The sequence below is a fragment of the Leguminivora glycinivorella genome, chromosome 11 (assembly GCF_023078275.1).
Source record: "Leguminivora glycinivorella isolate SPB_JAAS2020 chromosome 11, LegGlyc_1.1, whole genome shotgun sequence".
Classification (NCBI taxonomy): Eukaryota; Metazoa; Arthropoda; class Insecta; order Lepidoptera; family Tortricidae; genus Leguminivora; species Leguminivora glycinivorella.
Genome location: NC_062981.1, coordinates 19,650,063 through 19,767,263, shown reverse-complemented (window position 1 = coordinate 19,767,263; position 117,201 = coordinate 19,650,063). Strand labels below are relative to the sequence as shown.

General features: G+C 38.3%; 5 protein-coding genes and 1 long non-coding RNA gene across 8 annotated transcripts; 3 read left to right on the top strand and 3 right to left on the bottom strand.

Annotated features, from left to right (window-relative positions):
* Positions 1-1,398: 1,398 nt before the first annotated feature.
* Positions 1,399-33,722, bottom strand: LOC125231258 (SET domain-containing protein SmydA-8). Of its 2 annotated transcripts, XM_048136649.1 has the most exons (11): positions 33,607-33,722; positions 18,304-18,346; positions 6,990-7,132; positions 6,591-6,728; positions 6,123-6,284; positions 5,429-5,618; positions 4,840-5,040; positions 4,363-4,592; positions 2,799-3,058; positions 2,414-2,517; positions 1,399-1,904 (listed from the first exon to the last, which is right to left on the bottom strand). In XM_048136649.1, exons 2-11 carry the CDS (start codon positions 18,328-18,330, stop codon positions 1,764-1,766), a joined length of 1,596 nt encoding a protein of 531 aa, XP_047992606.1. In that variant the 5' UTR covers positions 18,331-18,346; positions 33,607-33,722; the 3' UTR covers positions 1,399-1,763. The 2 variants fall into 2 exon arrangements, with proteins under 2 accessions (XP_047992606.1, XP_047992607.1); XM_048136650.1 differs by lacking the exons at positions 18,304-18,346; positions 33,607-33,722 and adding an exon at positions 8,873-8,911.
* A 3,588-nt stretch (positions 33,723-37,310) lies between these two features.
* LOC125231499 lies at positions 37,311-38,659 on the top strand. Its single transcript, XM_048136989.1, has 2 exons — positions 37,311-37,449; positions 37,780-38,659. The coding sequence occupies exons 1-2, from the start codon at positions 37,431-37,433 to the stop codon at positions 38,295-38,297; spliced, it is 537 nt and encodes a 178-aa protein (XP_047992946.1). The 5' UTR covers positions 37,311-37,430; the 3' UTR covers positions 38,298-38,659.
* A 15,610-nt stretch (positions 38,660-54,269) lies between these two features.
* Positions 54,270-57,482, bottom strand: LOC125230861 (protein aveugle). The gene is made up of 3 exons (XM_048136113.1): positions 57,295-57,482; positions 57,107-57,220; positions 54,270-56,722 (listed from the first exon to the last, which is right to left on the bottom strand). Exons 1-3 carry the CDS (start codon positions 57,331-57,333, stop codon positions 56,543-56,545), a joined length of 333 nt encoding a protein of 110 aa, XP_047992070.1. The 5' UTR covers positions 57,334-57,482; the 3' UTR covers positions 54,270-56,542.
* Positions 57,483-58,428: 946 nt separating this feature from the next.
* On the bottom strand, positions 58,429-91,886 carry LOC125230860 (organic cation transporter protein-like). 2 transcript variants are annotated; one of them, XM_048136111.1, is made up of 8 exons: positions 91,679-91,886; positions 64,037-64,231; positions 63,028-63,220; positions 61,665-61,765; positions 61,292-61,443; positions 59,580-60,206; positions 59,226-59,407; positions 58,429-58,905 (listed from the first exon to the last, which is right to left on the bottom strand). In XM_048136111.1, exons 2-8 carry the CDS (start codon positions 64,210-64,212, stop codon positions 58,696-58,698), a joined length of 1,641 nt encoding a protein of 546 aa, XP_047992068.1. In that variant the 5' UTR covers positions 64,213-64,231; positions 91,679-91,886; the 3' UTR covers positions 58,429-58,695. The 2 variants fall into 2 exon arrangements, with proteins under 2 accessions (XP_047992068.1, XP_047992069.1); XM_048136112.1 differs by lacking the exon at positions 91,679-91,886 and adding an exon at positions 89,592-89,735.
* On the top strand, positions 65,033-65,920 carry LOC125231383. The gene has a single exon (XM_048136828.1). It carries the CDS (start codon positions 65,033-65,035, stop codon positions 65,918-65,920), a length of 888 nt encoding a protein of 295 aa, XP_047992785.1.
* A 5,705-nt stretch (positions 91,887-97,591) lies between the features above and the next one.
* LOC125231136 lies at positions 97,592-100,961 on the top strand. The gene is made up of 7 exons (XR_007177595.1): positions 97,592-97,752; positions 98,139-98,253; positions 98,454-98,622; positions 99,131-99,274; positions 99,863-99,940; positions 100,074-100,200; positions 100,580-100,961. It is a non-coding gene; the product is annotated as an uncharacterized LOC125231136 (long non-coding RNA).
* The last annotated feature ends 16,240 nt before the right edge of the window (positions 100,962-117,201 follow it).

Sequence of the window (117,201 nt, the reverse complement as noted above, 5' to 3'; positions counted from 1 at the left end):
AACGTGAAATTATGCGATCACCAAACGTTTCCTTCAATAAGTGAACTGTGGCACGAGCTGTGTGGCATGTTGCCCCGGCTTGTTGAAACCACAGTTCCTGCACATCATGATCGTTCAATGGTTGAACGAAAAAATCAGTAACCATGGCCCTGTAGCGGTCACCATTGAATGTAACGTTCTGGCCAGCGTCGTTTTTAAAGAAGTACGGACCAATTATTCCACCAGGCCATAAAGCACACCAAACGGTCAGTTTTTCTGGATGTAACGGTGTCTCAACATAGGCTTGAGGATTATCATCACACGAAATGTGGCAGTTTTGTTTTTTGACGAATCCATTCAAGCAAAAGTGAGCTTCATCGCTAAACAAAATTCGTTTATGAAAATCGACGAAGTCTTTGGAGCAGATCCATGATTTTCAAAATAAATTTTCACAATCTGGAAGCGTTGTCCAAGCGCCTATTTATTCAATCTTGAAATGCCAAACCAAACTAAACACAGACCACTTTACAGTTTACAAAATTACCGCCAATTAAAAAAGTGTTGCCAAATTAAACTTCTATACCTCTAAAAAAAAAACACCCTTTATGATTATATTAAAACTTGTAATTTGTAAATAAAACTCAGAATATAATTTTATTAAAAAAATGTATTTATAACATTAAAATTAGTAACTAAAACATAAATATTCTTTGTATACAATTCACGCAATCATTATTAATTTGTCTTTTAGTAGTGGAAGGAATGAATATAATTTTAAAGTTGTATATAATAATAAAGGTAGAGATTCATAAAATAGATTTTTGATATATTTAATAATAAGCTTTTCTTTTTTTTTAAGTTAGCATATATAAAATATAATAGTATTTTATAAGTTAATAAATATGAGTTTGTACAGTCAACCTAAAGTCACTCAATATTTATGCACAATAATGCATATTCTTCTTCATGCTAAATAATGCATATTTTGATTTTAGTAATAGATTAAGCTGTACATATCGATATCTAATCCAAATCTAATTATTAACCTGTCATTAAAATCAGAATACGCCCGATATTTTTTAAAATAATTACTTTTTTTATTAGTAACTTTGAAGCTGACTTTCCGTATATACACACATATAAGTTAATAAATAGATCACATTCAAATTTCACAGAAAGTATTCACTTAAATCTAAAGTTAGTTTGAGTAGGTAATGTAGATATATGTGTTGAAATGAAAAAGGCATAAATAAATTATACATCAATTTGTACGAACACCAGTAGCATTCTTATGTCAATATGGACGAAACCATCTATTTCAAAATATGATTGAAGTCAAAGAACAGTTGTAAAACAACATAGAACATTTTTTTTTAAATAAATACTTCTCAAATGCTAGCATTTGAGAAGTAACGTCTCTAGCGGACCAAAAGCTCTCCAATCTCAATAAACGACATCATCAAACAGTGCCATCTAGTTGTCAGAGCACAACAACTTTGTACCTTTCAATCAATATTACCTACATAGGCTACATATTTTACATAGCTGTCAAACTAGATACCGAGACAAAGACTCTTTCTAAAGAAATATGTGACTACGCGCCATGTTATGGAATTTCATTAGAACTAATAATATACCTACTGAATTGTCACCGCATACATCAAAATAACAGCGCCCTCTTGACAACAGTCACATATTTTTAGCCATCACAGAAAAACAGATCCAAAATCCACCAGCAGAATCATCAAGGTGCGTTCATCAGTCCAAATGGAATGCAGCTACGTTCATGAGATTTTGCCGATGATCTGCTCCCACGTCTTGATTTTCTTGAGGGCGTCCTTGGCGGCGGACGCCATAAGACCTTCGGAGGACTGGGAAGGCTCGAAGCCGAGGATGAGGGCGGCTTCGGAAAGGTAGCCGACTATCTGAAAATATAGTAAATTCATAGTCAGTCACTATTTTGATAATAAACGCATTCTTATTTTTATTTCTTGCAGGACGCTGATTACTCAATTTTGAATTTAGTTCAGGTAGGCAAGCATGGTCACGCGATAAATGACAAAACATCAGGCCGTCCCTATCGCACTATTTGTAAGTGCGTTAGGGACGGCCTGATGTTTTATCATTTATCGCGCGAACATGCTTATACGCCAGCTTTACGTTACGTGTAACGAAATGGAGAAATTCGAGCAAATCCGATTGACGTTAACGTCAAGTACCCAGGGTTCATATGTGGGAACCTAACCGCAAGTAGGTAAGGATTGACCTGACTCAGGGAATAAACTGATTGTGAATTTTATTGGGATATACTATACTACACTACTCTGGTACCTCGGGTACCTGTACCTACATGCCGAGATTTCTAATCGATTATCACAGCCATAATGTCCTCTTTGATAATGCAGTATCAAGTGAATGTGAAGACTCCTAGTACCTCTTTCAGCCTTGTACGCAGCTCGTCCTTAGAAATGGATTTGGTTTCGAACTTGCGTGTTGTCAGGATCATCAGTGGTGCGTGCAGCTCGTATAGTGTCACACCTAGAACAACAATAATTTCATGTGACGTAAGTAACTAAATGGTAGAGAGAATCTCGTTAAACGATGCAGTGAAAAAGTATTGACGCACGAGAAGTACTTAGGTTACACTTACTAGAGTTTCATTTCCAGATTTGCTAGTGCTTGTGCATGTGTTTTGGCTAATGTGTTAACATATCGTTGTAGACTATAAGAAATTATGTATGCTGTTTGTTTCCCTAATCAATAAAATAAAATAAAAAAAATAAAATGTGGCAAACTCTAACTTGAAACCCATTCCTTACCTCGTAACCGAGAATATCCTGGTTCAATAACATCAAAAGCCTTCATCAGCTCCCGGCAAACTTCGATCTTCCTATGCAGCTCAGGCTCCGGCATTTCATGGATAAGATAACTCGCTGCCTTGCCGTACAGTTGCGACAACGAGTGAAGCGCGGAGAGCCGTAAGTAATGGCCGCCGTGGATTACGTTGCGGTATTTGTGGAGGAAGGTCTCGAAGCCGGGGACGTCGTTGGCGTCGATTTGGTCGAACTCGTCCGTGAGCCTGAAATGTGGGAGTAAAACATTAAGTTCCAGGTTTTGACAGATTAAATATAATTTATAATATTCAATGCGATGGACAGACCAAGTGAGGGCTCTCACCGGGTCACCCTTAAATCTGTACGCGCGGAATGCTACAAATAGAGCAATATGGCGGGAAACCATTAAAAAGGCAGCACAACGACCCCAATGACCACGACTACTCTGACAAGAGTATACGACTAAGAAGAGGATAACAGGAGAGGAACGAGCAGACGAGTCCCCTGATAGTAAATAATTATCTACTGATACCGATGGACTTTTGCAAGCCCCGAGGAGTTGCAAGTGTGTTGCGGAGTTTAAGGGGAGTATAACGTAATCAGTGCGTTATTTTCTAGAAAGATTGAACCGAAAGCGACAGTTAATTTCACAGGGGTTCCCTCTATGTGGCATAACTTTATTTGTCCGAAACGCTTTTGTCATAACAGATTTGGCATAATCGATTTTTGCCGAATGTTAATGTAGCATAAACACTGTTTGGTATAATTCACGATATTTCGAATATTATTTTGTCCGAAAATATATTGGCCTACTATTATTGAGGCCGAGTGTCATTAGGAAGAAATTGGATGAGCATAAATATTTTTATCCGAAACTTATTTCGCATACATTTTTCGTTAAGCAGAAATGCGCTTTTAGGGGAAAATGGTTACACTAGGTTAGAATTGCGAACTCTACAGATACTCACTGCTCGAGAAGAGTGGGTTAGGTTAGGTAAGAGCTGCGACTATTACAGAAAAGCACCGCTAGGGAAAAGTGGGTTAGGTTAGAACTGCGACCACAACTAACACGCACCGCTAGGGAAAAATGGGTTAGGTTAGGTTAGAACTGCGACCTCAACAGAAAAGCACCGCTAGGGAAAGTGGGTTAGGTTAGGTTAGAACTGCGACCACAACAGAAAATTACCGCTAGGAAATAGTGGAATGTGGAAAGGGGAATGTATAATGGTAAGATTCGACCTATACTGATGTTATGCCAAAATAAATTCGACAAAACATTAAATCGGAACACTTAAGTTTATGCACATAAAATTTATGCGTAAAAATGATTCGGAGTACCAAATTTATGTTCAAAGAATATTCGGAAAAATCACAATCTGCCTAAACAGATTATGCTAAACTTGACTATTCCATAGCAGTTTATGCACAAAGCCAATTACGACTAAATCGATTATGCACAATAGAATTATTCATAAAAAAATTATGCCACAACAGGGTGAACCAATTTCACAGGTTAGCTACGCGAAATGATGAGATTCAACCATCTAACCTTTTAAGCAGCAGTTGAACACCAGCCGCGGACATAGTGTAGTTACACCCATCTATACAGCTCCAAGGTGCTTCAGGCTCCAGTGGCACTGTTGGCAGCACTCGTCCAGCACATTTAGGGCATCTGAAGGCGCTCGCGAAGGTCCCGAGCTCGGTAGGGTCAGTACAGCGCCGGCAACAGCAGTCGAAGAACTTGCTGTGTTTGATGTGCTCTCGACGTTTTAGCGTGCCCTGGAAAACGTAGATTGTTAAGATGTGGGTTTCATAGCAGCTACTCAGCGTTTCTATTTCTATTCTCATTGTTTTTCTAAAAAAAAATTGGCCTTATGGTCCGACATTCTTGTCCGCAATGTTGGGATCCTTATCAAACACAGACGAAGGATTAAGGAATTTCAATGCTTCAACAAAGTGTCTGATATCTGACCACAGATCTGTCTCTAGTTATATATCTTCTAGATTGTTTTATTGGCTGCTGTACCTGTAACGTATACGCATAGCACAGCGACAACAAATCCCCTGCTTTATGTGGCACAGCAGCTCGTATGGTAAGCGGTCTATTTGGCTTCGTCTCCGCATCCGTATGAGTGGTACTGGGAGTGCAGTCGTGAGCCAGGAGGTACGCTTGGTCGTAGAGCGCTCGTGCGTTGGCTCCACCCCCACCAACTTCAAAAGCGTTCACCTGGAAACCACAGAGAAATGCTGTCACTTAAAGAATTTGCCCCCTTTCTAAAGATATGCCCAGACAATGATATGCCAGCACCTTTAGCAAAAACGTGAGTTTGTATAAGACAGCTCTTTGTATAAGACAGCTCCATGGTGATCTTGCTTCATCTTCATAACCAACAAAATTCAATTTAAAAAAAAGTCGACATAGTGGACCGATTTCCATTAAACATGACTAATTCAGCTTTCAGCCAAAAAACCGAAATCTAAATTCATCCGTTCGAAAGCTACGATGCCACAGACAGATACGTCAAACATATATAAGCTCATCGTTTTTACGTCGGGGGTTAAAATCAAAAGTAAATCGTCAAACATATAAGTAAATATTATACATGTGTACCAACCTCAAGTATCCCACAGATAGTGTGCACCTCTTCATCATCAAATCCCATTTTCCAAGCTCTCAGCCGGCTCAGCACATGGGTCTCGTTGCTCGGCCAGATGTCAGGTCTTTCCCGTCGGAGAGCGTTATGGGCTTCCATGGCTGACACTGCTGTCCATTTGGACGGGTCAGCTTTTTTTAGTAGTAGACATCTGGAATATTAAGACAGTTTTTAGCATGGTAGTAGGAAGTTCCGCAACTGCGACAGAATTTTATCCGAAAAATGTTAGTCTGAGACAAAAATATTATCCGCCGTCACAATTTACGTCATTATTCACACAAATGTGAAGACCTGGGAGATGGGCCTTTGGGCATCCAGGAAGGCCATCATTGGAAAATATGTACCTAATTTGAAGGTGGTTCGCGATCTTATTTTTACTTTTAGTGAGTGTTTATGCATTTGAAACTTAGTTTTTAACTCCCGACTCAAAAACGACGGGGTGTGTCTGTCTGTCTGTCTGTGTGTGTGTGTCTGTCTGTGGCATCGTAGCTCCCGAACGGATGAACCAATTTAGATTTAGTTTTTTTTGTTTGAAAGCTGAGTTAGTCGGGAGTGTTCTTAGCCATGTTTTATGAAAATCGGTCCCCTATGTCGGGGGTTCTTTCAAAATTTGAATTTTGTGGTTAGGTTATAATTTGTAGGTACTTCAGTTTACCTTAAAGGCATCAACGCGTGGTACGACTCCTTCAATTCCTCCATATTGCTATAGTCTGGCGGGCATTTTTTCAACGCCTCACACTCGTACGTAGAGTGGCCGGTGTACCGTCCTCGGCCGAAGCACGTCTTGCTGCAGAGGGGCCACTTGCAGCCATCACATCTGGAAAAGGTTTACATATGTATAAGTTTAGGTCTACAAAAGGATAACAGAGAGGCAGATCAAAAGGAGATGTTGTAATTGAAGAATAACTTGGGAAATCTTTAATCTTTCTCGGACAGCAAAAACTGCTTTTAAGTTTTTGCGACATGCGACTCGCGCTGCTTTATGATGGCGGGTTTTTAAAAGTTAAACATAACGGCCGCCGCTGCCGACATCACCAGTTTTGAAACGGTATTCGTATGTGGAAACTGCACGATTTAGGTACCTGTTATTTGAAGGTACGGTCACATTAAGAATTGAACTCACTTGTATAAGGCCACGTCTTGGAGCTCGCGGTAGCAGCCGAGGCACACGACAGGACAGCCGGCACATGGACCGACGGCCAACGCGGGGGCTTCCAGGATTATCTCCCCGGCGCGGATGTCGCTACGGGCGACTAAGTACCTGGAATAGGTATATGAACACAATTTACAAAACTTCGAAATAAATTGAAAGAGGAAATAATCACTGAATAATATTTTTTTCAAGTCGAGCTCAGAAATACCGTCCCATGACATCCGAGGGGTAGTATAAACCTACTTTTATAAGTTGGTTCGAAGTAACCGGTAAAGTTAGCCGATGGGACTTCTTCGATCCCTCCAACCCTGATCGATAGGTCTGCCCATCGGACCATTAACAACTGCTTATTGTAGTATATAGACATACCGTCCCATGACCTCGGAGTGTTTGACCTCATAGCACAGGTTAGCCGGTGGGACCTCTTGGACTACTTGAGTCTCTTCGGCTTCAAAGTCGGCCTCAGGAATGTTCTCCTTATTCCGCCCATCGCCTCTCCCACGCTTCTTTTGCTGAAACGAAATAGTAAAATTTTAAGATATCGTCTAATAAAGTAAAGTACCTACTTAAAGTAAAAAAGTAAATTGTCTAGTATCTAAAAAGTACCTTTGTTTTCAATTTTACTCTGACTGACTGTTTATCAACGCAGTGCCGAATAACAAAAGTAGGATCTGTCATTTTAACGTCGGGTTAAATTTAGGTACGAGTAACTATACCGGTACAGTCAACCAATTGGAACCCTAGGCCACTGTAGAACTATGTCATAATGACGTTATAAATCAGATTGTCAGAAATCTCTTACTGCTTGTAATTTTGACATGGTTGTAGAGTGGCCTAGGGTTCCAATTGGTTGACTGTACCTGTCAGTACTCGAAATAAAAAGAAGCGTCTTTAAAAAAAAGATATTTAAAAATGCTGTAAGTGCTGTAAGTTTGGGCTGATCAGGTGATATCTACATTTTTCACAGATAGACGATGTACCTAAGTAGATACTGGTGTCAAGGACAGTCTTCATTGGTATTTTGTCTAGAGTGGCTAAAATGTAAGAATATTAATTTTGCATAAGTAGAACGTACACTACTAAATGACAAAAAGTACGTTATTAAGGGAGTAGTTACTGTTATAAATTACGTTGTTTGAACTAGACACGCTTAGAACTTATCTTGTTGGGTTATTTTTAATTTTACTAGGTTTCTGCTAAAAGAACTAAGACATTCATGTCAAAATAAATCTTAAAACGCAATAAAACGTACTCGTAAAATTTGCTTCCAGTTACTTTGAACATGCAGTTTGAACGAAACGAACATAAATGATTTATAATACAGCGGACAAACATTTCGCCATCTCCCGAAAATAATTCGAATAAAAAGATTGTCAGAGTTAATAAACAAAATGCGGGTTTAAAATTAAGCAACACGTCTCAGTGACACATTCTTGCAGAAAGATATATGTTTCCTTTACGCGGATATCAAAACGGTGACAGTTCTTTATTTATATTAAAATAACCTTTGGTTACTCTCTGCTCTCGAGACAAAAAATAACAGCCAAACAAAAATATGTTATTGTAGATATCTTTAAAATGAAATTAAAGCCACAAATAAACAATATATCGATATCGACCGTTACAAACGTGCATCCGAAAAGATCATACAACATATTATCCACCTAAAACGAGCTTATAATTTTAGCGCAAGATCTTAGAAACAGAATTCAAAATATAAGTTTAATAGGTCATTGATACCTTGTATTAACATAAATATCTTAAAGTGTAATTTAGATGTTAATTGCAGCTGCATTATTATTGCGACATTACTGCTGTGGCGTTCATGCCATCACAGTGCCTATCTCACAATTTCCTGGCAAAAATGAGTGAGTAGTGACCAATTTAATCATTCAATTCAATGTCAAATTTGCAGAAGAAATGCGACGGCGATCGTCACTGATGCCTTCATTCCATTATGAAAACTGACAGACACAGTGACTGTCTCGCTTGCTTCAAGGCCGCCGCAGTAGGGCAGCTACAGTTGCCATCCAAACGTCTCCTTAAAATAACAATCACGCAACGTCACTCGGCAACGCACCACGACAAACGTCACCGTCACTATCACGTCACTTAGCACGATTCGATATTTCAAATTGCCAATTTGCAATGTTGCAAAAAAAAAATAAGATCAATTCGCGCGGCCTAAGGCTGTGTGACGACCTGATGACGTCACGAGTGACACGAAAAACAAAAACAAATGTCAAACTCACTCTGAAGATGCGGCGAAACATCCAAGCGGATCCCGACCAAATGGCAGATCGCAGACATGGAAACTGAAGAGTGACGTGACGTGTATTATGAATGGTAGGCGTTGTCTAGATGTATTCCGAGCGCCACTTGACCGTGCCAATGGTTGCCGTAAAAATCCGTAAATAATACTAGATAAGGTTAAGGTTCCGACTGATTTGCGGAAGTAAGAAAGGTAGAACAGGGAAGAGCCAAAGTTTTAAAAGTAGATTGTTAAAAGCTATGGGGGTCATCATCAAGTCACATGTACTTGATTGCGCGGGTTAATGGAAAATGTTAAAAATCATATTGCTCAATTCTGCAGAAGTCTTTCAAGTAACTCTTAATACCCAGTTGGTACTTGGATTGTCTTGCACTCACTGCAGGAAAATTATATTATAGTCGCGCTTTTATCGCTTATGGCCTTGCCTTCGAATACGAACCTGTGCCTTCGAATAATTATACAGTCGCCTTCAAAGATATCGGAGCAGCCAAAACTCTTATAAATATCGGACTTCTATTGTCACGACGTTAGAGTATGTGTTCCGACATTTGTGAGACCTTTGGCAGCTCCGATATATCTGATGCCGGCTGTATCCCTAGCCAAGTAACAGCTATTTTTATAATAAATTCTCCTAACTACTGTATTAATTTGCACAACTAATGCTCCATTAGTAATACAGTAAATCATAAGTCAACGTCCGAGATTGCAAATGGCCATATGTATTTATAGCTAGCACTTGAAAAATACCGTGTAAATGGACCATTTGGAGATTAGGAAGATCAAGGGCAGAGGGCTTTTAGCGACCAGGAAATAATTTTCGTAGTTTGATTATATATTTAGAATAAGATACATGATGGACTAGAAGCTCCCCTCAGTTTTCGTTCATACGCTGTTTACTAAATCTTCTCAGAAAAACGCTCAGCTACAGATAACAATAAACTATACATATTAGGACGATTGTAAGACTTCGCTTTTTGTACGAAACCAGACTCGACAACTGTTTCGACGGAGCCCCGCTGTGCTGCACGCGCGCTGCTGCGCGCGGCTCCTACTTCTACACTGTTTGCACTTCGGGCATCTATAGGTAAGTACCTAACAAACCTACTAAATGACAAAAAGTACGTTATTAAGGAGTAGTTACTGTTATAATTACGTTGTTTGAACTAGACACGCTTAGAACTTATCTTGTTGGGTTATTCTACCTGGCTAGCCTGGCCCTTACTATCAGTAAGTCTATTGGAGAAAACTCCCAGTGGTTCAACTTGTAAAACTATGCGGTAAGACTAGAGGGAATAGCCATTAAGTAAAGTCTGCGAAAATAAACCAAGTTTACTAAAACAAAGTTCCACCTCCCCCAACCTTTATCCACACATACGCCCTTGTGGTCCCAAGGTGTCGTTTTATTCCCGTCCCGGTAATTATTATTATCACATTATTCTTGGCAGTTGACTAGCATTGTTTAGCTCTTGGAGTTGGTTCAAATTGCCTTAATAATATAGTGGTAGAAATTACGGGAGCAACGAATAATATTAGTTGCAAACGTTGTATTTTGGTACAGTGGGATAAAGTGGGATTACAGTAAAGCTTCTACCATGAATTCACATTTTAGAATACCTACGTTGATACCGTTTACGGACACATTTATGTCACGGAGAGTGGTATTCATTGTATGGAGAAAATTTGGCGTAGGCACTTTAATAAAATGGAACCGAGCGAAGCTCGGTCGCCCAGATATCCATTCTAATATTATAAATGGGAAAGTGTGTGTGTCTGTTTGTTTGTCCGTCTTTCACGGCAAAACGGAGCGACGACGAATTGACGTGATTTTTTAACTGGAGAATTGGAGATAGTTAAAGGGATGGAGAGTGACATAGGCTACTTTTTGTGTCTTTTTAACGCGAGCGAAGCCGCGGGCAAAAACTAGTTATGAATAAACTGACAAATCGGCTAAATAGCAATCGACAAAGTGGGACGTTTTCCCGTGCACACTCACATTTCTTTAACTCTAAACAAACTTTTACAAATAAACACAAAATCATAACACTAGTAAACCTTCGTACAAACAAAAACACTCAACAGATTAATACGGCTTAAATTACCAGTTAACAGAATGCACCTCGTAAGTGTACGGTTATTACAAGTAAACATGTTTTGATATTTTCCTTGGATCATTGGAAATATCTGATGCATCGATTCTTCGTAGATATCAAGTTATTTTGGCAGTTGCGGGTATTCAAGGGTTAAAGTTTATAGCTTCTGGGATATATGATTCAAGATCTGATAATACCTATTGACTATTAGAGTCGGACCAACTTATGTTTGCAACGATCATGCCCCTGTGCAACTGTTGTTTCCTATGAAATTACGACATTTACTTTCTTTTTCCTATTAATATCAGGACTAAGAGTTTTGAATGATTCACGGTTATTTTCATTAGACTTATATTGACCGGGATATAGACCGTGATTACCTTTTTGATTTTTGACGAGCTCCCGATATTTCGACGCAGTTGCATGCATCGTGATCACGGAAAACTGACGAAGGCGGGTGGATGTCAAAGTTGCGTAGACAGTGCGCGATCTACCCTCCTTCACGAAAGGTAATCACGGTCTATATCTCGGTCAATATAAGTCTAATGAAAATCAGGACTATCAAAATCCCTGTCATCATCATCAGGTCTATTACTAACATAATTATTAATAACATAATATATTACTAACAATGCTGCAGATATAACTATCCCCCCCTCACCCCTCTGTACTTATTTTTTTTATGCTAGAGAGTCCATTTATATCTGCAGCGTACAGTTGAGTATTCTGCATGCGCGTAACCTCAGTAGAGGTATGGGACGCTTATGTGTGGCAATGTGAGTACTATTTTCCTGTAATAAATGTATGAAAATAAGCGTTTGAAGATCTGAATCACACTTAATATTTACAGATTCATTTCCACTTCCCTTGTGATTCGAAGAAATTGCGTAAGTTCTGAAATAACTGATGCTCTGTATCTTTGCCCATCAGTTAACGGATATGAGCTGATTTCATTAATTTTCTTCGAATTTTCTATAGACCAATGAGATCTTACATCTTTTTTGAAATGTAGGTTAGTCATAACTCATAAAGTATATTATGGAATATAGGGAGGCCTTTTCTCAGCATGGGGACAGTAACTAAGAGCAAATTGTTTATATGTCATTGTTTTCCTCCAAGATACACACAATCTTTGCACATACTCGTAGCAAAATACATCATAAAAGTCAGACATCCATTGCTTCAGTTGGCAAAGAACATAATAGTTTCATACGAAAATAACCAATGTAATAGAATCTAGTCATCGACAACCATCAATTCGGGTTTATGTGCGCGTATAAAGGGGGTTTTTATGCTTCTCTCGTAAAAATGGCCGGTGATTGATTTAGAATCTTGCGAAATGTTTATGCGTTTAATATGCTAATGTGCTTTGAAGTGCTGATAGTGTTATGTTTTTGCTTGTGCAGTTTTTTTAATGTTTTGTAAATGGATAGACAAAGTACTATAGAAAGGTCAGCGATTGATATATGGCTGCCTCCCTACTCGTATGCCACCTATATTCTACCTAAAAAAAACCTTAAACCTATTTTGGTTCAACTTTCATCATGGATCTAATGTACTCGTATCTATATTTAGTTCGTGAAATAAAAGTGAAACTGTATGGCCCAGCTGTGTTGGCATTCGAGTTGGCTGCACCAACTCCATACGATTCCAACAAGATTCACCTTGGACACGCGTGACTACATGCGAGACAACCGTGTGGCCATTTATAGAATTTCAGGGTGCGTAGACAAGTTGCTAATCGATAACGTTCATAACGTAGTGCAGTCATCTCTCTTTATTGCTCTTCTGTATTGTTTTGTTCGCTAGGGAGTGTTAACAATAGAAACTTTAGCTAGACCGGGTGAATTCCTATCACGAAAGTGATAAGCCGTATGTCGCGAAACATAGTGGTGGTGGTTATCAGGCCTCGTAGCCGAATGACATTTCTCCGACGCCAAACGAAAGCGATACGCCGCTGGCTCTGTCGCGCCAATACGCAAGCGCGATAGAGATAGATATCTACTAGCGCTTCGTTTCGTGAGCGTTTCGTGAGCGATTGTGCCATTCGGCTAGCCACCCAGGCATAAGGTAACGGCGGCTATCAACGCGGGTATCGAAATCGACGTCCATTACCGCCGCATTTGCAAATACGCATTTTATAGGCAAACCGACCAATTTCTTAAAAAAAGTTACTCACACAAAGGAAGCCTGTTTAGTTGACTAACGCACATATAGGCGATAGAGAGTGTGAATGAAAGAAGACGCTCGCTATTTGACAGTTTTTGCCACGGGGCCGCGAGAAGAGGTTGTGTCATACTGACGTGTGACGCTAAACCTAAGTGAACTCCAATCTCATTTAGTAGTTTACGTAATAATTATGGCAAACAGGTGAAAGTTATGCATTTCAAATTATTGTTTATAGTTTTCTACGTGACTTCTGAGTACTTTTTACGTATTGTTTAGCCTGGAAATGTGTTTAAAGTGGAAATTAAAAGACAGCGGTGAAAGGCGCCATTTCGTGAGTAGATTCTATTACTGTGGTATACCACGGTAATAGTTAAAGTAGTGATATTAGTTCTTTTTGCTTTATTTTAAGTATATGTGATCAGTTATATAATGTCTTACAGTTGTTTCAATTTTGATCTATTCACGTTATCAAAGAACTATTTACGCGGTATGAAAATTATTCAACAAAACCTTAATTTTTAGCAAAAACTTCATGACTGATTTCGTAGTTTCTATGAAAACCGTTAATTTGTCAATTTTTTTAAACATTGACATAAAGTCTGATGCTTACTTACCAGTTATGTAAACTTGGTTTTAATATAAGGTTGCAATATTTTATTTTGATTTGTAATGAAAATACATCTGTATGACTTTGTTTTTATGGGTCGGAATTAGATTTTATAATACTCCAATTTATGCCTATTACCGATGGTACGATCAGATAACCCTCGGTAATAGAATATATAAGAATCTATTACCGATCCATGCAATATTTGTTTGGGTCGGTAATGGGTTCCTATAGAAGTATCTATTACCGAGCGACATATTAGTCTTGTATCAAAATATGACATTTAGTGTACCGTAAGTACAGATTTCTTAGGTGAAACTGAGTCTTCTGTGGGTATTCATAAAGGAGGATAGTATAGGTATATGTATTTGTCATAATTTGTATATTCAACCGTCGGTATTAAGCTCCGAATTTTGAGATGGGTTTCTATTTACCGATGGCAGAAAAACACTGTCATTCATACCCTCGGTAATGAAATCTCAATTCGCGTTAATAGAACTGCAACCTGTTCATTACCACGGTAATAGAAAATTTAGGTATGTTGGCTTCAAAAATCATTTTATGACATATAATAAACTAAAATGATCCTAAAACTCTTCAAAACTAATAGTTCAATAAATACTCTTCCATAAAAAAAATATTTGTGGTCGTTAATGAGCTTTGATACCCTTAATTTTTTGGTATCTTTTGAAATCTGCCTTAATACCACGTTAATAGGCGCCATTACCTTATATCTATCCTGCCATACTAAACAAATTACAAAAGGGATGCCGACTTTCATCCACCAATAGATGTGTACAGCTACCAAAAACCTCTCATTTATGATGTAACGTTAGTCTCTTACTACCTAATACCTAATGATAATGACCTACCTCTGTCAACTCGGTAAGGTTAGTGTCTCTGTGAGCATGGTGACCAAACTGTCCAATGATCATATAATGATGCATTGATTCAATCTCAAAAAAAATGTCATAACATCTCATGGACCAATTAACAAAACATTTTCTAAATATCTACAGGCAATTCTTTAGGCACTTTGCAGAGAGAAAGAGACAGCTTATCACGTTATGGTGGAATGCAATGGGGTAGTAATATAGTTATTAATCTCCGAAGGATCTCCCCGAAGTCCTATAGGTTGAACATCAGAAGTGGGATGAGATTCTTTGAGAAGATAGGCCGGTTTCAACTTCACGCAAAGTAGGAGCCAGTAGGCGGTAACCTGCCCGTGCTTCAAGGGGCACGTTACACTGGTTCCTTCGAGTCCATAACTCGTCAATGATGTATACACACGTGACCAAGATATACCGTTGACAGATAGTCGGCGTCGCGCAGTAAAGGGCAACGAAGTGACAAGTCGTCACTCGTCACGTCAGTGCGACGATGATGACTTAACGACTTTCGTGCGTTGATAAATCTTAAGGCCTCTGTACACCTCGCCGATAATTGCATGCGATTTGGGACATTTGAACCGATTAAAGTCATTGCATCATTTGCATCTATGTAGGCTCACCCAGAAACGGACATAACCGTCGGTTATCATTGTTAATCAGATATTCTTTTGAAGATTTACTGATTTACTTTAATTTTTGGTCAGACTGTAGTCTGACCAAAAATTAGAAAGTGGCAACATTGTAGTGTGATCCCCTTCAAATCACTTGAGAAAACGGGATGAACTACGATGTTGCCACTTTTCAATTTCTCCTCTTTTTGGTCAGACTGTACAGCGGTCTCTTGAGTTTTTAGGTAATAATCTATTTTAATACAAACTTACTTTGTTGACGCCACGACCCAAAGTGAGTCTTGGCCTCCTACACAAGAGCACGCCACTTTACGCGGCCCAGAGTGACCTTCCGTCAGCCATCGTTGCCGCCGAGTTCTCGGAGATCTGCCTCCACTCTATCTACCCAACGATATTTAGGATGGCCCGCAGGACGGCGTCCAGTTAGTTAGACAGCCCAGATAGGGCCTCTTGACTGCTAATTAATACAAAACCTCACTAAACCACCATCTTACCATTTAACATTAATTTCATCTGTAATAACTCACATTAAGGTAAATTTTAGAATAATCGATGCAATATAATGTGTTGTGGAGGTGTTACATTGGTAAGTAATTGGCAAGATTTTCTGGCAATGCACTCATGCAAGTGCAGTTTACGTCAATACGCGTTTTTTGACGTCTATTTACGTCGGCGACATCTTCGTTTCGTTTCGTTTCTTAGAATGCAACACGTGTTTATTCAGTGCAGCTGTGTCAGAGCGTGTCACGTCACAGCCAGAATTGTATACAAACTAGCTTTTGCCCGTGGCTTCGCCCGTGTTAAAGTCGAAAAATGCGGAATGCTCGATACAAAATTCCACCCCCATTTTCGGGAAGTGGGGGATCAGGAAGAGACAAATAGTAGGTAGCCTATGTCAATTTCCAATATCTCCATCCCTTCAACTAAGTATCTGCACTTAAAAAATCACGTCATTTCGTCGCTCCGTTATTCCGTGAAAGAGGGACAAACAAACAGACACACACGTACAGACACACACACATTTATAATATTAGTATGGATTCAAATGTGCAAGATGTGGGAAATGTTGGAAAATTCACGGAAATCTGTGGAATCTTCGTAACTGGATTACAATGAACTACATTCTTTCAGATTATCAAAGAATAGTCTGTCAGATTTTCAAAGAATATTCCTTCTTGTTTAAATACCTTAGAAAGGTCTTTAGACTCTTTAGTGATACCTAATGCAATTAAGTTTTATTTAAACGGCACATAATTGTAAGCAACATTGTATAGTCTAATAGTAATTTTATCCTAAATTATTGAATTATAAAAGAAAGATGTAGACCGACTTACAAAAGATTCATGTTCATTTTCTGTATCAAAACGTTGTCAATTAGTGTGTCGAGCGAGTTTATATTCGCATTACGAAGTAAAATACGGCGGCTTGTCAAAACGCACCATTACGACCGGAAACATTTGGAAAAACTACGGTTTCAAGATACATTAGAGTGATTTTTCAACGCATTATGAGTTCTAGACAGGCAGTGTGTCTGGCTAAGTTCGATGAAAATAGTTGTTAAACTAAATAGTCCTAGCGAGTTTTTTTTTTATCAGCACGTCGGTGGCAAACAAGCATACGGTCCGCCTGATGGAAAGCGGCCACCGTAGCCTATGGACGCCTGCAACTCAAGGGGTGTGACATGCGCGTAGCCAATCCATTAGAAACTGTACAAGTTTTAAGGAGGGTTCGGGTTGCCGACGACTCAAAGGACAATAGACGGAACAAATTAGTTCCGTAGGTCTTTCCGCCGCCACACTGCACCCTCGTTGAGCTCTGGCAGCCTAAACTCACCGACAGGAACACAACACTATGAGTAGGGTCGTGCATGATTAGTTCATGCTTCTCTTTTCTACTGCCCAGTCCAACTAGGACATCATATCAAACCCAGTCAGGGATTTCACAAACGCAAAACGATCATCATATGACGTTTTACTTCTACCCCAGCTGATTAGTACATGCTTCTAATATCCTCGGCACGATATCAATCAAGTTTGGCAAGGTTGTGGCGCGCGCCAAATGGCGACGAATCCGGGCGAGCCGCGCGTGTTTTGTTTGCATGGTTGGCTACGGTTGGCAACGGTGCAACGTTGGTGGCAAATGCGGTGGTGAGAGGTTGAGTTGTGTTCAGTGATAAAAACACTGTGCTGCAGATGGGAACTACTGGAATGTCAGCCTGCTCCGATCAGCACTTACAGTCTGGCAAAAAGAGGAGAAATTAAAAAGTGGCAACATCGTCAGACTGTAAAAGTGCTGATCAGTGCAAACCCTTTAGCACAACTTGGCGAACAGAGCAGACCCTTTAGCACAACTTGAAGTCGCGCTGATGTATGGACTCGCGCGCGACAAGGCAAGTTGTGCTAAAGGGGCAGGTTTACATTTCAGTCTTAGTTATATTTGTATTCTTAACCTTATTGTGACCGGGCCATAAGGGCGAGCAATAAATCATTGCGTTGGTGTAGATAGATACATTTTTTGTTTTCCTTTTGAATCTTCTTACGAAGGCAGTTTATCGCGATTGCTCCGTGCCAAAGTGGGACCTACTGGTGTACTGGTTCAATTCAATTCTAAATATTCTTTATTCAAATAGGCTCACACCACAAAATGGAGTCAGTCACCTTTCCTTTAATTTACGACTTCTATTTCAGTTTATAGACATCGAACGTTCGTCCTAATTATGTCCGTAGCCGTCAGATAGCAATTAGGGGCGCGCGTCACAAGACGACGCGCTGACAGTGATGGGCGCCGCGCGGGCGCGTAGCCAGGGAGCCCAGGGAACTTCAGTTGTCAGGGGCCTTTACATCTTTCCTTTTACAGGAAACTTTCTATCAGTTATAGGAACGTGGTTCAATAGTTCAATAGGTAGTTCTTTATTTGCATACCATATAATTTTTACAAGTGGGCAAGTGAACTATAAATGAATCGGCTTTGTTTGTGACACTTTTTTTCATTAAGTAATATTTTACTATTTAAGATCAAATTATTACCTTCTTCTTGTGAGACTTCTTATTCATCTCGCCGTCAAAAAATCTGAAACAAACGAAGTAAGAATAAAAACGACATCAAAGTTACGTCATTATAATCGCTAACAGCTGTTGCTATTGTACCAGCTGGATTTAAAAACAGAGTTATAAATCAAACAGTAGAGCACAAGTAGTATACAGCACGGAAACAAACGTTTATTGTTGCTTGACTTTAACGATTTCTTCAGGCATGTATGATTTTCTGTAAAAAATAATTTTAAATCAAGCCCCTTTTGCAGCCCAAATGCAGTTGCTTGTTATTCGATATAGTTGGCACTTGTTGAATGGAAATTGTCTCTGAGACAGCATGTCTTATGTCTTATCTACAAAGAAAATCGTCAAAGTGTTGGTGTTTCATTCATATTTTTGTCAGAATGCAAATAAAACGACTTTTTTCTTGTGTTTTGCAAAATGTACGTCTAAAGGTATCTTGGCAGTCTTGGCTCAAATTAAAGTCGCGAAAATCAAATTTTCGATGGGAACCTCGCCCTTATATTTTAAATAAATTTTTGACTGTTATGGGTCGTTGATGATTCCACCAACGAAAGGCACGACTCAGCCATACGTTTTTAAAATTTGCCGCCTTTTTTAGTGCCAAGATTTGGCCGACCGTCTATATTTTAGATGGAAGTACTCTAGATCTCTAGTTTAGAGCCGTATAGTGCCGTCTGTAGGCCTAGCACATGATGGCCGCGGGAGTATGTCGCCGCGAGATAGATCACACGTCTTCTTCTAACTGTATTAATGACATAAGGACGGGTAGTCTATCTCGCGGCGACATACTCTCGCGGCAATCATGTGCTAGGCCTACTGGGTCCGGTTTCATCGCGAGTGTCTGTCACTCGAACCTCGAACCACAGAAGTAGGCAAGTTTTTCGTGACAGAAAGTTTCACGCAAGCAAGCAAACAAAATTAATTTACGTCCACTTCTATGTAAATCCTGCATTCTTTATCAAAAGTTCTAACAATTGAAAAACAGCCGTGGAATGTGGTTTTAATTGGACATGACAGACGGACGAAAATACGGCATCGGCTGTTCGTTGCGAAATATCGTGTCGGATAATCTGGGAATCATGACTTGAGGAATTTTGAGTTGAATACGATAAAATGTGAAGATTATTGTCATTAGGACAACTCTTAACTTATTGCATCTACTTGGCAAGTGAGGGAATGTGCATTATGCATAACATACTTTTTATTTTTATTTTATTTTATTCATAAGGCACACAAAACAGACAACATTCAATACATTATTATAGCAGCTACAAGTTACAGGTTTAAAATAAGAATGCCGTCGAAAATATGTACCTACACAGCAAGAAAAAATATAAATGAGTATTAAAACCTATCCTAAAATTACAAATTACACTACGGACGAGACTCTGGAATAGGCAGAGAAGACTGTCTGGTTTTTTGAAGTCTTTGGTAACACGAAGGATAAAACCGAGCATTTGGTTGCCTTTCTTAGTCATGTACTCATACATTATAAAGTTATGACTATGAAATACTATGCATAGTGGTGTCAACTCTCTGAGCCTAGAGTTGGCGTTGGTGCTAGTTTAGACAGATTCTAATTTAGTAATTTCTTATGATGTTAAACTACTTATGTTTTCTATGTTTGAAAAACAATTAGATAATGGCAAACACTTTTGATCAGTATTTGTTGCGATATTCCAAGGGAGGTATACTAGAGACACCTCTACTTTTGACACGATGTTTTATTTTTATTCGATTGGCACTGTATCTCTGGACTTACATTCGCCTTCAGCAATATACTAAAGTGTTTCCTTATTTTTTTAACTTTTCGTTTACATATCGCAAATCAACACTGAAATATTTATAATATTAAACCCATTACACAGCCAATGTGTTCCGCTTTTCCGTCCACGTTTCAACAAAAACAATAAAATGTTTATTTTTCGTGATCGCCGCCTCGCCTGCCAAACGTTCGTGAAATACGATGATTGTTTTGACGTTTAAACCTTCGTTTTATTTGTAAAATTGGCGTTTGTTTAATATCCTTGGCTTTAAAATCAACAAAACGAGTAAAAGCTGGCGTGTGTTACAATTTTTTTTAACACGTATTTTAAGCCAGTGACGAAATATGGAGTCATAACTTTGACGAGTCGGATTAAGGTTTTATAACTTTTTAGGTTATGATCTTATTTTAATACGACCTAGAAGACGATAAGATAGCTGATGTCAAGAGGTGCATGCAATCATCATCATCAGCCTATCGCAGTCCACTGCTGGACATAAGCCTTTCCAATTTCACGCCACCGTGTTCGATTTTCGGCTGTTCGCATCCCGCTCCGGCCAGCCATCCTGGGCAAATCGTCACTCCACCTTGCCTGAGGGTATCCTACACTCTAAGTCCTAAATACACTACTCTTCCCGAGACGCGGTGTCCACTAAAGAACACATTTATCCTAACGGTTGTCAGTAACGGTGCATGCAAGTTGACGTGAAATTCCAAATTCACCAAGCAAACGATAATGATGGTCGTATCAAAATCAACCAAAAACACTTCTTCGCCCTGAAGCTCTTAATTACGCAACTACAAGGTTTGAGTAGATCAATCAAAAGAAAAGTCTAGTTCGTTTATTGATTTAATATCAACTCTTGCGGGTGATTCCAAAACGCTCACAAGATGCTTAAGTACAATACCTATTCTAAAAATTAACAATGTCACGTAACCTTACTTCGTTGTCTATCAATAGATTAATATTATTTACAGTTATGGTTATACGACATATAATTGAATAGATAACCTAGTAATTGAACCGAATATCGTCTGGCATTAAACTAAAGAACCATCAATCAGGTCAGCAGCTAACGTCGGTATAAATCAAACAGACAGACGAATAAGTTCGTATTAGATGCGCCGTAAAACGTTCAGGCGGAGTATTCCTAAAACCTCATAAGTCTCAGGCCAATTTTTACGATTTTGAATTTGGAACTTTTACAATAACTTAACTCCATCTTAACTCAAGGTTAGTGGGCTGTCATCTGTCAAATTCCATATAAAATTCTCTATTTTAGTTGGTGCAAGTGGCCCTAAGGGTCACTTTTATATGGAATTTGTCAGATGAATACCCACTATTTCGTATGGAATTTGACACATGACAGCCCGCTAACCCTTTTTTTTTACGAGGGGAAATGCTTTACGCATACTATCCCAGGCGCAGGGACCGGCCTGGGTTGGTTATGTGGGACTCCCATGATAATGAGACCCATGTTTTACCCACTAAAACCCCTCGATTGCCGCCTCAGGGCTATAGGACGAGGTCGCAGGCACGTTTCGACACTCCTTCGCAACAGCCTAGCGGGCTGAGCCCTGACCCTGAGTTAAGTGGTTGGTATAAGTGCAGTCGACTTGCAGTCGGTATAAGGGCAACTTGCACCAACGAAAATGTAGGGTTAACCCACCATTTTATATGGAATTTGACAGATGACAGCCCACTAACCTTGAGTTAAGTGGTTGGTGCAAGTGGGCCTAAGTGTAAGGACTGAGTGGACGCTCGATGCGGAGCGTTTGGCGGGGCGTGCAGAGCGGGCGAGCGTGCGTACAGTCTATGCAGCATCGACGCAGGACACATGTATGAGCTTCAATTGTTTGACATGTACGCCGCACGCCCCGCCCCGCTGATTGATGCGAGCGTGCACTTATATCAAAGACATATCGTCACTACTTTTAAAAAAACTGTATGGGATGCATATAGACTTACTGCGTTTTAACTTTGAGGAGCAGCGTGAGATACGAGATTTTTTAAAAGTAGTGACGATATATAACTCCGTACAGACAGATAAAGTCTAAGAAAAAAGCGTACCTCAGTACTATACAGACAAAGATACGGTGGCCTAGATGGCATTACACCTTTGGAGTACGCTCAGCTAGATGGCGCTAATATTAATATTTGACATTTTAACACATATCAAGCTAAAAATATGGGCCAAATTGTCAAAACTGAGGTGCAAAAGTTTTAAGCTTGTGTCAAGAGATGGCGGTCTATGTTTTTTTTTTTTTAATGGACTGATCGGCGATTGACCCTAGTCACACCTGATGGGAAGTGAAGACAGAGTCTAAGATGGAGCTCATCGATTCAGTAATAGCCTATTCACTCTACGTTTAAAGAGACCGAGGTCGTATTTTTCTAGGAACACCGATGCTGGGAGCGCATTCCATTCCTTTGCAGTCCGCATTACAAAGGATGAGGCAAATCGTTTTGTACTGTGATTACACATTTTACTTCAACAGTAACTCTCTATAATACTCGATCCTCTTTGCTTAGACTAAGAGTTCAAAACTCGAATTGAATTTGTATTTGTACATTATGTACAAGTACGCCGGGACTCAGGAGGATAAGGGCAAGTAAGAGAAGCTTCTGTCACGGCCTGTTCCCTCTGAACTGGAACTCCAGTGCATTCTCCAGGTTTGCAGACAGCCACACTAGATGGCACTAATGTCACTACAGGGTCTACAGGACCGGGGGAAATCTTTTTATTGTCTTCGAGAGGAAGTGCTATGGTCCCTGACAGTGTGAGCAAAATCAACCACATGTTTGAATCACGTGTCTTCTGGCCTGGGTGTTTTTCGTCGGTTCCGGGGCAACCTTCCGAATTCTACGCCGAAAAAAGTCAGACGAAGCAATAAAGCCACGCTGTTACGTCGTTGCCCAGATCTATTGTTTAACTTTAGTTTGGTTCTTTTTTGGTTTTGAATTTATCTTCTTTTTGTGTTCTGTTTATTTTGTAGTTTCACAATGCCTTGGTGTTAACTGTTATGAATAATTAATAATAAATGTGTTGATATGGCGCGATATTTGTAAGCACTTAAAATTGCAGAGTTACGAGTTAATTACATTACACAGTCTTTTAATTGAATTTTTAAATTGGCCATGCTTTTGTAATGAGAGAGGAGGTTAGGGAAACATAGACTCTTTTGGAAAATTAATATTTTTCACTTGAACTTCTTGAGAGGCGTGTTTCGATAATTATAAGAGCTTTTGCAGCCCCGATATATTTGACGGCGACTGTACCTAGTAACTAATTCAGCTTTCAAACAAAAACTAAATCTAAATCGGTTCATCCGTATGGACCATACGCACAAATTTTTAACCCCTGACGGGTTTTTATAATAAGAGTTTTGAGTTTTTGGGTTGTCATAAGTTTGACGTCTATGTGTGTGTGTCTGTCTGTGACATAGTAATAGCTCACGAACGGATGAACCGGTATGATAAAATTCGGTCAAGCTACTCGGGGACTTTGATAAACCTTATTCTGTCTGAGCCAAAATATAGCCAATCTAATCTTGTCTAATTAACCACATGAACTTTCATAAGTTTTTAATTATGACAAAGTGTTTATTAACGCTCGAGCAGTTGTATGCACTGCCAAGGGGCGGGGCAACTGACAGCTTATACAATATGGGGCCGAGGGTTCAATCACTTGCCTCGTGCTGAATTGCAGTTAAAAATAAATAAAAATTGCATGCGTGATTCTCTTTTCGTCCTCTTCTTTTTTAGGGTTCCGTAGTCAACTATAGTTTCGCCATGTCTGTCTGTCTGTCCGTCCGTCCGTCCGTCCGTCCGTCCGCGGCTAATCTCAGTAACCGTTAGCACTAGAAAGCTGAAATTTGGTGCAAAAATAAAAATAATAAAAATTGTTTTATGATGATATTTTTTTTCATTCCAACATTTCCAACCCCAACGTGTGCTATATTGTTGGATAGGTATTTAAAAATGAATAAGGGTTTTCCAAGATCGTTTTTTGATAATATTAATATTTTCGGAAATAATCGCTCCTAAAGGAAAAAAAGTGCGTCCCCCCCCCCCTCTAACTTTTGAACCATATGTTTAAAAAATATGAAAAAAATCACAAAAGTAGAACTTTATAAAGACTTTCTAGGAAAATTGTTTTGAACTTGATAGGTTCAGTAGTTTTTGTGAAAAGTACGGAGAACTACGGAACCCTACACTGAGCGTGGTCCGACACGCTCTTGGCCGGTTTTTTATTGTTGTGTGTTTGTTATTTGTCGTGGCATCACCGAATGGGCCCTACCGAAGACCAGCGCTGGCTTCCAGCTAGCATCATGTTCAGCTAGCATCAGTTGGGTCCAGTTTGTGATGCGCACTTAATGCTCTGTTTTTTTTGTTCTTTTCTTGTGTACATGTTGTACGTACGTCCCAACTAGCAAAAGTCGCGCTTAGAACGATCTCAAGACTAAATTTTTTTTGGTTTTATATTGATTCTATATCATCGTATAAACCTGGATTTGGGCACAATTATAAGCGTATTTATTTTAATATCGTTCTAATATCACTTTTATTGCATACTGTTTGCTTTTACAGTAATCATGCCAAAACTAATTTAAGCTTCCTTAGGCTAATATCGCTTTCAGGTAAGTATTTTATAAGCCTGCATAGGCTTATTTTGGTCCAACGTTAGACTCTTATGAGCCTAAACAAGCTTATTTTGATTTTTGTACAATACGGTATTTGAAACATTCTAAGGCTATCTGCTTGGTCTGTAGCGTGATAAAAAATGTTGTGACAAAACAAACACTGAAGGTACAAATTACTATTTAGTAATACTTATATAAACTTATAATAGCGTGTTTCTTATCCTTGGTGCTTCTTCATATTGCGCAGTAAGTACTTGGGAAATATTATTTACAGTAAAATGGACCCTTATTTACACTTCAAATTTCATGCGCCCACTCTAATAATAGTATTTTGTATCCTCGTTAATTATTTTATTTCTATATTTGCAGTAAAAAGACGCCATTGTTATAGTTGCATTTTCTTAGTGCGCTATTAGACTATTATAAGATCATTTACTTAATATTAGCATTCTTGTATACCAATGATACGGCCATGTTTAATTAATTTAGGGTTCCTTGCTTTATCTATATAAAACCTCATTTTCTTAATCTTGACCTGATTTTATATCACTTGACCCTACAAAAACAAATATACTTATTGTTTTTACTTTTTATTCAAATGGCAATGTTGGTGATGTGAAATGGTTGTATACTTACAATTGTGTTCCCAAAATCGATTTAAGGTCTAATCACTTTATATTGATCTCATCTATTGTTTATTTAAGTATGTTTATTCTATATCACGCTAATATCGAACTAAATTACTGCCATTGATCTCATAATAGCTTTAAATAAGGTCACAAAAAGATGCACTATTGTATTTTTATGTTATGCTGATATTAGTCTGAAGTTCTTACAAAAACATTTATTAAGGCTATTATAACATCAAATGATCCAATATCACTCTAATATCTTACTAAACTACTGCTATTGATCTTATAATAGTTTTGAATAAGATGAAAAAAGCATGTACTTATAGTGTTTTTATGTTATGCAGATATTAGCCTGACATTCTTACAAGAGCATTTATTAGGACCATTATAAAATCAAATAAACTTAGAGAAGGGGACTATAAGAACATTTACTCTCAAGAACAATTAATCTACGTAAATGTTATTGTAGGAGTAATAGGCTTATAATAGTATTATAAAATGCGCTTATATACACATATGAGACTAAGTAATGAGACAGAGAGTTCTAGAGTGCGTACTAGCTTGTCTAAGGCTAATATAAGAGCATAACATTTTATAAAACAAATATTAGAGTGCTATAAGCCCATCACTCTTATAAAGTGAGCAATCCAAGACTATTTTGCTAGTTGGGGTGTTTGTGAGCGTCATGAATAAATGTCTTTTACCTTTTTTTATCTGATTAGAAATAGAACGTGTGTGTCGAGTAAACAATTACTAGTACCTGCATCAAAAAAAAAAATCGAAATATACACGATGCTTTATGGGAACCAAATAAACCAATAGAAACCCTGTGAGAATTATTACACTAACCACTCCACCGATGTTCGCCCGTCATTTATTTCTCGCATAAGTATAATAAATGTCATAATATCGTTGTCAGGTGGCTCTCATTTAGATTTTTGGTTATCCTTAACTGTGCGTTTCTCTATAGAAACTTTCTGCTTCGCAAAGTTAAACTGTGATATTTGGAAAGGGCATTTTCGCGAAAAAAGATTCAAAAACTTTTTTATCCAAAATAGGTAATCTAAATTTAATGTTTTTCCTACTCAGAATCACGAGCCCTTTCAATCCTACTAGGTAAAAAAAGCGTCCCAAATTTATTTTTTCCACTTCGTTACCAATTTTCAAACACTTTGTACAGCGGTTACAAAGTGGAAAATATGCAAAATAATAGAAACTTTTGGGCCCATTGTTTTGTCCCTTGTTTTTTGTCGTAGATCGAAAGGGCTCGTGATTCTAAGTAGGAAAATCATAAAATTTACCTACCTTAGAAAAAATATTTGATTATTCTCGCAAAATGCTCGAAAACATTCTTCCACGCTCCACTGCCGTGTCCACTGTATCCAGACATTATAGTCTGGCAATCATTACCTTTAAACACTCCACCGATATTCGGCCGTCGTTTGTTTCTCGCATGGCATAACTGTCATAATAAACGTTGGCAGGTAGCTCTGCCGGCGTGAAGAGAATATCGATCATTCGACGAAATTAAATCTTTGAAGATGTGACTAATTTGAACTGGGGATTAAAGAGCAGTTTTGACTTTAAGTTTTGTTAATATTATTTTTTTATGATTTATTGATAGTCTGTCAAACAACTTTGGCCATAGAGGCGCGAAGTTTTGTGAAGTGAAACCTTCGCGCATATTTTTAAATTTGCTGCATTTTTCTTTTGGCAGATACGGCTTGACAGACTATATTAAAACCTACTTATTTTAGCCGGTCCAACCAGTGTGCCACTAAAAAAGGGGCATAATTCATTATTTAATTGGGAAAACTTGAGAATATTATGCGAACTTTACTTTTTCTAGTGATAGTAGTGACTAAAACGGCTTGACAGACTATTGCTTCTAAGATCAGAATAGTCATCGATGAATCAACATTTCCGATAAATAGATACCTATCTCTTTCTAATTATAGCTGCATCTCTACCGGTTGTGATAATTTGATGCGAGTGTAAGCGTTGAAAGCCAAAATTGTTCTATAAACGCAGTATATTCGGAATCGTATCATGAGGGTTTACGTATTCTATTTCAGAGGTTATTTGTTTTCGAAATCGCTTTTATACGGAATCTAAGAATAATTTAATAAACACTTGTAATGTTATTGTCAGACCATAGTCACTGATAGTTTTTTTTTTAATTACTAACCTCCGCGGCGCGGTCGCGATGGCCATCGCGAGCGCGCGTGTTTTGTTTAAAAAGTTGTCTCATTCTGTCAATGAGTAAGAAAAATGTTGATCTGAAATAGTTATTTGTTATACAAGGGGGCAAAGTTGTATTTTAACGTCGAGTGTGGAATTGAAAAACGAGCAAGTGAAAGGATTCTATAGTTGAACCACGAGCGAAGCGAGTGGTTCGAGAATAGAATCCTGAACTTGCGAGTTTTTTAACACACGAGAAGTAAAAATACATTTGCACCCGAGTGTAACACAAAACTTTTCCCCTTACTATAGCGAGGAAACTACAACGCAAAAAATGCGTTTTTCACTGCTTCCAGTGGTTCCACAGGTGGTAAATCATCTTTATTACTAGATTCACCTACTTTTATCAATTTTAAAGCAGTTAATTTGACTTTATTCAAGGTCAAATTACTTTACCCACTAGTGGATAAAATGCGTTTTTACCCGCTGGTATTAAAGGACAAAACACGTGTTTCCGAGCTAGTGAGGGGAAAAATCTTTTGTGAATGAAACAGTGCAATTGCACATGTTTCAAAGTTTTTATACTATTTGTATTTCGAACACTCTAATTGACCGCAGCGATAGCAAGGTCTACGTTTTAACTCGAGCAATTTGCTTTTGTATGTCCGGATGTCTCGCTCTACAGGTCGCAATTTTGAACTGATTCGCGTGAAATTTTGTGACCAGATTCTATGAGCCAATAAAATTTTTTTGTCGTCCCAGATTTTGGAAATTGTTCAAAATGACAAAGTCATGCTGCCTCGCGCCTTAACTAATAGCCTAATTGATATCAAAAAAGTTTTGACTTTTAGATACATGTAGATAGAGTCCTTTTTCAAAAATTCAGACCTTTTGGAACACGAGTTTAGACGGTATATAAATATGTAAAATTTATTTGTTAGAATAAGTATTATAATTTCGCCAGCCTACGAATGACACGCTATGGCGCAGTGGTAAACCTTTTGCTTTGCAGTCACGAGATTCTGAGTTCCAATTTCCTGGGTGCCATAACTTTTTGTACGTTTTTGATTTTTGTATTTTTGTTTTTGAATTTTAATATCGTATCTTTAAGCTAGAGGAAAAAGACGGAGCCCCTTTAGGTTGAAAAATATACTTATATGTTTTGTTTTAATTTTCATGTGTTCGACTGAATTTCATACTACATATTTGAGTTGAATCATTTTTGACATGAAATATGGGTAAACGTCTACGAAATGTAAGGTAATAAACCAGACGTATTAAAAATACATATTTTTGAATAAATAAATTGATTTAATTGAGCACTAGAAAATACAATAAAATTCTTTTAGTCAAGACTGACTGCCATCTCTCGACAGAGGGCTAAAACATTTAGAACCTCAGTTTTGACATTTTGACAGTATTTACTTAATACAACCAAATACAACTTATTACGACCTGATATGTATCAATCCTCAAATCCTAGATGGCGTTATTGTTACTACTGAAATAAATGCTTATTACTGTTCACAAAGAATCAGTCTCAATTAGCATTAAAATATTGCGAGGATATCAGAAATTGCCCATCCTTTCTCAGTATGAATTCCTAAAATGCGGGATGTCTATAAGATTTAGTTATTTTGCATTTATCAAACATCGTTGGTGCAAACAAACATTTTTCACACACGCTAAGCTGGCGTTGTTAACACGCTTTTATTAGGTCGTCGTGTATATGTAACTAACTATGTAATGGAATCTAAGGCAGCTAATTTAACCATCTTTCAGGAGTCGTAGCGTAATGAAAATTGACAGATGTATGTAGTTCTGATGACAATACAATAATATGGTACAGTTGAACTGATCTGATGATGGAGCCGGAAGATATGAACTGGAACTACATGATGGAACATCGTATCATAGCTGTTTTTGGGTTTCTTAGAAGTCTTGTAATGAACTTTGACCATGATTAGGCTTCAAGGTCTAATAATGGAGCCGGAAGATATGAACTGGAACTACATGATGAAGTTTATTACAAGACTTTTCTAAGAAACCCAAAAACACCTATGATACGAACTTTGACGACGATTAGGTTTCAAGGTCTGATGATGAAGCCGGAAGATATGAACTGGAACTACGTTATGGAACATCGTATCATAGCTATAGGGTTTCTTAATTCAATTCAATTCAATTCAATATATTTATTTCGAAAATTAAAAAATCCATAGAGTGTTAGTAAATATCACAAATCCTTAAAACTATGTTAGTACTAAAACTAACTTAATACCTATTGACTATATATAAATAAATTTAATAACGACGTGGAGTGGCGATTGGCGGCGCGTGCAGCCGGACCCACCGCGCAAACAAAGGCGAGTCCCAGCGCTGCGCCAGCACACTTAGGATACTGTTTGGGCTGTCACGGAGACGACTGAGCCGAGACTTCTTAAGGTGAACCCACCCGCAAGAAATAAAGATAAACGTAGTAATTAAAATAAGTTGGGTTAGGGTCTTTTGTGACCCTTAACAGAAAATAAAGGGTGGGGCTCGGGGGGCGAAGCCCCCCATAAAAAAGAAAGATCAAAGTAGTATTTGAAATAAGTTAGGTTAGGGTTTTCCTGTGACCCTTAAGAGCAAATACAGGGGGGCTCGGGGGGCGAAGCCCCCGTTAAAAGACAGATCAAAGTAGTATTTGAAATAAGTTGGGTTAGGGTTTTCCTGTGACTCTTAAGAGCAAATACAGGAGGGTACGGGGGGCGAAGCCCCCCGTTAAAAGAAAGATCAAAGTAGTATTTGAAATAAGTTGGGTTAGGGCTTTTTTGTGACCCTTAAGAGCAAAAACGAGGGGGGTTCGGGGGGCGAAGCCCCCCGCATAAAAGAAAGATCAACGTAGTATTTAAAATATGTCGGGTTAGGGTTTTCCTGTGACCCTTAAGAGCAAATACAGGGGGGCTGGGGGGGCGAAGCTCCCCGTAAAAATAATGATCAAAGTAGTATTTGAAATAAGTTGGGTTAGGGTCTTTTTGTCACCCTTAAGAGCAAAAACGAGGGGGGTTCGGGGGGCGAAGCCCCCGCATAAAATAAAGATCAACGTAGTATTTAAAGTATGTCGGGTTAGGGTTTTCCTGTGACCCTTAAGAGCAAATACAGGGGGGCTCGGGGGGCGAAGCCCCCCGCAAGAAATAAAGATAAACGTAGTATTTAAAATAAGTTGGGTTATGGTTTTATTGTGACCCTTAACAGCAAATAAAGGGGGGCTCGGGGGGCGAAGCCCCCCGTAAAAAAAAAGAACAAAGTAGTATTTGAAATTAGTTGGGTTAGGGTTTTGTTGTGACTCTTAAGAGCAAAAAAAGCCCCCCGCATAAAAGAAAGATCAATGTAGTATTTAAAATGTCGGGTTAGGGTTTTCCTGTGACCCTTAAGAGCAAATACAGGGTGGCTCGGGGGGCAAAGGCCCCCGTAAAAAGAATGCTCAAAGTAGTATTTGAAATAAGTTGGTTAGGGTCTTTTTGTGACCCTTAGGAGCAAAAACGAGGGGGGTTCGGGAGGCGAGGCCCCCCGCATAAAAGAAAGAGCAACGTAGTATTTAAAATATGTCGGGTTAGGGTTTTCCTGTGACCCTTAAGAGCAAATGCAGGGGGCTCGGGGGGCGAAGCCCCCCGTAAAAAGAAAGATCAAAGTAGTATTTGAAATAAGTCGGTTAGGGTTTTCCTGCGACCTGTAGGAGCAAACAAAGGGGGGCCAAAAAGATAAACTAACTCAGTACCTATTTCAAATAAGTTAGGTTAGGGTTGTCTTGCGACCCTTAAGACTATAAATAAGGGGGGGGGGCTCGGGGCGAAGCCCCGCAAAATAGTATGACCAATGAAGTGTCTAAACTAAATTAGGTCAGGGTCTTTTTTGTGACCCTTAAGAGCGAAAATAGGCAGCCCGCTACCCGGGCTAGCGTTGACACTTGACACGCTTACAAAACTAAAGTTGATGGGGGCTTCGCCCACCGAGCCCCCCGCCAAAAAGGTAGACCAACGTCATCATCATCATCATTCTCTTGCCCTTATCCCAGTCACTCGGGGTCGGCGCAGCATGTCTTTCTCTTCCATACATCTCTGTCACTCGTCATCTCATCATAAACTTAGGTAGACCAACGTACCTATTTCAAATTTAATGAGTTAGGTTAGGATTTTCTTGCGACCCACCACCACAAATGGGCAGCCCACGTCGCGGGCTATTGTCGACACGCTTACAAAACAAAACCAAAATGGGGAAGTTGGGGGCGAAAAAAAAGATTAACGTAGTATCATATTATAAGTTGGGTTATTTATTTCTTGTGACCCTTAAGAGCGAAAATAGACAGCCCACTTTGCGGGCTAGCGTCGATACGCTTACAAAACAAAAATTGATAACAAAACTAAAATGTGGGATGGAAGGCGAAGCATCCTCAAGGGGGTCAGCAATGCTAGCATGATAGCTCCGCAGTTTTTTATTAATTTTGTTAAATGCAGTAATTGCCATAAAAGGGTTTGAGTTAAGTGCCTTTCGCGTACGAGTCATATGTCGCTTGAAACTGTCACTGTCGTGATTGGACTGTGACAATCACTAAATATTTTTCAACTTTGCGTTCTCTAAGCATGTCGCGAAGGTCTACAGCTCACAGAGCCACTAGTATTTAGAGGTTATGGGAGACTCTTCAAGTCTTCACGCTGAAGCTGTAAAGAAAAGGAAAAGAAAATAATGGGCTCTACGGCGACAACTTCGCGCAACGAGGTACCACTTCATAGTTCAAGCACCACGTTTCCCAAGCTAAACGATATAAACTGTACAAAAAGTGTAACCTATTTTTTTTATTTTCGCGCGTAAGCGCTGAGAGCTAAATTGTTGGATAAACGCAGTATCTTTGGAATTGGATCATTAGGGTTTACGCATTCCATTTCGAATGTTATTTGTGTTGGAATAAATCGCTTTTATAGGGAGTCTGAGCTAAGAATAATTTATTATAAACACTCGGCAGCAATTGAGATTATCGGCTTTCGTCTCAATTGTACCTATTGAAGGAGTTTGTATAAGTTTTAACCTAATTTAAATTTCAAACCACCATTTTTACTCAATTTAAAATAAATACTTAAAAATTAACAATTAAACAGTTGCTTCACTAACATGAAAACGAGGAAAAGAAATCATAGCAACCTACTTCATTGTATACCATTCGCTTCTACAACAATATTACGCTATAACAAAATTCATGAGTTTTCGGCTACCACTGTTAAATTGGCAGTTAAATTTAATGCACAAACATATTTTAGCCTAAAACTTCTAAAAGTGCATTGTTATTTTGGATATTTTTATAGGTTAGAGAGACATTTTTTGGGACAAGTTCAAATTTCGCGTCTGTCCAAAATGAGAAGCTCTTCTAACTAATATTCAAGTGAAAAATGCTAGATTTCCTCGCGCGGAAAGGTCACCAGCATCCTTGGTACAATGCCTCAAGAGACTAAATATTTTAGATATAATATAAACTAGCTATAAAGTTTTATGCTTAATATATAAATTGATTAATGTAAATAAACTGTTCGTAGATTTGATAAAAATGAATGTCTGCCCAAATACGGGTGCCGCAAGTCCAGTACTTGATGCTCTCATCCATTAGCTTTGAGTGTGCTATTAAACTAAATTTGGTAAAGTGCATTTAAGCCAGAACTTATTAGTCAAGCAAGTCTGGTATTCTTTGGTTTGGATAGTTTGGATATTATAAAAAAAATACCAGAACTTACTTAAGCTCATCACCATAAATTATTATTTAATGATTGAACCTTTTTGGATACTTATTTACAAAAATGTACTAAAATATATTTAAAAAAAAATAAACCTTCTATAGACACCACTGTTATCATGTCTACCTACGATCAAAAGATTGAAAAATAATTTTCCGTTTCATACAAATTCAGCCCTACTAAAACATTCCATAATCCTAACTACTCGTCTCAAAATACATTTTTTTGTAAAAAAAAACAACAACCTATGTGCTTGCTAAGATCTTTACAAAAAGGGTTTAATACTAACCACAGCATCGGTCCCAAAGCATCCATAAACAAACACAATACACTTTTTAAAACACAAAACGTCAATTTTCCCGCCGAAATGAGAAAAATGGCCGCGCGGCGCGACCGTTTCCCGCCAAGCGCGCCTAACTATGCCGCGGACGCTTGACACAATAAATTTTTATTAAGCATTCTGATTTCAAACGCAGTCTCTGCGTATATTATTATAATAATGAAGAAGCGTAATGTATTGGAGATTTACTGTAGGCGAAGTATTAACTTACTTAAATATTACCATTATTTAGATTTCCTAATGGAAATCTTTCGGCGGCTCTTATCAGTGTACCTATCCATAGGTAAGGTTTCTGACTTGTAGTTGCGCACATCAGATGGAGTTTTTGGCGGTCAAACGATTGATAAGCTGGCCTACAGTAAAATAGTAGCCTATGTACCTATATTAAATCCGTTGAACTTTTTTTTAATGCCGTGGTCATTATTCGCTATAACCCTTTATCCCAATTATTAGGGGCCGTCACAGCATGACTTTTTCTCCCATACCTCTCTATCTATCGGAAGTCATCTCATCATTCACTTGCATTTGTTTCATAGCCTTTCATATCATCTATTACACAGTCTGCCTGGTGGGCATTTTTGTGGTTATAATTCTCTTGATAACCATAAAGAACCGCGACATTTCTTGGAATATTTTGGCAGGGGCTGCATGCCAAAACTGTTTAATGGCGCGAGGTCCGTTGTATGAGACGTATTTCGTAATGATGCCAATGATTTGGTTTGTTTTTGGACTGAGTTATGACTGGGTCACATTGCCAAGGTGTTAGTAAAAGCATCATTCATTTCTTAGTCTCGTCTTTGTATTCTACGACTAGGGCCACTTGCACCACCCGCTTAACTCAAGGGTAGTGGGCTGTCAACTGTCAAATTCTATATAAAATGGTGGCTTAACCTCGGGTTAACCCTCCATGTAGGCAAATTTTCGGGTTTTTTACGCTCGCGTTTTCATTTTCATTTTGACTTTCTATATCGACCGCTGTCTGACATAGCTCAAATTTGTAGCCCTTAGCACCCCTTAGTGCGTTTTCACATTATCCGATCCGATATCGGATGTCGGACCGATATCCCATACATTGCAGACGCCATCTTGGATTTTTTCTATTGAAATCCTTCCGACATCCGATATCGGATCGGATAATGTGAAAACGGACTTAGGTACAGTACAGAGGTAATCTGCACCTCTTTTTCTTCGGCCAAACAGTTGCTTACAAGAACCTAAAGTACAAATTTTCCGTGACTTCTCTACCAAGTAACGTATTCTAAAATGCTGATAGCCACACGGTATATCAAATATTTTGATTTCCACATCGCCCTTTGATGTACCTTTGAACTTTCACAGCACAAGCGTGACGTCTCACGCGCGTCCGCTGCCAGCGGCAGGCGTGATAATTTAGATTTCAGTTAAGTATCTAATTAGTGCTCGCCATAAAACAAAACTAAATTAATCCGTTGCGTTTAAAAGCTTGGAACGGTTGATGGTTTGAAAGTAGAACGCATTAGTGCGGGGGAGATAAATTTTCGGTGCTACTTAGTCTTAAAATTATAATCAGAAGTGTTTGGAAAGCTTGAAGTCACCTCAGGTGTTTTTGAATGGGTAGAACCATGTGACATCTAGCGAACAACTTGCACTACGGCATATAATTGATTTTTACGCCCTCTATCGTTAATTTTCCTAAACATATCGAAAGTACATCGGATTTACTATTTCCTTTGACTGAAAACACCGTGATGTGACGTTCTCTCTCATTTAAGCTAGGAACATACTACGCGGACGTCCGTCGTAAAACGACCGCGACCGCGACCTATCAGTGTGCACGGAATAAAACATCCAGAGAGCCAGATTTCGATCGGACGTCCGTGCGCTCAAGGCCACGTCCGCGTCCGTCGACCGATAGTTTGCACGGATATGTGTATTTCCATTGTCCAGATTCCCGTCCGCGGTCGATTTACGACGGACGTCCGCGTAGTGTATTCCTAGCTTAAATCTCAGTGTAAACCAAGTGTAAACGCACACTAAACGCATATGCTTAGACATAGACAAAATATCCTGTTGACACGTCCTACCATAGTGTTAAACTTAATTTATGATGATGACATTGATGACAATGGACGACAATGCATGACGATTTTCTATTGCTCTGGTTTTGAGATATTCTAAGTATCCAAAAGTTATAATACTTAATATTTTCGAGAAGATCAGATTAAGTAGCCATCATCCAAAAATCTGCCTACAGTTTACGAAGATCTAGTCGGATCTCGAGGTGAACTACAAGCGATCGTGTTTATCTGGACTAAACAGAAGGCCGCTGAACATAGGAAGACGTGGTGTGACCTTGTGAAGGCCCTTTGCACCTTTATGGTTCTTAGGTCAGTAACAATAGTCAGTCATGTATAAATATAGAACAACAACAAATTATTGTGAACGAGCATGCCTCGAGCACGAGGTGTGGAAGGGCGTGGGCGAGCGTTGACACGCTGGAGATCGCTGGCAATGTCAACTATTTAGATGGTATCTGAGACGTGTATCCACTTGCGTATGGTGATGATTGTATCTACTTGTGTCTTGTTTGTGTTACACCAAATGAGCAGACAAACTGTCTAAGAGTACTATCGTACAGTATGGCCACTCCCGCTCCCCACTGAAAGTGCCGCCCACCCCCTCTCGGTTACCTCACAGTTACCGCCTGTCAAAAACGCGAACAGTCGACCTGTCATATCTCACTCATACAAGCATGGTACGCGTTCACCTACACGAGCTTAGATTGTGTGCTAGGAACGCGCCTCTTTCATATATTTGATCGCCAGTGTCCGAGATGTGCTAAGGGGCTACTCGTACCTACACAACAAGGGGGGTTCAGAGTTTCAAGGGTCGGCAAAGCATACGCTCTTAGTGCGTTTTCACATCCGATACGATATCGGATGTCGGAAGAATTTCAAAGGCAAAAATCAAAGACGGTGGCTGTATGGGATATCGGTCCTACATCCGATATCGGATCGGATAATGTGAAAATGCACTTAAGAGCTTATTTCCATGGGGAACGGTGATACTCGTACCTACCTACACAACAAGGAGTTTCAAGTTCCTTAAGGAGTTGCTTATTTCTATGAGGAACGGCGATTGCTTCACATCAAAAGGCCTACACTAGAACAGCGTGCGTAGCCGAATGGCACAAACGCTCACGAAACGAAACGCTAGTAGATATCTATCTCTATCGCTCTTGCGTATTAGCGCGACAGAGCCAGATTACCTTTCGCGGCGTTTCGTTTTCGTTTCGCGTCGGAGAAATGCCATTCGGCTACGGGGCCAGCTGATGAAAGCCTGAAACATTCAATGAACGCGTCCCTTTCTTTGACCACTAAGGCTTCATAAATTCGGTAAGTACCTAATACTCTACCGCGACAGATCCATTTGGGTTTCGATATCTATGGTACCATGGACATAAGTACCTAAGGGAAGAGTTTGTAACTCCTGCATACATCGGTAAATGCGGGTCATTTGTATAGGCATAGCACAGTGGCCGGGCCTGAGGTCATAATTCAAAAAAATGCATGTGTTATTTTTGAATATCCAATGGTTGTCTATTGTTCTCCTATAAATGTACTTTAATTAGGTATTAATAGTCCCTGGATAACTAATTAATTGCATTCTCTTACGAACCTCGAAAGTGACCATAACAGCCGTTTGTGCGCGCTCTCTTATCAGAGACTCATTAAGCGATCGGTCATTAGTGGTGAATTCCTGTTTAACTTGTGATATCAGTGATTATTTGTAATATGGATCTTCAAGAGTCAGGTACGTTATTTTGTTTTACATGTCTATTTTGTAGATCTAATGTAAAATATAATTATAGTAATGGGCCTACGCCATGACTAAATTGCATGCAAAATATTATAAGAATATTTTGTTTCCTTAAAGTTTCAGTTATTTTATTACATTCACGTATGGATGAAATAACGTTGGTTTGAAAGTTTGATCTTTTTTGATTACAAAACATAAAGCTTTACTTGCAGGAATGTGCAGGACTAGTTTTTAGAAGCCTGCTACGCTTAAGTAAACCGTCGCGTAGTAGTGCTACGGGAATAGTACGAACCAAAAATAACCTTCTTTTTTTCCTTTTTCCAGATGATGTGTACGTCGGATCATTTACAAAGGGCTTAGTATTTGAACTTTGGTTATCTACAAGTGGTACAAATATAGAAAGGCGTCATCAAGTGCTACAACATCTGATTGAAATGGTCCCAGATGCAGAGAAAGTTGATACTGGAAATTTAGAAAATGTTATTAAGTACGTCTGTGAACGAATCGCAGTTTCTTGGAAATCTTGTTCGAGAAAGAAAGCTGATGTTCGTATAAAACATTCTGTGTGGTTCAAGGAGTTACAAAGTGTTCAGTTGTTAAAAAAAACAACGCTAAACAGGAATTCGTTGGACGTTGAATTAGGCCAACAATCGTCATCGGGATCTTTACCTGCAACCGGACGGCCAAAAAAAGAATTTGCAGTTTGCAGTAAGCGGTCACAACACAGGATATCGAAATTTTTCAAGCATCCCTCTGTATCTGCTGAAATCACAGGTATACAACAGGACCTAATCGAAAGATGCGGAACCATTTTAGAGTGTTATAATCTGGCTATAAAATAAATGTTGATAAATTTGATGAGTGTGACATAGAAACGGCGAAGCAATTAATGAAGGTTTACAGTTGATATCCTTTACCTTCCTCAGTACATAAAGTGCTTTTACATGATACCATTGTCATTGAAAACGCTTAAGTTCCTATTGGCGAACTGTCGGAAGAGGCTGCGGAATCAACCAATAAAAATATAAAGATGTTTAGACGCAATCACACGAGAAAAATGCCTCGGGATCTTACCAATAGAGATCTTATTCACAGGATATTTATTAAACTCTGATGCTTTAGTAACTTTCAGTAGAAAGTTGCCCCGTAATAAGAAAAATACTGTTTCCTTTGATGTTTTAAATTTATTAGATAGGACTGAATAACCTAGAATTTTAAGTCTTAATTTTGTTTGTTGTAAATTGTTTTATTTTTGTTTTTTTTTGCGTGTCATTTATCTAAATTGTATTTTTACCTTAAAGTTAAGAAATAGTATTAGTTGATATAGACTTTTACGGTTTTATTTCACTTTGTATTATACATGTAAATAGATATAATTGATTTTTTTTTCGAATTTGTTAATAAATTTTATATGTAATATACCTAAATACGTGTTTTATTAAATCATACTAATACAATATATTATATTTAAAGCATTTCTTAAGAGAAAACAAGATAACTAACACTTTGATCAATTATGACCGCCTTACTTAGGCGCGCCGGCCACTGTGCATAGTTAAGTGACATCTAGCGACAATCACGCGTCAACTAGCGTAAATTATCAGTACTGCTACTTGTCAATAGATGTCGCGATGAACGAATAGTCACCATTTTTAGCTAATATTACAATATATAGTACATACATACATACAATCACGCCTGTATCCCATAAAGGGGTAGGCAGAACACATGAAACTACTACAGCTTCAGTGCCACTCTTGGCAAATAAGGGGTTGAAAGAAAACGAAACTGTGACATTGCAGTGACAGGTTGCCAGCCTCTCGCCTACGCCACAATTTAACCCATATCCCATAGTCGCCTTCTACGACACCCACGGGAAGAAAGGGGGTGGTGAAATATATAGTATTAATCACTATTCTGTTTTCAATTCCTTCTGCTTGTAATATAAGTTGTAAACTTATATTAAATTTTTGGCAGACAAGACACAGTTGCCACCTAGTATCGAGTAGTGGTACTGATAATTCACGCTATTTGACGCGTGATTGTCGCTAGATGTCACTTAACTATGCCTATACAAATAACACGCATTTACTGATGTATGGAGTTACAACTTCCCTTACTTATTCCCCTATGATGGTATTAGTGTCTTTTTTTTTTTGCTGACTATCTTCTTTATTTACATGAACATATTTACATAATTATACAGCGTGTGTATTCCATACGGGCGAATATCTTAATCACGATTAGTATCGGATCTAAGGAGCCTAACATGATTTTTTTTTGAATAGATGAGATTTTTTTTTCATACATAATAATTCAGCACGCAATGTATTATGTCCACATCAATTAGCGTACCTACCTAAACGTCATTACGACATGACATTTATGTCATGTCAAATTAATTGGATGGTGTACATTGCTGTTTGGCCAGATTTCAAAAATGTATTACTCTTAATTAATATATAACACTTTTTAACAAAATGATTATCCTATACGATTCGTACCATCAGATACTATAACTGGGTCAAGCGCGGATCCAGCTTCGTGCCCAGGGGTGGGTCACGTGGTAAAGGCCCAGGCCCCAGGGGGGGATCACGTGGTCAATTTGTATGGCCAAGCTAGGCTCCAGGGGGGGGGTCATGACCCCCATGACCCCCCCCTGGATCCGCGCATGAACTGGGTACATTATTCGCCCGTATGGAATCCACACGCTGTATAAGAAACTAAGACTAAACTTAAAAGCTAACTAAGTGTCTTAGGTGCGCGACGTTGATGAACTATGGATGATAGGCGATGCAATGCCACGACGCGGCGGCGGCCATAGCACCTTTGCAGACTTATATCTATGTATACTCTGTCAACCAAGTCTGTCAGTAAATAAGAACAAAGACAACTATATGCATCCTTTTCTTTAGGGTGCTAGAGAAAAGGATACCTATAGTTTTCTTAGTTCTTATTTACTGACAGACTTGTTTGACAGAATATATGTATATATCTTTACATAAGTTTTTTTTTATTTATTTATAACAAGAAACTTACAACTATTTTATACAAGAAACAAATCCGCCAAACTGAGGACAGTTTGTTGGCGGATAAAGCGCTCGTTAGAGATGGGCGCTGACGGGTAAATACCGGGAAAATACCCATATCTACCCAATCTACCCGGTATTTACCCGTATCTACCCAAATGAGCGGGTATAAAAAATAATATATGAAATTAAAGATTATTCTTAATTTACATGACTGAAATATATTTTCCTACTAAAATGAATATATATATTTGACTAACTAATATTAAAATGTTAACAGAAATTCCAAATATTCCAATATATCATGTGTAATTTACCACATTCAATTAAAAAGTTGTATTCCCCAGATGTTTTAGGCCCACTAAGTATTCAAATAACTTACTTAACTTAAACACGGTGGACAGACAAATGCAAATTCATTAGCCAATGAGGTCACAGCTTTGCAAAACGCCAGGTAGGTGCATCCGTATTGAAAGGGTGCAATTAGTCACTTGACCGGTCAGTTACTTTTTTTATTTTTATTTATGGCATACTTATACTTTAGTTTGTACTTAGCTAAACAAGCGCCACGTCCACGTGTGATTTTAATTAACACTTGCTTTGAATTCGGACTGTAATAATGCCTTCTATGTGACTTCGGCTAGATACTGGACTTCGGCTAGATAGTAGGCTTTACCAAACAAACAGCTCCCAAGTAACATTTTAGTGCTATAATTTTGGTTTTCGACGCTAAAAGCTACTATAGATGTCGTATAAAGGTTTTCGGCGTGCCCGCCTGTCGTATAAAAGCCTCCAGTAACACCTTTTAGCTCTATAAGCTTATACCGCTAAAGGTGTTATTAGGAAGTGATGTAAACGTTTATATCACCATTTTATAGAGCCGCTATAGGCCTGGTCTATAACAGGATCAAATATGACTACTATAGGTCTATATTATTGTATAATAGTGTTAGGAATCACTGCTATGCAATCAATTTGCGCTATTAAGGTTCCCGACAAGCCGCTATAGTTGTTACGTTATACAGCTAAAAGGTGTTATTAGGAAGTGATGTAAACGTTTATATCACCATTTTATAGAGCCGCTATAGGCCTGGCAGGCAATTATGGTCGCGCGATAAATGATAAAACATCTGGCCGTCCCTATCGCACTTACTAATAGTGCGATAGGGGCGGCCTGACATTTTATCGTCTATTGCGCGACCATGCTACCCGTGCTGGTCTATAACAGGATCAAATATGACCATTATAGAACAATATTATTGTATAATGGTGTTAGAAATCACTGTTATGCAATCAATTTGCGCTATTAAGGTTCCCGACAAACCGCTATAGTTGTTGTGTTATACAGCTAAAAGGTGTTATTAGGAAGTGATGTAAACGTTTATATCACAATTTTATAGAGCCGCTATAGGCCTGGTCTATAACAGGATCAAATAACCTACTAAAGAACAATATTATTGTATAATAGTGTTAGGAATCACTGTTATGCTATCAATTTGCGCTATTAAGGTTCCCAACAAGCCGCTTATAGTATAGTAGTTGTGTTTTAACAGATTTAAAACCTAACTATACCACTATTTTGGGATATAGTGGCTTTGGAAAACACTGCTATAGTATTTAACACTGTAGTAGTGATATGAATACCATTATAGAGCTATTTTGCTGTATAATGAAGTTTTCAGGATTCGTTTATATAGCTTTGAAAAGCGTTAATAGTCGTTTTCTAATGCCTTTTATATCTCATCGCCGTATGGCGTATACGCCACAATGACTCTTTTATATCACAGAACTGTTGAATAATGGTTTCGGTATCTCTTTTAAAACACAATAGCGTTATAGCTGAGTTTACTATATGTTTTATAAACCAAATCATATATATAAGAGTAGAAAACGATTACTTTTAAATGATAATTTTGACCTTAAACTTTAACTTTAAAAATACACATAGCGACCAATAGTAGTTTAGATTTGTCATACTAAAAAGAAAACAACATTTATTAATACTGTTTAAAAGATCTTTCTATAGTAAAACATTGAAAACAAGTATTGTTTTCTATATAAAGAACTTATAAGTTAAACTGGATTATAGTTAAATTCTCATGCAACCCTAATTGAATCCACGATGGCGGGCTTATGGCAGTGAATGCGTATGATAAGTGATATAGTCGAACTATAAAAGCGTATGTTTTACTTCTTGGATCCATAGTAGAAACTATGGTGCCAATAATTTTATTGTATTAAATTATATTTATTTATTTTATTCAAAACATGTATAAATCGAGGGCGCATTTAAAATACTCCATTAAACTAATATTCTTTTAACGGTAAAATTTCCATCGCATACCTTTTTGCAGTAATGATGGAAGTATACGAAATCCAAATTATGTTAATTGACACTAAACTTCACAAGTTCACACGCCACTTTTCATTAAGTTCCTCGTTTAGAACAGTTTTTGTTATATATTACACACATTAAATTATTTTATAAATTTCGCATTAAAAGGGACGGCAACTGCTATTATAGAACAAAATAACCCGTATAACGGAATCTCAAATGCTACTATAGCATAAATTGATACTATAATAGGCTACTTGACCCTTTTTCAAAGTATGTCTTATATTATTAATTACCGTTTAATTAAACGAAAAAAAATAGTACCATATTTTATTAAGACTTAAAAACCCGCAAAAAAATTATTTAAAGTTTACTTTTACGTGATCAGGCAAAAACTACATCAGCCATATTAATCTATAGAATATCTATGACATGATGTCAGTATATTTAGAAAAAATATTTCACACTGTCACACCCGTCAACGACTATGAATTTTAATACAATAGAGGTTGCTTCTACGGAGATCAGATTACTACCTCTAATTTCCATAGTTGATCTGAATTATGTGACGTCACTCCATTGGCCAACACCGTTTTCGGAGTCCATAATTAAAAAAAAACATACACACATCTTTAAATAAAAATACGCAGTCATCACGCACTTTTAATGCCCGCAAGCTATAAATATTGATTTCTTAAGTCAAATACTACAGAAAACATTACTTTGATGTGCTAAATTCGATACGAGTCTAGTAGCCTATTGCGTTACTGTGTCCTCTTTGTCAACAAATTAGCACAATAGTCATCATTACATCACCATAAACGACCTTAAACGTCACGGATGATACTGCTATAGGCCTATTATATCACTAAATGGCTGCATAATTGCGCCAAATCGGCTCTACAGTACCAATATAGACTATTTATAGGACCATTTAGTGTGATTTAATTTGGTGTCCTCGACCACTATAGGACCAGAAATTGTTACTTGAGAGGAACTATAATAAGCACACAAAATTTCATCCCCATCGGTTCAGCCGTTTAGGAGGAGGAGGTAACAAACACACAAGCATGTCAATGATATTTAACAAATTCCTTATTCAATACGAATACTTCGATAAATGTTTATAGAACTATATTAATAAAATATAAATATATTATACAATACCAAGAAAACATTTTTTCACGATTAAATTCAATTTATGACCCATTTTATTACAATATTTATTTATACCCACCAATTAGGGTAGAAAAGGTAAATATCGGGTAGATTGGGTAAATACCCGGTAAATACCCGATATCTACCCCGGGTATTTTCCCGCCGCCCATCTCTACCGGAACCAAAATTAATGCTTATTAAATAAGGGGCCGTATTCGAACCGTTTTACAAATGTAAAGTCGCATCATCCATACTGGGAAAGTGTGTGTGTCTGTTTGTTTGTCCGTCTTTCACGGCAAAACGGAGCGACGAATTGACGTGATTTTTTAAGTGGAGATAGTTGGAGGGATGGAGAGTGGCATAGGCTACTTTTTGTTGTATAATATTTATTCTCACAGTCTAGTAAAACCAATGTTTGATTAAGCTCCCTGCCGGCCTAGGCAAAGTCATACAACTCATACATAATCATTAACGCTTCCGGTCAACTATTTTGTCGCTCGCATCACACCCAGTCTATGGGAAAATGCGCATATTCTAAGTGCTAGTTCAGACACAGCGGAAACCGCGCGGTTTGCATCTGTTTTAATAGCATCTCTCATCTTATTTTAATAGCATAGTACCTACCAAAGACCTATATAGAGTGGGGCCTGTAACAAAGGCGAATAATTAAACTGTAGGCTATTCTCCTTATACTGATCAACATTTGTTCGGCGACTTTTAAAAATAACTTGTATTTTGATTTTTATCATTTATCATTTTTATCATTTTTTTGATTTTTTTTCATTGTATTACGATTACAATAAAACCACGGTTTCCAAGCCAATATAAACTGCCGGTAACACTTATAGTGTTGCCAAAATTAACCTCCGTATTACCAAGACAGGATATTCCACAAGTAAACTCCAAGAAGATAGAGAACAAGGTCATAGCCGATCCCACATATTACAAGAAAGGCCCAATTGATGTAATTTTAGGAGCGCAAGAGTACAGCCAGTTCCTGCGAGAAGGATTTGAAAAGGTAGAAACAAACATGATAGCACAGGAAACGGAATTTGGGTGGATATTATCAGGCTGGCGGATAACCAACATCGTGAATCCCATGAAAGTGTTATGCATGACATCGTTTAATGAGGAAATCAAACAATTAACGGATTTTTGGGAGCTTGAAGAGGTCCCGAGAAATATTGAATTGAAGGAAGAAGATCGAATTTGTGAGGAATATTTCAGTAAAAGCACTGTAAGAGGGAAAGATGGAGCATATACGGTCCGCATTCCGTTGAAGAATCCAAACCTTGAGTACGGGGAAACGCGTAATAAAGCTGCGGCACGACTATTCCAACTAGAAAAGTCATTTAAGAGAAATGACGTCCTACGGAGCCAATACAACGAGTTCATGGCAGAATACCTGCGTATGGGACACATGAAAAAGCTTAACAAAGCTGAATACGGCAAAGGAAAGTTCTACATACCACATCACGCAGTAATAAGAGACGACAGCTTGACCACAAAGTTAAGGGTCGTGTTTGATGCTTCTAGTAAGGAAAAGGGATATCTCAGTCTAAATGAAAATATATATAAAGGTCCGCGCTTACAACAAGACATATCAGACATTTTGTTACGATGGAGAAAGCATGAAGTGGCATTTATGGCGGACCTGGAGAAGATGTATCGATTCATAAAAATTCACCAGTCAGACTTGAAATATCAGAGAATACTATGGAGATGGTCCACAAGTGACCCAATCGAGGAGTATGCCTTGACCACAGTAACATATGGAACAGCCTCGGCACTATATTTAGCTGTCAGAACCCTGCAGCAATTAGCACGTGATGAACAAGAAAGCTATCCATTAGCAAGCAAAACAACACTACACGACTTTTATGTGGATGACATTTTATCAGGAGCAGATAGTGAAGAAAAAGCCAAGATATTACAAGATCAGTTGATAAACATGTTGAATGCCGGAGGTTTTAACCTAAGAAAATGGTCATCGAATAATATAGAGTTATTAAATAACATCCCAGAAGGAAGTAGGGAAGACGACATGATAAAATTACCACAACATGAAACAAGAAAATCACTAGGCGTGATGTGGTCACCAGCAGAGGACAACTTCCACTTTCAAATAAAAATCACCAATACCGAAAAATTAACAAAACGATTTCTTTTATCCGAAATTTCCAAAATATTTGACCCAATGGGTTGGTTGGCGCCGATCATAATAGGAATGAAGTTACTAATTCAAGAGTTGTGGTCAAATGCAATAGATTGGGACACACCCGTAGACGAAGCCATAAAAAAGAGATGGGAAGAGTTTTATACACAAATCAAAACGATTGAAACAATTCGCATACCCCGTTGGATAAAACATAAAACCACAACAATCGAGTTACACGGATTTTGCGATGCGTCAGAAAAAGCTTACGGAACGGTGATATACAGCCGAATTAAGATGAACGGCCAGTATTATGTTTCTTTGTTACAAGCGAAATCCAAAGTGGCCCCAAAAAAGACTAAAAGCACACTGCCCCGACTAGAGCTTTGTGCAGCACATCTATTATCCAAACTAATAATAAAGGTGAAGGACGGCCTAGATTGTGAAAACGTAACAATCCATTGTTATACAGATTCCATGATCACTATCGGCTGGATCAAAGGTGAAGCAGGAAAATGGCAAACCTTTGTCGCGAACAGAGTATCAGAGATTCAGAGAAGTACGTCAAGTGAATGTTGGAATCATGTGAAAACTACAGAAAACCCAGCAGATGTACTGTCAAGAGGAATAGAACCACGAAAGTTGGAACATCATGAGCTATGGTGGAAAGGGCCCAGCTGGCTTCAAAATGAGGAGATACCACATACCAAGACCATAATAGAGAAATGCCAAGAAGTTAAAAATAACCACGTTACGATTACAGAAGACAAGAAAGAAAAGAAAATATGGGAAAGATTTTCACGGTTTCAACGCATGATACGGGTTCTGTCGTTTTGCTACAGAATAACACAAAAAGAACATGAAGAAGGGAACATGTTAACGTACGTTGAAATACAACAAACAACAGGCAAAATCCTTAAACTAGTACAACAGGAAGCCTTTGCTGAAGAATATGAGGCATTAAAAAACAATAAACCAGTCACGAAGAAAAGTAAACTGCTGTGTTTGGATCCATTCATAGGAGACGATGGGTTAGTAAGGGTGGGTGGACGACTACACCACTCACAGTTGTCATACAGTCAAAAGCATCCAATTGTTCTACCGCACCACCACCACGTATCCAGAATGCTAATTAATGAAGCACATCTTCAAACGTTGCACGGTGGGAACAAGTTGACAATGGCAGTCGTAAGGCAGAAGTATTGGATTTTGGGATTAAAAAGAATGACAAAATCTAGCATCCGCAACTGTGTTAAATGCATACGGTATAAGGCAGCCACGGCATCACAAAAGATGGGACAGTTACCAGAACCCAGAGTAACTCCGTCTCAAACCTTCAGCCATACTGGTGTCGACATGGCAGGACCAATACAAGTAAGGACTACGAAAGGCAGAGGGAATAAAGCTACAAAAGGCTATATCGCAGTATTTGTCTGCCTTGCAACAAAAGCCATACACCTAGAACTGGTAGGAGATTTATCCACAGAATCATTCATTGCTGCGTTGATCAGATTTAAAGCAAGACGTGGCCACATATCACATATATACAGCGACAACGGAAGAAATTTCGTAGGTGCAGCAAGGATGCTACACACGCAACTATTAGAAATCATGCAATCACCGCACGTCCAAAATGCCGTAACTACGATGGGAACACAATGGCATTTCAACCCACCCCTCGCACCTCACTTTGGTGGGATTTGGGAGGCAGGAGTCAAAGCAATGAAGTATCATTTGAAGAGAGTAATAGGAGAGTCAACATTAACATACGAAGAATTATCCACGCTCTTGAGCCAGGTAGAGAGCTGTCTGAACTCAAGACCCCTTTGCGCACAAAGTGATAACATCAATGACAACACCGTATTAACACCAAGCCATTTTCTCATTGGAAGAGAGGCAGTGGGCATCCCTGATCCAATAAATGATGTTAGCACAAACCTTCAACAGCGATGGAAATTGATTCAAAAAATGAAAAAAGATTTCTGGAAAACATGGAGTAGAGACTATTTACATCAACTACAGCAGAGGTATAAGTGGCAACTAGATCAAGGAAATATTAGCAAAGGAACCGTGGTTCTAATAAAAGATGAAAACGTTACACCGAGTCAATGGCCATTAGCAAAAGTGATAGAAACACACCCAGGAGCTGACGGGAAAACAAGAGTGTTAACATTACAAAAAGCACCTGGAAATTGTTTAAAAAGGGCAATCCATAAAGTAATTCCACTACCCAACAACAAGGAAGATATAACAGAGACTCAACAGGTCGTCGTCAACAGCAATGTAGCACAACTAACACCAGTCAATGCTACATCAGATCAATCAAACAGAACCGTTACAAAAGAATCACGAAGACAAAGCAACAAACGCACAGGTAGAAAATACCCTTGGACATTGTTCATAACCCTGTTTACCTGTTTTATAAATATGACAACAGCAACTTACACAATAAAAAACATCAACGAAGGAATTTACGTGGAACACGTAGGGTCAGCGACAATCGACAGAGGAATATTCCGGATTCAAACCAATTACGAAAAAAGTAAAATAGGGAGAGATGTTGAAGATATTCGAGGAATCACCGCACAATTCAAACATTACTGTGACGCAGTAACAAAAACTAATACGGAAATTCACTGTGCCCAATTATATCACCAGTTGTATGAAGGGCAAGAAAGACTAGAGGAAATCACTAATTTGATCTTGAATATAGGACAAATCAGAAAAAAAGAGGATTATTCGGCCAAATGTTGACGTCAATATTCGGGGTAAATGACGAGGTCTACAAAGACATAGATACGTTACAAGGGAACCAAAACAAGCTGATAGAGGCCGCCAATCATCAAACCAAATTCATGATATCAACCATCGCAACAGTCAACCAAACAGAAGAAAGAATAGTAAAGAAGCTAGAAACATTTCAGACCAAGTTAAATCAAGCAATACAATATATGAATAATGTGAACAAATGGTACAAAAGAATAGATATCAATCGCGTAAACATCAACATTCTTCACATGTATCAACTCGCAGCACACTACATAGATGAGGTTATAGAACACTACGCCAGACTTCAAGAAGCATATTTACATCAAGGAACAATCTATGATGTACTACAACTTAAAGAAGTTAACCAAATTATGACAAACGCCAATAGCAAGCTACCAACGAAGCTAAGAATAGTGCAAAATCAACTAATAGATACGAAGGTCACAGAAAACTCAACATACATAAAAATATATGGGTATTTCGCATTACAAGATATAACTAAATACACCTTGATTCACGTGACACCAGTACCAAAGCAAGATAAAAAAGGAAAAGTATACAGTTTAGAAGTATATCACAACATAATTGCGATCGATTACAATAATGAAAATTACTTCGAACTAGAGACAGAAGAATTTAAAGCATGCCTCAGAAAGAATACCGAATACATTTGTTACCCGACATCAGTAAAAAATATGCAGGAGAATAAGAATTGCATTATTGATCTATTATTTAAGGGAACTGAGATGGTCAACTGTAACACGAGAGAACTGAACCTAACAACAACTGTATGGAAACAATTATATATGCCAAACACTTGGCTAATCATGACAGCAGAGTCAGTAAAAGCGTCAATCATTTGCGATGGAGAAAGAGAAGAAATTATGATCCAGAACACAACTGTCATCCATATTGCAGAAAACTGTATTATCAAAACAAGAAGAAACATTCTAGCAGCAAGAAGAGCTAACTCAATATCGGTGTTAGCAACGTTCTCAAGACAAGCCAACTTTTCATTGAATACAAACGAAACAACCAATCAAATAGAAGATTTAACCAGAGATGAGGAAGTTCTTGACAGCTCCAGAGACATATTTAAACATCTCACTAGTAACGAAAATTTACTCCAAAAACAATTAGACAATACAATTTGGAAACAGATACAAAATAACTCAGTAGCAATCAGTCTCGGTTCGTCATTAGCAGTCTTTAGTTTAATGATACTAACAGTTTGTTATGGTCCACAGGTCCTGGTACACATCCGTTCCTGCACAACCAGTCCGCAGTCTGCTCCGCTGCCCGCCGCCCCCGCCAGGTCGGCTCCACCGAAACCCAAGCGCCACAAAACAAACCCAACGAACAACAGCAGCCAGTTTGAAGAAATAGAGTTACGTCCGATACAGCCGCTGTAAAGCAGCTTCCCATCATTCCCGCTGCCGTCGAGAGTCGCCAGGATGTTTAGACAACAGATTTCGTCAGCACATCGCGCTGATCCGCGCAAATCAATCTAGGGCATAAGCCAGCACAAACATAGTGTAGTAGTTGCACTTTACACGGATGGAATACAAATAAGATTTACATATGTGTGCTATAGGTAATATTGTGTATATAAGGAAATATAATTTGTAAATAAATCAGATACCAATTGTCCGTTGGTGTTTCACTACCTCCATACCTAAAACCTCTGCTTGCTCAGGGCGACACTCTGAGAGTAGAGACTCCCATCCACCACCTTTTACAGGTACCCTTGCTGTGGCATAAGACTCCTTTAGCCTTAATCGGTCGTCTGAGCCTGGGCGATCGGCAGCAAGTATCCATCCAACCACCTTGATCCCCCCCCCGTAGGGAATCCGTCTGTTACCGATAGGTCTCCCGGTACAGACATCCTTGTCATAGAATAAGTTAGGGCTAGGGAAGTAGGGACTTAGGCCAATAGGATCCCTTGCTATCGCCTCCCACCTTATTTTATGCAGTCTGTGCAGGCACATGCAACGCCTAAGTACCATTTGATTCCATATCATTTTCAGTCCATTTAGTAATCCAGGTACTCGGCCTTAGCGTATGGCTGTACACCCTTGAAAGCTTTTTCTAAGAGGTAATGTATTGCGAATTCTGTTAAGTCTAAAGTGTGACAGACAACGTCAATGACAACAATAATGGCGTACATTGAAGCTAATATTTATTTTGTATGAAAAATTTAAAATTTAAAAACTTCATAATTTTTAAAAGTCACTGAACAAATATTGGTCAGTATAAGGAGTACAGTCTACAGTTTAATTTTTCGCCTTTGTTACAGACCCCACCCTGTATAACTTCGTATAGACCGATAAAGTCTAAGAAAAAAACGTACCCCAAAACCATACAGAAAAAGGTACGGTGAGCTAGATGGCGCTAATATAAATATTTGACATTTTAAAACATATCAAGCTAAGAATATGGCCCTAATTGTCAAAACTGAGGTTCAAAAGTTTTAAGCCTCTGTCGAGAGATGGCAGTATATGCACTGTGATTACGTGATTACACATTTTACTTTGACAGTAATTCTCTTTAATACTCGATCCTCTTTGTACCTAATATTGTCCCAGAGCTGTAAGAACCTCTTTTTGACACATGACAGTGTCCACAAAACGTAAACTCGCGCAACCTAATGAAATTTTAAATAAAATCCTGTAATAATATTTAAAAAAATCAAGCACTTAAAAATAATATTTCGCTTACTTTAAACATAATCTAACACATGTTACATTTTTGTGGATCTTCGTTAGTGAGTATTTTACGATATTAATTTATCAGGCAGGATTTACTTATTATGTCATTTTATCATTCATTTTTATTTTTATACAAGTTTTAAACTAGTGCTGTGGCAGTCTGTCATTTCGATTCAAATGACATTTCAGTAAGTTGATAGAAATCGTATATTTGTTTAAGCGCCTGTACACATAGGGCCTAATCGATTCAACCAATTCGAAATTAATCGTTAGATTTGGCAAACGATACGTCTTAGCCACATCGCAACATACTTCAAAACAAATGTGTCAAAAATGTGAACTTATAAATCCGGGACAATAGACCGTTCACACCTAATCTTATACTATTAAACGAGCAATTCTTGTATATTTATTTATTTATTTATTTATTTATTTATTTATTTATTTATATATACCGACGATCTCGGAAACCGCTCTAACGATTTCGCTGAAATTTGTTTTGTGGGGGTTTTCGGGGTGAAAAATCGATCTAGCGTAGCCTTAGATCCCGGAAAACGCGAATTTTCGAGTTTTCATGAGTTTTTCTTTCGCATTTGTAAACGTAAAATATGGTCCTTAATTTCGCCGCGCGCGCATCGATTCCGCTTAGCTCAGTCGCACGAGGTCGGTCTAATGTACGCAGATAGATCGTAGGTGTCAGGGTTTCGAATCCCGGTCAGAAATTAAGTTTTTGTTTTTTGTCTTTTTTTTTTTTTGTATTTATAAGAGTTTTTTTTTTATCTAAAGACGTGATATATTAAAATAGAACCGAGCGAAGCTCGGTCGCCCAGATATTATTATATGATCTGTGGTTCACACTAAACCGCGCGGTTGTAGTGTGAACGTTCTAAATAGTACTATGCTATTAAAAAAAGATCCGCGCGGTTTCCGCTGTGTCTGAACTAGCACTAAGTTCGTTCCGATCCGATATCGGATGTCGGAAGGATTACAATGGAAAAAATCCAAGATGGCGCCTGTAATGTATGGGATATCGGTCCGACATCCGATATCGGATCGCATAATGTGAAAACGCACTAACGCCGTCGCGTCGCATCGCCTATCATTGATAGTTAATCGACGTCACCCACCTAAGACAATTCCATAGAGATGGGAAGTTTTGATTTCGCGTCGCCATCGCGCGACCGTCGTCCACGCAAACCACGGCTTAACGCAACCACATCTCGGTCACTGGCGATCAAATATGAAAGAGGCGCGTTCCTAGCACACATTCTAAGCTCGTGTAGGTGAACGCGTACCATGCTTGTGTGAATGAGATATGACAGGTCGACTGTTGGCGTTTTTGACAGGCGGTAACTGTGAGGTAACCGAGAGGGGGTCGGCGGCACTTCCGGCGGGGAGCGGGAGTAGCCATACTGTACGATAGTACTCTTTATTATACTGTGACGCAACTCTGCAATCTCTGCATCACAGTATTCACAGTACGCGCGGTACAATGCGTTAGCTACGTCCAAGTTGTGCGTTAATTCAAGTCGCTGAGGGTTCATCTGAGTCCAGGAGCTGCAACTTCGAGTAGCAAGCAAGCTAACAGTTGACGGTTTCCTCACAGAAAACAGTAGACCTTTAAGTACGAGCTGATACGATCGTGAGGGTTGTTAACATATAAATGTCAATTTTAACACATGTCATTAAAATTCGAAATTACGTTAGCAAATCCCGATTTCTCGTTTTGAAAGGGGTAGAAGTCGGTGACTTGCGCCAAGCCCGATCTGGCACGACAATGAGATCAATGCATACGATGTATTTGTGTAGGGAATGTAGGCAGTATGTTACGCGTTTCATACACGCTGATTTAGCGGCCTACACGATAAATTGACTACAATGTATATTATTCTGTTACATGGTATACAGGGTGGAACAGTTGTGTTAAAAAAAGTTATGACAACTCCTTGGAGCATTTCGACGACCGGTCTGGCTCAGTCGGTAGTGACTCTGCCTGCTAAGCCGCGGTCATGGGTTCGGATCCCGGTAAGGGTATTTATTTGTGTGATGAGTGCAGATATTTGTTCCCGACTCCTGAGTCATGGCTGTTTTCTATGTATAAGTACATATGTATTTATCTATTTAAGTAGATATGTATATTTGTATATCGTCACTTAGCACCCATAGCTTTGCTTAGTTTGGGGCTAAGTTGATCTGTGCAAGGTGTCCCCAATATTTATTTATTTATTTTCCCTTATAGTTGGTGTGTCTAATCATTCAGTCCTCTTTTATAACCAGAAATTGGACAATTGGGCGTAATTTGTATAACGTTTTCGGAATATTAAGGCTTATTTTATTAAAATTGAGTCCGATCACTGATTATAAGTATTATAACTATTTTTAACCCCCGACGCAAAAACGACGGGGTGTTATAAGTTTGACGTGTCTTTCTGTGTGTGTATCTGTCTGTCTGTCTGTGGCATCGTAGCTCCCGAACGGATGAACCGATTTATATTAAGATTATATTCGATTTAGATTAAGTTAGAATTCAATAATATTGTCTTCGGTTACCGCGACAGTTACTCATGAAACGTCGGGATGAATTGTAAATTCATTATACGCGATATAATCCGTTTCCATAGTTTATAAATTTCATTAGAATTCAATATTGAAAAATACAGTATTGTCAAACATTTATTTACATCAAAGTTACTGTTCATTTTGTTTCAGAATGCATTGACAAAGGTTCTTGTCTTAATAATAAAATTTCGTTATATACATTTCATTTAAAATACCTATTACATAGACCTTACTCTCTCACAGCTAAAGGAATGAATATTACTATATCTAACATGTTTTTTTTTTTAAATGAAATTATTACAGAAACTCTAGACAAATAAATAAAGAATGTCCAAAAAATAAATGTTCCAATTTTTTTTCTTACCTACTTACACATTACTTTGGGACATCCTGTGTATGAGGAATCAAAACTGATAATCTTGTACAGGTGTATGGAATACAAACATACTATACAGGGTGTATTTTGATAGCGGGTCAGTAAAGGCAGCTATAAGATTCCGTGGTCCTACGCGAAAATGGTCTAAGGAGACCGTCCCTCGATTGCAAATTGGAAAAGTTTTTCGCGATTTGTGACTTTCCTAGCCGGAATTTTTTTTACAAGGTTTTGATCCTGGATAGGAATAGGATCAATTGGCGTCAAAAAGTTTGTCAAAAATGCCCTTTTTCTCGCACCCTGTATGTTTTTTCCAAAATCTGTAAATGGCATTTTTCATCAATTTGAAATTGAGGGATGGTCTCGGGACCACGGGATCTCATAGCTGCCCTTGCTGGCCCGCTATCAAAATACGCCCTGTATAGCGCCATCTATAATAATAATCAGATATTGTATGGACATGAAACTTAGCTATTACAATATTACTGTGCTTTGGAGCAGGTAACCTGGTGCCAAAGGACTTCAGAGCTACCCATGAGCCTCATCATCCGATACGTGGAGATGGTCGAGAAGCTCCTGAATAGCTGAAGGATCTTAGGATCGTAGGGGGTAATTGCACAAAAGATCCCGACGGGTCGAAGTGTATCCGTAAGGGCCCCCGCAGATTTAAGATAAGATTACTGTGCTGCCACCTACTTAAGAAACATATCAAATAATTTTACTTGAATATTACTAGTACAAATGTCACTGGAATATAATAATAATTTGCTGTTCAACTTATTTTTTTATAGATATGTATTCGTTTATTTAGTGTAAAATAATAATGTGAACAAGTGTTACCCCCTTATTCATAAACGTACGCTAAAGTTATCAAGCCGATAAAGTTAGTTTGTCCTTTTCTATCACACCAATACGTCGGAAAGGGACAAACGAACATTATCGGCTTGATAATTTTAGAATACGTTTATGAATAAGGGGGTAAGTATATAAAACTCTTGCCTTCATTGTGATTGCCTTTCTATTAAGACAGAGATGATGGGTATGCTTGTGTAGTACATATAGCCTCGTAAGGCCCACCATAGTTAGTTTTCCCATTTTGAATTTGAACCTTATTTATTCTATAATAAATAAATTGGTAAGATTTTCGTTTGTTTCAAAAATCAATATAACAATGGAAATTCTACTTTATTCAGTTCATGGAAGGTTCAAATAAGATTGCAACACTGTGTACGTTGTAATGTACATTGGGCCTTCCGAGGATAGTACAAAAGACACGATTCCGTCCACTGTACTAGACCGGACTATTCCCAAATGATTCTGCTGTTTAGTGCATTTAGTACACTACAGACATGAAACATAAGGCAGCGAGGAGCCAAAGAAATGACAAAGACAGTAAAGCAATCAGTGACCACACCGTCTGAACTAGAACCAGCCGAGAGCACGCAGGATGCTCTCGGTGAGTATGAGCAATATAGCACATAAGTATGTTTCAAAGTACTAGAGTACTACTTGTAAATGTACTAAAAGACCGAAATAGTACCTACATTCATGAGATTGTATTCGTTGGGTGCGAACATTTCAGTTAACAAGCAGGCACAAGTTTATTTCATTTCAAAATCAATGGAAAGTCCGCCTCAGAACCTTATTAGCTAAAGTTTATACAGACATTACAGACAATTCAGTTTATATTCATTACGGAGATTTTACAACTCCTTTACTCTGTACGCTTTTTAAATGAAGAGCAAGGATATAAACTTCTCGTATATACATCAACACATAGCATAATATACAGAACCATGCTGGGAAACGAGTAAAATCAAAAATATCTAAAATTTTTCCATTCAAGTTAAAATGTCTGGCGAGACCAAAGTGTAGGTATACCATACATGCTATAAGGTCGAATCTGGGTTCATCTGGGTATAGAAATTTGTCCATAACACATTGTCCGAATAGTACAATGAATAGTATAATGTAGGCCATGTCGACCCACGATATTCTTTGTCACATGTCGTAGTCGAAGTATGAATGGCGAGCCAGGTCGATGATGTCTACGATGTCAGTCTTGAGTCGGAGTTTGAGGATCTCTCGCCAGATGGCGTCTCGGTGCTCCTTGTTGGTGATGCCCATTCGAAGGAGTGTAGTGTCGTTGATTCGGATTAATGCTCTACCGGTTATGTCATGCTGGAAAAAGAATAGTTTTGTTTGAATTCAAACACATAATACATTGGCAATACAAGGGTGGAATAGAAGAAATTTGACACAAGTTATAAGCTAGCTCTAGCTAGTAAATAATATATGTTGTTATAGACTATTAACGGGAGTTAAGTAGATTTATTTACCTACTAGCTTTTGCCCGCGGCTTCGCTCGTGTTAGAAAGAGACAAAAAGTAGCTAGCCTATGTCACTCTTCATCCCTTCAACAATCTTCACTAAAAAATCACGTCGATTCGTCGCTCCGTTTTGCCGTGAAAGACGGACAAACAAACAGACACACACACTTTCCCATTTATAATATTAGTATGGATTTAGAGAAACAGTAAGTACCTATCTATAAAATTGACGTACCTCATGAAATCTTTGCCAATACATGTTATAATAGTCACTGCAATGTCGGCTTAACCATTTCTGAACATCCGCTTCGGTCCACAGATACACAGCTTTAGGACGAGTAGCCCGCGTCTATAATGATCAAAAGTATATGTTAATAAATACTGTTAAGGTTAAAAAACAAAAATAAACCACACGCATTTTACCTTCGGCTTGTTGGAGTTTGCACTTGTTTCTTCCACCATATTCCTGGCGATTTCGTTACGAAATGCTTAAAATCTTTCACGGCATAATATTTTGGCTTTGTTACTGAAGAATCCTATGCAAATAAATAAGTTTTACAATTTTTTATCAACTAACATGAATAAAATGACATGACACTCGTGATGTGATTGTGAACTGACAGGTGACAGTGACAACTGACAGCTAGCATAATGCACAGCCAAAGTATGCTTGGCCGATACAACCCGACTTGTGTCTGACCAATCCGACACTGTAATATAAGATTATAATATAAAGCCTGACCAGAAATACATTATCAGAAGGTCGCTGTTATTCTGATGTTTAGTAGAAAATAGTTCTAGTAAAATTCCGCAACATGGCGCGTATTTGTGGTCAGGCTTTAAAATAAATAAAATAAAAATCATTTATTTCAGAAGACGGGTTCCATAATATGGTTAGTAGCTCTAAAACTTAATAACTATGTTAGACTAATTTAGTACAAATAAAATAAAACATTAACACAACACAAACAATACTTTCACGGATCCCTCACGTGCAGATCCACGAACCGGCCAAGGACGGGCGAGTTCAGCCTGTCTGCTATCATCCGCAGGATGCTGTTGCCGCTCTCTCGCACACGTCTTATTACGGACGCCGACTTTTTGCGCATTATCGCATAAAATCATCGACAGCGAATAAATAAAAAATAAAAACAAAATAAAAATAAAAATCATTTATTTCAGAAGACAGGCTTTAACATAGTCAAGCAATTTAACTTTCATGCATATTTTTAAAATATTATTTTACTATACATGTATTATTAGATCGCCCATGATTAGTTATTCGGCCGATATCGTTTGTAACTACTACAAACTATACAACAAATGGCAAATACTGTTTTAAAGCCTTGTCAGTCGGGTGTACCGGATTGCGACCTTGGTCGAGTCCGAGACTTTGTTGGTCGTATATCGCCCACATTGAAAACTACAAATTCTAGTTTCACTTTGAGCCCACTCGACCCTATTTACTCCCTTACGTTTGTCCATTTCTGACGTATTGGTAATTATGAAGGAAAGAACTTATAAGGAAATATGGAATCTAACAAAATAAGCAGGTAATATAATTGAGAACCATTTAATTTGTCACATTCTTATGTAATTAAGCTTACTCTAAGAAGTTCATTGAGCAGGAAAAACTATGATATAGTGAAAATTGCCTAAATAAGTAAATAACTAGAAATACATCCCAGCAGGGATATCCACATCACAGTAAGTAAGATATACCCAGGTACTTGTACCTCGGCAAGAACAGATTATTGTTACATTATGTTTTTGGTCGATTTAGTTACATCAGTCGGTAGCTTATCTCTAAAAGGAATAAGAGGCTCAAAGGCTTGTGTCAGCATTGTCCTCAAACCCAGGATTTTCGCTTCCTTGTCTTTTCTTTTCTCTCGTTTGTCTCACGCTCTCCTCGACTTGGTCGACGGTGTCCATCAGGGGTAAGTTGCGCGTTTCAGGTGTGAACAGGAGACAGATTCCAGACAGAAAAGCCGCGGCGCCGAAAAAGATGGATGGTAGTGCAGGGTGTATAGGTGTCTGTAAAATAGAAAGAAACGACCCTAGATCAGTATCATCTCTTTCGTACGTATTCTATCGTGATAAGAAGGGGATTAGTGGTAACAGGTTTGCTATATACACATACGTTAAAGTTTATAAGAAGTCACCTCTTTCAATCCCAATTAACCCAAACGAAACACAGTTCAGTATTAAATTAGTTTGAACTTTGTTTGAACTTATATTTTTGATACGATGAGACCATTAGGATCACACTAACTTCATTACCCACTTGATGTTTCTTGGATAAAACTTATAATGTATGTATATGTATGTTCAGTGGCGTAGCAATATTAACTCACCAAGATAGGCGTGATAGGCGCCAGCATCCCACCAACCCTGGACATGAAGGAGCACAGTCCCATAAGAGTTCCCCTGGCGCTGGTCGGGAACAACTCCATCGTGTACGTGATGGCTCCCGTGAAACAGGCGGCGATGAGCATCTTACCCAGCAGGAACAGGGTTATCTTGGCCCATACGGCATCTAGAAAAAAAAACCGGTTTTATTATTTAATATGGTAATATTCTTACTTGATATTATGATCTCAATTCTTTGACGCTTAAAATTCCATACCACACTTGTTTTTTTTGTTTGAAATGATCTTGACTCAGATTTCACCAACTAATTACAAACTATGAAAATCATATCTACTAACCTTCAGGGACGCACGCAGAACCAACGCATAACGCACCACATAAAATATACCCGTACAACAACGGCAGCCGCCTCCCGCACTTGTTCATCAGCATCAGCGCCACGACCTCCCCAGGAAACGACATCACCGTCGCCAGCAAGAAGTTCGTATACTTGTTCCCCGGCAGCCACACAGAGTTCACCATCAGCCCGTAATACACAAACGAGGCTGTGAATCTACACACCATCAAAACCAGCAACCTCTTCCAAATCTCCTTAGACGTGAACACCCTTTTCCAAGACTCTTTCGTCTCGTACGCTCCCAAGTTAAACTTAGTCTTCAACTTTGCTTCATCTATGTTGATAAAGTCGTGACGATCTATGTTAAGCTTATTCGTATCAGCTATTACTAGTAAAGTTTCTTTGGCTTGTTCGATTTTGTTATTTAAGATCTGCCATCGCGGGCTTTCTCTGACGAAGTAGAAGTAAGAGAGGAAGAAGATGGGCGGGCTGCAGATGATCCGGATGAGGGTCTTCCAGTAGGTGCTGACCATAGCGATGCAGGCGAAGAGGGCTTCACCGACATAGATGGCGTAGGCGAAGATCACGCCCGCTAGGACTCTTTGGTCTTTGCCGCTGCTTTCTATCACTGAAAGCAAGAATTGAATACATTAATTTTGCTCCTTTAAAATAAGTAACAGCATAAACACATTTAGACAATACAACATATTGTTTTATAGAGGTAGGTACTATGAGTTAATGTTATTGGCATTTTCAGTATAAACATGATAAAATAAATGCTGTCTAAAACCTAAATTAACTATCGTCAACTCCTAGACAATTTACTTTACTAAATAAATACTGTAATTCAGTTCTAGCCTGCATAATGTAATTCTGTTTACTAATCTCATTGTTTATAATACGTTGGTAAACAACAGAATTGCTGTAATCTCACTATCATACTATTACAAAACACATGTCATACTATTTGCTTTTGTAATGTGCCTGTTTCTGAGCATTTCTTTTTTTTGCCATTTTTTTATTTTGTTTTATTTTAGCGAATTTTAGGTCAATTATACTCAGAATCACTAGTACTTTCAATCTCACTGAGAGACAAAATGTGTCCCAGAATTTCTATAAGTACATTTTTGTTACTTTCCTCGTTTGTTAAAATAAGAAAAAATCGTATGGGACAATTTACTAACTACTAGGATTGAAAAAGCTAGTGATTCTGAGTAGAAATAGATTTTTTTTTTTAAATATCACATTTCATAAAAGTGGCGAAAAAAAAAAGAAATGATCTATGAATGTTTTAATATTTCCCTTAGTAAGCATTACCTAAAACGGTTTAGCTTAATTTCTACCTATAACAGAAATTCCGATAGGTATAGATATTAACGTCAGTATAATATATAAGTAGACGGTAACTGTCCGATTTCTGAATATTCAAGAAAACGAATTAGAGTGCACTTTATCAGATTTATCAAAGCTTGACGAAGTTAAACAATTCAATCTAACTCATATCTGGCTCGAAGGACCATTCTAAAGTCTCTTATAAGTTCCAGAAAAGGGAAATAAGCTAACGTCACAATCGCGTAAGTTTCTTAAGTATTTGTAGCTAGCTCTTCCTATCGGTCTTCTATAGTGATAGAGCCAGACTGCAGATCGATCGCCACACAGCGTCAATGATTGTTTACATAGGATAGGAGTCTAAAGTAAAACTGGAAAACTTACTGATGACCATAGCGGCAGAGTAGGACCCGCCCGTGATGCAAGCCTCGAAGAACTCGATGACGATGTACTGGTAGTAGGCGGTGACGAAGGTCTTCAGGTGGCCCAGGATGCCACCGATAGAGCAGATCACTAGCGTTGGCTTGCGGCCGAACCTGAAGATAAATTAATACAATCCCTATTTATAATATACGTATGTAATATGTATGTATCACCTAATTGTATTACTTAAGTCGCGCAATATGCCGGCTCCCGCACTCCTCGCTGGCTCCACAGAATACCAGCGCCGTTGGCAACGTCTAGTCTCCAAGTTTTTCTGAAATCGAAACTGGTATGGTAAGTAGACTCTTAAGTAAGTTATGAATATTTTTCTTACTTGTCAGACATCCACCCAGAGACAGTCATTGACATGACCATGCCTGCGCTATGCACTGTCCCGACGAGGTTAGTCTTCCACGGCTGGCAGGCCAGGTCAAGCTGAAACACCAGAAACCTTTGAGGTATTTGCTATATAGTGTGTGTGTATATGTGAAATCTTCGATCATACCACGCACAGAAAGTCGAGGATAACAGCAAGTACCTACTCGTACATTATATTAGCGAACTAGCTATTAGCGAAAAAAAAAGGGAGCTAGCGAACAAGCAAAACTTCACTGATCCTACGAGTGACCAGAGGTTCTTTCCTGGCCCAGCCCCAGCCCCCATTTGTTATCTGTAAATGTTGTATATTGTATACATAAGTATAATTTGATTGCCAACCATGGTAAGTACATGTAGAGTTTTAACAATAAAATTGTGAAACACGTGGCATTGTGTATAATACTATTTAGATTATGTTTAATTAATTTAGCGTTACATTATATACTTTAAATATTTATTTCTTCTTGTGTTTAGTTGTCTAATAAATTCTCCATCATAATTGAAGTCACCGAAAAAGTTTCTTTCGCAAACACAGACACCGTGACGTCACGAGTTGGTTTCCTGCGTGGTATTTCCGAGTAATCGAAATAATCTTATTTATTAAAAAATAAATATTTGATAGTAAAGAGTAAAGTATCCTAGTTACGAGATACAAATGTTTGCTCGCAGATTATTCGTCCTACCACTTCATGTAGATTTGTTATCACTTTATCAGTTGCCACGAGGGGTGCACTGAGATGAATTAAAGTATGTTTAGATATGATGAAATGCTGATCTTATTTATTTTGTGATACGGTATTTTATTTTCGTTAACATATGTCAAACTATCATTTGTTTAAAGAGTGTCTGAAATCACTTTATTTTGAGCATGTGCGTAGTGGAATAATTTCAAGAACTTAATAATACCTAGTTGCTAGTTAAATAATACAATACAAATAAAAATGTTTTTTTAAGCATGGATGACACTTCAAGCTTCTAGGCAAAGAGGATCGAGTGTTATAGAGAGTTACTGCCGAAGTAAAATGTGTAATCACTAATCACAGTGCCATCTCTTGATACAGGCTTGAAACTTTTGAACCTCAGTTTTGACCATTTGGTTCATATTCTTAGCTCGATATGTGTTAAAATGTCAAATATTAATATTAGCGCCATCTAGCTGAGCGTACCCCAAAGGTGTAATGCCATCTACCGTACCTTTTTCTGTATGGTACTGAGGTACGTTTTTTGCTTAGACTTTATCTGTCTATACGGAGTCTAGAGAAACATACAAAATGGTTGATGCTTCATTCTAAATGGAAACATATGAGAGAGATACGTACCTCAGATACAACTGTGTTGTTGCTCTCATACACCCAGGAGTCGCATTTCTCCACAGCGCCAGTGAAGCTGGTGTTGGAACAGGTTCCATTCCAGCTGTCTTCTAGAACAGGTCGTGAACATCTGTCTACGGAGTCAGGAAACCAGGTTTGAGAGTATTCTGACTGGTTGCCTTCGCATTCTGGGATACGACACCTGAAAGAAGAATATAGGATATACCCACAGAGTATTTGGCTTATTTTTATGAGTTTTAAGTAAATGCGCCATTTTTTCAAAGTTTTCCACCCCACTTTTTTTGTAACATGGGTATATTTTACGCGATTCATACTCAGAATCGCGAGGTCTTTCGATCCTGATAGGAGAAAAAAAATGTCCCAAGAACTCCATAAATTTTTTCGAACCTTCCATTCCGCCATACAAAATGTATGAAAAAATGGTAATGGAATGGGAAAAAACCTTGGGACACTTTTTTTCTCCTATTAGAAATGAAAGAGCTCGCGATTCTGAGTGGAAACCACTTAAAAAATTCCAAATCCAAGAAAAAGTGGGGCGGACATCTTTGAAAAAATGGCCCAAATACAATTTTAAAACTAGGCAACAAAACAAATTATTTTATTTTAATAAAACAACGGTTTACTTTTTTAACTAGTTATATTACTTACTGTTTAAAGCGATCAAGTCCACCGGTGGCGGAGACGGGAATCGAACCCGGATCCAGCTTACGTGTGGCTAACGTGCTTACCACTACACCACTCCGACCGCCGGGATACCCGTCGAAAAGTGTCAAGTTCAAGAACATATATATTTGTGAGAAAGTATATGTACAGTATAATACATTTATCCGCTTTGGCTAAAATGTACACAGGGTTGAGTGGAAAAAGCGTAAGGAGAACTTTGCTCAGCAGTTTTTTTTTTATTTTTTTTTTATGTTTCTCGCCAAACTGTCTTGCAGTTTGTTGGCGAGAATGTGCGAAGAAAGTGGGACACTAAATTAGCCCTCTCACAACTCACCTATAGTTGACATCACCGACGGTGAACACATAGTTAATATTAATCATAGTGACAAAAATGGCCGGAAGACAGCAGTAAAAGAACTGCATTTTCTGGAACTTTCCGAACAACTCCGTCACCTCTGAGATGTCGTACACCTTGTTCTTTTCGGCCGTTTTGTCCTTTTTGGTCCCCATGTTGTTGTTTTAATTTGAACTGTAACAACATTTTCACATTTATATTGCCGTACCTAACTCATGGTAATGCAACGATTATAGATTTCGCAAATGTGCCGTTACAGTAATAGACTTGTGGTGTAACCACTGTACTTACCTATCTTTATTAAATACATGTATATAACATTAAATAATCATCATAATATTTACTTATATACATACCTACTACATAACTACTAAATATCATTAATACCATTAATACTATAATATCTATCACACTAAACATAAATAATAAACACAAACACTTATATAATAACATTCACTTTTACATTAAAAATTCACATGCAATATAAACATAAATAAACTTACTAAAATCAATATCAATACTTAAATCATAAACTATATCTATACTTACAATATTCATATTTCATACATTATCCTAGCTACTCTATTGAATCTCCTTCGTCCGCCGCGCGGGCGCGGTGGGCGGGGACATCCGATCAGCTGACGTAGCGGCGAGAGGCCCCGCGCTCGCGCCGGCCGACACGCCAGTATCCACCCAGCCGCGACGCCGACTCCACGCTGCCCCGCGCCTCGCCGGCGCCCGATCCACACTTACGCGAATTGATTGTTTTTCACGTTCTGAATTATCTTTTGTGCTGTGTTGTTTACATGTGACATTTTCTGTTCAAATAGACTTCATAAAGAGAACATTTTTGTGGTTTGATTGAAGCAAGACCCGCTACATAACCCACACTGGTGACCCGACGTTTGAACAATTACCGCAGCTTTCTTCTGGTGAATTTCCATAACAACCAACGGAAACCGTAAGTCAATCATAATGTCTGATAACGAAGAGGAACGTGCTAAAAGTGTGAACAGTGTCCCACCTGGGAAAAATAACGAACATGTTGCAACCGGCGCCGAGACGTTCCGCGTCGGCGTAAAGATACCTCCATTTTGGCCGCAAGAGCCGGAAGTATGGTTCAAGCAAGTCGAGGGCCAATTCATATTATCAAATATAACTTCGGATACGACGAAATTTTACTACGTTCTGTCTCAGCTGGAACAACAATACGCAGCAGAGGTAAAAGACATAATTATATCCCCTCCCGCGTCAGATAAGTACGAAAAATTGAAAAGTGAGCTTATTAAGCGTCTGTCAGCTTCACGGGAGAAGAAATTGAAAACCATGTTGCTCCATGAGGATTTAGGCGACAGAAAACCCTCTCAATTTTTAAGGCACCTGCAACACGTCGCCGGGCCGGACGTCCCTGAGGACTTTATGAAGTCCATATGGACCAGCCGCTTGCCGCATAATATCCAATCAGCTGTAGCTACCCAGCCCACGTCCACCCTCGATTCATTAGCGGATTTAGCAGACCGTGTATGGGACATCGCTCCAAGTACCCCACAGGTAGCAAGCACAACCGGCCATCCTGAATCAGTCACCGACCTCATGGTTAGTAAAATCGCCGCACTCACAAAACAGATGCAGGAGCTGACCAACGAAATGCGATCACGATCTCGTCCTAGATACAGAGATGGAGGTAAGCCACAGCACCGTGAGCGTAGCGACAGCCAGCGACGTGGTTACAGTCAGCAGCGTTCGCAATCTAGCTACCGCAAATTTCCGGTATGCTGGTACCACTTCAAGTTCCAACAAGAGGCGACGAGATGCGTCAAACCCTGCGACTTCCCATCGGGAAACGAGCAGGGCAATCGATAATAGCGGCCAGCGATTGCCCCAGCCCCAGACCCGGTCGCTTATTCGTCACGGACCGACGGTCAAAGATGCAATTCCTTGTAGACACCGGAAGTGATCTTTGCGTCTTTCCTAAAACCGCATTACGCGAATATCGACCAAAAACCAACTACGAACTGTACGCTGCCAACGAGTCAGTCATCAATACTTACGGTCACCTTCAGCTGAGCCTAGATCTCGGGCTCCGTCGAGACTTCTATTGGGAATTCGTCGTAGCAGATGTCTCCAAAGCCATCATTGGCGTCGACTTCCTATCTCATTACAATTTAGCTGTCGACTGCCGCCAAAAGCGCTTAATAGACTGCACTACACTACTGTCAGCTATCGCCACAGCCGTGACTCCAGAGGACAACGTGTTTTCCGTCAAAACCCTCAACGGTGAGTCGAAGTATAATGATATCCTGAAAGATTACCCGGAGATAACACGGCCACCTGGTATTCACCGCGAAGTGAAGCACAACACTCTGCACTACATCACGACGACTGAAGGACCACCGGTGCACTGCACACCGAGAAGGTTAGCTCCCGATAAGCTGAAAATTGCCAAAGCCGAATTCGAAGCTATGCTCAAGAACGGAACAGCGCGCCCATCGTCAAGCCCCTGGTCTTCGCCATTACACCTTGCACCGAAGAAGGATAACGGCTGGAGACCCTGCGGAGATTATCGTCAGCTGAACGCACGAACTGTCCCAGACCGTTATCCTCTCCGCCATATTCACGACTTTGCCCACCAGCTATCAGGTTGTAACGTCTTCTCTACTATCGACTTAGTAAAAGCGTACAACCAAATACCGGTAAACCCTGACGACATCGCCAAGACTGCCATAGCGACTCCTTTTGGATTGTACGAGTTCCCATTTATGTCATATGGCCTCCGCAACGCCGGGCAGACATTTCAAAGGTTCGTAGACGAAGTCACAAGAGAAATGGACTTTGTATTCGCCTACTTAGACGACTTTCTCGTCTTCTCGGAGAATGAAGAGGCTCACAAAGAACACTTGAAACAGCTGTTCGGCAAGCTACGGGACTACGGCATGGTCATAAACCCCGCCAAATGCACCTTTGGCGTACCGGAAGTAAAGTTCCTTGGTTATCACATCTCGGCGGAAGGCACGAAACCTCTGGCAGCGAAAGTTGAAGCAATCGAGACATTCCCAGCTCCCAAGACTATCAAAGAACTCAGAAGATTCTTGGGAATGATCAATTTCTATCGTCGCTTCATTCCTCGAGCAGCTCAGTTACAAGCTCCACTGCACAACTTACTGATTGGATCAGTCAAAGGATCACAGCCAGTTGTGTTGCAGGACGACACTTTAAAGGCGTTTAACGACTGTAAGAAAAGCCTATGTGACGCAGCCATGCTAGCACACCCAGATGGTAAAGCCGTTTTAGCACTTGTCACAGACGCGTCAGATACGTCGATTGGCGCAGTACTTCAGCAGAAGCACGGAGACGATTGGCAGCCGATTGCGTTTTATTCGAAGAAGCTGAACCCCGCTCAACAGAAATATTCTCCATATGACCGTGAGCTGCTAGCTATATATAACGCAATCAAATATTTCAGACACATGCTAGAGGCACGAGTTTTTACAGTATACACCGACCACAAGCCTTTGTGCTTCGCCTTCGCGTCACACAAGTCAAACTGCTCACCGAGACAATTTCGCCATCTAGACCTGATATCTCAGTTTACCACGGATATACGCCACATATCAGGAAAGGACAACGTGGTAGCTGATACACTGTCACGGATAGAAGAGCTAGAAAAGCCTGTCGACCTTGAACAACTTGCAGAAGCCCAAGGAAAGGACTCAGAGCTGAAACGCATTTTAGACGGTGACACAACCCATACCATCAAGCTGCAGAAGATGAAGATACCTGGTTCCGCCACCGACATATACTGCGACTGTAGCACCTCAACTCTTCGACCTTACGTGACTCCTGAATTTCGACGACAAGTTTTCAATAGTTTACACTCGCTGAGTCACCCTGGAGTTAGGGCATCAGCGAAACTTGTAACCGACCGATTTATCTGGCCAAATATGAACAAAGATTGTCGTAGCTGGGCACGAGCCTGCACAGCTTGCCAACTTTCTAAAGTAACAAGGCACGTCCAGGCACCCTTAGGAACATATCAACTACCTAAAGCCCGATTCTCGCATGTTCACATTGATATCGTCGGACCTCTGCCGCCATCTCAAGGTTACCGCTACTGTCTCACTGCAATAGATCGCTACACACGCTGGCCAGAAGCTATTCCGATGATGGACATCACAGCCGAAACAGTCGCCAAAGCCCTCCTGTCTGTATGGATATCCCGATTCGGTTGCCCCATAGACATTGTCACCGATCGCGGAAGCCAATTCGAATCGGCACTCTTCAGATACTTGGCAAAAATCGCCGGATTCAAACACAGACGTACGACGGCATATCATCCTGCCTGCAACGGCCTCATCGAAAGACTTCATAGGCATTTGAAATCAGCCATTGTCTGTCACGCGCAGGAAAACTGGACGGAATCTTTACCACTAGTCTTACTAGGAATAAGATGCGCGTTCAAAGAAGACTTGAAGACATCATCCGCAGAGCTTGTATATGGTGAAACCTTAAGGCTGCCTGGCGAGTTCTTCCAGCCAAGCGAAGCTACGACAACAGACATCACCGATTTCACTGCGCGCTTACGCAATATTACCCAGCAGCTGCACCCTGTACCTGCTTCGAGACATGGAAATAAAAATACTTTTATTTTCAAAGACCTGAAGTCAGCTACTCACGTCTTTGTAAGAGATGACGCTGTACGTGGTGCACTAACGCCAGCCTATACCGGGCCACACGAAGTAATAGAACGTGGAGATAAAGTCTGGAAACTAAAAATAAAAGGAAAGGAAACCACCATATCCATTGATAGACTGAAGCCAGCTTATACGCTCGAAGATAGCAGCAACAGCCCAGTCAAAGAACCTGAAAAAGAAAGAAAGAAAGATAAGACGAGTACACACCCCCAGAAGATCACGGATACTGAAAACAATAATCCAAAAACACTTACCCGATCCGGCAGACGAGTGACGTTTCCAGATTACTATAGAGATTATTATCGCCCGTGAGACGGTCTCTGGGAGGGAGTGATGTGGTGTAACCACTGTACTTACCTATCTTTATTAAATACATGTATATAACATTAAATAATCATCATAATATTTACTTATATACATACCTACTACATAACTACTAAATATCATTAATACCATTAATACTATAATATCTATCACACTAAACATAAATAATAAACACAAACACTTATATAATAACATTCACTTTTACATTAAAAATTCACATGCAATATAAACATAAATAAACTTACTAAAATCAATATCAATACTTAAATCATAAACTATATCTATACTTACAATATTCATATTTCATACATTATCCTAGCTACTCTATTGAATCTCCTTCGTCCGCCGCGCGGGCGCGGTGGGCGGGGACATCCGATCAGCTGACGTAGCGGCGAGAGGCCCCGCGCTCGCGCCGGCCGACACGCCAGTATCCACCCAGCCGCGACGCCGACTCCACGCTGCCCCGCGCCTCGCCGGCGCCCGATCCACACTTACGCGAATTGATTGTTTTTCACGTTCTGAATTATCTTTTGTGCTGTGTTGTTTACATGTGACATTTTCTGTTCAAATAGACTTCATAAAGAGAACATTTTTGTGGTTTGATTGAAGCAAGACCCGCTACATAACCCACAGACTCTCGCACTCCACCAAGGTCACGGTGGGTCTTACCCATAAACGTACCAAGGTTGCGGTGCAGTGCGATGGTGTGTGGGCACTTTAAAAACGGTTCAATTGACATCTATTTATTGCAGGACCGCACAATGAACACACAACAACTTTGGTTGAGTGGCTATTTTGGTGAATGCCTATTATTTTGAAGTTTTCCTTTGCCTATGTGTATCCTTTGTGATTTACACCATAGACATATAAAAAAATATAGACGGAAGGTTTTAAGCTTGTACTAAATAAATTAATAACCTTATAGCGCTCTCCACCATTACCATGCGCGCTTACCATGTAGGTAGTTTATTACAATCTTACTTTCATGAAGCATAATATATCATATACTGAAAGAGACAGATATACTAAGAACTCTACTCGAACTTCAATCTGTACCGTCGCTTTCACTCTCAAAATCTAAATAATGGGGACTATCGTTTTTTTTGCTTACCAGATGGCGCCACTGTTAAGTAAGGTCCAGAGATATAGCTGTCAATGTTAAAGGCGACTTACAAGACCGGCGCCGAAACAAAGTTTAGAATCTCATTAATGAATTATAAATAATATCTATAATATTAATTATAAATAACTTGTCATCATATTTTTACGCCTCTTTCATTTCTTAATTCCGTTTTCAAAGCATTTACATTCATCGCCCAATAATCCATATTTACTATAATTGACCACGAAAGACAGGTAAATTTAAGATATTATAATTTATGTCACGAAGCCCGCCAAAATCAGTAGTAGCAGTTTTTTGGACCTCACGCGACAGCAGCGCCTCTAGTGGCAAACTCATACTGTCGTAATGGAAAGGTGGTGCCATGATGATGTCACATACCCGCAATCTAATATTTTACACTGCCTAAAACATTATTTTCTATTTATCATATTTTTATTGGTAAATACACATAATTATTTACTGTCACTCCCGTAAGATATTTAGTAACGAATCAGCAGGCGGCCACCATTCTCTGTTCATGACTAAAATCTTAATTTTTAACACGCTTTTATTAGGTCGTCGTGTATGTAACTATGTATGTAATGGAATCTAAGGAAGCTAATTTAACCATCTTCCAGGAGTCGTAGCGTAATGAAAATTGGCAGCTATATGTAGTTCCGATGACAATACAATAATATGGTACTGTTGAGCTGATCTGATGATGGAGTCGGAAGATATGAACTGGAACTACATGATGGAACATCGTATCATAGCCGTTTTTGGGTTTCTTAGAAAAGTCTTGTAATGAACTTTGACTACAATTAGGTTTCAAGGTCTGATGATGAAGCCGAAAGATATGAACTGGAACTACATGATGGAACATCGTATCATAGCTGTTTTTGGGTTTCTTAGAAAAGTCTTGTAATGAACTTTGACTACGATTAGGTTTCAAGGTCTGATGATGAAGCCGAAAGATATGAACTGGAACTACATGATGGAACATCGTATCATAGCTGTTTTTGGGCTTGTTAGAAAAGTCTTGTAATGAACTTTGACTACGATTAGGTTTCAAGGTCTGATGATGGAGCCAGAAGATATGAACTGGAACTACATGATGGAACATCGTATCATAGCTGTTTTTGGGCTTCTTAGGAAAGTCTTGCAATGAACTTTGACTACAATTAGTTTCAAGGTCTGATGATGGAGCCGGAAGATATGAGCTGGAACTACATGATGGAACATCGTATCATAGCTGTTTTTGGGCTTCTTAGAAAAGTCTTGTAATGAACTTTGACTACGATTAGGTTTCAAGGTTTGATGATCGAGCCGGAAGATATGAACTGGAACTACATGATGGAACATCGTATCATAGCTGTTTTTGGGCTTCTTAGAAAAGTCTTGTAATGAACTTTGACTACGATTAGGTTTCAAGGTCTGATGATGGAGCCGGAAGATATGAACTGGAACTACATGATGGAACATCGTATCATAGCTGTTTTTGGGCTTCTTAGAAAAGTCTTGTAATGAACTATGACTACGATTAGGTTTCAAGGCCTGATGATGGTGCCGGAAGATAAGAACAGAAAAAAAGGGGGGGGGCTCGAGGGGGAAGCATGAAAGACAGATCAACGTAGTATTTAAAATAAGTTGGGTTAAGGTTTTCTTGTGATCCTTAAGAGCAAAGGAAAGGGGGGCTCGGGGGGCGAAGCCCCCCGCATGAAAGAAAGATCAACGTAGTATTTAGAATAAGTTGGGTTAGCGTTTTCTTGTGACCTTTAAGAGTAAACAAAGGGGGCTCGGGGGGCGAAGCCCCCGCATGAAAGAAAGATCAACGTTGTATTTAAAATAAGTTGGGTTAAGGTTTTCTTGTGATCCTTAAGAGCAAACAAAGGGGGCTCGGGGGGCGAAGCCCCCCGCATAAAAGAAATATAAACGTTGTATTTAAAATGATTTGGGTTAGGGTTTTCTTGTTACCCTTAAGAGTAACAAAAAGGGGGGCTCGGGGGGCCGTATGCATCAGGCGGGCCGTATGCTTGTTTGCCACCGACGTAGTATAAAAAAAAAAAAGTTGGGTTAGGGTTTTCTTGTTACCCTTAAGAGTAACAAAAAGGGGGGCTCGGGGGGCGAAGCCCCCCGCATAAAAGAAAGATCAATGTTGTATTTAAAATAAGTTGGGTTAAGGTTTTCTTGTAATCCTTAAGATTAAAGAAAAGGGGGCTCGGGGGCGAAGCCCCCGCATGAAAGAAAGATCAACGTAGTATTTAGAATAAGTTGGGTTAGCGTTTTCTTGTGACCTTTAAGAGCAAACAAAGGGGGCTGGGGGGCGAAGCCCCCGCATAAAAGAAAGATCAACGTTGTATTTAAAATAAGTTGGGTTAAGGTTTTCTTGTAATCCTTAAGAGTAAAGAAAAGGGGGCTCGGGGGCGAAGCCCCCCGCATGAAAGAAAGATCAACGTAGTATTTAGAATAAGTTGGGTTAGCGTTTTCTTGTGACCTTTAAGAGCAAACAAAGGGGGGCTCGGGGGGCGAAGCCCCCCGCATAAAAGAAAGATAAACGTTGTATTTAAAATAAGTTGGGTTAGCGTTTTCTTGTGACCTTTCAGAGCAAACAAAGGGGGGCTCGGGGGCGAAGCCCCCCGCATAAAAGAAAGATCAACGTTGTATTTAAAATAAGTTGGGTTAAGGTTTTCTTGTAATCCTTAAGAGTAAAGAAAAGGGGGGCTCGGGGGGCGAAGCCCCCGCATGAAAGAAAGATCAACGTAGTATTTAGAATAAGTTGGGTTAGCGTTTTCTTGTGACCTTTAAGAGAAAACAAAGGGGGGCTCGGGGGGCGAAGCCCCCGCATGAAAGAAAGATCAACGTAGTATTTAGAATAAGCTGGGTTAGCGTTTTTTTGTGACCTTTAAGAGCAAACAAAGGGGGCTCGGGGGGCGAAGCCCCCCGCATGAAAGAAAGATCAACGTAGTATTTAGAATAATTTGGGTTAGCGTTTTCTTGTGACCTTTAAGAGCAAACAAAGGGGGCTCGGGGGCGAAGCCCCGCATGAAAGAAAGATCAACGTAGTATTTAGAATAAGTTGGGTTAGCGTTTTCTTGTGACCTTTAAGAGCAAACAAAGGGGGGCTCGGGGGGCGAAGCCCCCCGCATAAAAGAAAGATAAACGTTGTATTTAAAATAAGTTGGGTTAAGGTTTTCTTGTGATCCTTAAGAGTAAAGAAAGGGGGCTCGGGGGCGAAGCCCCCCCATGAAAGAAAGATCAACGTAGTATTTAGAATAAGTTGGGTTAGCGTTTTCTTGTGACCTTTAAGAGCAAACAAAGGGGGCTCGGGGGCGAAGCCCCCGCATGAAAGAAAGATCAACGTAGTATTTAGAATAAGTTGGGTTAGCGTTTTCTTGTGACCTTTAAGAGCAAACAAAGGGGGGCTCGGGGGCGAAGCCCCCGCATAAAAGAAAGATAAACGTTGTATTTAAAATAAGTTGGGTTAAGGTTTTCTTGTGATCCTTAAGAGTAAAGAAAGGGGGGCTCGGGGGGCGAAGCCCCCCGCATGAAAGAAAGATCAACGTAGTATTTAGAATAAGTTGGGTTAGCGTTTTCTTGTGACCTTTAAGAGCAAACAAAGGAGGGCTCGGGGGGCGAAGCCCTCCGCATGAAAGAAAGATCAACGTAGTATTTAGAATAAGTTGGGTTAGCGTTTTCTTGTGACCTATAAGAGCAAACAAAGGGGGGCTCGGGGGGCGAAGCCCCCCGCATGAAAGAAAGATCAACGTATTATTTAAGATAAGTTGGGTCAGCGTTTTCTTGTGACCTTTAAGAGCAAACAAAGGGGGGCTCGGGGGGCGAAGCCCCCCGCATAAAAGAAAGATTAACGTAGTATTTAAAATAAGTTGGGTAAGCGTTTTCTTGTGACCTTTCAGAGCAAACAAAGGGGCTCGGGGGCGAAGCCCCCGCATAAAAGAAAGATCAACGTTGTATTTAAAATAAGTTGGGTTAAGGTTTTCTTGTGATCCTTAAGAGTAAAGAAAAGGGGGCTCGGGGCGAAGCCCCCGCATGAAAGAAAGATCAACGTAGTATTTAGAATAAGTTGGGTTAGCGTTTTCTTGTGACCTTTAAGAGCAAACAAAGGGGGCTCGGGGGCGAAGCCCCCGCATAAAAGAAAGATAAACGTTGTTTTTAAAATAAGTTGGGTTAAGGTTTTCTTGTGATCCTTAAGAGTAAAGAAAAGGGGGGCTCGGGGGCGAAGCCCCCCGCATGAAAGAAAGATCAACGTTGTATTTAAAATAAGTTGGGTTAAGGTTTTCTTGTGATCCTTAAGAGTAAAGAAAAGGGGGGCTCGGGGGGCGAAGCCCCCGCATGAAAGAAAGAACAACGTAGTATTTAGAATAAGCTGGGTTAGCGTTTTTTTGTGACCTTTAAGAGCAAACAAAGGGGCTCGGGGGCGAAGCCCCCGCATAAAAGAAATATAAACGTTGTATTTAAAATGATTTGGGTTAGGGTTTTCTTGTTACCCTTAAGAGTAACAAAAAGGGGGCTCGGGGGCGAAGCCCCCGCATAAAAGAAAGATTAACGTAGTATTTAAAATGAGTTGGGTTAGCGTTTTCTTGTGACCTTTCAGAGCAAACAAAGGGGGGCTCGGGGGGCGAAGCCCCCCGCATGAAAGAAAGATCAACGTTGTATTTAAAATAAGTTGGGTTAAGGTTTTCTTGTGATCCTTAAGAGTAAAGAAAAGGGGGGCTCGGGGGGCGAAGCCCCCGCATGAAAGAAAGAACAACGTAGTATTTAGAATAAGCTGGGTTAGCGTTTTTTTGTGACCTTTAAGAGCAAACAAAGGGGGCTCGGGGGGCGAAGCCCCCCGCATAAAAGAAATATAAACGTTGTATTTAAAATGATTTGGGTTAGGGTTTTCTTGTTACCCTTAAGAGTAACAAAAAGGGGGGCTCGGGGGGCGAAGCCCCGCATAAAAGAAAGATTAACGTAGTATTTAAAATGAGTTGGGTTAGCGTTTTCTTGTGACCTTTCAGAGCAAACAAAGGGGGGCTCGGGGGCGAAGCCCCCCGCATAAAAGAAAGATCAACGTTGTATTTAAAATAAGTTGGGTTAAGGTTTTCTTGTGATCCTTAAGAGTAAAGAAAAGGGGGCTCGGGGGGCGAAGCCCCCGCATGAAAGAAAGATCAACGTAGTATTTAGAATAAGTTGGGTTAGCGTTTTCTTGTGACCTTTAAGAGCAAACAAAGAGGGGCTCGGGGGGCGAAGCCTCCCGCATAAAAGAAATATCAACGTTGTATTTAAAATAAGTTGGGTTAGGGTTTTCTTGATACCCTTAAGAGTAACGAAAAGGGGGGCTCGGTGGGCGAAGCCCCCCGCATAAAAGAAAGATTAACGTAGTATTTAAAATAAGTTGGGTTAGCGTTTTCTTGTGACCTTTAAGAGCAAACAAAGGGGCTCGGGGCGAAGCCCCCGCATAAATGAAAGATCAACGTTGTATTTAAAATAAGTTGGGTAATGGTTTTCCTGTGACCCTTAAGAGCAAATAAAGGGGGCTCGGCAAAAAAGAAATACTTAAATTTTGTTTGAATTAGTTGAAATGTGACAATATTTTCTAATCGAGTCAAACAAAATCCCACTAGCTGAGAGCTTCAAAACAATGTATGGCGAAAGTATGTCTCTCTAATGTCTTCAAAAAGTCCGCGATGGCACATGTCTATATTGTCTATCTTTTACGGATAACTTACTAGGTATAAACATTTTTATGATAATACCGTAATAAGAAGGTAGCCGCTAGTTATTATTAAGTAGCAACTAGCAATAAGTACACGTTAAGCCACAAATGGCATGTAAAATCCGCCTACTTGAAATAAATTTATGTATAAATGTTAAAAGTATTTTATTATTAATGACTAAAAAGTATAAAATAAGTTAATAGTTTAAAAAACACTATAAAACACGCTTTTCTAAATGCACGTAAAAGCCAAAAATAAATTATGGATCGTTCAAGTTGTCTCTATTTGTGAGCTGAAGTTTAAAAACTATGTGCTTTTAATTATAATATTTGATTGTAAAAGCGTGGGGCGCTGGAACAGGAAAGACTTTCTTGTAAACAAATACTAATCCGAACTTCCTGGCGAATGAAGTTGCATAAGAACATAACGTTTACATATGCCGCCTAAGGGTTACCAAAGAGAACCAAAGATATCTCGTCCACGAACAAGAACTCTGCATCCTGTTACTGTAGACACTTTCCCCTTTTGTACTTTGATTACCGGAAAAAAGCGGCGTTCTAAGTGTCGGTGACTGTCGACTCTCCTCGCTACTAGCGCATATTTTGTCTGAGTTCGACAAACTGGTACCTACTTTGAACACTGACTTTTAATTGATTTGACTGTTTAATGTAGAACCTACTAGTCATGCTGCAACTCCAGTTAGCGCGTCAATCTGTGTAACCTCCTTCCCGTAACATAGCATAATTTGATTTATCAGCAAGTTATACAAAAAGTCTTTCCTGTTCCAGCGCCCCACGCTTTTACAATCAAATATTATAATTAAAAGCACATAGTTTTTAAACTTCAGCTCACAAATAGAGACAACTTGAACGATCCATAATTTATTTTTGGCTTTTACGTGCATTTAGAAAAGCGTGTTTTATAGTGTTTTTTAAACTATTAACTTATTTTCGTTTTAAATTCTTTGCAGGTATGAGTTTATTTTGTTACTGAATTTTGGCATTCTTCCATAAATCCGATAGTTGGAACTCGGAACAGTGCGATGTTGACGTACCGTGGCTTCCTACACGTCATTCTTGACGACCGATTTGGTCTGGTCGGTAGTGAGTAGTGACCCTGCCTGCTACGCTGCGGTCCTGGGTTCGAATCCCGGTAAGGGCATTTATTTGTGTGATGAGCACAGATATTTGTTCCTGAGTCATGGATGTTTTCTATGTATATAAGTATATGTATATTATATATATCGTTGGCTGAGTACCCATAACACAAGCCTTCTTGAGCTTACCGTGGGACTCAGTCAATCTGTGTAAGAATGTCCCATAATATTTATTTTATATTTATTTAATATTTTATTCTTCTCTATGACAACGCATACCTATAATATATATACCTCTAAATATACTGATACTAGCACAAAATACCAACAAAATAAAATCAGTTCTTTCCTGAAACGGGAACTAGTGCCGACTTGCACTTGAAATTCTCATGCCTGCGCATAAATGACTACGAAAAAATTTGGTCAAACAGAAATTTGACAATCTTATTTGGGATTTCGCTTGAGGCATAATGATTCTTTAGGCATAGAGAATCAAAATAGTATATTATACAATCGTGATATAATACAAAGCTTTTCAGTCGAGTACCATGATTAGGCCACGAAGTTTGCTGAGTGTGTGATGAAAAAATGTGTTTCAGATGCAGGAAAATTTGCCAGGTATCGCAAATTAGTATAAAAATTGTATGAAGTTCTATTTTTGAAATTATTACAGTTAATTAACTAAAGTCAACTATAATGAGCTTATTATAATTGAGTCGGAACTGCCATAGAGTATCCAACACTGAAAAGTTAGCACTTATAGTTTAGTCTGTGGTGCCCTAATTGACAGATTATAGTCGACAAGTAGAAAATAGATTATAGACATATGTTTGCATAAAATGTCATCAACTTCGTTAGTAGACATTTGTCATATACAATTTGAATGGAATATTACAGAAGATAGTGATTCCTCGAATATCATCAACGCGTCGTCGTCAATATGAAAGACGAGTTACTAGTTGTAGGAGTACTACTACATTGTAGGAGGTAAGGCATAGCATAGCGAATGATATTCCGCTTTGTGTGGTAGGGCACAGCACAGCGGATATCATTTCGCTCGAATCTAGAGCAGAGCCCAACCGGGGAAGTACCTCCACCTTACAGAAGACCGCAGCCAAATAGCACTAGACCCTACTCATAGTGTTGTGTTCCTGCCGGTGAGTAAGGCTGCCATAGCTCAACGAGGGTGCGGTGTACTGGTGACGGAAGGACCTACGGCACTATCGGTCTATTTTCCTTTGAACTGTGTACTTAAAAACACAGCAAGAGGGAGTGTACAAGTTTCTAATGGGTTGGCAAAGCGCATGTGACACTCCTTGAGTTGCAGGCGTCCATGTATTTAGGTTACGGTGACCGCTTTCCATCAGGCGGACCGTATACTTGTTTGCCACCGACGTAGTATAAAAAAAATTACTATCTATGTAGTGCCACAGATCATAAAATACTAGTAGTAGTGCTATGAATAATGTTGCGCAATCGTTAGTTCCGTCAGGTTTTTATTTCCTTTTTATAAATTGGATACCTACATAAATTTATAAAGCTTCAATACAATTCATAAAGTTTCTTATCTTACATTTCCTACAAATTTCCCATGATAATTTTTTTTAACCCCCGATACAAAAACGACGGGGTGTTATAATTATAAGTTTGACGTGTCTGTCTGTCTGTATGTGTGTGTGTGTCTGTCTGTGGCATCGTAGCTCCCGAACGGATGAACCCATTTAGGAAAAAAAAACAAATATTCAGCAAATAGGCCACACGGGGCACTTTTACACGTCACATGTACATATTTAGAAAATATTTAAAATTGAATTGAAATTACAATTGATACTATTATATACTAATTCTAAGTTCTAACTAAAGTTAACTCTATACAATTAATTAGAGATGTAGAAGGTCTAGGTTAGATTTAGTTTTTTTTGTTTGAAAGCTGAGTTAGTAGGGAGTGTTCTTAGCCATGTTTTATGAAAATCGGTCCATTATATCGGAGGATTTTTCAAAATTTTAATTTTGTTGTTAGGTTATTAACAGTTTAATTAAAATCTCAGATCTCAGGCTCTTCTTGCTTCATAATGCAAGGTTACTGTTTTTCTACCGACCAATCTAGGAGGCTTTGTCGAGTCGGTAAGTTTACATTGACAGTAATTACATTGTATCCATCTCTATCTATTATTATAGTATTTATAGTGTTTCGCACGTCAGTGTCCTTGGCCTTCTTCAAATGCCACCTTCAGGTTTTTCGTTAAATAGGACAACATTTTGTTCTAAACGAGTTTTTAAAATAATCCGAATTCGGTTTTATAGTGATGACGATTTAAGCCGATTTGCGGTAGGTTTGAGCAGTTTTTTATATTTTGTGTTATATGATACCGTAGACTTAGAAAAACTATAGACGGATGGTTTTTAAACTTTTAACTCGTTTGCAGCTGAACCGGGTTGTAAGACCCTAAACAAAGTATGGTCATTTACTACGAGTTAATTAAATTACTTCAGCAAAAGGCATATTATCATGTACTGAAAGAGACAGACTAGATATATACATTTTAGATCTACCCAATCTCAAACCAGTTGGAACCGCTTTTTTCTCAAGAAAATTTAATTAAAAAAATATGTTTTTTTGTGAGCAACTGGCTATCAGACTTAAATTGTCGTAATGGAAACGTGGCGCCATCTAGGGTTTCTACAATCTATGGTTCGTGCAGTTTGGTTGTGTAACATGACTGTTTGGCAGGAAAGTCACAGAATGGGCAGGCTATGTTAATAGGGTATTTGACTTCATTTGCAATAAATTTAATTATTATTCGTGCATGGCGAAGTTACCTACCATCAGAGATTTTAGAATAACTTGTAAAACACTACATTTTTAACCCCCGACGCAAAAACGACGGGGTGTTATAAGTTTGACGTGTCTGTCTGTGTGTGTGTCTGTCTGTGGCATCGTAGCTCCCGAACGGATGAATCGATTTCGATTTAGTTTTTTTGTTTGAAAGCTGAGTTAGTCGGGAGTGTTCTTAGCAATGTTTTATGAAAATCGGTCCACTATGTCGCGGTCGGGGGTTTTTTCAAAATTTTAATTTTGTGGTTATATGATAAGTACCTACTTATAGCCTGTCAAGTTGTCAACCAAATTTTGGCAGTAGCAATGTACATCAAACTAAAGTATGGTATCCCTATGAAACGAACAAAAACCAGCAATGTACGTCGAACAGCCACAGATATTTTTTTTTCAAGGGGCTCCCTCCTTCCTTACGAATTAGATAATTTATTAAAAAGGGACGGATATATGCTAGTCATTTCCCTTTTTGGTAGGTTGGAGATTTCCACAGATAAGATACAAATGACACGCGAATTTCCACCGATTTTCAAAACTATTAGTGTTGCTAGCCCGCGATTTTTCAAATTTGCCGCCTTTTTCTAGTGACAAGATTTGGTTGACGGTCTTTACTTGGTTTTTAGGGTTCCGTAGCCAAAATGGCAAAAACGGAACCCTTATAGTTTCGTCATGTCCGTCTGTCCGTCTGTCCGTCTGTCCGTCTGTCCGTCTGTCACAGCCGATTTACTCGGAAACTATAAGTACTACAGTGATGAAATTTGATGGGAATATGTGTTGTATGAACCGCTACAAAATTATGACACTAAATAGTAAAAAAAAGAATTGGGGGTGGGGCCCCCCATACATGTAACTGAGGGATGAAAATTTTTTTTTCGATGTACATACCCGTGTGGGGTATCAATGGAAAGGTCTTTTAAAATGATATAAAGTTTTCTAAAAAACATTTTTCTTAAAGTGAACGGTTTTTGAGATATCAGCTCTCAAAGTCGTAAAAAGTATGTCCCCCCCCCTCTATTTTTATAACTACGGGGTATAAAATTCTAAAAAAAATAGAGGTGATGCATGCTAATTAACTCTTTCAACGATTTTTGGTTTGATCAAAGTATCTCTTATAGTTTTTGAGATAGGTTGATTTAACTGTAATTTTGGTTTGCTGCTACGGAACCCTTTGTGCGCGAGCCCGACTCGCACTTGGCCGGTTTTTTCATATTATGGTTGTCGATTCACGAAACGTGTCCAGTATGACAACTACAACAACAGTTTGCACGTGTCAAATGAAATTTTGCTTTCATTGGCATCATTAAAATCAATTTAAGATCTCTTCTACTCAAACAAACAAACCTAAACTTTTACGTCAAAGATATAGGGTTGAAAATTAAACTAGGTTATTTGTATACAATTCACTTGCGAGTTGCCTCATAATATATTTGAGGTTCGTTGTTGTCATACGAGTCATTGTGATGATTTGTATACTTGTTACGTAAAAGTCGTAAAAAAATAATGAATTAAAGATCAATATTTATTGATGGTCCTGTTTCATTTTCCTTTATCGCTATTGGCCGAATTGTTTTTTGATCTATGTATATTCTACAGTACAGCTGTGTTGTTATAGTATTTATATATGTACGGTATATTTAGGTTTATTTTATTTCCTATTTATGTATGTTTATTAGTATTAAGATTATTTGACGTTTTCTATCACTCACTGCATCACCTACTCAAATCAGTTGTTTTTTGTGTCTTGTTTCCACTACCCAAAGGTCGTCTGGAATAGATCGCTCTTTAGCTATAAGACCGCCTGTTGTCTACCATAGTTAATTAAAGTTATGTGACTTATATTGACCGGGATATAGACCGTGATTCAGCAATTCCCGTCAACTTTGTACAATGCCACGTCAGCAAATTTTAATTGATCCTATTTTGTTACCAACATTTAGTAATATAATTCGACTTTCGTAAGATATATACAGGATAATTGTTATAATTAAGAAAATATAGATACTAGAGAACCTTAATGACGAAATAAAACTTAATAAAATCTCAATTCATCAACAAAATCTTGGTAACAAAATAGGAATTAATAAAAACAAATTTAACTTTTCCCTTAATTTTTGTACAAACTTTTCGAGAACTGCTGGATTACCTTTTTGAATTTTGTCGAGCTTCCGATATTTCGACGCAGTTGCATGCATCATGATCACGGAAAAGTGATGATAGTTTTCCGTGATCATGATGCATGCAACTGCGTCGAAATATCGGAAGCTCGACAAAAATCAAAAAGGTAATCACGGTCTATATCCCGGTCAATATAAGTCTAATGAAAATAACTGTGAATCATTCAAAACTCCTAAAGTTATGTGCTTATTTTTTTAATGTCACCTTGTAGTATATCCCTAATTAACACTTTAACAGTAACTTAACGTTACTGTCTGCAACATACATGTGACACACGTATGTGAATAAAATAGCATGTAAGCAATAATTTACTATATAAAGTATGTTTAGTTTTACTTGCTCTCTCTTCTGTATTGATTATTGACAATACAACACACATCATCCACAATGACCAGTTTTACTTAACCTCCATTCAACCCTCCAACTTCATCATATCTCATGGCGACCCATACCAGTAGAACCAAGGAAACGGATTTCACCACGGAGCGCAACATATGAAAATGAAGACAGAAAAACAATTCAAGATTGAAGATTCAAGATTAGGTACCCTAACGAAGATATCACCATTATGAAGATCGGCACTGAAGATACAAGATTACTTTTATGAAAATCAGCATTGAAGAAACCATTTTTAAGAAGAAAGAAGCCTTTCAGCAAACTAAAGAAGAAAAGAAGAAAGAAAATAATTATGTCCTATATATAAGTCTACGAAGAAAGAAGAGCGTTGTCCAGGGTTTCCCGGCTCGCGAATCAAGAGGTGTCCAGGGTTATCCCGGCCCATCATCAAGAGGTGTCCAGGGTTATCCCGGCCCAGCTCGAGGAGTCAGGGTTAGCCCGGCCCGCATCATCTGTAGCAGAGCATCGGTCACGTGCACATGGAAGACTCACGTTGCCAGCCAGCGTCACGCGACAGCCCGACCGCCCGCCCGTGCCAGCGCGGAATGCAGCGTCAACAATTCAACATGACCTACTAAGCGAAGTACGTTGCCGCTATCTATGTAAGTTAGTTATATTATTTTGTCATGTTATTTAGCAATTTATAGGGATCCTTTTTGCAGTATTTTTTTTTATTAATTAATTGAGGTGACAAATTTATTATGTTATTAGAATTACAGTCTTTACGCGATAAACTAAATAAGTTGAAAGAGGATATTTCTAAGTTAGGTCCAGAGAGGCGACGGAAAGAAATAGGTAGAAGGAAATTAGAGGAATCAAATGAATTATATAACCATTTTGCGGATATTGTGTCTCAGTTAAAGAAAAAGCAGGATGAATTTAGTTCTTCAGAAATAGAATTAGGTAATAGACTTATAGGCGAAGTCAAAGACACTTACGAGAGGATTAAGTTATCGTTACTATTCTTTGATACAGATTCCCAAACAGACGAAAAAATGGCTAAACCTAGTTTTGATGTTAAAACGGCCATCGCCTTGTTGCCCGTCATGACAGGGCAAGAGGATACAACTAAACAGTTAATAGATGGTATTCTTATGTACAGTACGATTATTAATACCGAATCTCAGCGGACATTGATAGAATTTGTTTTAAAAACAAGACTTTCGTCTAGCGCTAAGCTCAGGTTAAAGACGTCATACGTTAGCGTAGAATCTCTCGTTTCGGATATGCGTACATTTTTGCTTCCTAAAAAATCGTCCGAATCAATTCAGGCTCAGCTGTACAGAGCTAGACAAGGTAGGAGAACAATAGAAGCTTTCGGAGCTGAAATTGAGGATCTTTTTGTCAATTTGACTATTTCTCAGGCCGACGGTAACGACAGTAGGTACGACGTACTGCGGCCACTGAACGAAAAGTCAGCTATTAAGCGCTTTGCAGATGGTCTTTCAGACCCAAAATTAAGCACAATAATATCTTCTAGGCAATTTACATCTTTGCCTGAAGCTATTAGGACAGCCATTGATGAGTATAGCTCGTCACCACGCGACGATCGGATCCTACATTACGGACACGGACGTTCTCGTAATAATTATCATAACAACGGGAACCGGAATAATTATTCTAATCGTTACGATAGGAGTAAAAGTTATAATACAGACAGAAATACATTTAGAACACGGTATTATTCTAATAATAGCCGTAATGCAAGTATTTCGCAACACTTTCCGGCAAATATAGCTACGCGGCCACAGCCTTTTGCTGACCGCGCATCCAGCGTTCGCCGACCTGCGCGCGCGACCCCGCCGCGGCCCGCGCCCGCGCATTCACGTGCACAACACATACGATCGGCAAATGAGGACGTAAAGCCAAATAAGCAGTTTTTTCGTGACTAACATGAATAGTGCGATATTTAACTATAACAAAAATAATTATAGTACGGTAAATTGTATTGTAGGTAATGGACATAAATTAAAACTTTTGGCCGACAGTGGAGCAGGCCTATGTGCTATTAGGTATGAATATTTGCAAGACAAACCCGATCTCCTTAAACGATTACAAGGAGATAGCATTACTATTACTGGAGTTTGTGGAGATTTAATTTCAGACGGATACATTTATTTAGATTTAGACTTTAACGGTTTTATTTGCAAAGGAAAGTTTCATGTTTTTAAGAATTTGCAATGCTCAGCTGAAGCTATTTTAGGTGAAAAATTTTTCTTACGTTACAATGCAGACATAAGTTATAAACATAATGCATTATTTTTAGAGGACAAAGGTCAAACTGTCTCAATACCTATGAACGTGTATTCTAAAAGTAGTTTTATTCAAAACATACCACCTCGCTGCGAAATTATGACTCACATCGCGTCACAGCTGACCGATGATTGTGTAGTACTATCGGAAGAAATGCAAGAAGGCGTTTTTGTAGCAGGTGTCATTTCAAGACCAGAGAAAGGTAAAATACCAGTACGAATATTAAATACAACAGATAAGCCAGTCAGTTTAGATTTATCAAGTTTGAATGTACACAGATTATGCCATTTTGATATTTGCAATTTTGATTCAAGGAAAATTAGTGTTGACAGAGTAAAAACATTATTAGATCTTTTAAATTTAGAGACTTATTTAAATAAAGAGGAACAATTAAGCATAGAACAAATTTGCGCAAAATACGCAGATGTTTTTCATCTGCCCGGCGACAAGCTAACTACAACTAACTTGCTACAGCACAAAATTAAGTTAAAAGATAATGCAAGTCCGGTATACGTAAAGCCATACAGAATACCATATGCTTTACGTAATGAACTTCAAACTCAGATTAAAAATATGCTAGATAACGATATAATAGAGGAGACCACTTCAGAATGGTCCAGCCCAGTTTTGCTAGTTCCCAAAAAATGTGATAAGTTAGGAGAAAAGAAGTGGAGGTTAGTTGTCGATTATAGGCAGCTTAACAATAAGATACAGGATGATAAGTTCCCACTACCCAATATAACAGAAATTTTAGATTCCCTTGCAGGTAGTATATATTTTTCAAAACTTGATCTTTCTCAAGGTTATTACCAACTAGCTTTAGACAAAGAATCCAGAAAGTATACAGCGTTTACGACCGATAAGATGTATCAAATGAAGCGATGTCCCATGGGACTGCGAACAAGCCCTAGTGTTTTCTCTAGACTTATGACTATAGCCATGTCCGGATTAAATTACAAACAATGTTTCATATATTTAGACGATTGCATTGTCATAGGAAACTCCATGACGTCACACAACCATAATCTTATTCGAGTGTTAGAACGATTGAGAAGTACAAATCTTAAGCTAAATCCATTAAAGTGTGAATTTTTGCGAAAAGACATAATGTATTTAGGCCATAAAATTACTTCAAATGGAGTAGAACCCGATCCAGCAAAAGTAGAAGCATTAAATAAATATCCAAGACCAACAAATACAGATGAGGTTAAAAGATTCGTAGCATTTGCCAATTATTACAGACGGTTTATTCAAAATTTCGCGAACATCGCTTATCCATTAAATCAACTTTCTAAGAAAAATGCAGTTTTCAACTGGACCCCAGAGTGTGAAACAGCCTTTATAAAATTGAAAGAAATACTTACAGGTCCACAAGTTCTAGATTACCCTGATTTTTCTGAAAATAATGTGTTTACCTTACATACAGATGCTTCAAAGATAGGCTTAGGAGCAGTTTTGTCTAATTCTAATGGCAAAGTAGTCGCGTATGCAAGTCGAAACCTTAAGCCAGCTGAAACGCGATACCCAATAATAGATTTGGAATTGCTAGCTATAGTTTGGGCGACAAGACATTTTAGACCATATCTCTATGGGAAAAAGTTTAAAATTGTCACAGACCATAAACCTTTAATTTATCTTTTCGGAATGACTGATCCTTCGAGCAGATTAACCAAATATAGATTATATTTGGAGGAATTTAATTTTGACATTGAATACATTCCGGGACGAAACAATGCAGCTGCAGACGCATTGAGTCGTTTACCGATGAATAGTGATGATTTAAAAAATATTAGGACAAACGTTGTATCAGTCATAACGAGAAAGCTCAATCACGGAAGTTACGCGCGCAGCAAGAACAACAACAAACGTGTGATCAAGGTAGCTTAGTGACAGATGATCCCGCACACGATAGGCTTGATCAACCTAGAGTGGTGGAAATCATCAAAGCACCAAAAAATTATATTGAATTAATACTAAACTCTAACTACAAGACATGTCGAAATGGAATAATGAGTAGTAAAGGAAATTTTTGGTACGTACCAAGCAAATCGTGCATGTATCTAACATCCCGATCGTTATCTACCGTAGGCGTGTTAGCGAGGGAATTAGAACAATTTTGCAAGGAGCAAAACATAAGTGAAGTTATAATTATAAAGAATTATCGAAATGCACATAAAGTAAATGAATTTTTAGCTAGCTATAAATGTGATATTCCTAGGATCTTAGTAACAAGAGGTGTTACAAAAGTATACGATAAAGACGAAATACGAGTTATTTTAAACGATTTTCATCTATTACCCACCAGTGGACACGCGGGGGTTAATAGAATGCTTAATAATATAAAGCAACACTACTTCTGGCCAAGAATGAGCCACGATGTATACGAGTACGTTAAGAAATGTGCACATTGTCAATACAACAAGCACACTAATAAGTACATTAAGGAACCAATGGTGATCACTTCGACACCAAGCTCATCTTTTGAAAGAATTTCTTTAGATATACTTGGACCTTTAGAAATAGATAATTATAACTATAAGTACGTATTAACAATTCAGTGTGAACTGACTAAGTTCGTAGAAGCATACCCGTTAGAAAGAAAAGACACTGAATCTGTTAGTAAAGCTTTTGTAAATAATTTCGTTTTAAGATATGGCATTCCAAGCGACATTATAACGGATCAAGGTACCGAATTTATGTCTAGTGTATTTAGCGATATTTGTAAATTATTAGGTGTTAATAAGCTACACTCAACTGCTTATCACCACGAAACCATAGGAGCGCTTGAAAACACACACAAAAATCTAGGTGCATATCTTAGGATTCAATGTAGTAACAACCGCACCGATTGGAGCACTTGGTTAAGTTATTGGTGTTTCTCATATAACACCACCGTGCATACCGAGACACAATATACGCCATTCGAATTAGTTTTCGGCAAACACTGCCGTTTGCCCAATAATTTAATTTCTTCTGTCGACCCTCTCTATAATTATGATAGTTATCCTAAAGAATTTAAGTATAGGTTACAAAGAGCTCAATCAGAAGCTAGAAATAATTTAATGTCTAGTAAATTTAGTAGAAAATTAATGTATGATAAGAAAATGAATTCTGTTCAATATAAACCAGGAGACTTAGTACTTTTGAAAAATCAAGTAGGCAATAAATTAGATTCTATTTATAATGGACCTTATGAGGTTATAGAAGATATGTCACCTAATGTTAAGATTTCAAAAAATGATCAGATATATATAACTCATAAGAATAACACTAAGATGTATTTGAAATAAAAATAAGTTTATGTTATTTTAAAATAAATAAGTTAAAAAAAAATGTAAATTCATACACGTATGTCACATTTTTTTTTCTTCCTTTGTGGGGGTGAAGAGTAACTTTACGGGGAGATGTAGTATATCCCTAATTAACACTTTAACAGTAACTTAACGTTACTGTCTGCAACATACATGTGACACACGTATGTGAATAAAATAGCATGTAAGCAATAATTTACTATATAAAGTATGTTTAGTTTTACTTGCTCTCTCTTCTGTATTGATTATTGACAATACAACACACATCATCCATAATGACCAGTTTTACTTAACCTCCATTCAACCCTCCAACTTCATCATATCTCAACATCAAATACAATCATGAATGCGATGAAATAAGTTCTCAGGAATTTTATTTAAAATGTGATAAGCCTTCAGTGGATGGACTGCTTCTGTTTCTATTGTTCTGGTGCTCCTTCTTCCCATTGAAACCTCGATATTTACGCATTTTCGTCAATCCGTTTCGATTTGTAAACAGGAGCACAGATGAGGAAACAAATAAAATGATTTTCGAACATAACTGGGATTGGCTTCCACGTCGGCTTTTCTACCTCCAATAAAATTTGCACTATAAATTCACCGTAAATTCAATTCAATACTTGTATCAAATGATTACGCACTTTAAATAAAACTTCAGAGATTGGACGACACTTTTCTTCTTACGGCAACTATTCACTTAAACGGTGGTTTCGTTTCCACCACGGTCTTGGAAATAGCTAGAATTTAGTCGCTACTTTTCTTGGAGTTATTAGAATTCGCCATAACAAATTTTACTGGGCCCGTATTAAATTTATCTCAAAAACGACATGAAAATGTTTACTGCAATATGGATTTGACAGCGCAAGTCAGCGACTAAGATGTCAATTTTGGCCGTAGTGAGCGCTGTGATCGTTTTAGCTACCCCCTCCACCCGCTTTGCACCCTGCCAATACATACTATAATACCGCGTGTCTTTATTTTCGTAATTTTTCTGTTATTTAATACAAAAATATTAAGTTTTGTCGAAAATAACCATAACCGATTATAACCAGTTATCGAATACCCTTTCGGACATAACCGTAATAAAAACCGGTTATGAATTTTGGTCGGTTTTTGCATTCCCTATTAATAATAATAAATAAATAAGTTGAAAATAATACACTAAAATAAAAGTTATAATCACAATATCCTAGGTCAAGAGCACTAAACTTAATTACTTATTTAAAAAATCTTTTATTGAATAGAATGTCTTTTCTAATAGCCACTGGAATAGTGTCGTTTTAAATTCATAATAGAATATTAACTGGGGTTCAACGCGCTCAAGATATAACTAATCTATCAATTTTATTAATGGGTTTGTATATTAGTCCTTATTTACTTAGGTATAGTATTTTAGTACTTATTGTTAAATTCAAAACGCTATGTTTGTAGGTATGTATTATGTTTAGACTACTTAATTTACTTACTTAATTAATCATAGTAAATAATTAATATGTAGGTACTATACCTTTTAAATCAGGAGCTAAAATATCAAAATATCTACAAACATTAACATACACCGTGTGCAATTTGTCCGTTGCTAATAAAAATGGAACTCCCTAGGGTGGGAAAAAAACATGAAAATAAAAATGATTACCTATGAGGAAAATTTGAGAGCATCCACAACACACTTTCACACTATTTTAAGACCGTCGCTACATTTAGGCAAGCCGATGCTTTCACTATTTATTTTATGAACAGTATTTAGGTCTTTAAATATTATTTTATAAGCACATCATCACTTTGGCACACGATACAGGCGATACAACCGGTCCCTGCCGAGAATCTGATCGCGTTCTTAATTAATGACAAAAGAAACTGGTAAGAAACACTATTAGGCAGTTCTGTAATCATTATCCAGGGTCAAAATGTTGTTTTATTAGCAACTAAGATGGCCCGGTTGTTAAGCTTTGCCACATTCCAAATTTCATACTTTTGAAGGTGAATTAATAAGCTTATTATAAATAAATAAATTATAAATATTATAGGATATTCTTACACAGATTGACTGAGGCCCACGGTAAACTCAAGAAGGCTTGTGTTGTGGGTACTCAGACAACGATATATGTAATATATTATAAATACTTATGGACCTCGACGCGCTAAAGGCTCTCAGACTGAAGTCTCGCTCGACTACCCCCCGCAATTAAATTCCACGAAAGTGGGTCACAAGTAAGCCCCTTAGAGGCATGGACAATAGATTGGGTAGCCAGAGCTCTACCTACGGAGCTGTTCGAGTTCGATACTGGGGTCCGACCGGTGGGATTTAAGGAGCCTCGACAGGTTTGGTGTCGGCTGAACCAGATCAGGACATCAGGCATCGGAAACTGCGCGTCTCTGTGGTGCAGATGGGGATGGCGCGAGTCTGCGGAGTGCCAGTGTGGCCACCCAGATCAGACGGTGCACCATATAGTCTTCGAGTGCCCCATCACCAAGTTTAGCGGAAAAATGGCTGATCTTAAGACACTTTCGACAAATGCCGTTGAATATCTTAAATCTAGTATTTTAAAAATTTAAGTAGAGAACAACCTGCAAGCCATACGATAAATAAAATACATAGAAAACATCCATGACTCAGGAACAAATATCTGTGCTCATCACACAAATAAATGCCCTTACCGGGATTCGAACCCGGGACCGCGGCGCAGCAGGCAGGGTCACTACCGAAAGCGCCAGACCGGTCGTCAAAAGCTTATCATGCTTGCTAATCTGGCTGTGTCCACGTTCATTGGTACAATCGCCATTAAATATGTATATTATGTTAGTTTGTACCTAATTGTAGTAGTTTTACGAGTAATATAGTAAGAATCTGAAAGGTGGCCTTTTAAAAACTCATATTTAAAAAAATCTCAGATAACAAAAGTAGAAAATATGTAATTTCATTTATCAACAAAAAAGTATGACTCTAGAATCTCTAGATCGGGTCCGAGCCGGTATTCCGAAGCTTACTTTGATTTATATTTAGATTTATAAATTACTAGCTTTATACAATTCTAAATTTGCGGAATGATCCATACAAATTTCAACCTCTCATTTGAAGTGTGGGGGGGGGGTCAGAAAGAGACACAAAATAGCCTATGTCCCATCCCTTTAACTATCTCAACTACAAAAAATCACGTCAATTCGTCGCTGTTTTGCCGTGAAAGATGGACTAACAGACAGACACACACACTTTCCTATTTATAATATTAGTATGGATATTATGGAAATCGATCAGCCGTAATTTCCAACAAAAACTTTAAATTAGTGATGGTTTATATTTGCTAACCTAGGATACCCACTGTTTCAACGTTAATGTAGATAGGTATACACGGTGTCTAGGTATACTAGGTATATACAATGTGGCAAAGCGAATTATTTTTACGGCGTATTCCAGTTCAACACTAAAATGTCATACCATAAAATACCTATAAACTTTTTTGGACTTCTCCTAGTTTCAGAGACCATTAAAAAAAATAGACAACTTTGTATTATTTCTTTGTACAAAATGCACTTTTAATAGCGTTACACTAGCCATCCTTATTGATAGATGTCGAAAAAATAATATTACAATTTTTGTGTGCCAGTTTTATATCAAAAAGAAATAATAATAAAGAACCACAGAAATACATCGAAACTTATTTATAATTTTTCCTTTATTTTGATCTCATATATATGTGTATACATAACGGTATAGATACATACCTTTTTTCGGCAATTCAGGAACGGAGATTATCTTTGAATCAGACTAAATTTAATCAATCAATTTATGAAATACTGATCAGCGCAAAGTTCAATTCATGAAACTACATATTATAAAATGGCAAAAAATAACCTACGAAATAATTAAATCCAAATTAACTTCCAGCCTAGCGACTACATGATAAGTTGATAACTCGCCTCCAACTAGTGAATTGACGGGAAGTTCTTATGAGATGAATCTTATATCTTATCAATTATTTACATTTAATAGGCCGAAGCGATAGCGGGGGTCTTTGGATTAACTAGGGTAATTTGCTTTTGTATGTTCGGTTGTTCTCTTCAATAGGTCGCAATTCTCAACCGATTCTCGTGAGGTGACCAGATTCTTAATTTTTTGTTGATTCATTGGTAAATTATTCAAAATGGTGGAGTTATGGTACCAGTAGGTACTTTACGTAGGTAGTACTCAGCCTAGACTAGCTGTCAACATTGCAAAAAGGAGGTAATTAAAAAAATACGAATAACATTTACTTTTTAAGTAAAAATACACCCAAAACAAAGTAACAAAAAATTGACAGAGTTTACTTCAAGTCATATAACATTTTTTACTTTATTTGACCTCAGAAATGCGTGGATATTTTTTTCGGGTTCAGCGTGTTACACCGTGTAGGTATATAATTATATGTGTTACATATAAGTATATATTTATTACATAAAAAGGCGCGGTTTACAATTTAAATATTTTATTTGTGATAAAACAGTCAACTGTAGGCAAAAAACTTTCGTCGGCCCTAATCTAAAAGTAAATAATATCTCATTTTTTCAACAAAAGCCTTTATAATTTATGTATAAATGACGTATTAGGGTAAGATCAACGTAATAGTATCTAGTATAAGAACAATTAATAAAACTCAAAAAAATGAAATCTTAAACGACAATATCTTAGTACTTCCCAATAACACACTATCTTAAGTTGTAGTAATTTAATAGTTAGGTAATACTGTACTGAGATAATAATTACATTATTTATTTATGGGTGAATTGCAGAAAATATGTACCTTTTGGATTTAGTAACTAAACTGAGAAAAAACGAAACTGATAATTGCTGTAACGAAACTGATAACATAAGGCGTGGAATACATGGGAATAAAAATGTTCCCGGTTCTATATAAAACAGAATTATCAATGAAACATTATAATTCTAATCAACAATATTTATTATAAATTTTTGACATACATAATCGCAGTGAAAATAGTTTCGTTACGTAACGAAAAATAACGAAACTGAGAAAGATATATGAGAAATCATAAGCTCAAAAAATATTTATCGTCAAACATGTCACATATTGCTTTAAAATCTTGTAAATTTGTAGAAAACATTGTAAAAACAATCATTTATGAATAAAACTGTGTACGATAATCAAACTATTTACCTTGGAAACTCACCGTTAATCACCCTGAGATTTTATAGCAATAAACACCACGCGTCCATCCATGAGCCACTACGTTGAAAAACAAAATGGATGCCGCTGTGTTCAACAATTTGACAGTTGTTCCCTATGTGTAATAATAATAATGAGAAGTAATTCTACTAATATTTTTAAACTAATCTTTGGGATATTCCTCCGTAACTAACCCTGAGTAACGAAAGTTCTATAAGTTGGGACAATATGTAATATTACCAAAATAATATATTATTCCTAATTTAAGTAAATATTTTCGTACTGAACATAAAGAAGAACATGTAAAGACTGAATAATTTACAATTAAACTTTTAAGAAACTAATATGAGTCGTAACAACCTTCCTCGAGAGAAGTACGGTCAACATTGGGACATGATTATACTGCTGTGAAGTTACTGCATGCATCACCGAAAAAATAAAATAAAAAAAAAGAAAAGCTACAATTGTCTTAAGATTAATTTTTAAATGAATCAAAAGATTCGCTTTTATTAAATTAACGTAACTCCGGTGTGCCTTATTTCTCAAAATATATTTTTAAACCCTCCTTGTTTTCACGGGACACTAAATTAGCTAAAAGGTACACATTTTCTGCAATTCACCCTTATACTATATGTACTTCGTAAAATTATTACGCTGCAAATTAAGCTATAATGTATACCAATTTTTTTTTCTCAAATTATATAAATAAAACTAACGCAGTGACCATGTATTTGGCCGGTGAGAAAAAAATGAATGTTATTTTTTAATTCTATTTGATATAAAATGACATGTAACTAAATACTCCTAATAAGTGGTGTACAATAAAGTATATATTATTATTATTATTTCCCAGGGCGTCCAGCTCAGTCTGGGTCCACCGTAGTATGCCAAAGGAGTATGTGAGTAGAGGCATTACCCAGGCGTTAAAGGCGCGCGCTTTGTTGCCTCCTGACAAAAGACTGTTAAGGACTTTTGTGAGCCGACTGAAAAAGCGCTCCTTCACCGACCGTCTAATGCCAACATCCTCAATACCCAACGACTGTGTCATACCAAGGTACTTATAGGTTTCTGATTCAGAGATAGATCTGAACGACATCGTCTCAGAAAGTTGTAAATTTTCTGAATTTACAACCTCCCCCCGCTGTACATGCATAACCGCACACTTATCGACACCAAACTCCATTCTGATGGCGGTACTGAAAACTTCTGTGGTTTTCAATAGCACCATCAGGTCTTGGGTGTTCGGTGCAAATAGTTTGAGATCGTCCATGTACAGAAGGTGAGAGATGACTTCACCCTCTCTCCGAAGCCGGCAACCTAGCCCAGAATCCTACAGCAGCGTGCTGAGGGGATTCAGAGCTAGGCAGAACCATAATGGACTCAAACTGTCACCCTGGAATATTCCTCGCTCAATCCTTATGAAGTCCTGCGGGCCAGGGGGGGTCATCCTTGCCTCCTGGTTGACGAAGGACTGTGGTCCACTGCCTCATACATGCACACTCTAAAAAATGAAGGCCAACTAAGAGCAGTTTTCTCTTAGTTGACGTTAAGTTAATCACTACAATTACGATCTTATACAATTCAAATAAAGCTGATTACTAAAACAATAAAGGAATGTATGATTGAACTAATAACTTAGGTGTTTTGTTATTCCTAACCAATGAACACCTTGAATCAATTATTAACTTGTTAGGCAAAACTATGTAACATAGGTTGATTCAATCCTGAACTAGTTCATTAAAACAGATAAGTATGTTAATAGTTCTGAACATTTTTATAGTGAATTTGATTATTTTATCTTTGTTGATTCAAATAAGATTAGGTATTTGAAACAACTAAACATAGGTAGATTCAATCCTGATCGAATTCATTAAAACAGATAAGTATGTTAATGGTTTTAAACATTTTCATAGTTGATTTGATTATTTTGTCTGTTGGTTCAAATAAGATTAGGTATTTGAAACAACTAAACGTGTAGGTACATTCAATCCTGAACTAATTCATTAAAACAAATAAGTATGTTAATGGTTTTAAGCATTTTCATGCTTAATTTGATTATTTTGTCTTTGTTGATTCAAATAAGACTTGGTATTTGACATAAACTAAATCTAGGTTGCTTCAATCCTCAACTAATTCTTTAAGACAGATAAGTATGTCAATAGTTCTAGACATATAAAATTTTGAAACAACGAAGATACATTTCTCAATCCCATTATGATCAAATTGTTGTATCAATTACGAAATGAATTGAGTTCTACTAAGAATGAATTGTTAAATCTATTATCATAATAAACAAATTAAATAATTGGTAATCTGATCAATCAAGTGAATAGTAGGGGTAAGCGTTTGTACATCCGCCTTCCGCCCGCGCCCCTCCCGCAGCGCGTGCGAGTGTTGCCAACTCGGAATAAAATATACCAGATCTGGGATATTTTCACGGCTCTTTCATCGAAAATTTTTATTTAGCATTGGGCACATATTTTTACATATTTGGTCTAAGGCATCAACTTGAAAGCAACCATATTTGTCATCGCCATATGGTATTCAATTTTATTATGAATTTTCGTGTGTGGCGGACGTCGATGTAATATAACAATTTTCAAAATAAATGGAAGGGTGAGTTATTTACGGATTGCCATGCTGATCCTATTAAGCTAACCATGCTTTTCATATTTGATAGCCCACTATGAAAGTGTTGTCAGAATCGTTAAAGTTATTTAATAATCGCAATAACGCTTGCACACTGTTATCAAAAACGCTGCAGCGTTAGCATAGCCGGACTCGATATGGGTTCAGTTTTGTATTCTTCATGAGTATCCAAGTCAGGAACGGATCCACCCCTTCCCAGAAAAAATGCTATAATTGGCTCAGCTCAGACGCAGTGCCGGATAAAGCAGCGCAGAGCCTGTAGCAAGTTCTATCTAGAAGCCCTAAAGGGTGAAGCCACACTAGAGCAATTTCGGTTACGCTATATATATACGCGTGATCACGTGACTCGGCGTGGCGCGTGAGGCTTCATCTTAAAGTGCAAGGATTTTAAGCATATAATTATATAGGTACATGTTAAGGCAGAAAATTCAAGCATTCCAAGGCTTAGATTGCTTTAGTATATTTATTTAATTTGTCCTAATTTGCGAGGAAATGAGGAGAAATACATACATACATACATACAATCACGCCTGTATCCCATGAAGGGGTAGGCAGAGCACATGAAACTACTCAGGTTTCAGTGCCACTCTTGGCAAATAAGGGGTCGATAGAAAACGAAAGTGTGACATTGCAGTGACAGGTTGCCAGCCTCTCGCCTACGCCACACTTTAACCCATATCCCACAGTCGCCTTCTACGACACCCACGGGAAGAAAGGGGGTGGTGAAATTCTTAACCCGTCACCACACGGGCCACACACACACACAAACACACAGGAGAAATAATCAATAAATTATGACTTATAATATACATACATACATACATACAATCACGCCTGTATCCCATGAAGGGGTAGCACATGAATCTACTCGTTTCAGTGCCACTCTTGGCAAATAAGGGATTGAAAGAAAACGAAACTGTGACATTGCAGTGACAGGTTGCCAGCCTCTCGCCTACGCCACAATTTAACCCATAGGTATCCCACAGTCGCCTTCTACGACACCCACGGGAAGAAAGGGGGTTGTGAAATTCTTAACCCGTCACCACACGGGCAACATATAATATATTACTTACAATATATTGACACTGGGGCTAATATATATTTTTATTGACTTATAATATAGTTTTCAGTACAGATGTTGCGTTTTTTACGCACTAGTGTGAAAAGTGATTCATTTCTTGTCAGGTCGAAACTTCGGAGGACCATCTGTACTGAAAAACGTCGTACCATACACGTGCGAAAAGGAAATTCGTAACTCGTGTTGATTTAGAACACTCCCTTCTGTTGTGTTTTAATTTATTGCCACTCGTTTCGAACTTCCACCTTTTCGCACTTGTATCGTAATGTACTATTACATAATTATGGTATGTATTGTAAAACGTTGTACGATACATGTACGAATAGAATAAGTATTATAGGTAATTCACTACTCCTGTCGATTTAAAAAACTCTCTTCGTTCGTGTTTTAATCACAACTCGTTTCAAATTTCCCATTTTTCGCACTTGTATCGTAATTTACTATTGATTACTTTACTATTGATTACTATCTATTAGTTAAAATAAAAATTCCATCAAATATATTGCTAAAAAACAACAGACTCGTAACCAAATAACAAAGGTGAATTTTACTGCACATTAGGTATCATTTGACGGCATTTCAATTTTAGATAGGTACTGAATTATTTTTAATCATTTATGAATTATTTTTAATCATTTATTTTAAGTACCTTTATGCCTTTAATTCGAGGTAGACTCATTTAAAAAAAAATGTTAACGTATTTTAGACATCTTCTACACATTAGCCTAGCGTTTTTCAAAATCGGAGTTGGCAACACTGACGCCGAAGTGATTTGTCAACGCGTCTTGTGTTAATTTTTTTGCGGTTATCTATCACATCACAGATCTAACAACTTACAAGTTCAATGGAGTAAGTGATCGAATCTTTAAAAACATGGGAGTTGGAGAACTTAATACGAAAATTCACCAGTAAGTACAATGTATTTTTTTCATTATTTAGTCAAGTTGCTAATGACACAAGGCCAATAGCTTGCTGGGCTGCGGCCCCGGCCGATAATGGATGCAATCTCGTAATAATACACATTTAAATTTCTTGTCTATAAAATACACATTTAAGTTGGCTCAATTTTCGTTGAACGTCCGGCATGTGCTGTTTTAGACTTGGTATGGTAACTATAGTTCCGTCAAAATGAGAGAGACCGGAAATATTTTTGCCAGGGAGAGAATTGCGAGGGGATCTTTAGCCCGAGTCAAAATCGGGCGCAATCGCCCGTTTGAGTGAGTTTTGATAGTGATTCTGTTGTGTATTTTCTTATAGTTGGATAGTTTCTAACAAAGCGTTGCATATTTTCCAGCCCCGGAATCGGACGCTAATAAAACCATGTTCCGATGGTAATAGGCGACGCCCAGCGTGCCCGGGTGTTGAAATAAGTGCAAAACTGCTCTCCGCTCGCCTTTTGTCCACCAACGGTAAATTGTACATTCTTTAAAAACCTTGTCAAATTGTCACTTAGGTTATGTGTAATTCCAAATTAGCAGTAGGTCGTTTCACAGAACGCGTTGACGTTCGGAATTCGAATTCCGGGGCAATTCCCCTGTCCTACGGGCGATCCAAGTCTCACGGACGCCGTCTTTGGAATTTTACTTAAAGACTGGTATACACATTTCAGGGTTCACGCCGCGTCGCCTAATCCTCGCGCCGGTCGCCAGCATTCCCCGCTGTGTTCCGGTAACCTACAGGCGGCAAGCTGACGCTGCCGTCATCCACACGACACCATCTCTGAGGCGGCTGACGTGGCAGTCGTGGTGGTCTGAGGCGGCTGACGTAGCACGTTTGAGGTTAGACCTTTCCAATCACTCTTATCTACATCATCGAACCGGCATAATTATGGTTCTGGCACCCTCCGTGTTACTATACCTTTTATTTTAATATCCGCCGTACACCGTTTCTACCCGTAGTTTTAACTCAAGAGTTCGCTGATCCACGTTTGTTCCCTTAAATAATTTAAAACCTTAGTCTCATGTTCAAGTGTAGCTAGCCCTCGGCTCTGTAAACTTAGTAAATTAGAGAGTAATTTCATAATATAAGGCGAGGCTCAGTGGAGTCCTTTGTAATAGATTAATTAACAGAGAAATAATTACCTTTTGCCCTTAAGAGTTGTTTCAATTTTAAATCTTGTCTGCTAGCATAATGGCCCCCAATTATAGATATTGTAGCAATATTGAAAAATATTAACTTTGAGTTAAAAAAAGATGTAATACGGTTCCTCTAGGGCCAAATATTTTTCCACGCTGTTCATAATTTTGTAGTATGGTATGTGATATTAATTGTATCATTCATTTCCAGACCCTGATGGATTTTTCTGAGTTTAACATAAGCACAGACCTAATAGTTATAGAAACTTCAGAAAAGGAAAACTTGTCCTCGGAAAAGGAAAATGTGCCATCTGCAATTGCTGAGAAGAAAGCAGAGCCCAGTTATAATTCCAGGGTAAGCAGTTTCTAACAGACTTCTTTACCTAGAAGGAGGAGGTTCTGTATTTTATTGTAAAAAACATTATAAGAATTACAATTCAATAAATGAATACTGCATAGGCAGACCAACATACCAGAGAGAGATTTTATTCCAACCATTTTTGAAGTACCATACTCATCTTATCACAATAATATTTTTAATATAACTGCATTGTTAGGCAAGATACCGGGCTGGCCTAGCGAGTAGTGACTAAGTGACCGTCCCTACTAAGCCGCAGTTCTGGGTTCGAATCCCGGTAAGGACATTTATTTGTGTGATGAGCACAGGTATGTTCCTGAGAATCCTGAGTCATGGATGTTTTTTATTTATATAATTATTTGTTTATTAATTATATCGTTGTCTGAGTACCCACATCACAAGCCTTCTTGAGCTTACTGTGGGACCCAGTCAATCTGTGTAAGAATGTCCTATTACATTAATTAATTTATTTATTATTATGATACATTATACTGTGAGTGTATAGGTTATGACTGTAATTAATTGTATTATAATTATATTAATTAAAGAGGCAAATGAAAAGTAAAGTTTCTAAATATTTTTCAGATTGTGGAAAAGTCATTGGACTCTGCATCACTATTTTGAAAATATTCTGCTCTCAAAAAACCACAAGGATATTCTTTGGTAAATATAATAACATTAACTAGCTAAGTCACTTTTTACTATGTAACTTTAAAATAATTATTATATGTATAACTGAATACTGCATTCGTTTCTTTTTACTTTTTGTTTTTAATTGTTTGTTTTATCATTCCAGCGGCTTAACGACTTCAAAAGCACATGAAATTTACTAGGACAATTTGTTTATAAATTTTCCATCAATGAAAATAAATCTTCAGGAACAGCTGAAATACAAAAAGTCGAACTTACTGCACTTACCAATTGTAAGTATATGATAAAATTGATAAAGCAGATGTTGTCTATGTTAAAATAGTTAGTTTCACCACACCGACTGGCAAAGGCTCTCTTTAGTCTTCAAAAACAGATAGCAAAACTGCATTTTGTCCACAAGAGTGCAAAGAAATTTCATACAAATTTTAACTGGATGTCTCAAGCTTGATAGATTTGATTTAGTTAGATGTTTTACAGTTAATATTTTGTTTGTGTCGGTGTAGTGTAAAATTTTGTATTTCACTCGGTGGCAAAGTTTGTTTAACCTTCGTGGCTCGTTTCAGTTGCCCCACTGTTCACTTACCCGCATTGATCTTTCCTTATATTATATCGTTTGTAATAATATTTTACTAACTAGTCCCATTTTTATAGCGCCCTATGAGGAAACAACGAATATAGCCGGATTTCTCACCATTCCATTTTTGCTGAACACTGCGGCAGTCCGCCAAAAGAAGAAGCGAGGTTCCGGTGCAAGTCAAAATTGGAAGCCCAGTAAAATGGAAGTAAGGGAAGGTTTCATAAAGCATATCCGCTCTAGTGTAGAAATTAGCCAGACCATCGAACTTCGCATAGCCACACTTCAAAAAATAGGATTGTCATGCCAGCCATACATAATTGTTGTGGGTGAGTCTCTTGAAAAAATCGAATCATTTCTAGTTGTTGTCAGCAGATCGATAATCTATGAAAGACAGTCCATTATGAACGCAGTAGATACGTGCTACAAAATATATAATACAATGAAAATATAATACATTGTACTTACTGGTGAACTCTGGTATTAAGACGATACAGGAGTGATCTATTCTCCATACAAACGCTCTCGACTATTTCCTCCTGGTTTTTCAAGATACAGCAATGATTTTTTCAAGACAGATTATAATAATTTTTATCTGTGTCGGACCGTTTTGATTTTTTGAGATTCTTATTTTTAAAGACGCTAGAGCCCATCGAAAATTTTCAAAAACGGTGTTATTGATTATGGCGTAAAAAAGGTGTGGTATTCAAAATTGGTAACAATTAGCCACAAAAACTGAACGGTCCGACACTGATTATTTCATTGTTATTCAGATTCTCAAATTTAGTTACGATTGACTTAATTTTGAAGGGGGAAACAGTCGAGAGCGGAACCTCGATTTTAAAGATTTTTTTCGCAATATTTTTTAACTGAGTTCTTAATGGACATTTTTTTTCGATAAATCTAGTTAATAACACTTGTATATTAAATTTGAATTCCCAAATTGAAAGGGGGCTCCTTTCCATTTTAGCATTTTCGCTCCTGTAGCGTCTTAAGTTCTCCAACTCCCATGTTTTTAAAATTTCGATTTCTTCCTCCATTGAACTTGTAAGTTGTTAGGTTAGCTGTGATGTGATAACCGCCGCAAGAAAAAACTATTTATTCTAAGTAGGTAGTAGTAGTAGGTGCCAAGTATATTATGAATAAATGTCATTTTTTTATAACTTTTGTTTTATTTATGGCGTTATTCATAAACGCATCACCAGCCTGAATTAGATATGAATCGTTTTATGTTATCTGTCAAGTTAACGTATGTATTTGTAAATAGGTATAAAACATAATTTGTCTAATTCAGTCCCGTGGTGTTTTATGACAATTATCAATAAGGGATTGTTGTCTTAGTAAATGAGACAAAGTAAGTCATAGTACAATTGAACATGAATGATAGTACTGAACAAGCTTCTCAGTTGAAATGTATAACAAAACAAAGATTCAAATTGAACAATATCATAGTTCACTCTCACAAAGTGTGTATATCGATGTAATCATGTCCTTAATTGAACTTATTTGGTTTTAATGGTTACTACAGTAATGCCTCATGTTAATATTGACCTACATCTTGGTTGAATCGATTAAACAATTCATGTTCAAATAAAAAAATATCTTAGTTCAGTCTCACAAGGTGCGTAAGTAGATGTAATCATGTTCTTAGTTGAACTTATTCGGATTAAATAGTTAATACAGTAATGCTTCATGTTAATATTGACAGATGTCTTAGTTGAATTGATTAAACAATTAATATTCAAATTGACCAATATCTTAGTTCAGACTCACAAGGTTCGTAAGTAGATGTAATCATGTTCTTAGTTGAATTTATTTAGGTCAAATAATTAATACAATCATTCTCCATGTTAATATTGAGCAACGTCATAGTTGAACTAACTGGTTTGCGTTAGTTGATACAGTTACGTATCATGATAATAATTATCAAGTGCTTAGTTGAACTTACTAAGGTAATTTAGTTCGCCTAATTATTTTTCATGTAATTATTGAACAAGATCTTAATTGTCTCAGTTACGTTGCAAAAGTAAGAGCAATCAAAATTACCTTATTCCATTTGTCTAAGATCTTATCAGGCTCGTATGGAATCAAGATGCTTGACTACGACGATCAAAATATTGATAGGAGCAAACAAATTTTTTTTAGAGTGCAGCCAGGAAGGATATTAAAGCTGCATCAAGTTTATACAGCTCCAATACCCTTCTCAGCCATGAATGAGGCACCGAATCATAGGCCTTCTTATAGTCAATCCAAGCGGCCGAGATGGCTCCCCTGTTCCGCCGAACTTGTTGGCAGATGGTCATGTCTATGAGGAGGAGCTCTTTAGTACCACGGGACCCAACCCTACATCCATTTTGAGCGGGAGCCAGAATGTTGTTAGCGACAATATGCGCTTGGGACATATTGTCGCTGGCACAATATGACAAAGGAGCTTGTAAAGTGTAGGCAAGCACGTAATGGGTCTGTAGTTTTTTGCTTCCGTGGTACTACCGGACTTATAGAGCAGGAAAGTAACACCAGTTGTTAGGGAAGGTGGGAGAGAACCAAGATCGAGGGCTTGTTGAAATTGCGTTGCCAAACGCGAGTGCGAGCATCGAAACCATTTTAGCCAGAAGTTGTGCAACCCGTCCGGTCCAGGACTTTTCCAGTTCTGGGCCGTACGGGTAGCACAATTTACGTCGTCGGGGCTGATGGTGATAGCCCCCATAGGCTCGATGTTCTCGCACTCACGTTCGACAACGGTCATCCACTCGCCCTCCGTGTGCTCAACGGGCACCGACCAGATGCTACGCCAGAAATCAGACATGGCAGTAGCATCCGGTAGCCGCACGTCGGACACACGAGGGTCGGTTTCCTCCCACCTTCGGTATACTTTCCTTTGGTCGCTTTGAAAAAGACGATTCTGCTGGAATAGGTCTACACGCTTTCTGTAGCGGCGAATACGGCTTGCCCATGCATAGACTTTCTGCTTCAGGAAGTCGATGCGCTCTGTGACATTGGCCAAATAGTCGCGGGGCCTGATGCCCGTCCCCGCGAACGCCTGGTTCACAAAGCGCATTACTCGGGGGCGATTATTACCCCCTCTGAAGTAGATCAGCTTTGCAATGAGAGTCCTAAACGAGTTGATACGACGCTCGATCCGTACTTGCCATGCAGGGACACCTCCGGCGGTCCTAGTTGCACGGTCAGCGTCCGGAAACTTGACTCGAGCAACACGGCACGCCGCGATGGCCCCGCAGTACATGATCGAGTGTGTATCATCTAGATCTTTACTAGTCCGCATATATGCATCTAGTAAAGCATTTAAGGCTCCTATTAGCGCTAGATTGCGTCTATTCATGGGCAGACGTGGTAATCGTGGCCTAGGGTTGTTTGTGGATTATTATTATTATTATTACTCCTTTAGATCATTAAAATAAAACTAACATTATACTTGAAAATAAAACTAACTACCACAGATCAAATAATACTAGTACAGATACCTAATCCCATACTAAAAATGGGCGCCGTCCTAAGTATTCTAGACCTGTAGGCTAAATTTAATCCACACTCAAAGAGCTAGATGGCGCCAGTAGCCACGCGTGGCCAACAAAACTCTTATCAGTATCCTACGTCGAAATAGTCATCAAACTGCAACATCTTGCGACATCTGTTTTAGCTTTCACGCACTAAACCTATAACGTCACATGGACGTTTAAAGTCGAACATTACTAGATGGCGTTGCCGTGCGGCTTGTATGTGTGCTCGCCGCGTACGTATAATATACTCGCTCTGTCCGCAACACATGCAAGCGGAATTGAATGAACGAGATCCGCGGCGCCCCACCCCGCGCCCCACGCCCCGCGCCCCGCGACCACGGCGCCGGCGACCTTGAGTTGAGAGGCCCCAGCCCCCGACCAAAGGGTGCATTGATTTGTTAAAATTTAAAGCACTCGAAAGCAGGCGCGTAGTTAATTAGAAATATGGACATGAATATTATTTAAAGATTTTTATTGAACATAATAACATACATTAAGTAACAAATTTGTTCGTAATCAGCTGCATTAGTATTAAACTGTGTCGCAGCTATTTACGCCCACCTCGGAACATAGTGAATTTTATGTTCTACTTACTTATATCTAATAGACACATCAGTTTAGAAGTTTAGTAAACTTAAGTTTACTTAGTTCAAACATGTGGTAATTGTTTCAGGAAGTAATAGTTTAATATTTATGAATATAGTGAAACATATTTAACATGCTCATTCAAATAGTAACTCAGTCTCATAATAATTGAGGTTCTGTAAAAAGTTTTTTAGTTTTTTCTTGCATTCCCAGCATGACAGTTGATAAATAGGTAGCGAAGAATTTACTTTGTTATACAATTTAGCCGAGAGATAGTCATATTATGTAAGAAATACATAAGTATAATAGCTAAGAATGTACATGTAGTAAACATAATGAACAAAATGTAAAGTACGTATTTGATAAAACATTTTCGAGAGTAATATTTTTACTCATAAAATTGTGCAAACACTGCAAACTTAATTTAAACTCCGAAACTATTTATTTTCTGAAACATGGTATGAAATGTTGTCATTACGTCCTTTTAAGTTAAAATATGCTTCCCGGTACCACAACATAGTGTAATTTAAAAATACAGATATAAAATTAATACTTCGCAAATAAATTACGACTATAAACACATAAAATTATTAAAACACCAAGACCAGACAATTTAAGCCTGGCGTCCACTAGGCGCGCCGAGTCGAGCCTTGGTAACCCTTAGGCCGTTTTTACATTATCCGATCCGATATCGGATGTCGGAAGGATTTCAATGGAAAAAATCCAAGATGGCGCCTGTAATGTATGGGATATCGGTCCGACATCCGATATCGGATCGGATAATGTGAAAACGCACTTAAATGCATGCTTTTTTTTAATATAAGCATAGGTACTTATATGGCGTCGCGTCGCGTCGAGGTCTCGGTCTCGGCCCACTCCGCCGCAGATCGGCGACCGAGCGCGCATTCATGTGCGTTCGGAAATCCTAGCCAGTCGGCAATCGTCGCGTCTCATACTTCCATATCGATAAGGTTTGATTTCGCATGCATCGCATCGGTCGTGCATGTGGCAAATGTCGGAAGGATTTCAAAGGCAAAAATCAAAGATGGCGGCTTCAATGTATGGGATATCGGTCCTACATCCGATATCGGATCGGATAATGTGAAAACGCACTAACGGTTAATGCTTAGGCCGTTTTCACATTATCCGATCCGATATCGGGTGTCAGATCGACATCCTACATCCGATAAACGCTTCCGATAGTGTCGGATGTAGGTCCGATAAAAAGCATTGTTCCAAATCAATGAAGTATGATTTTGTATCAAAAAGTATTTAAAAAATGTTTTATATCTTATACTATTAAACGAGCAATTCTTGTATATTTATTTATTTATTTATTTATTTATTTATTTATTTATTTATTTATTTATTTATTTATTTATATATACCGACGATCTCGGAAACCGCTCTAACGATTTCGCTGAAATTTGTTTTGTGGGGGTTTTCGGGGTGAAAAATCGATCTAGCGTAGCCTTAGATCCCGGAAAACGCGAATTTTCGAGTTTTCATGAGTTTTTCTTTCGCATTTGTAAACGTAAAATATGGTCCTTAATTTCGCCGCGCGCCCATCGATTCCGCTTAGCTCAGTCGCACGAGGTCGGTCTAATGTACGCAGATAGATCGTAGGTGTCAGGGTTTCGAATCCCGGACAGAAATTAAGTTTTTGTTTTTTGTCTTTTTTTTTTGTTTTTGTATTTATAAGAGTTTTTTTTTTATCTAAAGACGTGATATATTAAAATAGAACCGAGCGAAGCTCGGTCGCCCAGATATTTTAATAATTATAAGCACTATATTCCAAATATTATATTGTAAAATTAAAATAACGGCATAATAGATACTCAAGAGTGTCAGGCAAAATAAATAATTTTACATTCAATTATATCTACTAAAAGATGATAAAACTAGTATCCGCAATTCGGACCGATGCATTACAAACTTTTTTTTTTCAATGGAAATTGTTCAACTAATTTGAATTTCGATCATTGGCAGCTGTTTAATAGACGACATTTTTGTCACGCACACTACTACAAACGTATACCTACATTATTAACGCACACAAACAAATATTATCGGCCGACAGCTGAATATTCTACGAACACGCGAGCGGGAGCGAGGCTGCCGCGATTTTGGTGACGCAATCATAGACTAAAAAGTTAACCGCGCAGATGTGCCATTTTCATTGTTCCTACTAATGTGTTTCACCTCTAATAGATTTGCGAAATATATTTATTTCAATTTGGAAAATTATTAGGTAACTACTTACTACTTTATGAATTATGTTATGTTACTATAATATAAAAAAAAAGTTAATTTGTTTATTGATTGTTAATAGTTATTGAGTAAAATTGTATTTTTAGCACGCTCACTTTTTGCTGTTTTCTTTGGCCTGGTCATGAAATAAATTAATAGTTTAAAAAACACTATAAAACACGCTTTTCTAAATGCACGTAAAAGCCAAAAATAAATTATGGATCGTTCAAGTTGTCTCTATTTGTGAGCTGAAGTTTAAAAACTATGTGCTTTTAATTATAATATTTGATTGTAAAAGCGTGGGGCGCTGGAACAGGAAAGACTTTTTGGATAACTTGCTGATAAATCAAATTATGCTATGTTACGGGAAGGAGGTTACACAGATTGACGCGCTAACTGGAGTTGCAGCATGACTAGTAGGTTCTACATTAAACAGTCAAATCAATTAAAAGTCAGTGCTCAAAGTAGGTACCAGTTTGTCGAACTCAGACAAAATATGCGCTAGTAGCGAGGAGAGTCGACAGTCACCGACACTTAGAACGCCGCTTTTTTCCGGTAATCAAAGTACAAAAGGGGAAAGTGTCTACAGTGACAGGATGCAGAGTTCTTGTTCGTGGACGAGATATCTTTGGTTCTCTTTGGTAACCCTTAGGCGGCATATGTAAACGTTATGTTCTTATGCAACTTCATTCGCCAGGAAGTTCGGATTAGTATTTGTTTACAAGAAAGTCTTTCCTGTTCCAGCGCCCCACGCTTTTACAATCAAATATTATAATTAAAAGCACATAGTTTTTAAACTTCAGCTCACAAATAGAGACAACTTGAACGATCCATAATTTATTTTTGGCTTTTACGTGCATTTAGAAAAGCGTGTTTTATAGTGTTTTTTAAACTATTAATTTATTTTATACTTTTTAGTCATTAATAATGAAATACTTTTAACATTTATACATAAATTTATTTCAAGTAGGCGGATTTTACATGCCATTTGTGGCTTAACGTGTACTTATTGCTAGTTGCTACTTAATAATAACTAGCGGCTACCTTCTTATTACGGTATTATCATAAAAATGTTTATATGTACCTAGTAAGTTATCCGTAAAAGATAGACAATATAGACATGTGCCATCGCGGACTTTTTGAAGACATTAGAGAGACATACTTTCGCCATACATTGTTTTGAAGCTCTCAGCTAGTGGGATTTTGTTTGACTCGATTAGAAAATATTGTCACATTTCAACTAATTCAAACAAAATTTAAGTATTTCTTTTTTGGCGAGCCCCCCTTTATTTGCTCTTAAGGGTCACAGGAAAACCATTACCCAACTTATTTTAAATACAACGTTGATCTTTCTTTTATGCGGGGGGCTTCGCCCCCCGAGCCCCCCTTTGTTTGCTCTGAAAGGTCACAAGAAAGCGCTAACCCAACTCATTTTAAATACTACGTTAAACTTTCTTTTATGCGGGGGCTTCGCCCCCCGAGCCCCCCTTTTCGTTACTCTTAAGGGTAACAAGAAAACCCTAACCCAACTTATTTTAAATACAACGTTTATCTTTATTTTAAGCGGGGGGCTTCGCCCCCCAAGCCCCCCTTTGTTTGCTCTTAAAGGTCACAAGAAAACGCTAACCCAACTTATCTTAAATACTACCTTGATCTTTCTTTCATGCGGGGGGCTTCGCCCCCCGAGCCCCCTTTTCGTTACTCTTAAGGGTAACAAGAAAACCCTAACCCAACTTATTTTAAATACAACGTTTATCTTTATTTTAAGCGGGGGCTTCGCCCCCGAGCCCCCTTTGTTTGCTCTTAAAGGTCACAAGAAAACGCTAACCCAACTTATTCTAAATACTACGTTGATCTTTCTTTCATGCGGGGGGCTTCGCCCCCCGAGCCCCCTATGTTTGCTCTTAAAGGTCACAAGAAAACGCTAACCCAACTTATTCTAAATACTACGTTGATCTTTCTTTCATGCGGGGGGCTTCGCCCCCGAGCCTCCCTTTTCTTAACTCTTAAGGATCACAAGAAAACCTTAACCCAACTTATTCTAAATACTACGTTGATCTTTCTTTTATGCGGGGGCTTCGCCCCCCGAGCCCCCCTTTTTGTTACTCTTAAGGGTAACAAGAAAACCCTAACCCAACTTATTTTAAATAATACGTTAATCTTTCTTTTATGCGGGGGGCTTCGCCCCCCGAGCCCCCCTTTTCTTTACTCTTAAGGATCACAAGAAAACCTTAACCCAACTTATTTTAAATACAACGTTTATCTTTCTTTTATGCGGGGGGCTTCGCCCCCGAGCCCCCTTTGTTTGCTCTTAAAGGTCACAAGAAAACGCTAACCCAACTTATTCTAAATACTACGTTGATCTTTCTTTCATGCGGGGGCTTCGCCCCCGAGCCCCCTATTCTTTACTCTTAAGGATCACAAAAAAACCTTAACCCAACTTATTTTAAATACAACGTTGATCTTTCTTTTATGCGGGGGCTTCGCCCCCCGAGCCCCCCTTTGTTTGCTCTGAAAGGTCACAAGAAAACGCTAACCCAACTCATTTTAAATACTACGTTAATCTTTCTTTTATGCGGGGGCTTCGCCCCCGAGCCCCCGTTTTGTTACTCTTAAGGGTAACAAGAAAACCCTAACCCAACTTATTTTAAATAATACGTTAATCTTTCTTTTATGCGGGGGGCTTCGCCCCCCGAGCCCCCCTTTGTTTGATCTTAAAGGTCACAAGAAAACGCTAACCCAACTTATCTTAAATACTACGTTGATCTTTCTTTCATGCGGGGGGCTTCGCCCCCCGAGCCCCCTTTTCATTACTCTTAAAGGTATCAAGAAAACCCTAACCCAACTTATTTTAAATACAACGTTGATCTTTCTTTTATGCGGGGGGCTTCGCCCCCCGAGCCCCCCTTGTTTACTCTTAAAGGTCACAAGAAAACGCTAACCCAACTTATTCTAAATACTACGTTGATCTTTCTTTCATGCGGGGGCTTCGCCCCGAGCCCCCTTTCTTTACTCTTAAGGATCACAAGAAAACCTTAACCCAACTTATTTTAAATACTACGTTGATCTTTCTTTCATGCTTCCCCCTAGAGCCCCCCCCCCCTTTTTTTTTCTGTTCTTATCTTCCGGCACCATCATCAGGCCTTGAAACCTAATCGTAGTCATAGTTCATTACAAGACTTTTCTAAGAAGCCCAAAAACAGCTATGATACCCTGTTCCATCATGTAGTTCCAGTTCATATCTTCCGGCTCCATCATCAGACCTTGAAACCTAATCGTAGTCAAAGTTCATTACAAGACTTTTCTAAGAAGCCCAAAAACAGCTATGATACGATGTTCCATCATGTAGTTCCAGTTCATATCTTCCGGCTCGATCATCAGACCTTGAAACCTAATCGTAGTCAAAGTTCATTACAAGACTTTTCTAAGAAGCCCAAAAACAGCTATGATACGATGTTCCATCATGTAGTTCCAGCTCATATCTTCCGGCTCCATCATCAGACCTTGAAACCTAATTGTAGTCAAAGTTCATTACAAGACTTTCCTAAGAAGCCCAAAAACAGCTATGATACGATGTTCCATCATGTAGTTCCAGTTCATATCTTCCGGCTCCATCATCAGACCTTGAAACCTTATCGTAGTCAAAGTTCATTACAAGACTTTTCTAAGAAACCCAAAAACAGCTATGATACGATGTTCCATCATGTAGTTCCAGTTCATATCTTCCGGCTCCATCATCAGATCAGCTCAACAGTACCATATTATTGTATTGTCATCGGAACTACATATAGCTGCCAATTTTCATTACGCTACGACTCCTGGAAGATGGTTAAATTAGCTTCCTTAGATTCCATTACATACATAGTTACATACACGACGACCTAATAAAAGCGTGTTAAAAAGAGAACAATGGATACGCTTTGTCCAAAAAAACTGACCGCACTATATATATATCTTATACTATTAAACGAGCAATTCTTGTATATTTATTTATTTATTTATTTATTTATTTATTTATATATACCGACGATCTCGGAAACCGCTCTAACGATTTCGCTGAAATTTGTTTTGTGGGGGTTTTCGGGGGTGAAAAATCGATCTAGCGTAGCCTTAGATCCCGGAAAACGCGAATTTTCGAGTTTTCTTGAGTTTTTCTTTCGCATTAGTAAACGTAAAATATGGTCCTTAATTTCGCCGCGCGCGCATCGATTTCGCGTAGCTCAGTCGCACGAGGTCGGTCTAATGTACGCAGATAGATCGTAGGTGTCAGGGTTTCGAATCCCGGCCAGAAATTAAGTTTTTGTTTTTTGTCTTTTTTTTTTGTTTTTGTATTTATAAGAGTTTTTTTTTTATCTAAAGACGTGATATATTAATATAGAACCGAGCGAAGCTCGGTCGCCCAGATATTTATTATATATAAGTATATATTTGTATTTTAAAGAAGAAGATAAATCTTCAAGAAAAGAGCGTACACCCATCTTAAAGGCCGGCAATGCACCTCCAACACCCCTGGTGTTTCGGGTGTCCATGGGCGGCAGTGATCGCTTACTTTGTATTTTTTAAGTTGTAAATAAATAAATAAATAATTTTGACAGGCGGAATATAATAATGTATCACATCTGATGGTGGACTTACTACTCTACGCGTAAATTACCGCTTCGCGCACTCCGCGCATTTGTCAGCTTGTGCAGAGTTTCCGTCTGGCAACGTCGCCTATAGTACGTAGTACATATATCTCAATGAACGGAACGCACACAATCGCACCGTTTCGTTGGCAGTATAATACTGTAGATAGTGGCAGCTCCATCTAGTGACAATATGCAATAAAATTTAGGTAGCTCGATACTGTCGCGCGCAGCCCGCGCAGGTTGTTCACGTTGTTGCGTCATAGTCAGTAGCAATATATTACGTGATATTATTTCTTTGAAAATTTCTAAAATAATGCATTAAATTTGTGTTGTCATCGATGTTTGTATTTAATTTATAATGTACTTAATTTATGACGCTTCAAATACCTTTAAATCTATTTGATAAAAAAATAATAATCGTCAATCGTGACACTTGGCGCCATCTATGACTTCTATTTGGAAATAATTTTGCACTGTTCCGGATGAGACCCCATGCTAACTACCTACAAAATACAAACTATGAACTAAAACTAAGAGCCTTCCTTCCTTCCTTCCTAATTTTCTCAAGGATGAAACAAATGAGATAAGGTTAGTATCGACGTTTAATGTCTGCATATTAGCTTGTTCGGCCCCCCATTTATTTCACCTTCTAGTATATGACCAATATAAGTCCCCTATTCCTATGTGCGTAGCCGAATGCACAAACGCTCACGATTATATTTCGTAGCTATCTATCTCTATCGCTCTTGGGGATTGACGCGACAGAGCCAGACTACATTTCTGCGGCGTTTCAGATCGCAGAAATGCCATTCGGCTACGGGGCCTGATTCCTCACATTTCCTAAATATGTTTTATAATCTTGACACTGACTTCAGACAGACCATTACATCTTGGCTAGTATGGATTTGAGGTAATATGTTGTCTTACTGTATTTGATGGAATCTATTTAATAGACACTGATGATGTAATGTTTTAAAAAATCCCTAAAAAGTGTAGTTTTTATATATTTTTTATTTTTTTTACTTCATACATTTTTTTATATTTTGCGAACATAAGTATGCGTCAGTCGGAAAATTTTTAAGTATCAAATTATCATCCCCAGTCGAATCATCATGCGTCATTTGCAATGTTGCAATCTAGCGGTGATGTGGATTTTTTCATGTATCTTGTTTATTTTTACATCACCTGAAATAAGCCGCTGGTGATACTAAACTAACAAGATAAGTAAATAGGTACAGTCGCCATCAGGACGCGTAGCCGAATGGCATTTCTGCGACGCGAAACGCCACCGAAACGCCGCAGAAATGTGGTCTGGCTCTCTCACGCCAATACGCAAGAGCGACAGAGATAGATAGCTATGAAAGGGATATTGGCCGCCTTTACACAGACGCTCTATCGCGCGTGATACAATACAGCAATCGCGTGTGAAAACTGTGAAAGAATGCGCGTGTAACGCCGAAGGGACGGGAAGGGAAAGACCGCGCAATGGAGCGGGCGCACAATCGCGTGGTTGAGGTTGTCTTTACACGTACGTTCATTCGCGCGCGCAACATGGCGGACATACGCTCGTGGACTAAAGAATTAGTGGTTGAATTACTTGCTCTTTACAAATCGATACTATTAATAACAATAAACAATAATAACGCGGTCTATCGCGCACGATTAGCCTTTACACGCACGCTCTTTCTGTTCTCAAAAACTTCGACGCGCAATCACGCGCGAAAGAACGTGAACCTTAAAAGCTAACAACACGCAATCGCAAAGTAGGTACTGTACGCTCCGGGAACGCGCGATAGAGCGACTGTCTAACGGCGGCTATTATCGTGAGCGTTTCGTGAGCGTTTGTGCCTTCGGTTTGGTCACAAATATCTGAACACGCCTGTACTGTCAAGGCGATAAGCCGTGTTCAGGTATTTTTGCGCGCCCCGGCCGCTCAAATATATCAAGATGGAGACTGTACAAATACATAAATAACTCCGTGTAAGACAAATTAAGACTAAGAAAACAATTATCACGGAAAAATCAAGAATACATACACTAGCTTATGATGCCACACCTTTGGTTGATGCTCAGTTTGCTAGCTCCAATTAATATTTGTCAATTTTATAATACATAATCAAGTGAAGGATATGGGATCAAATTGTCAATACGTGTTCAGTTGTTTTAATTGTACTAGGTTAGAGATAACATACACTAGAGAAATTTCGACGGGTACCTCGGCGGTCGGGGTGGTGTAGCGGTCGAACACGTCAGCCGCGTTAGCTGGAGACCCGGGTTCGATTCCCGGCTTCGCCACCAGTGGGCTTGATCGCTTTTTCTTTAGTGTATGGTATCTATTTCAGTTTATAATGTACTAGGTTAATTAAATCCAGAAAAGTTCATTATATTTTAGTCATATCGTAAGGCCAATATTTCCGATTTTGAATTTGCAACTTTCTTGTATTTCTATAAGAGTTCAAAACTAATAATAACTAGTTTCCTACTAGTCAAATCAGCTTCTTTTTAAGAACTGTCAAAACGATTCGCTAATATAGGGAATTACTATGAAATACTGAGGAGTGACGTCACGGTCAATTCATTTACTTTATATCTTTTTCTTTGACTTATTAAATAGAAATTATGTTTAAACATAACTATACTGTCCATGTTTTTCTTCTAATTATGTGGTGTTTTATTTCGTGCACTGCATTAAAATATTTTATTGTATGTATAGAAAACTAGCCTATGAAATAAAAAATTTACATGTAATTTCATTTGTAGCTGTACAAGTACGCCAGGACTTACGAGTACGAGTCTGTAATGTAATCAGGAACACGCCGTACATAAATAGTTACTAGGTACTTTGGTTTTTCATTGACAGGGAGGGAAGGGGTTTTCCCGTGTGGTGACGGGTTAAGAATTTCACCACCCCCTTTCTTCCCGTGGGTGTCGTAGAAGGCGACTGTGGTTATATGTATATGTGTGGATATGGGTTAAATTGTGGCGTAGGCGAGAGGCTGGCAACCTGTCACTGCAATGCATCGAGTACATACCCTAATAGAGCAGAAATGTTATTTAATTTGTTCGAGAACGATTCCGCCAACTCGCTGCTACACATATCCCCTCTCACTGCGCTGCCATTGGCTGATACAAGGTCAAGTAATAGGTGCTAGGGATGAGGTAGTGCGTAAGTAAGGTTTATCGATAAGGATATTTTAACCCCTTACGCGCTTTATGCACCACCGTGTGTGCAAGCCCCAAAAGTCCGTAACATTGCATGCACACACGGTGGAGCAGAAATCTATTACATACTACTATATATTATTATTAGTATAAAACACGGTATACAAAAAACTATATTTTCTTGGAAGTAAAAATGGTATAATAATCAGATTATAATTATTTTAAGTAAAAGTTATGAAATTTTCCTATCCCTAATTATGTATCTTCGAGTTTCTCAAGTTGTGTTTTTTATTTCGATTTAAATAGCAATTTATTATTGTACAAATTACTTGAACGTAATATTTAAATTAATACATATATCAGATAGAGATTTTGCGAAATCGTGTCACCTAAATATACCCAAAACATATCTAAGAATTAGGTACCTTATACATTAATATAATCAATCAAGCTTAACATAATCGATTATATACAAATATTCGACATAAACCATTAATGCAAACATTAGTGCAAGATAACTTTCTCGTTTCTTTATTTAAATAGAGTGTGATCATTATGTAGTAGGTACACACAATAATATTCCTTACTCATTACTTAAATATCGATACACCACTTGATGCTATAAATTAAGCATGTACAACACTAGTGCAGACTGGAAAGAGATGGTGTGATGTGAATTGAGTTACGTGGAAGCAAGAAATAACGACATACGTCTAGCCTGCGTCATCACCTTTCACTTTTGTTGTCCAGTTTAACTTGGCCTCCGGACAAAATTTAATATAAAGTAGTTTATAATTTAAAATCGTAACATACCGATGAAAAGTTATTCCTTATGTTTTAAAGTCAGATGTTTTGCTGTTTTTTCTACAAAACTGAATAGAACAGCACGCCATTATAATAATAGTAAAACAAACTATAATTTATTTCGTAATTCGCAGAGACGTACGCACGGATCCAATACTGGTTTTGTACTGTTTTAGTGAGAGCGTGCGCTAACATTTATAAGTGACAAATCACATATCCGTTGCGCAGACGGACAGCCCCATATTACCACTCTATTGGGTATGTCCTCGATGCTGCAATGTCACAATTTCGTTTTCTGTCAACCCCTTATTTGCCACGAGTGGCACTGAAACTTGAGTAGTTTCATGTGCTCTGCCTACCCCTTCATGGGATACAGGCGTGATTGTATGTATGTATGTATGTAGAAGGGATAAGTTTTTGTTTCAATGGTTACTACACTATTGCCATTAATGAGATAAATATTTCATTGTAAGTCATTTGTCGACTATTTTGCGCCTTTTAAGGAAATACTAAGAAGTTTCGTGTTTGTCATGAAATGCCAGTGGTTAATGAAATGAATTATGACATTCAATGGAATATATTAAGCAGGAACCTTGTACCTTAGGTTAAAAACCGTTCTTGGAAATAAAACGAGTGTTCGCGGTAGCAAAAACTTTCAAAATGAATATTATATAAGATAAGATATCGTTTATTCAAGTAGGCTTTTACAACCTCTTTCGAATCGTCAAAATTACATTAAAATTAAATTAAAAATTAAATAACAAATTTACAGAAACAATATAACTTAACAATTAACCTATGAAATTTGCTTCTAATATATTATAAATATTATATCATTAATTATTAATTCATTAAGTTTTAGTTATAGAAGGCCATGCATTTTTATCATTGATATATTCTTGAACAGTGTAGTATTATGCTTTACGTAACAGGCCGGACTTTACATATTTCTTAAGTGGGGGGGGGGGGGGGGGTGGTGGAAGTTTGTATGGAGCATTCCGAAATTTTTAAATTTAACTCGAGCGAAGCCGCGGGCAAAAGCTAGTCTACACATAATAGTTATTTGGAGTAGTTGGTTATTTTCTTTTGGCAAAAGCCATGTTTTACTCGTAGTTTTATTGTTTTTCACCACACCAACTGGTAAAGATCAATTTTGCTATTCGAAAACTGTTAGCAAAATTGCATTTTATCCACAAGAGTGCATAGTAATTTCATACAATGCCTTGAGCTGGCTGGTAGAATTTACCTATAAATAATTATTTTGAATCATAAATATTGAATAAATTGCTGGATTTGATTTAGTTTGATGTTTAGTCAGTATTTTGTTTGTATTGGTGTGGTGAAAAATGTTGTGTTTCTCTCGGTGGCAAAGTTTGTTTAACCTACGTGCCTTGAAACCCTCGCAACGCTCAAGATTCCACTTTTTGAACCCCTCGCTACGCTCGAGGTTCAATATTGGAATCTTTCGCTTGCTCGGGTATCAATATTGGCACGTGTGGTTGAACAACAACTTTGCCGCCTTGTAAAACAAATAACTATTTTTTTATACCACATGGTGGCAAACAAGCATCAGCCCCGGGGCTTACTATCAGGCGATGTTAAGCAGTCACCGTTGCCTACGGATGCTTGGAACTCCAGGGTGGCTAGCCGAATGGCACAATCGCTCACGAAACGCTCACGAAACGAAGCGCTAGTAGATATCTATCTCTATCGCGCTTGCGTATTGGCGCGACAGAGCCAGCGGCGTATCGC

Bases quoted from the DNA above. Each gene is read 5' to 3' on its own strand.
- LOC125231258 (XM_048136649.1), bottom strand. From the start codon at position 18,330: ATGAATAAGAAGTCTCACAAGAAGAAG. The intron at 6,729-6,989 runs GTATGTCTATAT...TACCTATTCCAG, and splicing joins CACTCCGAGGTCATGGGACG to GTACTTAGTCGCCCGTAGCG. The intron at 3,059-4,362 runs GTTAGATGGTTG...CCCACATTTCAG, and splicing joins GTTCAACTGCTGCTTAAAAG to GCTCACGGACGAGTTCGACC.
- LOC125230861 (XM_048136113.1), bottom strand. From the start codon at position 57,333: ATGGTGGAAGAAACAAGTGCAAACTCCAACAAGCCGAAG. The intron at 57,221-57,294 runs GTAAAATGCGTG...TGATCATTATAG, and splicing joins CAAACTCCAACAAGCCGAAG to ACGCGGGCTACTCGTCCTAA. The intron at 56,723-57,106 runs GTACGTCAATTT...TTCTTTTTCCAG, and splicing joins ATTGGCAAAGATTTCATGAG to CATGACATAACCGGTAGAGC.
- LOC125230860 (XM_048136111.1), bottom strand. From the start codon at position 64,212: ATGGGGACCAAAAAGGACAAAACGGCCGAAAAGAACAAGGTGTACGAC. The intron at 61,766-63,027 runs GTACGTATCTCT...CTGGTGTTTCAG, and splicing joins ACAACACAGTTGTATCTGAG to CTTGACCTGGCCTGCCAGCC. The intron at 59,408-59,579 runs GTTAGTAGATAT...TTTTTTTTCTAG, and splicing joins TTCTGCGTGCGTCCCTGAAG to ATGCCGTATGGGCCAAGATA.
- LOC125231383 (XM_048136828.1), top strand. From the start codon at position 65,033: ATGTCTGATAACGAAGAGGAACGTGCTAAAAGTGTGAACAGTGTCCCA.